General features: G+C 36.6%; 1 protein-coding gene and 1 pseudogene across 2 annotated transcripts; one reads left to right on the top strand and one right to left on the bottom strand.

The window, feature by feature from the left end:
* Positions 1-4,265: 4,265 nt before the first annotated feature.
* LOC116742520 lies at positions 4,266-4,931 on the bottom strand (annotated as a pseudogene).
* Positions 4,932-79,782: 74,851 nt separating this feature from the next.
* EIF3E (eukaryotic translation initiation factor 3 subunit E) lies at positions 79,783-130,764 on the top strand. Of its 2 annotated transcripts, none has more exons than XM_032609959.1 (13): positions 79,783-79,962; positions 86,067-86,181; positions 87,789-87,906; positions 91,683-91,725; positions 92,785-92,889; positions 98,017-98,142; positions 98,818-98,942; positions 112,285-112,411; positions 113,240-113,341; positions 114,639-114,748; positions 128,962-129,064; positions 129,357-129,491; positions 130,572-130,764. In XM_032609959.1, exons 1-13 carry the CDS (start codon positions 79,873-79,875, stop codon positions 130,608-130,610), a joined length of 1,338 nt encoding a protein of 445 aa, XP_032465850.1. In that variant the 5' UTR covers positions 79,783-79,872; the 3' UTR covers positions 130,611-130,764. The 2 variants fall into 2 exon arrangements, with proteins under 2 accessions (XP_032465850.1, XP_032465851.1); XM_032609960.1 differs by lacking the exon at positions 79,783-79,962 and adding an exon at positions 80,062-80,152.
* The last annotated feature ends 13,415 nt before the right edge of the window (positions 130,765-144,179 follow it).

Below are 144,179 nucleotides of genomic sequence, written 5' to 3'. Positions count from 1 at the left end.
GAGGAGACTCATCAAGAATAAACCTATTAGCTAAAGTCAGAACACAGAGTCAGTCAACAATGGAAAAGAAGATTGAGAGCGATGGTCAGGGGGTTAAGAACTGAACTATGACAGAGGAGAGGCTGGAGAAGGGACTGTCTGACAAATGGAAGATGATCGTGGAAGTTCAGTGCCAGAGAAGATCACAGGAGCCAACCTTTAAGTGGGTTTCAGAAGGACAAGGTGGTCATGTGCTGCAGAAATGTTAAGAAGGCCAAAGCCAAAAAAAGAGGATTAGAAAAGGTAATTGGATTTAGTAAGAGGTCAGTTGTCACCCTTGAAAGAGTTTTGATGGAATGGTTTGAAGGAAAATGTATAATAGAGGCCAAAGAAGAAGTATGTTGTGAGGGAAATGAATATGAATAATAGATAATGATTGAAAGAAGAGTGACTCCATGAGTTGTCTATGTCAGTTGAAAAATTACCAATAGTAAGAAATCTGTGCCCATGCAAAGACTGATGAGAACATGCCAATGAGGCAGTCCAGGAATGATGCTGGAGAGTGGGAATAATTTATCTGGGGAGTAAGGAACATTTTTAGGGTAATGCCAAAAGAGGGCTAAGTAGATGAAATGAAAGAGAAGAACTACTAAGGGTCAGAATTGTTGGGTAAAGGAGGCAGATAACAAGAGAGAAGGCTGTACTCAGAGAAAGAAAACCAAATGCATGCCCCCTTGGAAGAGGAGCAATGCCACGCTACGTTAAGGACAATAAAATCTGGGAGACTGAGAAAGTCATTTAGGTAAATGTTGAATATAAAATGGAAAGGAATATAAATGTATATTCTTTAATAAAACATGTTCTTTAGTACATATAAGAGGAAAAGTTTGGAAAGGATGGTATGATCTGCCCCCTTATTGTTTACTTATTAGTTTATTTCAGTTGCTTATTAAAGATAAGTCCTTCCCATTGAACTCTAAGTTCTGTAAGGCAGACCTTGGTCTGTCTTATATGTTTTTGGGCCACTTATGTCTAATAGTGCCTGGTACATAATAGGTGATTGGTAGATATTGGTTCAGAATTTATAAGGTGTGCCTTGGTCCAGGAGACAGAGTGGAAGTGTGGGGTACAAATGATAGCAATCAATATTTGATTATAACAGAAGAGGAAGTCTAGGTCTGTGAGTGGGGAAACTTGCCTAATTAATAAACATTTTTGAGTTGTGAAGCTGGGCATTACCTCTCAGATCATCTGATCTTGATTTCTGTTTCTAAGGAAGGCTCATTTAATTTCCTAGCCTTAAGAAGCAAACTCAACCAAGAAAGACTCATAACACCAAAAAAAAAGCCTGTACTTTATTTCATCATCTGGGTTTTTACCGTTACCCAAATACAAAGAATATGAATATATTTTCCCCCTTCACAGGTCATTTCCATTTCCTACTAATTGCTGCATCATCAGTCTTTTCAAGTCATCATTCCAATAGTGCGTGACCTCTCACCCTCCACTCCCAATGTCAGCTCCAGATACACCCAAAAATACAAGGCCACTGTGAGAATTTTAAGCTTTTTTTTTTGAGAATTTTAGCTTTTAAACACCTGATGAACATGAAATGTGGTAGAGAGCAGAGGCATTTATGTAACACTTTTCAGTTGTGCCAATAGGTCTTACTGTTTCTGACTTAAGAGGTTGACTCTTTTAAGACCAACAAATCATGTAGGACAAAGCATCAACTTTGGGTCAATGATTCAGACTTAGTTTTGAATCCCCAAACCACTGACTTGCTTGCTAGTGACTCTAGTTAAATTATTCAACTATATGCAGTGGGAATGATAATAACTTATAGTTTCGGGTTGTTTAGAAAGTTGCAGATAACATCTGTAATGTACCTGGTACAAAGCAGACACTCAGTAAAAAAAAGCTACAAATGTTTTTATCCAAATTCTCTGTTTAGATAGCCAAAATACCACAATTAGGGCCACAGTAAAACACCGTTAAGTCTCTGGCCATGGCAAATGAAAAAGTGCAAATGAAGATGAGTCTAAATACAGAAAACTATTTGAAAATCTGTTTACGAAACAGATCTCACATCCCTCACTCCACTGTAAACTGCATGACAACTGCAGTCTTCATCTTTAGTAGAGGACTGAAGGTATTTCTCTGGAAAGAGTAAAACAGAAGGTCTCTGGAGCAGGTGATACCAGAGATACTAGTATCCCTAATATCACGCTAAAAATATGGAGATTAAATCAATGTTTACATACCAAATATAGAGCTATCCTTCCTTCTTCTCTCATTCAGATCCCAGAACTCTGAAAGACAGGTCTCTATCCTGCAGGCAAGGGATTGGAATTTTCTTTGGGCAAAGTGACCAGCCCAAAAGAAGAGACTAAAGACGCTGAACATCAGAAATTTAGTGAAAAGGCTAGACCACCAGTAGTGAGGTCCACAATTGACAAGCACCATCCAGACACTCACACTTGGTCTGGTTTTCAATGCCCCCTTTAAAAAAAAAAAAACAAAGCAACTAAGGATTACCAGACAAACAAACAAACAAACAGCATAGAAGAAAAGTTCTCTTTAAAAAATCATCATAAGATGATGAATATTATAACCATGAGGCAAGATCAGTATGCTATTAAAAAAGCGGTGGGGGGGAACATTCATAATTTTTCTTAAAGAGCTTTTAGAATTTAAAAAAGATGCTAGCAGAAATTTTTAAAAACTCAATAGAAAGGCTGGAAAATAAAAATACAGAAACTTTTCAGATAATAGAGTAAAAAGACAGAAAGTAGGAGAGAAAAGATAAGTAATTTAAGAAGTCTAATACCCAAATAAAAAATCTTCCAAAGAGGGAAAATGGAAAATACAGTAGAAGAAATCAACAAAGGATAATCCAAAATAATTTCCCATAACTGAAGGATATGAATTTACAGATGCAGAGGGCCTGCTGGATGTACAATGCCTTAGCACACTGGAAAAAATAGATCCATACTAATGTCTATTATCATGCATTTTCTGAACACTGGGAGCAGGAGAAAATTCCACTTATTTTCAAAGAGAATGTACCTAGAAGAGTCAGGTATCAGAATGGCTTTGGACTTCTCAACAGCAGCCCTGAAATCTAGAAAACACTGAAGCAATGACTTTAAAATACTGAGATTGCTAATCTAAGTATTTAGACAAACTAGTAGTTTGACATACTAGTAGTATGACAAACTACTAATCAACTGTGAGGGAAACTAAGTATATTTCAGACATCTAAACTCTCCAAAATTGATCTTCTATGAACCCTTCAGTAAATTGTTAGAGGTTACATTTCACTAAATGAGAGCATAAACCAAGAAAGAAAAGATATAGGATATTAGGAAAGAAAAGATACAGGCTATAGAAAAAATATAGGATATTGGAAAAAGTCAAACTAATCTAGGAAAGATTTCTTTAAGAAAGATGAAATTGGTAGAATACTTAATATGTCTGGATGTATTTAGAGGGATATAAACAACTAAAAGTGATTGAAATTGAATTATATATTTGAGTATACATATATATTAACCAAAGGATTATGTATATAAAATCACTAATCAAAGAAAAAAAAGACAATGAACTCTAATGAAAGGAAAGTAAAATTAATCCTATATATTATGTGGCTCAGCAGGAAATGTTGTTTACCTAGGTATAACAATGCAAACCTTGAATGTTAATCTAACTTAACATGATGTAACTATATTGGAGGAAGAGAGCACAGGGAGCAAATATATAGGTGGGGGAATAGAGATACAGGCAGTAGGGTGAATGGTTTTATTTATTTATTTATTTTTTCCAGTTACCTTGGAGTTTATTTAAACTAAGAGAAAAAGGTCATAATGTTTTCATGCAATACATACTTCATTCTTTAAATAACAATTGTGAAAAATAACAGAAAGAATTAAGGAATGCTGTATTTGTGATCCATGCAAAACACCAACATTTTGGGTTATACATAATTTAAAGAAATGTCCCAAACACTTCTCAAAATACTGTAGTAGCCAATACATAGAGGCATGCCTTAGGTGGCCATAGGAATGCAGTTTAGAAAATAAAGAAAAAACTCACACTGTAACTACTCAATTTCTTCAAAGTCACTGAGCAAGAAAAGCAACAATGAACTTCCATACCGCCTTTACATAACTTCTTTACAGTACCTTGACTTAAATCCAAGAGCGAAAGTTGACTCTCCTCCTCTATTTTTGGTAAACAGCTGCATGGTAAACTTAGATAACTTTTCCCCCGGATTTTACCTGGGAGTGGCCTTTTAAATTTTTTATTTAAAAGAGGGCAGGTTTGGCACTTTTATGCTGATGTCACAAATGTTAATATTTCTTGGGATCTCAGGAAGATTCATATTCTTTACAGCTGATACAGCACTGGCTGGAGCTCCCGCTAAGCCAGCCTCAGATTTCTCTAGTTTATTATGTGCATCAATTTGTTTAACAGTCTCATTCATGTTGGTCTCCAATACCATTCCCCCCACATCACCATGTCTGCAAGAATATTGTGAACCTTGTCTACATGGAAAATTAAATCCAGTTCACAGAGGTTTTCAAAACACTTGTCTAATGTTTCCACAAATACTTGAATTAGATATAAAATGCCAAGTTCACTTAATGAAGAATCCACACAGAAGACAAAATATAATGTTGCATAATGTCTATAAATCAGTTTGTTGTCAGATCCTGCAATTAATAATCCTTCTTCTAGGAAATTACAGCATTTTCATCTCTCTTAGATACCAAATGGAATGTCTCCCTGATGATTTGCTGTTGTGTATCTTCACTGTAGGGCTGGTAGAACTTGGAGAGCCGCGGCTTCCCTTGGTTGTTAAAGATGAGGATCGCCTTGATCATGGCTGAGCAGGGCCGACCGGGTGGGAGCTGGGGGCCAGGGTGGGGGCAGGCGCGCGAGCCTCGCCTCGGGATCTCGCTGGCGATCCTTCCCCACCGGGTGAACGGTTTTAAACAAATACATATGCTAAATACTCATCTGGACAGAGATGACATGAGATAAAATCTACACGATGTAGCAATAAAACCAAGTTATTTAGAACTATTCAGGTAAATTTTAAATAGTGAAAAGAAATAAAATGATTGCTTCTGGGAATTAGAAAACAGAGGAGCAGTAAGGGAGAGGGAAGTGTTGCTTCAAAGAATCACTTAACTCTTTAAGTTTACTATGTGCATGCGTATCTTATATAAAAATTTTAAATATAAAGAAATTAAGAATGGAAAAAGAAACAGCTAGCTAGCTAGCTTAAGATTCTTCATAATTATAATTTTGATATTGTCTATGGCCATACCACCCTGAATGTGCCCAATCTTGTCTAATAATTTTGATGTTATCCTCTTCTCTGATGAAAAGCAAGAGGAAGGCAGTTGGCTTTTACAAAGAGGTTACCATTTTGAGCAAATCATGTAAATGGTACTCTAAAGCGAGGTGAAGAATGAACGTATAGATGCATTGAAATTGTCTGCATCTGTGTGTGGAGAGGGAGGGCAAAAGCCCTAGGGACATGGACTGTCTAACTAAAAGTGTAATATTCCTATCAGTAGTTCCTGATGAAATAGATTAAAAAGATAGACACAAAGTGAGGTAATATTTAATAATTTGCAGTGTTCCTAGAAACATTGTTCAATATTAATTTTTAAGTCTACACTGCCACATATTTCTTTGATATTTAACTTGAATTGAGTTGAATCCAGTGAAATGTCAAATATGTGAGTCCCATTATTTTGTTTGGTCACACATTGATAAGACAGTATTTCTGTACAAATTTGTTTACAAATTTTGTGATATTATTATGATTTTCCTTAAAATCAAGCAAGTTGTAAAAAATGATTTATAGATGTTTATAATAGAGCTTCCTACTAAAGACAGCACTTGGCTTTTCTGGCATATTTTTCAAAACTTTAATGATTAAATAGTTCTTAAAAATGAAATATATGTATATATATATCCTCAATTCTCAATAAAAAAGTAGAAAATATTTATATATGATACCCTCAATTCACAATAAAAAAGAAAATATTTCATTTTTAGGAACTATATATATATAAAATCATTTTAAGAAGTTATCAAACACCATTCACATTTATCATTTAAAACGAATGATTATTTTGCCTACTCTAGCCTTAAAAGATCCAGGGGGAAAATACAAAAACTGTTCTTATATTTTGGCAATTTTCTTACTTAAGTAAGGTGTTAGTTATATTGGTGGTGTGATATATTGATTAATAAGATATTTTAAAATCTTTTTAAAAAAATTTAGAGTTCTTTTGAAATTCAGAGAAGTTCAAAATAATTTGTCTATATTATATATGTGTGTGTGTATTTATATAGACTCTGATTAGAATTGTCTTTTGATGTTAGTTAGTTCTTTCTTAGCTTTTGTTCAAATAGGAAATTGAAGAACAGAATGGTTTAATGGCTCCCTAATTCTAATATGACACAGCTGATTGGTGAAAAAGCAGTGGTCTCCTGATCCTCAATCCCATTCTACTTCTATGACACCAGTAGTAAAGGAAATCCAATTTTTGATAATTATGAATATAAATGAAGAATTTAAGAAGCATGATCTAGTTATGATGATGAGAACAGAAAGGAAATAAAAGACTTACAAATTATTTGATTAGATTTGGGAGAGAAAAGATTCATTGAGGAAATAGCAAAAGTTTGGTAAACTTTGTAAATGTTGGAAATATATTCCCATCAGATTTCCTATATATATATTTAATTATAAATATAGTAGTATCTATAAAAATAGCGCTCCTCACTCTTCAGTCTGTGCAGCATGGGAAGACAGAACTCTAAAAGAAAGCCACAATCCTACTGGTCTAAGAATTTAGAGAACTGAGTTTGGGACTGCCTGAACAACTAAAAATCTAGGGGGAAATCCCCAAAAGGAAGGAGCTTCTGGGTGAGAAGACACAAAATCTGTATCTAAGCTCCCCTCAAACCGTTGGCTTACTGCCTCAACTATGAACGTGCCAGTGAGAATCTAAGGAACCTAGCTGAAAGTAACATCTGGGGAAGCCTCCAAGAAATAAGCAGAGATTTTAGCTGCTATCTACCACAGGTAAGACACACTTTGGAGATTAAATCCAACTAAGTTAGAAGGGCTTGATAAACACCTTGGGCTTTCCATAAAGTTAGGAATAAAGACTACATCACAAAACTAAAACATAGAGCTGCCCAAACAAAATAAAAACCAAGCCTCCCCAAGTTGAATGCAACCTGTCTGTAATTTAACTACTTGTTAGAACAACACTTTTCAAAGGAAGATTCAGAGATTCTGCAATGTATTACCCTCAGCATAACAATAAAAAATTACTAGAAATGGGAAAATGTGACTTATAGTCAATAGAAAGAGACCAACAAAGGACATAGGTGTTAGATTTGGCAGAGAAGGACTTTAAAATAACTGTGATAAATATGTTGAAAAGTCTACAAGAAAAGATGGATATAACATATAAAGAAATGGGTAATGGGGAATAAATATTGGAAAAGGTAAAATGAAACTGTCTTTATTCACAGACAACATGATTCTACACGGTTCTTCAAAAATCTATTAGGGTCAATAAGTAAATTCAGCAAAGTTGTAGGATATAAAGTCAGTATTTCTATATTGTTTCAACAGACAATTGGAAGGTAACATTTAAAAATAAATATCTTTTATAATAGTGTCAAAAAACATTAAATACCTTAGAATAAATTTAAGGAAAGGTGTAAAATATCTCTACTTTGAAAGTCACAAAATTGTAGAAAGACAGACCTAAATGAATAAGATACACCATACTTTGTTGCAAGACAATATTATAAAAATGTCATTTCAGCCGAAATTGATCTATAGAATCAATGTACTTCCAACTCTTAATGCTTTTTTGTTGTTGTTGCTGTAAATTGATAGTGTAACATGAAATGTTATATGGATATACAAAGGACTAGAATGGCCAAGATAATCTTGAAAAAGAAAACAAGTTTTTGTTTTTTTTTAATTGGAGTATAGTTGCTTTACAATGTTGTGTTAGTTTCTGCTGTACAATGAAGTGAATCAGCTATTAAAAAAAAAAAAGAAAACAACTTGGAAGACTTAGATTACCTGATTTTAAGACTTAATATAAAACTACAGTAACTAGGACAGTGCATTATTGGTGTAAGAAAAGACAAATAGATTGAACAGAGGAGAGAATCGAGAATTAGGCCCACCTCCATAACTTCAGCTAACTGAAAAGGATGCCAGAAACTCAATGGGGAAAAGAAAATATTTTCAAAAATGGTGCTAGATGTATCCTGACATGTACATCCCAACATATTTAAAAATTAACCTGAGTTGGACTGAAAATCTAAAAATAAAAGCCGAAACTATAAAATCCATAGAAGGAAGCATAAAGAATATCTTTGTAATCATGCAGTAGGCAGAGATTTCTTGGTGTCTAAAAAAGCAATAACCATAAAAGAAAAAAATGATATACTGGACTTTATCAAAATTAGAAACCTGTTCATCAAAAGGCACCTTTAAGGAAAATGAAAAAGTCACATACTCCCCACTGAGGCCTAGTGAAATTATATTATATAGCTTATATATAATAGAAATATGATTTTAACCCAGATCTCTTGAATTTGAATCCTTGCAGAACAAAATATAAATATGATAAAGCTTGACACTGCAAAAATACAGAAATTGAGGCTTAAAAAATGGGCAGGAGAGGTGGAAGTGTGAATAGTAATGTTAGTGTCATCTTATTAACACAAAAAGTGAAAAGAGGGTTGGCAGTTGATGCAATAGACAATAGAAATTTCAGTACTAATAAGAACCTACTGTATAGCACAGGGAACTCTACTCAGTACTCTGTAATGGCCTACATGGGAACAGAATATAACAAAAGAATATATATATATATATATATATATATATATATATATATGTGTGTGTGTATATATAACTGATTCACTTTGCTGTACACCTGAAACTAACACAAAATTGTAAATCAACTATATGCCAATAAAAATTAAAAAAAAAAAAAAGCACATACTTTTTCCCTACCTTGGGAATGATGGTTCTCTTTGCTTGTACTGTCCACAGAATAGGATGATAGCCTCATCTTCCTGCAATAGTACCATAGAAATTATAGTTCTTTTAAGATACATTTCACAGAGGAGACTACAGTTAATTTGTACTTTATGACTTTTTTCACCAATTTGAAATAATTAGTGTTTATCATGAATGTGATGTTTATGCCTTTTTTATTCAACTAGGAGCCAAGTACTTTGTCAACAGCTTTAAGGTGATGGATGTGATAATTAACTAAATGGGGGAAATCTTTTCATAATATATACATATATCAAATCATCACAATGTACACTTTAAATATATTACAAATATGTCAATTATACCTCAAAGCTGAAAAAAAATAACAAATAAAAAAAACAAAAAAATAAGTAAGTAACCATTAGAAATGAAAGTAATAATAGGATTATTAAAACTGGTAGGAAGAAAAGACAAGTAGCAAGTAACATGGGTGGACTAAATTCTTACCTTTATAGCTGGGAATCAACAGATAATATCCAAAGTCGATATATCAAAATATAGCAGTGAAACATAAACAATTTAACCTCTGAAAAACTGATTTAAGGATGGGAGGAAGGAATTTGCTTTACATGTTGTGTCCATTCTCTAATATATGACTTTTCCATAATGTGTATTTATTGCATTATTTTTAGATAGAGAGATAAATAGAAAGATAATAGAAAAGGAGGGAGGGAGGGAGGAAAACCAACATACCTAGAGGTTATCACTGCATAGTGAGATTTCAGATGATTTCTTTCTTCACTACACCAGTCAGTAGCTAACAATATTTTTATAACTGTAAAAAGAAAATAAAGTTGTTTTCCCTTTGAAAAACAGAAAATCTCAAATAAAAATCAACCTTGTTGAGGTACTTTGTTGCCTACTGGAAAATAACATCTGGTAGTGTTGGAACTATCTGGTGGGAAAACACTTTTCAGAATGTCAAAGTGTTATTAACTTCTTGGTTTGCATCACGATATTACACTGAATGCAAACCACTGTTGTTTCAGTTGATAAAGTCTGGAGAGTCCTTAGCCTCAAAGTGCCAGGTAGACTGAAGAATAGTTGCCTACTAGTCAAGCAGAAAGTTCTCACAATAATATTGATAGAATTACTGTCAAATGACATTGAGTTCTTTGCAATTACTGAGGGAGTAAAGAAATCCTAAAAATACTGCTATGGCAGTGTCTTTTCAATTTGTACTGACATAAGCTCTTTTGGAATTCTTCTCTAAGATTAAGTCTACACCCATAATTATATCATCCTGTATGCAGAAATGTCATTTTTGCTCAGTTCTTATAACTTGTTTACAGGCCTGGAAGAGCAATAGCTAATGGTGATGTCCAGAGCCATCTGTCACTTAGATACCAAAACCTGTTGTAGTGCTCCCACTAGAGCTGTGGTGCTGGTTCATCGATGTCCTAAATTAGGTGTGTAGAGAAAAAATTACATGCCATAGGAATGCGTTTTATAGCAAACAGTATTGTTTTAGAAACTAGTCATCAGGTTATCTTGACCATTGTACATGTAGCACATCTGGGAATTATTCTTGGGAAAACATTGGGTAGAAGCTCTCGCTTACTAGTAGCTTGGACTTTATCTGACTACTGCAAAGACTGGAAAAAAATAAAGCACATGTCAAGATCCAGTGTATTATTTACCAAAATTAATTCCATGATAGATAATGTCAAAACCTTGATCAAGAATCCCTATTGATTTTTTAAGATTATATTAATAGGTTATGGTAGACTTTTTCACAAATGCCACCAAACTGTTTCCAATTTCCCTACTGCTTTATTCATACCTATGGGTCAGATATTTGCAATAAATCTTCTGCTGTATGTGTGTGCAATTTTTTTAGTTAAATTTAGGATTATCTAGGATCTTGCTTAAATAAATATAGTGAAGGAGTTAAAAGCAAGGATTTTGAAGTCAGACAGACCTGGGGTCTGAATCCTTTAAGCTGGATTTTCTACATGACCCTCATCAACATATTCAGTGTGAACCTCAATTTTCTCATGTATAAAAAGGAATGAAAGCACAACTCAGAGAGTTATTGTAAAATTAAATACGAAAATTTATATGTCATCTACTGCAGTCGTCTGCACATTGGACTCTCGTGGGGAGCTTTGAAAAGTCCTCCTGGTCCCTGTGTCCCATTCCAAGAGATTGTGATTTAATTGGTCATGGGTGTGGCCTGAACTTTGAAATTTTTTAAAGGTCTCTAGGTGATGCTAATATACAGATAAATTAGGAAACCACTGACTTAGAGCATAACAATATCTACATAAAGTTCATATGGCCTAAGTGTTTTATAAACATTATGAAACTTAATATTTATAATAATCCTAAGAGGCAGACACCATATTATCCCCAATTTCTAGACAGGGTTTAGAGATATTTGATAAAATAAGGCCAGATAACTAGTACAAAGCAGAATCAATATTTAAACCCTGTTTGCCTAAATTCAAGGTCCAAGCACTCAGTTATAACACAACCTAGCCCTAAGCAAGTTTCCTATTCATAAATTTCCCAATGCAAGTGAGGTATAGCATATTGACAATCTCAGTTTTGAAAAAAAAAAAAGAAAAACAAAAATCTCTTCAGAGTTGTATTAGTAAGTACCCAATAAATCATAGAAGCAACTGTTTTATCACATCTCCCAATGGTCTCAAGCAAATGGTCAGGCTGAAAGGATGGTAAAGACCACTGAAAATTGTTGCAGGAAATTGGACAATAAGATTAGATGTGTTTCTCATCATTCCACATTAGACAGTAGATGTTAGTCCTGTCTAACTTTTTAATAGGAATTTGCATGAAAACTCACTCCAGCTTCCTTCTAAATGCATCAAGATTTCAAAATACAAAGATGTCTTTTGGAAGTTATACTCCGCACTTAGTTTTCACTTATCTATACAATAGTTAATACTTGTAAAGAACTGAACTAATGTAGCTTTCAGCCACATAATTGAAACATGGTCTGTGTTCAACAAAACTAAGATACAAGCGAAGTGATAAAGCATCAAACGTATTAACTGTGAGCATATCCCTCAAGCATCAGTTCTGAACTGGAGTTTTTACTCCATCTTCTCAGACCAATTAGTGAAAAGCATCTTTAAACACGACTATTCTCTGCCATAACATTACTTGGTTGTCTGAGTAACCAACTGAAAAAGAGGAACAAAGTTAGAAGACAAATGCTATCTGACTTCAAAATTTATTATAAAGCTACAGTGATTAAGACAGTGCAATATTGGCATAGGAAGGCAAATAGATCAATGGAAAAGAGTAAAGAGCCCCTTTGTGACCACCTAGAGGGGTGGGATAGGGAGTGTGGTAGGGAGACGGAAGAGGGAGGGGATATGGGGGTGTGGGGATATGGGGATATATGTATACATATAGCTGATTCACTTTGTTATACAGCAAAAACTAACACAACATTGTAAAGCAATTATACTCCAATAAAGATGTTAAAAACAAAAAGAAGAGCAAGCCCAGAAATAGACCCACACATGTATAGACAACTGATTTTTGACAAAGGTGTAAAGGCAATTCAGTGGAGAAAAAAATAAACTTCTCAATAAATGATGCTGAAACATTTGAAAATACATATGCAAAAAACAGAGAACTTCTATCCATACCCCTTACAATACACAAAAACTAACTCAAAAAGGATCTTAGATATAATGTAAAAATCTAAAACTATGGAACTTCTTAAAAAAAACAACATAGGAGAAAATCTTTGAGACCTTGGATTTAGACAAATATTTCTTAAATACAACACCAAAAGTAGAATCCATAAGAAAAAAACAATAAATTGGACTTCATCAAAATTTTAAATTTCTGTTCTTCAAAAGATACTGTTAAGAGTGTGAAAAGGTAATCCACAGACCAGGAGAAAATATTTGCAAATCATATACAGAACATGGTGCTTATATCCAGAATATTAATGAACTCTTAAAACTCAACAATTGGGCTTCCCTGGTGGCGCAGTGGTTGAGCGTCCACCTGCCGATGTTCGTGCCCCGGTCCGGGAGGATCCCACATGCCGCAGAGCGGCTGGGCCCGTGGGCCATGGCCGCTGAGCCTGCATGTCCGGAGCCTGTGCTCTGCAACGGGAGAGGCCACAACAGTGAGAGGCCCGTGTACCGCAAAAACAAAACAAAGCAAAAAAAACCCTCAACAATAAGAAAACAGCACAATTTTTTAGAAAGGGAGCAAAGTATTTGAACACACTTCATCAAAGAGCTATATGAATAACAAATGAGCAAATGAAAATGTGCTCATTATCATTAGTCATTAGGTAAGTGCAAATTAAAACCACAAGAGGATACCGCTACACACCTAACACAATGGCTAAAATTAAAACTGACCATACCAAGTGTTGGTGAGGATGTGAAACAACTGAAATTCTCATTCACTGCTGGTAGAAACTGAAGTGGTTCAGCCACTCTGGAAAAAAGCTGGACAGCTTCTTAAAGAGTTAAACACAATCTACTATGTGATCCAACCATTCAACATCTACATATTCATCCAAGAGAAATGAAAACATAGGTCCATACAAAGTTTTGCATACAAATATTTGTAGCAGTTTTACTTGTACTAGCCAAAATCTGGAAACAATACAAATGCCCTTCGACAGGTGAATGGATAAGCAAATTGTGGTATATCCATACTTCAGGAATAAAAACTAATGAACTATTTTACATGCAGCAACATGGATGAATCTGGGAATAATTATGCTGAGAAAGAAGCCAAACAAAATAGAATATATGCTGCATGATTCCATTTATATAAAATTCTTGAAAATGCAAACTAATATATGGTGACAGAAGGCAAATCAGTGGTTGCCTAGGTTGGGGTAGGAGAAGTAGAAAGGGTTATAAAAAAGGCACAAAAAAAGTTTGAGGGTGATAAGTATGTTTATTATCTTGCTTCTGGTGGTGGCTTCACAGGGCTTTGCATGTGTCAAAACTTACATATTTTTTAGTACACTTCAAATATGTGCAGTTTGCTTTAAGTCAATTATATCTCAACAAAACTGTGGAAGATTTTTTCAAATGTTAAAGCTCTTCTCTTTTTGTTTAAAGACTTTGTTAGCTAAATAGAAAAGCACTGCATATGGTGGGGACATTTTTATTTTATATTTATTTATTTTGATTATATGCTGCAGTGATTTCTAATATGGCTTGACTTTTCATTTTTCAGTGATAAAAGAATACCTCGTTAAAAGCCTGTTTTATTGCTTAAAGACAGCACAAATATTTTAATCAATTTTCGGGGAGAAAACAAAAACTCCTTCTCAAAAAGAAATTGGGAGTACCATGGATTAGATGGTTGCATAAACTTTTATAATGCTGATTGTTTTGAAATTCAATATTTGGCAAGTTTATTCAATAGTTTGCAGATTTATCTTATGTATTCTGACCCATTTGTTAAAACAGGCAATTATGAGAGAGCACTGCTGGTGAGTATACGTTCTCAGGGCTAAAAATATATCTACACACTTAAGTACATTTAATATCTGAGCATCAGTTTGCTGAAGCTTCTGTTTGTCTTTTTCGCCTTTCTCCGAAGGTAAATGGCACAGCAGATTCTTTAAAGACAAAGTTGCATTTTAACAAGCTGGTTTTAGGATTTGTTCATATTCTGTGCTTGCCGTTATTTATTGCTTTATAAAGGTTATATAGGTAGGTAAATATGACTAAAGGTCGATAAAACAGAACAGTTTTACAGAACACCTCATTGGTTTAATGTGGTAAAGCTTCTGGCATTTAAAATCATTTAAAATAATGAATATCTTAGAATTATTAGACCTGAAATGTTTATGACATATCAAGATAGATAGGAGTAGATGGTTTTTAAATACCTACAGAGAAGATTCCATAACTTGCTTTTGTAATCTATTTTACTGTAATTTACCTTAAAGTAAGTATTAAAAGCAGAGTAAATTCTTGCTTATTTGGAATTTTGATGAATGAGATATTAATAATTAATATTCTTGTTAATAGGAATGCCATATACAGTATGCTGGGTTTCTAATTTTTCAAAGAAAAAGTATTATGAAAGACACTAAAATGAGGCCTTAGAATACCTAAAGCCATCTTGAAATAGAAGAATAAAGTGTGAGGAATCACTCTTCCCGTATTAGGGCCCATTGTATAACTACAGTGGTCAAAACAGTATGGTATTGATGGAGGAAAAGATGGATAGATCAAGGAAGGGAACAGAACAGAGGACCCAGAAATGGACCTACACTCTATCAATGTCAATATCCTGGTTGTTAAATATAACTGTGGTTTTGCAAGATGTTACCAAAGAGAGGAACTGGGAAAGTGTACAAGGGATTTCTCTGTGTTAATTCTTACACATGCATGTGAATCTACAGTTATCTCAAAATAAAATTTCAATTTAAAAAATTTGCTAACATAGTAGCAAATGAAATAGAATTTTTCTTGCTTGCTTTTAAATTAAATACAAGATTTCACTTTTCTTGGTGGCTTTCATTTAAAAGATGAATTATCACACATAAGGGCTATAAAAATAAACAACTCATTATTTGAAATTTCTAGTTAAGTGAATTTTCAATGAATAAGCATTGACTGTACACAAGAATTGCAGTAAAAAGACCTCAGATAGTTCTAGAAATTACCCAGTAACCTTTTCCAGGGGTTAGAAAGGTGAAACTTAGCAATTTGTCAACCTAGAAAGTTGCTGGTGCCTCCATGAATTACCTATGTCTTGGTCATCTGACCATTTCTCATGTAATGCAATAAGAAAAGGATGTTCTTCATTAGCGCACCAGAAGACATATTTTTGCCTTTAAGTATCTATTTCACAGTCTTGAAATGTATAAAATTGTCAAGAATATACAAAATTGGAACACAACATTAAAATATTTGATGAGATTATTTTTGCATAATATATTCAAAAGTAACCTAGGATGTTATAATGGATGTTATATTTGTTTTGTTTTGTTTTTTCCCTGAAGTATGAGCTTTTCTATGTTTTACAAGAGACTAACATTAAACAGTGAGATGGTAAAATGCAATTCATTTTGAATTGGATAAAAAGTTTTCAAACATCATCTCATAAACTTTTAGGGTTTTAGAAGTATATAGATTATTGGAAATGCTTCATAAAATGCTTTATCAAAACAAAGTTGGAAAAGTAAAAAGAAATCATCATCATTTGTGAGATAATAGAAAATATATATCAATCTCTGCCCCTGGTTCCTCGCCCAGATCTCCTGAAACCCTTCTAATTTCTTAGTGATAAGAGCATTAGGATCATCTCTTGTTCTAATTGTCTTTGACCCCATCTCTGACATAGGGCTCCTAAAACCCTTGTGAATTCCTAACTGATTAGAGTACTAAGGGTATCTTTTGTTCTATTGAGGTGACTCTGGGTGGGCTCTGGGATGGCTTCTGGATGGGGGCTGGTCACCAGAAAGACCAAGCCATGATTTAGAAGCTTGGAATTTTCAGCCCCACACCCCCTCCTCCAGAGAGGGGAGAGGGGCTGAAAGTGAGGTTAATAATTGATCACGCCTACGTAAGGAAGCCTCCCTAAAACCTCGGTAGTATAGGGTTCAGAGCGCTTGCAGGTTGGCAAACACATTCACACTGGGAGAGTGACATACTCCACAGGGACAGAAGTCCCCATGCTTGGGGACTCTCCCAGACCTAGCCCTAGGTATCTCTTCATCTGGCTGTTCATCTGTGTTCTTCATCACCTCCTTTAATAAACGGGTAAATGTAAGTAAGTGTTTCCCTGAGGTGTGTGAGCTGCTCTAACAAATTAATCTAACCTGAGGATGGGGGTACTGGGAAACTCCAAGTTGTAGCCAAATCAGATAGAGGTTGTGAGTAAACTGGACTCCTATTATTTGGTATTGGCATTTGAAGTGGGATGGGAACAGTCTTATGGGACTGAGCCCTTAACCTGTGGGATCTGACACTATGTCCAGGTAGATAGTGTTAGAATAGAGTTAAATTATAGGACACCCAGCTGGTGTCACAGAGAATTGGTTGGTGTGGAGAAAAACCTTCACACACTTGGTGACCAGGAGAAATGAAGTGTTCTCTGTGAGTATTAAAAGAGATACACAGAGAAAAAGTGCACAGTAGAGAAGAACTGGGTTTTTCCCTACATTAGAAAGAAAGAACTGCATTTTCCCAATACATAATTGTTTTTTTCTGCCCCTTCATCCCACTGGAATCATCTGATTCAAGCTCTTGCCTTACGTGACTTGTCTAAACAATTCAGGTAGACTACAGGTGTCCCCAACTTACAATGGTTGGACTTACGATTTTTTGACTTTACGGTGGTGTGAAAGTGATACACACTCAGTAGAAACCAAACTTTGAATTTTGATCTTTTCCCAGGCTAGCGATATGCAGTATAATGTGCTCTCATGATCCTGGGCAGCAGCAGGGAGCCACAGCTCCCAGTCAGCTAGGCAATCACATTCTGTACCCATACAACCATTCTGTTTTTCACTTTTAGTACAGTATTGAACAAATTACATAAGCTATTCAGCACTTCATTATACAATGGGTTTTGTGATAGATGATTTTGCCCAAATGCAGGCTAATGGAAGTATTTTGAGCACATTTAAGGTAGGCTAGACTAAACTATAATGTTCAGTAGGTTAGGTGTATTAAATGCATTTTCAATTTACAATATTTTCAACTTACAATGGGTTTATTGGAAACTCAAGGAAGATCTGTAGTGATTTCTTTGCTCTGACCTGTTTCTCACCTGCCACCCATAGTCCATCTTCCATACTGTCCCCAGAGTGATCTTTCTAATGAGGAATCTGCTCACCTATGTAATCCCACAAGGCTGAGAGTAGTTTTTCAGAGTAACTTGCAATGTCAGGCACCTGCTATATATATTTTGAATGTGGGTTGGACTCCTTGTTCTTAATGTTGGCTGTACATCTGAAACACCCAAGATGCTTTTAAACCTACCAAGTTTATGAAAATACAAACACTGAGGAAGAACTGCTAGAACATTAAGCCATTTTTATTTGTTAACTCATCTATGTTGAATCATTTAATAGATTATACAGTATGGGGAAAGTTTTCAACAGTATGGTAGGGTCAGGGTAGCATCAGAAGCAGTAAAGAAAAATGTATAAAAAGACAGAGAGGATTCACAGAAAGATAGACAAGATGAAAAGGCAGAGGGCTGTGCACCAGATGAAGGAACAAGATAAACACTCAGAAAAACAACTAAATGAACTGGAGATAGGCAACCTTCCAGAAAAAGAATCCAAAATAATGATAGTGAAGATGATCCAGGACCTCAGAAAAAGAATGGAGGCAAAAATCGAGAAGATGCAACAAATGTTTAACAAAGACCTAAAAGAATTAAAGAACAAACAAACAGAGATGAACTATACAATAACTGAAATGAAAACTACACTAGAAGGAATCAATAGCAGAATAACTGAGGCAGGAAAATGGATAAGTGACCTGGAAGACAGAATGGTGGAATTCACTGCTGTGGAACAGAATAAAGAAAAAAGAATGAAAAGAAATGAAGAAAGCCAACGAGACCTCTGGGACAACATTGAACACAACAACAGTTTCATTATAGGAGTCCCAGAAGGAGAAGAGAGAGAGAAAGGATCCGAGAAAATATTTGAAATGATTATAGTCGAAAACTTCCCTAACATGGGAAAGGAAATAGCCAACCAAGTCCAGGAAGTGCAGAGAGTCCCATAAAGGATAAACACAAGTAGAAATAGGCCGAGACACATAGTAATCAAATTGAAAAAAATTAAAGACAAAGAAAAATTACTGAAAGCAACAAGGGAAAAACAACAAATAACATATAAGGGAACTCCCATAAGGTTAACAGCTGATTTCTCAGAGGAAACTCTACAAGCCAGAGGAAGTGGCATGACATATTTAAAGTGATGAAAGGGAAGAACCTACAACCAAGATTACTCTAACTGGTAAGGATCTCATTCAGATTCGATGGAGAAATCAATAGCTTTACAGACAATCAAAAGTTAAGAGAATTCAGCACCACCAAACCAGCTCTACAACAAATGCTAAAGGAACTTCTCTAAAGGGGGAAACACAAGAGAAGAAAAGGACCTACAAAAACAAACCCAAAACAATTAAGAAAATGGTCATAGGAACATACGTATCAATAATTACCTTAAACATGAATGGAATAAATGCTCCAACCGAAAGACACAAGCTCTCTGAATGGATACAAAAAAAGACCCAGGGATTCCTTGGTGGCACAGTGGTTAAGAATCTGCCTGCCAATGCAAGGGACACGGGTTTGAGCCCTAGCCCGGGAAGATCACACATGCCGCAGAGGAACTAAGCCCGTGTGCCACAACTACTGAGCCTGTGCTCAAGAGTTCACAAGCCACAACTACTGAGCCCACGTGCCACAACTACTGAAGCCTGCATGCCTAGAGCCCGTGCTCCACAACAACAGAAGCCACCGCAATGAGAAGCCCGCAAACCACAATGAAGAGTAGCCCCCTCACGCCACAACTAGAGAAAGCCTGTGCGCAGCAATGAAGACCCAACATGGCCAAAAATAAAAACAATCAAATAAATAAAACCCATATATATATTGTCTACAAGAGACCCACTTCAGACCTAGGGACACATACAGACTGAAAGTGAGGGGATGGAAAAAGATATTCCATGAAAATGGAAAGCAAAAGAAAGTTGGAGTAGCAATACTCACATAAGATAAAATAGGCTTTAAAATAAAGAATGTTACAAGGGAAAAGGAAGGAAACTACATAATGATCAAGGGAGAGAAAAGGAAGGAAACTACATAATGATCAAGGGTTCAACCCAGAAGAAGATATAACAATTATAAATATATATGCACCCAATATAGGAGCACCTCAATACATAAGGCAACTGCTGACAGATATAAAAGAGGAAATTGACCATTAACACAATAATAGTGGGGGACTTTAACACCTCACTTACACCAATGGACAGATCATCCAAACAGAATATTAATAAGGGAACACAAGCTTTAAATGACACAATAGACCAGATAGATAAATTGATATTTATAAGACATGCCCTCAAACAACAGCAGATTAGACTTTCTTCTCAAGTGCACATGGAACATTCTTCAGGATAGATCATATCTTGGGTCACAAATCAAGCCTCAGTAAATTTAAGAAAATTGAAATCATATCAAACATCTTTTCTGACCACAACGCTATGAGATTAGAAATCAATTACAGGGAAAAAAAACATAAAAACACAAACACATGGAGGCTAAACAATACGTTACTAAATAACCAAGAGATCACTGAAGAAATCAAAGAGGAAATCAAAAAATACCTACAGACAAATGACAGTGGAAACAGGATGATCCAAAACCTGTGGGATGCAGCAAAAGAAGTTCTAAGAGGGAAGTTTATAGCAGTACAACCCTACCTCAAGAAACAACAAACATCTCAAATAAACAACCTAACATTACACATAAAGGAACTAGAGAAAGAAGAACAAACAAAACCCAAAGTTAGCAGAAGGAAAGAAATCATAAAGATCAGAGCAGAAATAAATTAAATAGAAACAAAGAAGACAATAGCAAGAATCAATAAAACTAAAAGCTGGTTCTTTGAGACGATAAACAAAATTGATAAACTGTTAACAAGACTTATCAAGAAAAAGAGAGAGAGGACTCAAATCAATAAAATTAGAAATTTCACTGGAGAAATACAAAGTATCCTAAGAGACTACTACAAGCAACTGTATGCCAATAAAATGGTCAACCTGGAAGAAATGGACAAATTCTTAGAAAGGTATAACCTTCCAAGACTGAACCAGGAAGACATAGAAAATATGAACAGACCAATCACAAGTAATGAAATTGAAACTGTGATTAAAAATCTTCCAACAAACAAAAGTCCAGGACCAGATGGCTTCACAGGTGAATTCTATCAAACATTTAGAGAAGAGCTAACACCCATCCTTCTCAAACTCTTCCAAAAAATTGCAGAGGAAGGAACACTCCCAAACTCATTCTATGAGGCCACCATCACCCTGATACCAAAACCAGACAACGATACTTCAAAAAAGAAAATTACAGAGCAATATGACTGATGAATATAGATGCAAAAATCCTCAACAAAATACTATCAAACAGAATCCAACAACACATTAAAAGGGTCATACACCAGGATCAAGTGGGATTTATCCCAGGGATGCGAGGATTCTTCAATATATGCAAATCAATCAATGTGATACACCATATTAACAAACTGAAGAATAAAAACCATATGATGATCTCAATAAATGCAGAAAAAGCTTTTGACAAAATTCAACACCCATGTATAGTAAAAACTCTCCAGAAAGTGGGCATAGAGGGAAACTACCTCAACATAATAAAGGCCATATATGACAAACCCACAGCAAACATCATTCTCAATGGTGAAAAACTGAAAGCATTTCCTCTAAGATCTGTAACAAGACAAGGATGTCCACTTTCACCACTATTATTCAACATAGTTTTGGAAGTCCTAGGCATGGCAGTCAGAGAAGAGAAAGAAATGAAAGGAATACAAATTAGAAACAAAGAAGTAAAACTGTCACTGCAGATGACATGATACTATACATAGAGAATCCTAAAGATGCCACCAGAAAACTACTAGAGCTAAACAATAATTTTGGTAAGTTGCTGGATACAAAATGCACAGAAATCTCTTGCATTCCTATACACTAATGATGAAAAATCTGACAGAGAAATTAAGGAAACACTCCCATTTACCATTGCAACAAAAAGAATAAAATGCCTAGGAATAGGGGCTTCCCTGGTGGCGCAGTGGTTGAGAGTCCGCCTGCCGATGCAGGGGATACGGGTTTGTGCCCCGGTCTGGGAAGATCCCACATGCCATGGAGCGGCTAGCCCCATGAGGCATAGCCACTGAACCTGTGCATCCAGAGCCTATGCTCTGCAATGGGAAAGGCAACAACAGTGAGAGGCCCGCGTACCACCAAAAAACCCCCAAAACCTAGGAATAAACCTACCTAGGGAGACAAAAGAACTGTATTCAGAAAACTATAAGACACTGATGAAAGAAATTAAAGATGATACCAACAGATGGAGAGATATACCATGTTCTTGGATTGGAAGAATCAATATTGTGAAAATGACTATACTATCCAAAGCAATCTACAGGTTCGATGCAATCCCTATCAAATTGCCAGTGGCATTTTTTTATAGAACTAGAACAAAAAATCTTAAAATTTGTATGGATCCACAAAAGACCCCGAACAGCCAAAGCAGTCATGAGGGAAAAAAAACAGAGATGGAGGAATCAGACACCCTGACTTCAGACTATACTACAAAGCTACAGTAATCAAGACAACGTGGTACAGGCACAAAAAGAGAAATATAGATCAATGGAACAAGGTAGAAAGCCCAGGGATAAACCCACGCACCTATGGTCAACTAATCTATGACAAAGGAGGCAAGGATATACAATGGAGAAAAGGCAGTCTCTTCAATAAGCTAGTAAGAACCTGCTGATTTAAAAGATAAATTAAATTAAATTTTTTAAAAATGGAGCTTAAATTCTTTTATGGGCAGAGGGAGGGGAAATATCTAATTTAAAAAAAAATAGAGGACAGGCATTGAGTTTAGTTCATATTTTTTCAAACAGCAAATTATTAGGGCACTAGGAGTGGTTGCATAAACCAGTAGCTGATCAAACAGAAGGAAATGGGTTATGATAGTCATTTTCATTCCAAAAATATGGAATTCTTTTGAAAGGATATCTTAGAAAACAATATTTTGCTAAAATTTTAGCTAATATTTTAGGAGGCAGCATAAACTTCCAAGAATACTTGGAAGTTTTTTATTTTATCCCTCCCCTCCTTTCCCCACTGCTAACCATAAGATTGTTTTCTACATCTGTCACTCTATTTCTGTTTTGTAAATAAAACAGAATTTGTACCATTTTTTAGATTCCACATATTAAAATATGTATTTTTAAAGCTCTATTCCTGATTTCCCCACACTGTTCCCTGAACTCAAGTATGACTTCATTCTGCTTAAGACATTGTTGGTACTGTACTTCTTCTTAATGCATTCTATCTGGTACTGCGGCTATTTCAGCACTTGTCTTTGCCTTCTACTTAATTAGAAGTGCCTTGAGAGAAGCTTCTCACAGTATCTTCTTCAATTAGAGCATGTTAGTTTTATTTGTTGGGTTAGGCTGTATCATTTAGGCATAAATTCTACTGAAAATAAGGTAAACCATACCACAATGGCTTAAACCATGGGTTTATTTTTCTCCTGTAGCAAGAAATCCAGACCCACGCCCCTATGGTCAACTAATCTATGACAAAGGAGGCAAAGATATACAATGGAGAAAAGACAATCTCTTCAATAAGTGGTGCTGGGAAAACTGGACAGCTACATGTAAAAGAATAAAATTAGAACACTCCCTAACACCATACACAAAAATAAACTCAAAATGGATTAGAGACCTAAATGTAAGACTGGACACTATAAAACTCCTAGAGGAAAACATAGGAAGAACACTCTTTGACATAAATCATGGCAAGATCTCTTTTGATCCACCTCCTAGAGTAATGGAAATAAAAACAAAAATAAACAAATGGGACCTAATGAAACTTAAAAACTTTTGCAAAGCAAAGGAAACTACAAACAACAAAAAGACAACCCTCAGAATGGTAGAAAATATTTGTAAACGAATCAACCAACAAAGGATTAATCTCCAAAATATGTAAACAGCTCATGCAGCTTAATATTAAAAAAACAAACAACCCAATCCAAAAGTGGTCAGAAGACCTAAACAGACATTTCTCCAAAGAAGACATACAGATGGCCAAGAAGCACATGAAAACCTGCTCAACATCACTAATTATTAGAGAAATGCAAATCAAATCTACAATGAGGTATCACCTCACACCCATTAGAATGGGCATCACCAGAAAATCTACAAACAACAAATGCTGGAGAGGGTGTGGAGAAAAGGGAACTCTCTTGCACTGTTGGTGGGAATGTAAATTGATACAACCACTATGGAGAACAGTATGGAGGTTCCTTAAAAAACTGAAACTAGAATTACCATATTACCCAGCAATCCCACGATTGGGCATATACCCAGAGAAAACCATAATTCAAAAAGACACATGCACCCCAATGTTCATTGCAGCACTATTTACAATAATCAAGTCATGGAAGCAACCTAAATGCCCATCAACAGAAGAATGGATAAAGAAGATGTGGTACATATGTACAATGGAATATTATTCAGCCATAAAAAGGAACGGGGCTTCCCTGGTGGCGCAGTGGTTGAGAGTCCACCTGCCGATGCAGTGGACACGGGTTCATGCCCCGATCCGGGAAGATCCCACATGCCGCGGAGTGGAAAGGCCCGTGAGCCATGGCCACTGGGCCTGCGCGTCTGGAGCCTGTGCTCCGCAACAGGAGAGGCAACAACAGTCAGAGGCCCGTGTACCGCAAAAAAAAAAAAAAAAGGAACGAAATTGGGTCATTTGTAGAGACGTGGATGGATCTAGATACTGTCATACATAATGAAGTAAGTCAGAAAGAGAAAACCAAATGTCATATATTAACGCACATATGTGGAACCTAGAAAAATGGTACAGATGAAACAGTTTGCAGGGCAGAAATAGAGACACAGATGTAGAGAACAAACTTATGGACACCAAGGAAGGAAAGTGGTGGCGGTGGTGTTGGTGGTGAGATGAATTGGGAGATTGGGATTGACATATATACACTAATATGTATAAAATGGATAACTAATTAGACCCTGCTGTACAAAAAAATAAATAAAATAAAATTCAAAAAAAAAAAAAGAAATCCAGATACAGGCAGACCAAGGTTGGCACAGTTTCTCAAGGAAGCAATACATTCTTTCCATCTCTCTGATTCTGTTGTCGTTACTATTTAGCATGTCACCTCATGGTCATAAGATGGCTGGTATACCTCTAGGCATTGCATTTTTTTGCAGGCAAGAAGGGGACATGTTCAAAATGTCCAAAGGAACATTCCAACCCAATCATTCCTTTTAAAAATCTTTCCTGGAATCTTAGCCAGCGACTGCTCATTGGTTAGAATTGGACACGTGGTTACCCCTGGACCAATACTGAAAGATGATTAGGGAAAAAAGAATTATGCATAGGGGTTGAGCCAGCCATAAGGTTTTATTCTAATTAGACTTGAAATGAGTATTACAGATTATTTGGCACCCCCTACCGAGATCTGACAGCCAAGATAATCTTGGGCCAGAAATGTCTGAGATCCATAGCCAGGTAATGGCAGAACAGAGACTAGACTAAGATCCAGCTATTACCATTCCTAAGCCATCAAGTGTTACATACATCTGCACGTGGACATTTAGAAGGTCCTACTTTAGAAGCTATGAATCATTTCCAAAGACAGAATTTAGAATGTTGGAACTTTGCTTTAGCCATCTCCCAAAGAACCTTCCCCTTCCTATAAATCATCAGAGCAACAAATAGGAAAATAGAACTTTCAGTCCCACTTTGATTTAAAAGATGGCAAAATTAACTGTTCAAAATTTCCGTGGGATATGTCCTCCATAAGTTGTCCTCTTGCTTTGAGTAACTGGGAAAGTTGTTTTTAAAAATCTCTAATGCAGAACTAATTCATTATGCAGTGAAAATCCAAAAGCATTTACATGCAATCCCAATCTTTGTTACTTTCCCTTAGTATACGCTACCATTGATTATTTTTGCTAGGAAACTTTTTTATAAATTATTGCTGCTATCAAATGACTTTGACTCTTGACTCCCCAAAATAAGGTTTTGCTAAATGTATACCACCTAAATAATTATCATTCCATAATTTTTGTTTCCCCAAATGACTAATTTTAGCTCCCTAGGTATGACATTCACACTTCAGGAAAAAAACAGTATACCTCCATTTCAACCAACTAATGCTCTACAAGAGTGTTGATTATTACTTCTCCACATCTATGATTTTTATCATTGTGAAAAAATGCTAAGTGGTAGTTATTATTAAGTTCCGGTTGCTAGCAGTTCAACAAGACAGTGGATACACATCTTGAATGTTAAAATAGAAATCAGTTGTATTCTTATGTTCAAACACGTTTGGGCCTGAATTTTTAGGACTCGTTTTTTCATAACTATATTATTACCCTTATACATATATGCATGGCATATACATAATTTAACCATTCAGCCATCTGCTGTCATGTTTCCTTTTTTCTTAACCACTTTAAGGATTATTCAGCAATAATCTTGCTACCACCACAAACTGTGTTAGGGAGAATAATTCTATGAAAATTCAACCTCATAAGCTAGCATTTTAAATAGGGAAATACAGTAAAGAAATGTATACAAAATGTTTTACATACATTTTGTAATACCCCTCCGTAGTTTTTCTAAATCAATTTTAATCTGTTTGGGATGTGTAGTTTATTGGTTATATTTCAATTTCTATGACAACAGATGCAATCATTGCATACACATTCTGCAGCTGGGTAGACAGACAGTCTCCTCTGAGACTTTAACTTGCACACTTTAAAGCAGTGTGTGAGTAAGAGGCAAGCGTTCCTCTCCTCCAGGAGACTGAGTACACTATACTTCCAGGATACCAGGCTGAGGCCATAGCCAAAGAAAGTCTTCCAAATGCAACCCTTTCTCCAGGTTTTCATGGAACGATTGAGACATCTTTGCACAAGGCATAAAGATACTTCCACTGCTGCTTTTCGAATTTGGAACTTAGGCTAAACAAAACACAATGGAAAAATGTTCACTAAGTACCTGGTTCTCATCCATTTCTTAAGACTTCCTGTGTTTCTGAAGTGGAAATATATAAAAACACAGTTCAGATGTTCTGAAAATAAAACTTAGATGATGATGAAAATAAAGTAGCAGAAGTCACTGCACAAAAAAAAAAAAAAAAAGTAGGAACCAAAGAAATCTCTGTAACAAAAATTCCTTAAAAGTCTTTCATGATGCCCTGAAACTGAGATTGTGCATTCATGTGAGCTACTTCTTCTGAGCAAGTGAATGTTTTATACATAGTTGACTCAATTAAAGGAAAGAAGCTTTCATTTTTTTTGTTATAGAAAATTTCAAATATACACAAAAATGAAAAATACTGTACAATGAACTTTTATGTACTCACCTCCCAGATTCAGTTATTATCAATACTTTTACATGTGTTTTATCTATAAACCCACACAAACTTCTTTTGACAAATTATATTAAAGTAAATCATGTCCTTTCAGTCATATATCTACTACATCTCTAATTGGTAAGAATTCTCTAAATGTAACAATTGTGCTGTTATCTATAACACTTAAAATGAGCAATTATTTAATATCAGAAATATTCTATTTTAAATTAATAATGTGAAAAGAGATTGATGTTAACAAATGAATCACTTTCATTAAAAAAATGTAAATTATTTATTTTTCCCATGGAGAACAAAATACGTTTTAAAAATCACTTTTTATTTTGTCCCTAAATTTTGTTTTTCTTTTCTAGAGGAGGTATGATCATGAAGTTATTTCCTATCCTACAATAGTGTAGGGACTACCCATTGAAGAATTTAATTTTATTTAACTGAAATAATGTTGAGGTATCTCTGCCTTCAATTTCCCTTCAGTTGGCCCAGAGGTAAATACCAAGAGGTTATCATCCCCCATATACCCATCATTGCTTAACACTAATGTTTATGAAATGTTTCAGTAAATGTTATTGATTAAGCTATTTCTCCATGAAAACCTTTCTCTTAGAATGACCCATGTTCCATTTGTTGAGTGTCTGTCTCTTTGCCTTTCCACTTAACTTCTGTGAGAGTCTTTCTGATACATTTCCTTGTCTCTTTATTCTTGATTTGTCCGCCTATTTATGTCTGTGAGTATCTTTATCGTTTTTTTCTTTTTCTCATTTTTCTTTTTCTCCATTTCCACCTTCTGTTTCCTCTAATCTCTGCCTCTCCTTCATGGTTGTTATATTTATTGAGTATATGGCAATATCCCATGTTCTTAATTTTAAAAATAGATAAAAGAAACATTTGGGGCTTCTCTAAAAGAAAATAAAATGGCTTTTCACTTGATTTGTTTTCTTCCTTCAAAGTATTAACTATCTTAGCCTCTTTGTTTAGAATACATATTTAGACATTCTAAGAGGTATTGAATGTTTACTGAAGATGATTTCCAAAGAATTTTTTTTCAAAGAATAATTCAGTTTATTTAAACAAAAACAGTTCACCCATTACTCCCACTTCCCCACTGCTCCCATCCCGCCCCTACCACCCCCCAGCCTCTGGCAACCACCAGTCCATTCTCTCTATGAGCCTGGATTCATTGATTGCTATATCTTTCTTTCTTTCTTTCCTTCCTCCTTCCTTCCTTCTTTTGTTTTTTCCTTTCCTTCTTTCCTCTCTTCCCTCCTTCCTTCCCTCCTCCCCTCCTTCCTATCCATTCATCCATCAATAAGCACTTAGGTTGTTTCCATATCTTGGGTATTACAAATAATGCTGTAATGAACATGGGTGCTCATATATCTTTCTTTTGGGGATAGTTTTTGTTTTCTTTGGATAAATACCCCAAAGTGGAATTCCTGGATCATATCATAGTCCTATTTTTAATTTTTAAAGGAACCTCCATACTTTTTTCCATAGTGACTGCACCAATTCCCACCAACAATGCACAAGTGTTCCCTTTTCTCCACATCCTTGCTAATACTTGTTATTTCTTGCATTTTTGATAATAGCCATTCTAAAAGGTATGAGGTGATATCTCACTGTAGTTTTGATTTGCATTTACCTGATGATTAGTGATGTTGAGCACCTTTTCATGTACCTGTTAGCCATCTCTATGTCTTCTTTGGAAAAATGTCTATTCAGATTTTCTGCCTGTTTTTTAAATTGAATTGTTTGGGTTTTGCTATTGAGTTGCATGAGTTTTTTATATATTTTGGATATTATCCCCTCGACAGATATATGATTCGCACACATTTTCTCCCATTCGGTAAGTTGTCTTTTCATTCTGTTGATGTGCAGAAGCTTTTTAGTTGATGTAGTCCCACTTGTTTATTTTTGCTTTTGTTGCTTTTGTTTGGTGTCAGATTTAAAAAATCATTGCCAAAACCTATGTCAAGAAGATTACCACCTATGTTTTCTTCTAGGAGTGTTATGGTTTCAGGTCTTACGTTCAAGGCCAATGTTTCCTTATTGATTTTATTTCTGAATTACCTATCCATTGATGTAAGTGGGGTATTAAAAGTTCCCTACTATTATTGTATTGCTGTCTATTTCTCCTTTTAGGTCTGTTAATATTTGCTTTGTATATTTAGGTGCTCCTATGTTGGGTGCATAACTACTTACAAATGTTATATCTCGCAGGTTTGACCCCTTTATCAATATGTAATACCTTTCTTTGTCTCTTATTACAGTCTTTGTTTTAAAATCTATTTTGTCTGATATAATTATAGTTATTCCAGCTTTCTTTTGGTATTCATTTGCATGGACTATCCTTTTCCATACCTTCACTTTTAGTCTGTGTGTGTCCTTATATCTAAAGAGACTCTTTTAGGCAGCATATAGATGGATCTAATTTTTTTTTAATCCATTTAGGCACTTTATGTCTTTTGACTGGAAAATTTAGTCCATTTACATTTAAAGTAACTATTTATGTGCTTATTGCCATTTTGTTCATTGTTTTCTGGCTGTTTTTGTAGTTTCTCTCTGTTCCTTGTTTCTTCTTTTGCTCTCTTCCTTTGTGGTTTGATGACTTTCTTCAGTGGTAACTATACATTTTTCCTTTGTGGTTACCATGAGGCTTACATATAACAGCTTATAACAGTCTATTTTAAGTTGATAACATCTTAAGTTTGATCATGTTGTAAAGCTCAACATTATTACTCTACCCCCATCATGGTTTATGATTTTGGTGTCACATTTTACATCTTTTTAGCTTGAGCATCCCTTAACTAATTATTATAATCATAGTTATTTTCACTGCTCTTGCCTTTTAACCTTCATACTAGCTGTATAAGTGATTAATCCATTGCCTTTACTATATATTTACTTTCCAATGCAATTTAACCTGTCATATGTGTTCTTGTTACTAATTAGCACCTTTTCTATTCAGCTTAAAGAAGATCCTTTAACATTTCTTGTAAGGTCAATTTCCAAAGAATTGTAAGCATTTTTGTAACTAGGAATTTCACTCATTCTTGTGGCTTCTATGCTAATAGTATAAAGGGAACTGTGTAATACTCTGATTTTTAGAAAGGGTCACTCAGTTTAGAGAGTTTCAAAACATCACTCAGCAAATGAGTGCAGACCCCGAATAGTGCTCAGTGTTTTACTTAGTAAATTTATAGTTATTCCAATTGGATCCTGTACTAAGTACAGATTTTTGTGGGCTTTGTTAAAGTCTTAAACCTGAAGGACATCTTAGAGACAATATACCCTAAAAGTCCTTCATTTACCTGTTGGAAAACAGAGACCAGAGGAGGCTAGGTGATTTCCAATTATCTCCTCATAAGTACGAAATAGAGGTAGAACTAGAACCTCAGTTTAATGACTATCAGAGTACTTCCCCTACAATTTTTGGAAATAGGAGATGATTATATGTTACATGGTGTGAGAGGACATAATACTTGCTTACATCAGTATAACAATGCACTGTGAGTTGTTTTTTTTTTTTTTTTTTTTTTGTGAGTTGTTTTTTGAGGGTGCCTAACCCTCCCACTCTTTGATCCAGTGGGTCTAGAATGTTGAAACACATTAGAAGGACAGCTGGCCAGATAGATAAAGAGGTATGGAAAGTTTAATCTCCTTTCATTAGCATCATGCTAAGATGCAGCTAATGGTAACTTTACTAAAAATAAGTCAGGATGCCCTTGCCTGGGAATTTCAAAATGGGAAACTACCCCCAATGAAGAAAAAATATATACATTGGAATGAATTTATAAAACAGTATTAGTTTTCATCTGTGAAAGAGAAAGGATATTGATTATTTTCTCTACCTTAAATGATCCAATGTATTTGTTGGCTTAATAATATAGTTCCTGCCATTTTTGTTCCATTTCATTACTAAGTTCCCAAAAAGCATGTTACTTGCTTTAATTATATGATAAGCATAAATGGGTACACATGCCACATTCTTGCTGTGAATAAAGTGCCTTGATAATAATGATAATGGGGAAGATAATAACACATATGCCCTAAATACTCATTTAAGTGATTTAAACCCAATGCCTTTTGCTCTCCAAAAGCAACTTTAGGAAATTCAACCCCCAGTGGATAAGCTATATTTTAAGATGTTATTAACTTACTTAATATTAGATATTTGTCTCATGTATTTTAAAAATTATTAGGTTTATTTCTATTATTTTTTTAAAAACTCCCTTTTATGACACACAATTTTATTAAAAGGATACATTATCAACAATTCACTGTTTTTCAGTAGGTTTAGAACTACTGCTAAAAAAACCACTCTCCTTCATTCTGTGTTTCCAATGAGAAAATAAATAACTATTAGAAATGTCACTTCGGTGAGGTTATTAACAATCTTAAATCATAGGGAGGTTCCCCTGAAGGGGAAAAAAGGATGATAAAACACATCTACTTGAAATGGCTTCATAGTTTAAGCAAACAGTGTAGCCCCCCAAAAAAGTTCCACCCAGCAGGAAATGGTAAGAACAGCCATAAAATATTCCAGAGAAATAGACTACTTCAACAAAAAATTAGGGGAAAAAAGTCAGCCCACGACATCAATTGAATTTTAACTGAGACTGTCAAAGACTTGGGCTGGAAAAACACAACACTAGAGAATCTAAAATTTTTAAACAGCACTGGAAAGTGCAGCCCCTAGGAAAAATAATGGAGGCTAATGCATAAAAATAAGGTATAGATACTGATCATATGTTGTAATTCAGTCTCTTTTTTTTCACATTAAGCTTTAAGAATAAAATCGAACATTGTCACAGCATAGCTAATTAATCTATTATAATATTATTAAAATGCACTCACTAAAAACACACAATTCCAGATCGCTATACTTCACATCTAATTCATGCTGTGAACTATTAAAGTTATTTCTATAAAAGTTTCCCCTGATATCCCAAAAAAAGTTCTTAACTTGCAGTAGCTTTCCCCTAACTTTAGTATCAAATAACAACCAAGAAACATAAATAGAATCTAGTCATAGGAGTTGACATAATGGGAAAAACTGGGGCCTTCAAAGTTAGTTTAAATGTTTACACTAGTTGCTAGTCAATGACCTTGGATAGGTTACTTAACTTCTCTAAGCCTCCATTTTCTTTATATATACAGTGGAACTAATGATATTTATCTTATTGGGTCTCCTTTACCACTTAAGCAAGATTGCATATATCTTGGCTTAGAGCATGGTAGATGCTCAATTAATGCTTATTTCTTACATTTTTATGATTAGGATAGAGCTTGAATTAAAACCTGGATTTCTTTAAATGCAGGCCAGTGCTCTTTTCCTGTAGATTACACAAACTGTTGCAGTCAGCTGGAGGGCCACCCTGAGAAGAAGGCTGGAGAGTAAATATTTGTCTAAAGAAAACAGAAACCACCAAATGAAAATAGATAGCTAGTGGGAAGCAGCCTCATAGCACAGGGAGATCAGCTCGGTGCTTTGTGACCACCTAGAGGGGTGGGATAGGGAGAGTGGGAGGGAGACACAAGAGGAAGGAGTTATGGGGATATATGCATATGTGTAGCTGATTCACTTTGTTATAAAGCAGAAACTAACACACCATTGTAAAGCAATTATACTCCAATAAAGATGTTAAAAAAAGAAAAGAAAACAGAAAACTTCATCAAGTTTAAAGTGTTCAGATAGACAGTATAGTAAGCAAGAAGAAGACTGTGTATGAATCAAGTATGGAAGTGATGCTTCAGGTTTCTGTATCTCCAATATCTAGTGCATCATAGGAATCTTTGTGGAAACACAAGTACCCTAACACATTGTGTTGTATTCTGCCTTTATTTTAAAGGTGTTTTCTTGTAAATCTCAAATTTTCTCAATGAAGCCTGGTATTTTTGTTTTCTGATTCTTAATAATTTGATTCTTATAATGTATGCATAGAGATATTTTATTTTACAAATTGTACAGGTAATAGTTAAGGGATTGGTGAGCATTTGTATAGAACATTGCCACCTTTGGTTAGATTTTAATGAAAAAACATATGTTTTAAGTGAGCTGTCTGGAAATACATTTTATAAAACTCAGAAAAGGCTATGCAAGAGCTATCTCAAATATATTTACTTTTATTTAACAACTCCATTAGTGGTTGTGTAAGCAGATAGGGTAGGGGTCCTGGGAGAAAGAGAACCAGGCATGGCTTTCTTGACAAAATGGAAGCCATTTTTGGCCTAAGCCATTTTGTGATCTAAAACTGGCCACATGCTTGCCTTTGAACAGGTCTCAGTAATTAATGATCTTGAACAAAGAATGAAGACTGTTATCAGGCAAGAGAAGTAACAATAGCAAAGATAATGTATCAGTTGTAAAGACTCCCATTTCTGTTTCAATGGAAAGATTAACCTGAAGGACTTAACCACCAGAACAGTGGAACCTAAGGTATGATGATGTTGACCTTTTCTGACCCTCATGACTTCAGTCAACTAAAGCTTGGACTCAGTCTACCACCCAAGCCCCTTCATGAATATGCATATACCCTTACCTTAAAATTTCCCCAATTTTGCTATTCAGGGAGACACTGATTTGGAAAAGCCCCCTGTATTCTCCTTACTTGCTGCAAATAATAACTCCTTCCTTCTCCCAATCTTTGGCTTGATTGTGTTCTTTTGGCTGGACACTCACCAAGAGGTGAACCCAATTTTAGGTAGCAGTATGATCTGATCAACTCAAAAGGATTTTCCCTCTTATTTCTACTTAGTTCCTGGAGAATGCTCTGAAAAATGCCACTATTTTGGCATCAACTAGGTAAGTTTAAATTCTCAGTCTTTGTCCTATGATATGGAAGGGCATAGTCACTGAAGATGATGACTTCTACTTAGGAGGCCATGTTTAGTAAAGCTGAAATAGCCTTAGCAGCAAACTAAATTTTCACCATACTTACTGGATGTCATTACTCATTGATTCCCATGAGATATGTATTATAGTTTTCTTTCTAGACACCTTTTTAGGAACTTGGCTCTACTTTTATTATCTCCTTTTAACAGATCAAGGAAATTTAACTTAGAGAAGTTATATACGTAAAAATTCACAGCTTGATTGGGACAAAGGTGAAATGGAAACCCCAACTAATGACTCCAGAACCATGCTCATAAGAGCAACACCATATTCCTGAAATAGTTAATAAATATTTTTTCCCCTAATGGCAACTCATCTTCCAGGGTAGAAAAAAAGAATTGCCAGGCCAAATCAGGAGGAGGCTGACTCTGCTTTCCATTCTTTCACCTACCCACCCTTAGAAATTCCGTGTGCTCCAATGACCTTAATTTGCCCATGTATTCAACATGCACCTCCTACCTCAACCTCTGTCTTGAATTCAAATTCCAAACCCACATTGCTGACTTTTGGCTGGGTGTCTCCTCTTGGATGTTCTACCATTACAGAGACTCAACTTGACCAAACTGAATGCTTCTTTTCCTGAAATAACTTTCCCTTCCAAACTGTCCCCAAATCACTCTTGTTTTTGATTTTTCCTTCTTCCTCTTTCCTTACATCCTATCAGTCACATAATCTTGTTAATTGGTTAATTAATTACATAGGTCCTGGGTATACATTGTGCCCCCAAGCACAGGCCTGGGAGCTAAAAACATCAAGATAAGTCTCTTCCCTCTAGGCTCACAGTGAATGGATTTCAGAGTCTTATTTAGTGTCTTTCACATCCAATACTTCCTTTCCATCTCCACTACCAATATTTTAATCCAATTCGTAGTCTTGTCAGGATCAGACTTTCGCAAGCGCTTCCTAACTGGTGGTCTGTGGCTTCTACTCTCTCTGCTCATCCCTAGTCTGAGCCCCCATTCCTTGTGCTCCATCTAACCATTCTATTCACTACCAACAGAAGACTCTTCCTGAACCCTGCTTTGCAGTGTTGCTTCTTTGCCCATACGCCTTTAATGCCTGCTATTGCTGGCAGAATTATGTTCAAACACATTAAGCTATTTTTCAAGGATCTCTACAACCTGCTCCTCTTGTTCAGCTTTATTTCCTACCAAAGGAGTGTTTCGGAAAGTTTGGTACTCAGATTCCCTCAATCAGAACCACATAGGCATTTTTTCAAGAATACAGATTTCTTGTTACCAGTAAATCAGTTTCTCACACTCATTTGAAAAGCAGTCATTGACATCCAGGATCTGGTCTGGCCCTCACAGCTGGGCACTGTGTTTTCTTGTTGAACATGAGCCATGTCACAGAACACCAACATCAGACAAGGCTCCACAGTGGCCGTGACAACCAACCTGCAATCAAGCATCAGCACAGACAAAAACAGGAACATTGTCCAAACCAATGTCAAAAAAATGGCCAAATATCCCCTATCCAGGATGGTATGGTTGACTGCTGCTTCTTTACTGGTTACAGTTATGACATCGCTTGGTTCTTTCCATCTTCTAGGTAAAAATTTTTAAGATACACAAGAATTACCCCTGCTTCTCAACACCATCTAATCCAGAGCAAAGCCCTGCTCTTTGGACCTTCCCCCAAATCACTAACACAAACCCAAGTGTTATAAGTCCTTTTTAAAACCCTCTTACTGAGACACCCCTTGGTTCTCCACGGTGTGTGGTCTCCCTCTTTGCAATAAATCAATAAACCCAACCTCCTTCAACTGCAGGTGTGTTCCTGGTGGTCTTTGAATGGAGGGCATTGACAGGTCATATGAATTCTCATTTTATTGAGTTTCTCAACCGAATTCAAAGTTGAAGTTGAGAACCGTTACTACAGCCAAGCTGTTGTCTGTTTTCCTGTAAACGAGTCATATGCATTATTACTTATCTGAATCCTTTCTATCCTGCAAAGCTAACTTACATTCCCCTTCATCACTGAGGGCCCCCTGACCCTGCCATTGCACATCATTTCCTCCTTCACTGAACTCATACCAGTGTGCCCATTTGGAACTAAGTACAAAACATTGCATTGCTCCCTCATCCCTTAACATTGCATGGACCTCCTCTCTTTAAAAACTGTGGCTTTTCAACATCAGACTCTCCAGAGGAAAAACGATTCTAATTGATATCAACAGAAAAATCTTCCTGAATCCTACTTTGTAATGCTGCTTCTTTGCTGGTACACCTTTAATGTTGCTATTGCTGGCCAGAATTAAGTTCAAATATTTCAGCCTGTTAGGAATGAACAAACTGGGCTGTTCAATATCAGACCCTTAAAAGCAAAAGATAGGAAAGAGAAGGCATTCTGGGAGTGTCAGGTCTCTGCCAGGACCACATCTAGGAAGAGGCCCCCAGGAAGGCTCCAGAGGACAAACAGGAGAGGCAAAATCTGGCATTGTTGAGTATCAAGGAGGAAGGTAATAAATATATGAAGAATTAAATGAAAAATAATTAATGAATGCTTGTGTTCCTAGCAGATTTATCATCAGACATGCTTGAATAGCCCTACGTGTTGATTTCATGTCTTTCTGATATTTTTCTCTATTTTTTTGAAGAAAACATGAATATGATAACTGGTCTTTTTCTTTTTTAATCCTCTGTTACCTCCATTTATTTATTCCTTTTTTCACTACACAAATGTTTTGAGAGCACTTTCCATATGTAAGGCACTGTGCTAGGGACTGGTGGCACAAAATTAATCAAGAAAGACAGGTCCCTGCTCTCACTGAAAGCCCACAATATACTGAATGGAAAGGGAAAGTTAAATATCAGATTGCTCTAAATTATGCTAAGTACAGAACAAGGGACTATTGGACTACATAGGAAGGATTCTTGGAAGGAACAACTTTAAATGGACACCTAACGGATTAGAAAGAATTAGTCATTTAATAGAATTGTAGCGAATCATTTAATATATGTGTTAAGGTCTTTTTAAAATAACTGTATATCTACTTGCTCAAATAAAAAGTTTTAGATACCAAGGTTTAAGAAGTTATTTTCTAAGGACTTACCTCCTTCAATATGCTCTTGACAATTGCTAGCTACCTGCTTTTAAAATACTTCACTTTTCTGTCTCTCCAACATTTGTGTTCTTTGTATCCTATTATGTGAGTATATCTTTCTGTCCTGAAAAGCATTCTGTGTTGCAAGATCTTATAAGGTTTTCTTTGGTAAGAAATATCACTATGGCATAATGTCAGATCAAAAAATGGATCCGGGCTTCCCTGGTGGCACAGCGGTTGAGGATCTGCCTGCCAATGCAGGGGACACGGGTTTGAGCCCTGTTCTGGGAAGATCCCACATGCCGCGGAGCAACTAGGCCCGTGAGCCACAGCTACTGAGCTTGCGCGTCTGGAGCCTGTGCTCCGCAACAAGAGAGGCCGCGATAGTGAGAGGCCCGCGCACCGCGATGAAGAGTGGCCCCCGCTTGCCACAACTAGAGAAAGCCCTCGCACAGAAACGAAGACCCAACACAGCCAAAAGTAAATTAATTAATTAAAAAAAATTTAACAACATACACGTACAAAGTTTAAAAATGAAAATAAAAATGACTGGCCAAAATATTTTTTTTAAAAAATGGATCCTCCATTGGGGAATATCATGACAAACCACAAGTATTGCCTTCAAACATTCCTGGGAGCTGCTACAGTTTATGTGTATTATTGATCAATTACTTTTTTCCCCCAATATTGTACAGACTACTTGGGTAGCAAATAACAGGAAGGCAGGGTCCATGTCTATCTTATCTATAGCAGAATGTCCTCCCAACACCTAGTACCATTTCTTACACCACATCATAATGCCCATAATATAAAGAAAATGATAATACACCTTTGCAAAAATTGGAGAGGATGTAACCAATAGTATAGGGAAGCAGAAGAGGGTAGAAACAAATAAACCGAGGACTTTGAATTTTACTGGAGATAAAATGGTGGCAACTTGAAATCATTCATGCATAGTGATCCAAAATTCTTGTGGTTTCAGAGAAGGTATACAGAAATAAGTCCACATGCACTCACATTTCAAATGAGAAGAACTTGTGGTTAGAAGAGGATTACTGAATGAGACATGATCCTTTACTTCAGCAGCCTACAGTCTAGCTGAGGAGACAAGGCTCAAGAACAAGAAACAACCTGGTAGCAATTAAGTGCTAGGCGTGAGGTGCTGAGAGGCTGAGATATGAAAGAAGCAGAGAGAATGAGGAGAAGGAAGAAGAACGTGCATTTTGAATCTAGTGTCACACCCTTTTATATGCTTGTCTATGTCAATTTGTTCATTTAAAAATATAAGTTCCTAGAGGGTAGCAACCACGTCTATTTGGTTGACTAAACTCTGATAGCTAGGACAACTTACACATCAAATGTCTTACAGAGTCTCCTAATCTATAAAGTAATTCTAGCTTCTCTGTAACTGCCTCCTTTAGGTCATTCACCTGTGTCCTCTACTGACCTTTGGAGTTAAAGTCTTAGGTGCCAACTTTTCCAAAGTGTGCCAATTTTGCTGGCTCTCCAATCCTCCAGCCTCGACATGGTGATGGGCGAGACCTACGGCATATATTTGCTTCTCTTAACTGACCTACTTAAACACGATATAGTCCTGTTTAGTCCTCTTGCTGAAATGAATTCCTGCCTGTCCTTTCCAGGCTAGACTATGTGTTATCACTCCTGCCCCTCTGTGCAAGTTATCTATTGCTGTACAACAAATTACCCCAACATTTAGTGGCTTAAAACAATGAACGTGTATTATCTTATACAGTTTCTCAGGATCAGGAATCTGGGAGCAGCTTAGCTGAGTGGTTCTGATTCAGTCTCTCATGAGGCTGCAGTCACCCTGTCAGCTGGGGCTGCAGTTATCTAAAGACTGGAATGGGGCTGCAGGATTCACTTCCCAGCTCACTCACATGACTGTTGGCAAGAGGCCTCAGGTCCTCACACAAGGGCCTCATTATAGGGTTGTTCATGGTACTGCAGCTGGCTTCCTCCAGAGTGAATGATGAGAGAGAGAGAGAGAGAGGGAGAGAGAGGGAGAGAGAGAGAGAAACACTGCTTCTTAGGACATGCACTATTAATTCCACCTTATTCTGTTCATTAAGAGCAAGTCCCTAAGTCTGGCCAATATTCAATGGGAGGGGATTACACAAGGATGTGAATACCAAGAGGCATAAGGGGTTGGGGGTTTTTTTGTTTTTCTTTTGGCTGTTCCACACGGCATGTGGGATCTTAGTTCCCCGACCAGGTAACGAACCCGCGCCCCCAGCAGTGGAAGCGTGGAGTTTGAACCACTGGACCACCAGGGAAGTCCTATAAGGGGTTGTTTTATTACTTTTTTTTGTACTTTTATTTTTTATTTATTTATTTATTTAACATCTTTATTGGAGTATAATTGCTTTACAATGGTGTGTTAGTTTCTGCTTTATAACAAAGTGAATCAGTTATACATATGTTCCCATCTCTCTTCTCTCTTGCATCTCCCTCCCTCCCACCCTCCCTATCCCATCCCTCTAGGTGGTCACAAAGCACCGAGCTGATCTCCCTGTGCTATGCAGCTGCTTCCCACTAGCTATCTATTTTATGTTTGGTAGTGTATATATGTCCATGCACTCTTTCACTTTGTCACTGCTTACCCTTCCCCCTCCCCATATCCTCAAGTCCATTCTCTAGCAGATCTGTGTCTTCATTCCCATCTTGCCCCTAGGTTCTTCATGACCTTTTTTGTTTTCTTAGATTCCATATATATGTGTTAGCGGTATTTGTTTTTCTCTTTCTGACTTACTTCACTCTGTATGACAGACTCTAGGTCCATCCATCTCACTACAAATAACTCAATTTCGTTTCTTTTTATGGCTGAGTAATATTCCATTGTATATATGTGCCACATCTTCTTTATCCATTCATCTGTCGATGGACACTTAGGTTGCTTCCCTGTCCTGGCTATTGTAAATAGAGCAGCAATGAACATTTTAGTACATGACTCTTTGAATTATGATTTTCTCAGGATATATGCCCAGTAGTGGGATTTCTGGGTCGTATGGTAGTTCTATTTGTAGTTTTTTAAGGAACCTCCACACTGTTCTCCATAGTGGCTGTATCAATTTACATTCCCACCAACATTGCAAGAGGGTTCTAAGGGGTTGTTTTATAAAGTCACCCCTTTATAAGGTGACTTCTGCATTCTTCATTTGAAGTAGTTACCTTAGTTTTCTCAAATATTTATTAACTTCCTCATGGAATTAAAGTGAATTCTAATCTGTTTGCCTGTGAAACTATGTGAAGTCAATATTTTATCTGGTAGCCTCAAAATAAGAGTTCCCCTTCCTCCTACTGACAAATTTTACCTTTTTGAGAATGAAAACATACTTGTGTTTCCACCCAATATTGTCTTCCTCTGAAAGCTGTAGGTTACCTCTTCTTGCTTATTTTGATTTGTAAGTCTGTCAGGATAACAGCACAAAATATTCTTTAAACTCACAATGTCAAAAAGCAGAGAATTCCTTCTCCTCCTTGCTGCCAACTGAAAATACTCATATCCAAGTCCTTCGCCATTCAGTCAGCAGGCCAAACCCAATTCACTGTAAAAGCTAGCATTTGCCAAATGTTTTTTTTTTTTGGTTTACTTACATCGAATAAATAAAGAACTCTATTAATGTGAGCATTTGTTCATTTCATAAATAATTGAGATAATTCAGGGCTTGAGTCTTCAGTGTTTAGAGGAAGCAAGAATTGAGCAACTCAAACATAACCTACTGTTGCCATGGTTTGACTCGAGGCAGGATTCTTTTAAGCCAGGTATAAATTGGAAATTGGAAGTCAAGGTCATGGCCTCTGTCATTCAGGAACTTACAGCTGGTGAATACGTTAGAGCTTTGGTTCCTGAAACCATCCCTATTGTCACTAAGAAAGCAAAGACTGATCTGATAACTCCCTTCTTGCTTTTAAGGCAGCAGTAAAGATTTTCCTTTCTTAAATGCATGCCTACTTGGACAGCACTGAAAGGATTGTCCTAAGAAGGAATAATACTAAAATACCCCTGACGGATGCTTGAGCAGAAGTCATCTGCATTCATAGATTTGGCCCTCGGTCAAGTGCATGAACAGAAGGTAGACAGGATTGTATTCCAGTCTCAGTTCCACCACAGCTGTATTAACCTCAGCAGTATCTCTGAGCTTAGTTTCCTTAAAAGTGAAATGGGAATAATGAATAAATATACTTGCAGCTTTGTTTTGATGATAAAATGTGTCCAAATACTGGTAAAAGGGTTGACACATAGTAGGCATTCAGGAAGTGCTGATTCTTCTTCCTTTTGTGTCCCATTAAAATGTGCTGGAAATAACTCTACCAGGAAGCTTTTTCATAGCTGTTGCCTCATTTTCTGGCCTGGCTGGCGAATCTGGTGTGGAGGGAAGCTTTTCTACCTTCTTCATGCAGGACATTATATTGTTAACTGTATTCCAGAGACTTAAGAGTGAATTAACTGAATATTTAAGTACTCCCTGAAGTCAATGCACGATTTAGGAAATTATGTATATTAGAATGTTATGCTGCAACATGATACATTAAGTCCCAATGAAGCTGTGGTTCGTAGTTCAGACTGTATTAAGTTTCTCTGCTTAAATTTTATTATAATGGAGATCATCGATATCAAGTGAATCAAGCCAACTATGAAAGCATCACTAATAAGAGAAAAACATTTTAATGTATCAAAAAACCACTCTATGAAGTTTTACACAAAATACACCACTTAGTTCAGAGACATTTGCTAGAAAGTTGCTAATATTGAGTTTTATATTAACTTATGTTTACCAAATGCTTTGCAGTCACCTTTATTTCCCACCTCCAAAGACTTCTGATAATGGATCAAATCAAACCACCACCTTGGAGAAATGATTTTGTTGAGATAGAAGGCACCATTACACCACACGCCGACTGAAAATTTAGGATAATTTGGTCTACAGTATTTTGTAGAGCCCCTTCTACTGTCAAAATAGCCAAACAATAGTGTTGAACTTTTTCTCAAATAATTGAAAACTATATTGTCTCCCAAACTCCCTTCACTTTGCCCGCAGAGCAGGGAAGAAGAATCAGAGTCTTTTTCTTACTAGAACTTAATATACTCAACCCTGTCGTATCATCTTGGTTTCCTTGTCACATTCATGCTTGATGTATTTTTTTTTTTTTAACATCTTTATTGGGGTATAATTGCTTTACAATGGTGTGTTAGTTTCTGATTTATAACAAAGTGAATCAGCTATACATATACATGTGCTCCCCTGTGTCTTCCCTCTTGCGTCTTCCTCCCTCCCACTCTCCCCCTCCCACCCCTCCAGGCTGTCCCAAAGCCCCGAGCTTATATCCCTGTGCCTTGCGGCTACTTCCCCCTAGCTGTCTACCTTACTACGTTTGTTAGTGTGTATATGTCCATGACTCTCTCTCGCCCTGTCAAAACTCACCCTTCCCCCTCCCCATATCCTCAAGTCCGTTCTCCCGTAGGTCTGCGCCTCTATTCCTGTCTTATCCCTAGGTTCTTCATGACATTTTTTCCCCTTAAATTCCATATATATGTGTTAGCATACGGTATTTGTCTTTGTCTTTCTGACTTACTTCACTCTGTATGACAGACTCTAGGTCTATCCATCTCATTACAAATATCTCAATTTCATTTCTTTTTAAGGCTGAGTAATATTCCATTGTGTATATGTGCCACATCTTCTTTATCCATTCGTCCGATGATGGGCGCTTAGGTTCTTTCCATCTCCGGGCTATTGTAAATAGAGCTGCAATGAACATTTTGGTACATGACTCTTTTTGAATTTTGGTTTTCTCAGGGTATATGCCCAGTAGTGGGATTGCTGGGTCATATGGTAATTCTATTTGTAGTTTTTTAAGGAACCTCCATACTGTTCTCCATAGTGGCTGAACCAATTCACATTCCCACCAGCAGTGCAAGAGTGTCCCCTTTTCTCCACACCCTCTTCAGCATTTATTGTTTCTAGATTTTTTGATGATGGCCATTCTGACTGGTGTGAGATGATATCTCATTGTAGTTTTGATTTGCATTTCTCTAATGATTAATGATGTTGAGCATTCTTTCATGTGTTTGTTGGCATTCTGTATATCTTCTTTGGAGAAATGTCTGTTTAGGTCTTCTGCCCATTTTTGGATGGGATTGTTTGTTTTTTTGTTATTGAGCTGCATGAGCTGCTTGTAAATTTTGGAGATTAATCCTTTGTCAGTTGCTTCATTTGCAAATGTTTTCTCCCATTCTGAGGGTTGTCTTTTGGTCTTGATTATGGTTTCCTTTGCTGTGCAAAAGCTTTGAAGTTTCATTAGGTCCCATTTGTTTATTTTTGTTTTTATTTCCATTACTCTAGGAGGTGGGTCAGAAAGGATCTTGCTGTGATTTATGTCATAGAGTGTTCTTCCTATGTTTTCCTCTAAGAGTTTGATAGTTTCTGGCCTTACATTTAGGTCTTTAATCCATTTTGAGCTTATTTTTGTGTATGGTGTTAGGGAGTGATCTAATCTCATACTTTTACATGTACCTGTCCAGTTTTCCCAGCACCATTTATTGAAGAGGCTGTCCTTTCTCCACTGTACATTCCTGCCTCCTTTATCAAAGATAAGGTGTCCATATGTGTGTGGGTTTATCTCTGGGCTTTCTATCCTGTTCCACTGATCTATCTTTCTGTTTTTGTGCCAGTACCATACTGTCTTGATTACTGTTGCTTTGTAGTATAGTCTGAAGTCAGGGAGCCTGATTCCTCCAGCTCCTTTTTTCGTTCTCAAGATTGCTTTGGCTATTCGGGGTCTTTTGTGTTTCCATACAAATTGCAAAATTTTTTGTTCTAGTTCTGTGAAAAATGCCAGTGGTAGTTTGATAGGGATTGCATTGAATCTGTAGATTGCTTTGGGTAGTAGAGTCATTTTGATGTATTTTTGAACAATATCCCACCCATGCTCAGTCTTTTCCATCTCACACCATCCAAGTTCACAAAGGACTGCTATATAAACCATGGTTCAATTTTTAAACATATAGTGATAAATATGACTGTGAAGAGAATGCAACTACTCATGTTGCAAATGAGTCCATCCTATCCCTGGAGACCAGGAATTTATGAGGAAGCCTTGGCAGAATCAGAGGCTGTTTAGTGAACATGGAAGCAGAGTAGATAATGTTAGATGATATTCCAAGTTAATGCCTTTAAGCTATGACTGCCTGATGCTCCCCTTCACTAAAGAAATGCTGCTAAACAGACTAGATATTTGACCAGTTCACAGGAGACAATATAGACAATAACTATATTGAAGGCATGAAAAACTTCTATAGTACTTTTTGCCTTCCTCTTAATAGGTCCCGTGCAGACTTGAAAACATGGGATATATTTGTTTACTATAGCCTATCTTTTCTTTACTTAAGCACGATGTAAATGTTTGGACTCAGGCACTCTTACTTATAGTCACCTTGATAAATCTTGGGTATTCCCGTATTACCTTAACTATGCACTTGCAAGTAACCACATCTATTGATAGTTACACCATGTTATTTTTCCAAAATTCATCTTGAGAGGTTGTTCAGACCTCTTGTGCCCCACCTCACATTCTCTTAACATACTTCTAGCCTGGGTGTTATTATAACAACCAGGCGTACACAAGCATAATGTGACAGCACTTACCTCCACTGCAATTCCTTGCTTTCTGCATCAGGAAATTTTTGCTGTAGTGCCTGTGGGAATCTGTTCAGCTAAATTTTGACTCACACACAAACCTGGAACTGGGAACTGTGAGGGAATTAACAAAATGTAGGACAAGAGTCAGTAGAGAAACAATCCCTTCTTCCACCCCTTGGGTGGACAACTCTAAGGCATGTTCCACACAGCTCCTCAGACTGTTCCCATATGATAAGATCACATTGGTTGATTTGCTATATTTCTTAAACGGAATTTTTTTCCCCTCAATTGAAAAATGTAAGATTTAGGAATATTTTAGTTATGCCCATTTTTACATTGGCAAGTAGATAGGCCATCATGACTTTAAGAAGTATTTTATCAGCTCCCAAATCAATATGCATATTTTCCAGAATATTTAAACAAATCAAAATATTTGGACTATTAAAAAAGTAAACACAGCATGAGAAAAATTTTAATGAGAAATGCGAGTAAATCAAATGTTAAGTTGCATGATTCTCTCTGTTCAATGTTTTAGCATAAAAGGGGAAAATTTGGGAATTTCCTGGTGGTCCAGTGGTGAAGACTCTGCACTTTCACTGCCCAGGGTCTGGGTTCGATCCCTGGTCGGAGGATCCTGCAAGCTGCCTGGCATGGCCAAAAGAAAAAGGAAAGTGAAATACTGGATTTTTGCCCTTGGAAACATATTATTTTTCTCTTTTTAAATAATGGAAACTAGTAACAAAATAAAATTACTGCAGTATAAATATAAAAAGTGTAAAAGCCCTAGTACATGACATGATCTTTGAATTTGCCTCAAAATGATTTCCCGTTTAAATACCTTCCCTTAAATATTGATACAGAATCAGAGGTCAGCCAAACATCTTGGCAATGCTTAAGAAATTATACTTTAAATGAAGTATGCAAATACTTATTTTTGTTTTCTAATCTTAATTCAGAGAAGATGGAAAATACAAGTATTCTCTCCCTAAAGAAATATTAACTCATCAAACTGGGCTGCTTTGGAATAAAAAGTTCTACATGTGTGCCCTGTGAACGTATTTAATGTAACTATGAGTACTGTAATTTCTGCATTTCCTGATTGGTACTAAAATTGCAAGTATATTAGTTTAATATTTTATAGGGGTTTTGGAAGACTGCTCTTGAAATTTTCAAGGTATAGGGTTGTTTTTCCTCTGGAAGGAAAATCCCAGCATCTGACAATAATTCTCTGTAATCTTTTACTTGGACAAAAGCTCTGATTGGTTATAGTCATGGCTTTTCCTCACACACAAATTGAACAATTTCACAAGTAAAGAGGCTTCACTTTTTTTCTCTTTCATTCAAAATAACAAAAACTCTATAACAAAAACTCTACATCATACCCTCCCTTTACCCAACCTTCTATAGGGATTCCCTAGAGTCACCAAAGTATTAGGTCTAATCCCAGACACCCTGATTAGTTACCCAGTCTCCATAGTTACTTTTTTAATTTTTAAAAAAATTTTTGGCCATGCTCCGCAGCTTGCAGGATATTAGTTCCCCAATCAGGGACCGAACCCAGGCCCTGGCAGTGAAAGTGCCGAGTCCTAACCACTGGACCACCAGGGAATTCCCCATAGCTACTTTTAAAAAGGGAGAGTTTTGATCTGAGTACTCAGAGTGTGCTTCATGGTTTGCAACAGTTCCATTGACATTTTCCTTTGTTCTGTGTGATGTTGTTTGTTATTTATATTTCTCTGTTTTTGTGACCCTACGCATCCACAGAGCACTCTGTTATTGACCATAGACAAAAATCTTCTCAAATAATAAGCCTTATCATAATTGTGAACTATTTTGTGGAAATAACAGGCTTATGTTCAGATGCATAGTCTAGCCTACATAAACCTCTCCCTCCCCGAAAATGTACGTAATCTTATTTTCATGTGGTCATAAGAAACAGTAAACTTCTTGTTTATTATTTTTCACAGCAACATTCATGGAGCTTACATTTTTGGTATATTGGTTACATTATCTAGAAACTTCCTAGAAATCAAAAATTCAATTAAAAATTCAAGAAAGTAGGCAGATGATTTTATAATTATCAAGGGCTGATTTTAAAAGTAGTACAAAACAGAGCTTCCCTGGTGGCGCACTTGTTGAGAGTCCACCTGCTGTTGCAGGGGACAGGGGTTCATGCCCAGGTCAGGGAAGATCCCACATGCGGTAGAGTGGCTGGGCCCATGAGCCATAGCCGCTGAGCCTGCGCATCTGGAGCCTGTGCTCTGCAACGGGAGAGGCCACAACAGTGAGAGGCCTGAGTACCGCAAAAAAAAAGAAAAAAAAAAAAAAAAAGTAGTATGAAACAAAGTAGCTAGCGCTTACTAAACACTTCTTTTTAGGCATCTGTGACAAATAATAATTAGGTCTCCTCAATCATTCCCTCTCTCTTGGGTCATTTTCATCAACATGCTGTAATGTCTGCCTCCTTTAAAAAACATCCTTTGTGGCTTTTCCCTCAAGTTACTTTCTTTTCCTCTACTTTCCTAAAAACATCTTTTTTTAAAAAAATTATTTTTATTGGAGTATAGTTGATTTACAATGTTGTGTTAGTTTCAGGTGTACAGCAAAGTGAATCAGTTATACATATAAATGTATGCACTCTTTTTTAGATTCTTTTCCCAGATAGGCCATTACAGAGTACTGAGTAGAGTTCCCTGTGCTATACAGTAGCTCCATAGTACTTATCTATTTTACATGTAGTAGTGTGTATATGTCAATCCCAATCTTCCAATTTATCCCTTAAAAGCATCTATACTCACCATCTTCACTTGCTCTCCTCCTATTCCTATTTTTAAACCCCTCTAATCAGGCTTTCATTCCTCCACTCCACTGAAAATACTTCAGGGTCATTATTCTTGCTGAATCCAGTGGTTTATCCTCAATCTTCATCTTATTGTACCTTTCCTAGAGCAGGATTTGACAGTAATTGATCAAGCCTACTTTTTGAAAAACATTCTTCTTTTGATTTCAGAGACATCATACACCTGTTTTCCCTTCTACAAAACTGACCTTTTTTTCTGTTTTTTCTTACTCTTCCTGGCCTCTAAATTTTTAAGAGCCCCAAAGTTATCTTCACTGAAATTGTAAGGTTTCTTTGTTACTGTTTGCATCGAGCTGAGGGCTCTGTGGATAGAGATCCTGCTTCCCAGAGGGAGAACATTTCAACCAGGGGACATAGCAAGAGTCCAGTTGAACTACAAAGTATGGCTGCTTTTTGGGCACTTCTAGCTCCTAGTGTCCAGGGGCCAGTCAGCAAGATAAGGAGTCACCATTTTTGCAGGGGAAATTGACCCTGATCATCAAGAGGAGGTAGGGCTGCCTAGAATATGTGTGAAGCCCAGGTGATCCACTTGGGTGACCCTTGGTACTCCTTGACCAATTCTGATGGTAAATTGAATTTACCAACTGTAGTAACTCTGGCCAGGGAAGGGCATGGTAAGCAGTGCTCAGACCTCAGAAGAAAGGGTCTGGGTCATGCCAAGTAAACCACTGAGACCAGAAGAGTTGATAGCTGAGGGTGAGGGGATCTAGAACGTATAGTAGAGGAGGGAGACAGCCAGTGTTAGTTGTGGCCCCATGACCAGCTGCAGCAGTGAGCACTCCAGCTTGTCCCACTAACCTTCCTTTTCCAAATTTCCCTCAGGAAGAAAGGCGCATGGGGAGCTGCTTCTGGAAAGTATGCAAAGATTGAGGGACGCATGGGGTAGATTGTGGTAGCCATTGTGACATTTCCCCAGCTTCTGGGAAGGCTGCTGGAAGGTGATCCTCAGCTGTCAACCTTCTATAGGGATTCCCTCAGCTGAAGAAAACTGCCTTGCCCAAGGTCACGACTCCTTTCCAGGATAGCTGGTATCCGATGACTTATCAGCATGGGAGTATAAAGGTCTGATCCCAGTGTTCCAACCTGAGACAGCTCTGAAGGGCTGTCCCAGTCGCACACCTACACATGGGGTTGGCTGAGGATTCACTTTGACTGCATTGCACCTCAGTTTCTACCTCTGCCTGATCCGACTTCATTCTCTTCTCTTCCACAAGTGTTGATCCTGAAAGCATTCCTCAATAAACTGCTCATACACTAACCTCCATCTCAAGGTCTGCTTCTGAGGAAACCCAAGTGGAGACAACAGGATATTGTCTCCAACATCCTGAACTCACTACGTGACTGTAACCAGGCGTATAACTAACTATAATTCCTGAACATACCGAAAGGGTCTGTACATGCTTAGTATGTGTTTTCCCTGCCTCGAGTACCCAGGCTGTTTTTGTCAGGCCAATTCACATTCATCTTCCAAGACTCAGCTCAAGACTCAGTTTCACCACCTCCTTGAAGCCTCCTCTCAACATGTGTTCACCTCCATTCCCAACATGTGTTCCTTCAGAAGCCTGTGCTTCCCTCTAGCACATATCTTACTGTACCAAACTGTAATTATATATCTACTTGCCTGGGCAAGACTGAGACTTTCTTAAGGGCAAGATTTGCCTGGTCTTTCATCTTTGTATTTTAATGCTAATACAGGGCATCTGACACAATAAGCAATCAATAAATGTTTTTTTTTTTTTTGCGGTATGCGGGCCTCTCACTGCTGTGGCCTCTCCGGTTGCGGAGCACAGGCTCCAGACGCGCAGGCTCAGCGGCCATGACTCACGGGCCCAGCCGCTCCGCAGCATGTGGGGTCTTCCCGGACCGGGGCACGAGCCCGTGTCCCCTGCATCGGCAGGCGGACTCTCAACCACTGCGCCACCAGGGAAGACCAATAAATGTTTTTTAAATGAATGAATGGAATAGAGATTTTTCTCTATGTCACAGGCAAATGTTTATGCAATATAGATTTGAAGATACAGATTTTGGAGCCAGACTGGCTTGTAATGGAGACCTAGCTCTATATTTAATTAGAGGTTTGTTGAAATAACCTTGGGCAAATTGCTTAACCACCTCATTTCCCTTATTTATAAAATGGAAATTATAATAACACCAATTTTATAAGATTGTTATAAGAATTAAAACAATAATTATAATGGGCATGATATTAAATATCATTCTCATTTGTTGCACCCTACTATACAGCAGAGCACTAAAGCTTTTCACCTGTAATTCTCATTCAGTCTTCCAAACAAATCTACAAAGTTGATGGCAACTCCATAAAGATCAAAAAACAAGAACAGCAGGGAATACTCTGGCGGTCCAGTGCTCAGGACTCTGCACTCTCACTGCTGCCGTGTGGTATGGCAAAAAAAAAAAAAAAAATTAACCATTATTTTAATCTGAAATTTTAATTTTTATTTGTTAAATCTGGCAACCTTACCCAAAATCCATAGGTTTCATACATGACTAAAACCTGTTGCTAATTTCAAGTGGCGAATTACTTCCTCACCTAAAGTTATTTAAAAATTTCTAGCCAATACAAACACATCTGCAGGTTGAAATGTGTTAGCCACTTGCCAATTCACAACTTAAGCTGCACCATATTACAGTTAAGAAAAATAAAGCCGTAAAATCGAATTTTAAATCTTGTATCTACCTAAACTCCATCACCAACTAAGGCTGTAGCTAGCCTTCTGCAATTTAAGTTGCCTGAATCTCACCTTTCCTTATTTGTAAAATTAAGTGGTTTGACTAGAAAATCTTGAGTGCCTTCTTCCTCTTAAAATCTAGTGTCCTATAACTCTACTGTGTTTCTTCTGTAGCAAGGTGTCAGGATATTAATGAAAACATATCACAAATGACACTTCTCTCACAAAAGCATGTTTTCTCTCTCTCGCAAAGTGTACTCCTCAGGAGGCCATAGACTTATTTTGATGATAGTACTGTTGCTTAAATCATTTTTGGAGAACATAGCAACATATTGAATATCCTTTCTGGTGGCAAATTATTTTTCCATGAAAGTGGATTTGATTTTTGGAACGAGACCAAAAGTTATTCAGACCCAAATCCAATGGATGGTACAACTGAAAGATATATAGAAATTTTAAACAAAATACAAGATGGGTTTATCAAATAAATGAAACTGATTTATTTTTGGGAATCTTTTTTATTTTATTTTTTTTGTTTTAATTTTTGAATCTTATTTATATTTTTAGACAGCAGGTTCTTATTAGTCATCAGTTTTATACACATCAGTGTATACATGTCGATCCCAATCGCCCAATTCATCACACCACCATCCCCACCCCCACGTGGCTTTCCCCCCTTGGTGTCCATACGTTTGTTCTCTACATCTGTGTCTCTATTTCTGCCCTGAAAACCGGTTCATCTGTACCATTTTTCTAGGTTCCACATACTTGCGTTAATATACGATATTTGTTTTTCTCTTTCTGACTTACCTCACTCTGTATGACAGTCTCTAGATCCATCCACGTCTCTACAAATGACCCAATTTCGTCCCTCTTTATGGCTGAGTAATATTCCATTGTATATATGTACCACATCTTCTTTATCCATTCACCTGTCGATGGGCAATTAGGTTGCTTCCATGACTTGACTATTGTAAATACTGCTGCAATGAACATTGGGGTGCATGCATCTTTTTGAATTATGGTTTCTCTGGGTATATGCCCAGTAGTGGGATTGCTGGGTCATATGGTAATTCTATTTTTAGTTTTTTGAGGAAGCTCCATACTGTTCTCCATAGTGGCTGTATCAATTTACATTCCCACCAACAGTGCAAGAGGGTTCCCTTTTCTCCACACCCTCTCCAGCATTTGTTGTTTGTAGATTTTCTGATGATGCCCATTCTAACAGGTGTGAGGTGATACCTCATTGAAGTTTTGATTTGCATTTCTCTAATAATTAGTGATGTTGAGCAGCTTTTCATGTGCTTCTTGGCCATCTGTATGTCTTCTTTGGAGAAATGTCTATTTAGGTCTTCTGCCCATTTTTGGATTGGGTTGTTTGTTTCTTTAATATTGAGCTGCATGAGCTGTTTATATATTTTGGAGATTAATCCTTTGTTCATTGATTCATTGGCAAATATTTTCTCCCATTCTGAGGATTGTCTTTTCGTTTGTTTATGGTTTCCTTTGCTGTGCAAAAGCATTGAAGTTTCACTAGGTCCCATTTGTTTATTTTTGTTTTAACTTCCATTACTCTAGGAGGTGGATCAAAACAGATCTTGCTGTGATTTATGTCAAAGAGTGTTCTTTCTATGTTTTCCTCTAAGAGTTTTATAGTGTCCGGTCTTACACTTAGTTCTCAAATCCATTTTGATTTTATTTTTGTGTATGGTGTTAGGGAGTGGTCTAATTTCATTCTTTTACATGTAGCTGTCAAGTTTTCCCAGCACCACTTATTGAAGAGACTGTCTTTTCTCCATTGGATATCCTTGCCTCCTTTGTCATACATTAGTTGACCATAGATGTGTGGGTTTATCTCTGGGCTTTCTATCTTGTTCTATTGATCTATGTTTCTGTTTTTGTGCCAGTACCATACTGTCTTGATTACTGTAGCTTTGTAGTATAGTCTGAAGTCAGGGAGTCTGATTCCTCCTGCTCCGTCTTTTTCCCTCAAGATTGCTTTTGCTACTCAGGGTCTTTGTGTCTCCATACAAATTTAAAAATTTTTTGTTCTAGTTCCATAAAAATTGCCATTGGTAATTTGATAGAGATTGCATTGTATCTGCAGATTGCTTTGTGTAAGATGGTCATTTTCACAATATTGATTCTTCCAATCCAAGAACATGATATATCTCTCCATCTGTTGGTATCATCTTTAATTTCTTTCAACAGTGTCTTATAGTTTTCTGCATACAGGTCTTTTGTCTCCCTAGGTAGGTTTATTCCTAGGTATTTTATTCTTTTTGTTGCAGTGGTAAATGGGAGTGTTTCCTTAATTTCTCTTTCAGATTTTTTATCATTAGTGTATAGGAATGCAAGGGATTTCTGTCCATTAATTTTGTATCCTGCAACTTTATCAAATTCATTGATTAGCTCTAGTAGTTTTCTGGTGACATTTTTAGGATTCTCTATGTATAGTACCATGTCATCTGCAAACAGTGACAGTTTTACTCTTCTTTTCCAGTTTGTATTCCTTTTATTTCTTTTTCTTCTCTGATTGCCGTGACTAGGACTTCCAAAACTATATTGAATTACAGTGGTGAGAGTGGACATCCTTGTCTTATTCCTGGTCTTAGAGGAAATGCTTTCAGTTTTTCACCATTGAGAATGATGTTTGCTGTGGGTTTGTCATATGTGGCCTTTATTATGTTGAGGTGGTTTCCCTCTATGCCCACTTTCTGGAGAGTTTTTATCATACATGGGTGTCGAATTTTGTCAAAAGCTTTTTCTGCATCTATTGAGATGATCATATGGTTTTTATTTTTCAATTTGTTGATATGATGTATCACATTGATTGATTTGTGTATATTGAAGAATCCTTATATCCCTGGAATAAATCCCACTTGATCATGGTGTATGATCCTTTTAATATGTTGTTGGATTCTGTTTGCTAGTATTTTGTTGAGGATTTTTGCATGTGCATTCATGAGTCATATTGGTCTGTAGTTTTCTTTTTTCGTAGTATCTTTGTCTGTTCTTGGTATCAGGGTGATGGTGGCCTCATAGAATGAGTTTGGGCGTGTTCCTTCCTCTGCAATTTTTTATAAGAGTTTGAAAAGGATGGGTGTTAGCTCTTCTCTAAATGTTTGATAGAATTCACCTGTGAAGCCATCTGGTCCTGGACTTCCGTTTGTTGGAAGATTTTTAATCACAGTTTCAATTTCATTACTTGTGATTGGTCTATTCATATTTTCTGTTTCTTCCTGGTTCTGTCTTGGAAGGTTATACCTTTTTAAGAATTTGTCCATTTCTTCCAGGTTGTCCATTTTATTGGCATACAGTTGCTTGTAGTAGTCTCTTAGGATACTTTGTATTTCTGCGGTGTCTGTTGTAACTTCTCCTTTTTCATTTCTAATTTTATTGATTTGAGTCCTCTCCCTCTTTTTCGTGATGAGTCTCGCTAATCGTTTATCAATTTTGTTTATCTTCTCAAAGAAACAGCTTTTAGTTTTATTGATCTTTGCTATTGTTTTCTTTGTGTCTATTTCATTTATTTCTGCTCTGATCTTGATGATATCTTTCCTTCTGCTAACTTTGGGTTTTGTTTGTTCTTCTTTCTCTAGTTCCTTTAGGTGTAAGGTTAAATTGTTTATTTGAGATTTTTCTTGTTACTTGAGGTAGGCTTGTATAGCTATAAACTTCCCTATAGCTATAAACTTCCCTCTTAGAACTGCTTTTGCTGCATCCCATAGGTTTTGGATCGTCGTGTTTTCATCGTCATTTGTCTCTAGTTATTTTTTGATTTCCTCTTTGATTTCTTCAGTGATCTCTTGGTTATTTAGTACTGTATTGTTTAGCCTCCATGTGTTTGCATTTTTTATGTTTTTTTCCTGCAGTTCGTTTCTAATCTCTTAGCGTTGTGGTCAGAAAAGATGCTGGATATGATTTCAATTTTCTTAAATTTACTGAGGCTTGATTTGTGACACAAGACGTGATCTATCCTGGAGAAAGTTCCGTGTGCGCTTGAGAAGAAAGTGTAATCTGCTGTTTTAGGATGGAATGTCTTATAAATATCAATTAAATCTGTCTGGTCTATTGTGTCATTTAAAACTTGTGTTTCCTTATTAATTTTCTGTTTGGATGATCTGTCGATTGGTGTACGTGAGGTGTTAAAGTCCCCCACTCTTACTGTGTTACTATTGATTTCCTCTTTTATAGCTGTTGCAGTTGCCTTATGTATTGAGGTGCTCCTATGCTGGGTGCATAGATATTTATAATTGTTATATCTTATTCTTGGATTGATCCCTTGATCATTATGTAGTGTCCTTCCTTGTCTCTTGTAACATTCTTTATTTTAACGTCTATTTTATCTGATATGAGTAATGCTACTCCAGCTTTCTTTTGATTTCCATTTGCATGGAATATCTTTTTCCATCCCCTCACTTTCGGTCTGTATGTGTCCCTAGGTCTGAAATGGGTCTCTTGTAGATGGCATATATATGGATCTTGTTTTTGTATCCATTCAGCAAGCCTGTGTTTTTTGGTTGGAGCACTTAATGCATTCACCTTTAAGGTAATTATTGATATGTATGTTCCTATGACCATTTTCTTAATTGTTTTGGGTTTGTTTTTGTAGGTCCTTTTCTTCTCTTGTGTTTCCCACTTATCGAAGTTCCTTTAGCATTTGTTGTAGAGCTGGTTTGTTGGTGCTGAATAATCTTAGCTTTTGCTTTTCTGTAAAGCTTTTGATTTCTCCATCGAATATGAATGAGATCCTTTCCGGGTAGAGTAATCTTGTTTGTAGGTTCTCCCCTTTCATCACTTTAAGTATATCATGCCACTCCCTTCTGGCTTGTAGAGTTTCTGCTGAGAAATCTGCTGTTAACCTTATGGGAGTTGCCTTGTATGTTATTTGTCATTTTTCCCTTGCTGCTTTCAATAATTTTTCTTTGTCTTAAATTTTGCCAATTTGATTACTATGTGTCTTGGCGTGATTCTCCTTGGGTTTATCCTGTATGGGACTCCCTGCGCTTCCTGGAGTTGGGTGGCTATTTCCTTTCCCATGTTAGGGAAGTTTTTGACTATAATCTCTTCAAATATTTTCTCGGGTCCTTTCTCTCTTCTCCTTCTGGGACCCCTATAATGCGAATGTTGTTGCATTTAATGTTGTCCCATAGGTGTCTTAGGCTGTCTTCATTTCTTTTCATTCTTTTTTCTTTATTCTGTTCCGCAGCAGTGAATTCAACCATTCTGTCTTCCAGGTCACTTATCCGTCCTTCTGCCTCAGTTTTTCTGCTATTGATTCCTTCTAGTGTAGCTTTCATTTCAGTTATTGTATTTTTCATCTCTGTTTGTTTGTTCTTTAATTCTTCTAGGTCTTTGTTAAACACTTTTTGCATGTTCTCCATCTTTGCCTCCATTCTTTTTTCGAGGTTCTGGATCATCTTCACTATCATTATTCTGAATTCTTTTTTGGAAGGTTGCCTATCTCCACTTCATTTAGTTGTTTTTCTGGAGTTTTATCTTGTTCCTTCATCTGGTACATAGCCTTCTGCCTTTTCATCTTCTCTGTCTTTTTGTGAATGTGGTTTTTGTTCCACAGGCTGCAGGATTGTAGTTCTTCTTGCTTCTTCTGTCTGCCCTCTATTTTGGGGAATCTTAAGCCACAAGTTTAAAGCAGTTAGGAGAGACCTCTAAAACCTATTTTCGAGCAGCAGTTGCATCCCTGGGATAAGTGCATTGCCTCCAACTTCAAGGGGCTCACACTCAACAGGGTGTGTGGGTTCTGCCAGTTGGTTACACAAAGTCACCCTCTATCAAGAAGCTAGTGATTCATTGCTATTCATGATAAAGTATTGAAAATACAATTCCACATGATTTATTACCCAAATGCTCTTTTATCCTGAGACATAGTTCCTTTATGGTGAAATTTTCAACTATGTTTAAGAAAAGAAATGCCAAATCCTGATGGTTTTTTACCTCCCATCAACACACACATACATATATACATATAAAGCTTTTCTTAGCTTATTCATCAAATGATTTTAAAAATACCAGTACTTATACTCTACAGTGTAAAGATTATGTGACAATGGAAGAAAACAGAAAAAGTGTTTCTTTCAAAGGGAAAATGTAACATGTCATAATTGAAGATGATTCTACATAAAATGCAAATATTTAAAAATAAAACATATTTCTAGACAGAAACAAAACAGGGATAATCAAATAAATCGAAAGCACACAAATTTGGCTGTATTTCTAGGCCTAGACAAATAAGGTATGTTTTATTGATACAACTATGGAAGACAAATTATAAAGGAGTAGAGCTGAAAGCCCCCTCCCAATTCTTTTTCTGTTTTCTCTCCACTTCCAATTTTCTCTTCTCTTTTCTTTCCTTTTTAAATTTGTATGGAGTACACATATGTTTTTGCATGGTGTGTATACAAGCACACACATATGTTTAAGAACATTAAAAACACAATTCAAAGTCACTCTAAAGCATGATTTGGAAATATCTATCTAAAAACATTTAAATTTTACCTAACCTGAACTAATAATTCTAGTTTTAGAAATTTATCTTAATAAAACTGTAGTGGGTTGAATGGTGCCCCCCTCCAAAAGGTATATTCATGTCCTAATGCCCAGAACTTGTTAACATTACCTTATAAGGAAAAAGAGTCTTTGCAGTTGTAATTTAGTTAATGATCTAGTGATGATAAAATCATTCTTGGTGGGCCTTAAATCCAATGACAAGTGTCCTTGTAAGGTTAAGGCAAAAGGAGATTACAAAGACAGCTGAGGAGGAGGCAGTGTGAACGCAGAGACAGATAATGAAATGATGCAGCCACAAGTTAAGCAATGCCAAGAACCACCAGAAGCCAGAAAATGCAAGGAACATTATCTCCCTTAGAAGCCTAGGATCAGTGTGGCTTTGCCAGATTTCTGATTTTTAGCCCCTAGAACTATAAGAGAATAATTTGTGTTGTTTATACCCACCAAGTTTGTGGAAATTTGTTAACTGAACTTTGGAAACTAATACAAAAACTACCATAAAATCAATAAATATGATAAGTGTAGTTTAATATATAATAGCAAGATGAAAATGGCATCTTATGAAATAGCATATCTATAATAGAGGGATCATTAAAAATTATACTATAGGGGGCTTCCCTGGTGGCGCAGTGGTTGAGAGTCCGCCTGCCGATGCAGGGGACACGGGTTCGTGCCCCTGTCCGGGAAGATCCCACATGCTGCGGAGCAATGAACCTGGGCACCACAGCTGCTGAGCCTGAGCTCTAGACCCCACCTACCACAACTACTGAAGCCCACGTGACTAGAGCCCGTGCTCCGCAACAAGAGAAACCACCCCAATGAGAAGCCCTCACAGCACAATGAAGAGTAGCCCCCGCTTGCCGCAACTGGAGAAAGCCCACGCGCAAAAATGAAGACCCAGGGAGGGAGGGAGACGCAAGAGGGAAGACATATGGGAACATATGTATATGTATAGCTGATTCACTTTGTTATAAAGCAGAAACTAACACACCATTGTAAAGCAATTATACCCCAATAAAGATGGTTAAAAAAAAAATGAAGACCCAATGCTGCCAAAAATAAATAAATTAATTAATTTAAAAAATTATACTATAAACATATGACATAATATAAATCTTATAGCAAAATAATGTTAAATAATATATTCAAAGTACATAAAATGAAATGAAAAGGCACTTTGAAAAACAGCCTGTAGTGTATAAGTATTATTCCATGTTTATTTAAAAACATATATTGGGTATTAATACCCAGAATATATAAAGAACTCCTTCAACTCAACAACAGAAAAACCAAAAAACCTTATTTTAAAATGGACAAAGGAGGGAATTCCCTGATGGTCCCGTGGTTAGGAGTCTGCAGTCTCACTGCCAAGGGCCGGGGTTCAACCACTGGTGAGCGAACTAAGATCCTACAAGGCGCATGGCTCAGCCATAAACAAGAGACGAAAGACTTGACGTTTCTCCAAAGATGATATACAAATGACAAAAAAAATACCAAAAGATTCTCAACATCACTAATCATTAGAGAAATGCAAATCAAAATCACAAGATATCACCTCATACCTGTTAGAATGTCTGCTATCAAAAAAGAAACAAACAGAAAATAGCAAGTGTTAGCAAGGACATGGAGAAATTGGAATCTTTGTGCACTATTGGTGGGAATATAAAATGGTTCAGCTGCCTGAAGAAATTAAAAGTAGAATTACCATATGATCCAGCAATCTCACTTCTGAGTTTATATCTAAAAGAACCGAAAACAGGACCTCAGAGATATTTGCACAAGCATGTTCATAGCAGCATTATTGACAACAGTCAAGAGGTGAAAGCAGGGCATATGTCATTGACAGATAAGTGGATAAACAAAATTTGGTGCATACATACAATGGAATAGTATTTAGCCTTAAAAAGGAAGAGAAGGAAGGAGTACTTGTCATATGCTGTAACATAGATGAATCTTGAGGACATTATGCTAAGTGGAATAAGCTAGTCACAAAAAGACAAATACTGTATGGCTCCATACATATAAGTTACCTAAAGTGGTCAAATCCATAGAAACAGAAAGTAGAACAGTGATCACCAAAGGCTGGGAGGGAGGGGAAATGGAGAGCTGTTGTCTAATGGTTATAGAGTTTTGGTTTTGCAAGGTGAAAAGTTCTGGAGATCTGTCACACAACAATGTAAATATACTGAACACTGCTGAACTGTACACTTAGAAATAGTTAAGCTGGTTAAAAAAAATCAAACTGTGTTTTTTAAAAATTTGCAGTTTATTGTATATATAAATAAAGCTGTTTAAAGAATATATTGGTGAACTATTTTAGCTAAGAAAATTACTAAGAAAATAAGACTCCAAAGTCAGACTGTCTGGCCTCAAATCCCAGCTCTGCCACCTACTAGTGATGTGATCTTGGGCAAGTCATTTAATAAAGCTGTTCCTCAGCTTTCTTTGTAAAAGAGAGTTTATAATAGTATACTGCCTTATAGAACTGTTTTTTGAATTAGATGAGCTAATATTCATAAAACAAGGTCTAGTACATTGTGCTAAGTAAATATGGTGACCTATCAATCTCATTCTTGACAGAAGAGTGAGATTGAGATTGTGAGATGAGATTCTCTACATAGAAATATTTACAGATTATTTCTAAGTAGATGTCCTACTAGAGATATTAATCATTTTCTTCTCAGCTTATCTGAGGTTTTTTTTTTAATATAAATTTATTTATTTATTTACTTATTATTTTTGACCATGTTGGGTCTTCCTTGCTGCACGCGGGCTTTCTCTAGCTGCAACGAGTGGGGGCTGCTCTTCATTGTGGTGCTCAGGCTTCTCATTGCGGTGGCTTCTCTTGTTGCAGAGCACGGGCTCTAGGCACGCGGGCTTCAGTAGTTGTGGCGCACGGGCTTAGTTGCTCTGCAGCACGTGGGATCTTCCCTGACCAGGATCGAACCTGTGTCCCCTGCATTGGCAGGTGGATTTTTAAGCGCTGCACCACCAGGGAAGTCCTTTATCTGAGTTTTAAAATCTTTTTATTACATATATGTATGATTTTCATAATAAAAGCAATAGAAGGTTTTTTTATGAATACAAAATAAGTCAGATGGTCCATGTAGTTTAGAAGTTTGTCTCTTGGTAATACTAAGGTAATAATTTCTGGGCAAACATGGATTATTTATTATATTTCAAAAACCTTTCTAATATTTTTAGCACTGTCATTGACAAAAAGAAAGGTACTGTTATACGTGAATGAGAATAACAGAGTCTGCAATAACAGCCTGTAACTGTTGTTATGAAAATTATGGTCTATAATCCTTTAAATTTTTATAGTTATATTATTAACTACTAGAGTAATTTCCTGTTTGTAGGCTGGGTGACAATAACACAATTTAAATGCGAGACTGCAGAGGTATTCCATATGGATGTCTTCCTGACCCAGTATTTTTGCAATGCTGGGAAAAACCATGGTAGATTTGGTGTTGATCCTGCTTTTCCTCTGGACAGAGTCAGTTCTGGCCTGCTCTGTCTCTCATTACTGTGATGACGGCCCTATCCATATGCTAAATACTCAAGAGACACTCCAGTACAGTGTTAAAGACTCTGAACACTTCATCCGCAAAGAATGTAGCATTCCAAGAGAAAACAGGCCTCCTTCTGACACTAGTAAAATTGTGAAGGTGTGTGATAAATCAGGCATCAAAATGAGAGGCCACAAATTCTTAAATGTACTCTGCCTCTTACAGTGAGTCCCTGCTCCTCTCTTTCCAACACAGAAATAGTCATATATTTTAAATAATGATAATAAAGCTGGCAAATACACATCAGTAGAAACAACTATAAAATATGTTCAATTATAAAGTGTTACAATAACCTATTATGCAGTTAAGAAGGCTGGTCTAGATGGGAATCAATAAATAGAGATGTAACTAACAGTGAAAACGTGTGAAATGTCTTAAGCTCTTTGAGGCGATGTACGTTGAGAAGATCGGCAGGAATATTTTGTTTTAAGAGCACTGGTTTCTTCCATTTTCCTTCTCTCTCTCTCCCTTCCCTTCCCTTCCCTTTTCTTTCTTTTCCTCCCTCCCTCTATTCCTTCTTTTCTTCCTCCCTCTTTCATACAGATGTTTTCACTCTTTCATATTCAAAAAACAAAAACTACAGGGGTTTAAATGTACCATTTACTTGAAACATCAACTTTCTAAAGAAATACAAAATTTTTTAAATCTAAAATAATGACTTATCTATATCAAAGAAAACAAAATGATGGCTTGTTTTTCAAACAAATAGATTTGGCTATAAACTAGAATTATTTTTCCATTGAAAAATAAAACTATTTTAACCAGAAATATGTAAAAGATTGTTTCTAAAATGACCAGTGCTTAGTTTTCTAACAAAAATGCAAAATAATCTGCCTCAGAACGATGGAAATATATAAATTATGACTACTGGTGTTAACTAAAATTTACTAAATATTAGATTTACTTATTTTGCTAAAGCAATATGGAATTCCTAGTATTTTTTGTTCCTTTTTACTTTTTACTGAGATATAACTTAATATGAAGTAGAAAGGTTAAGTGTATACCTTGATGAATTGTTACATGTTACAGCCATGATCCACCAGCCAGATCAAGATAGAGAACACTTAAAAGATCATGTTTCCTTCAATTTTAGGTGTATAAATCTCTCCCTTAGGGTGTAGTTTAAAATGTAGATTCCTAAGCTACATTCCCAGAGATTCAATAATAATACGTCTGGGATAGGGGCCCTGAGACTGAATATTAAATAAACACCTCCACTTGGAGAAACTTTGCCCTCAAAGGAGGCCTAACTTGACTTATGACTCTAAAAGTTCCATTACTCTCAGCTTTAAAGATAATTTTATTAGGAAATCTAGGTGGTTTTCTACCAACATATATAGGACATTTGGTGTCCTTGTGTAATTTTAACTTTTAGTGTGATTTTTTTCTTTTTTTGAGGCAGCATCTCCCATATGAAGTTTCTACTAGTCCATGGCAAAATGAAAATTTTTAAGTCCCTAGTGAATATATCCTAGTAATATATCCTTTCTGTAGAAAACTTTCAAAGAATGGGAAAACTTAAATCAAGACAACCAAACCATTGTTAATATATTGATTTATTTATTCCAGTGTTTTTCTATGTACAGTTTTTTTAACAAGAATATATATATATATGTGTTAATATATATTGATCCTGCCATTACCACCCGATTTTTCTTCAGCATTTTCCAATGTCATTAAAAACCCTTTCAATGTAGTTTTGTCTGTAGAATGTTCTGTCTTATGAAAGCATCATAATTTATTTTACTACTCTGTATTTAAAATTTTAAACATAGCAGTTGTTTGCACTTTAAAAAAATGTAAAGAACACTATGATGAACATTTTTGTACACATTTTAAAACTTCATTTTAAAATATTTATTTAAGATAGATTGTTAAAGAAATTGATATGGAGGGTATAAGCATTTTTAAGGTTTTTGATATATATTGTGATTCAGTTACCTATTGCTGTATAACAAAATCTCCACAACTTAGTGGCTTAATGTAACAACCGTTTATTAACAATCATTTTTCAATACATAGTATTGACTGGGTTCACGCATGCAGCTGCATTCAGCTGAAAGCTTGACTGAGGCTGGAATGTCTAAGATGGCTTCACTCATGTGTCTGGGACCTTAGCTGGGGGTAGTTGGAATAGGTGGGAGCTGGCTTAACCTCTTTCTACATAGTCTCTTGTTATTCAGTAGTCTAACCTGAGCTTGTTTATATCACAGCTGTATCCCATGAGAATAAAAGTGGAAATGTTAGGCTTCTTAAGACCTAGAGCTAGAAGCCAAAGCAAGTCATGGCGTCAGCCCAGATTTGGGGGGAAGAGAAAAAGACTCCACCTTTTACTGGAAGAGCTCCAAGATCATGTTGCAGAAGGGTATGTGGGGTTGGAGGTACTGCTAAGGCCCTATCTGGAACCAAATGACCACGTACTGCCATATTATTATTTTATAAAGCATAGATTTATTATAAAGATTATATGCAAAGTGTACTTCCATCAGATTGGCATGAGTTAAAAAGTGTCAGCAAGAATGTGTAGCAACAACTCTCATATACTCCTGGTGTAGGTGTAATCTTGATGTTCATTTTACAAAACAATTTGTCATTAATTGCCAAAGGTCATAGGTATATACCCCCATGAAATGGGTGCACAGGTAGACCAGGATATATGTTCAATAAGGTTCATAGCCTCATCATTCATTACAGCCTCAATCTGAAAACAACCTAAAGTTCATTGACTCTAGAACATTATATTGTAGAATAGAATATATGGAAAATATAGAACAATGAAAATAAGCTATACCCTCAGCATTATAGATGAATCCTTCAAACATAATGTTGAATATAAAATACAAGTCCTGGGAATTCCCTGGCGGTCCAGTTGTTAGGACTGCGCTCTCTCACTGCCGAGGGCCCGGGGTTCAATCCCTGATCAGGGAACTAAGATCCCACGAGCTGCGCAGCGTGACCAAAAAAAAAAAAGTCATAAAATGATTCATAGAATTTGATTTTATTTATGTGAAGTTCAAAAACAAGCAAAAGTAAACTATGTTGTTTAGGGATGCATACATAAGTAATTGAACTATAAAGAACAGCAGAGAAATGTTTATTAAAGCCAAAGTATGTGTTTGGCCTGGTAAGGGGGAAGGAGGATGGAGAGGAGCATCCAGGCAGAGGAAAAAGAATAACTGGGCAATAGGAAGGAGATGACGGAATTTGAGGAATTTAAAGGAAGCCAGTGAGCAAAAGGAAGAACAGGAACTTAGAGGCCAATGTAAGGATTTTCAGACTTCATGCTAAGAGCAATGAAAAGCCACTGATTGGTTGTAAGCAATATGATTAGATTTTCATTTTCAAAGGGTAATTTTGTCTGTTATATATAAAACAGATTAGGGAAAGTCAAGAGTGGATACAGGAGTATAGTTAGGAATCTATTTTAAATGGCTTCAAGTGAGAGATAATAGGGCTTCAAGTGGTACAGTGAGAGTGGTTAAGAAAAGGATGGATCTGAGATGGGCTTGGAAGATGGAATCAATAAGACGTGTTGCTTAGGGAGTTTAGAAAACAGAATGAGTCATCATGATTCCTATTTTCTGGCATGATCAACAAGGTGCCATTAATCAAGGAAGGGAACACTAGTGGGGAACTGGATCTTGATTTGGACTCCTGGAAAAGATGTGTGTACTAGATTCACTGTTTTAAATGTACTATTTAAAACCCACAAATGCAGATGTTACCCAAGCAGTTGAATAAATGATCCGGAGCTCAGAAGACGTACTGATCTAGCGAGAGAAATTTGATATTTTTTTCTTTTAATGTACCATGGCAGTAAATGATACAGAGCATACCTGAAGTACTAAGGGCAGATAAAATGACTCAGAAAGGACAGATAGAAGCAAAACGCAGTGAAAATGTTAATATTATCTATGTCCAAGGCACTATACATGATGCAGGGTCACAAAGGTAAGTAAGATATTGTCCCTAGTTTACTGCGAAGTGGAGGAAACACTTAGATTATATAGATCTTACCTGGTAAATGACAAGAACTAAAAGATGCTTTGAGGGGCTTCCCTGGTGGCGCGGTGTTTGCGAGTCCGCCTGCCGATGCAGGGGACATGAGTTCGTGCCCCGGTCCGGAAGGATCCCACATGCCGCGGAGCGGCTGGGCCCGTGAGCCATGGCCGCTGGGCCTGCACGTCCGGAGCCTGTGCTCCGCAACGGGAGAGGCCACAGCAGTGAGAGGCCTGCGTACCGCAAAAAAAAAAAGATGCTTTGAGATCCCAGAAGGGTGCAGTTAATGCTGGAAACTTGAATAAGAATCAGTCATAAGGCGAAAGGTGGAAAAGGCATTCCAGGCAGAAGCAAAAAGATGCACAAAAGCACTGAGTCTTGAAACAGTGTGGACGTGAGTAATCACAAGCAGTCCAGTAGCATTAACACACAGGGTTTGAAGGTTGTGCAACAGGAGGTCAGACTAAAGAGAGAGAAAGGCCCCGGTTATGGACTGTCTCGCTTGCCCTTCTCAGGAGTTTAGGATTTATTGGGTAGGAAAGAGGAGTGTGTATTTCTACGTTAGGGAGATTACGTAGACCAAGCATGGAGGGTGAGTGAGGGCAAAGCTGAACACAGCAAAGCTGCCTAGGAAAGAAAGAAGCTGCTACATGTATGGGAAGTGGTGATAGGGGTAAAGAGGGGACATTATATTTGATAAATATTTAAGATTACCCTTTAATTCAAAGGGCCTGTGTGAAGTCTTATCTGCTTAGTCCCAGGTTTCTCCCAGCTTTAAATGCAGTTGACGGGTACTTGGGAGAGATGGCAGAAGCCCAGGTTTTAAATCTCTGAATTTCTACAAAACAGAAAGGAAAAACAAGCAAACCACAACCACTACATAAACAGAGCAAATACATGGCGAAGCCAAAACGCCTGGGCAACATATACCACAAAGCTAGGGGACCCCAAAATACACGTGGGTGCGGCCAAACCCCCAACAGTCAGATTCTCAGGGCCTGTACGGGAGGAAGGAAGCTAGCGGGCGACGGCTGCGAAGCAGGTGCGGGCAGATGCCCTTGGCCGCCAGGAGCGCTTGGCTCCCGGCTCAGCAGCGGGCAATACGCAGCCGGCGAGGGAGCGAGCGCTTTGTCGGCTCCCGCCCCGGCGGCGCTCGAGTACGCAGGACTGCAGGGGTCGGAGCAGCTGGGCCACCCTGTGACTCGTCGGTGCTCCGATGTGAGACATGGCCCAACACTGGGGAAGGAGAAGCCACTGAGAGTAGAATAAATCTCAGCAGCACCTGAACAACCAGGACAAAGTAAAGGAAGTTTCAGGGGGCAGGAAACAGGGCCAGGGAACTCCAGAGAGAAAGCCACCAAGGTTCTGACTGCTACACAAAAGCAACAGAAGAGGGAGCACGCTAGAGTCAGAAAAAATTTTCTCCACCAGCCTCACTGTAAAAGTTCAAGGGGGAAAAAAAAAGACACCAAAAAACAAAAAAACCCCACAACCACCCCCCCCCAATTTCCCATAGAAATGAGCATGAGGAAAATATCCAGGGGAAATCCCATACAAAATTTATTATAAGAGCAAACTAACATCCTTACAGACAAGGAAAGCAGGCCAGGAAGATGTGCCCACAAAAGAGCTCAAAACTGTAACCTACCATTTCAAAACAAACATAAAACACATTAAGAGAACGATTCAAGATATGAAAGAACATCAGGAATCAGAATTAGAAAAGCTCAGCATTGAGGCGACAGACCTCAGTGAAGAAGTAGACTAATTAATTAATTTAAAAAAATTAGATTAATGAATGCCTTAAAAGAAATAGAAAGTGCCAAGGGAAAGTTTTTCATTTTTGAAAGAGACATTAGGGAGTTCCTTGGTGGTCCAGTGGTTAGGACTTGGCACTTTCACTGCAGTGGCCCAGGTTCAATCCCTGGTCCAGGAACTAAGATCCTGAAAGCCACATGTGGCCAAAAAAGAAAAAAATAAGAGAGAAATTATTTTAAAAATATAAAAGAAATGGAGAGATAAAAACAGTGAATCTAGTACACACATCTTTTCCAGCATCTACAGACTGGGAGCTCTGCTTTTTACCTGTTGCTGCTTCACAGTCTTCCTGGGCATCTTTGTACGTGGGCCCCCTCAGCTCTTGTCACATGGCAAGTATAGAATACCTTTGTTAAATAAGTGGTTCTTAACTCCTGTGACAACTCCCTTATTCCCAATCTCCAGGACTCAGAGGAGTCTTCAAAGATAGGAATACCACTAACCCACTTCCCTTCCTCCACGGCACTGAGTTTATTTCCTATTGTCACTTAGGAGAATAAAAAAGGGGAGACCTCCCTTTCAGAGATCAAATACCAGGACTTAAGGCATTTTTCATGTTCTTTCCTTTTTCAATAGTTCTACTTCCCCCTGTGCCCACTGTATCCTGGTATGTAAGCAAGCTTTTCCTATCATGTAAGAAATTTTCAGAATACAAACATATTCATTTGGCCTAAATCAGACATATTAATTCATTCAAAACTTCATTCAGCAAATAGTTGTCAAGTAACAGATAGTTATTGGGCAGTAATGAACAAGACCAAAGATTAGGTTCCTGCCTTCATGGAATTACCATGAGCTGAGAAAGATGTAAACCAGTCAACATGTAAACAAGATCACTATAGGTTGTGATAAGCAATGGGAGGGAAATTAACAAAGTGAGGTAATGTTGGGGGAAGCTATTCTAAATAAGAAAGTCAGGGAAGATCGCTCTAACCACATCCTAGTCTTAAATCATCTGGTTAGTTGAATAATATTAAGATATTTAAGTGCTTTCATATGAATCCCAGTTGTTATTCCCCTTTGGGACAACCTACAGGCCTTCTTTCCCGTGACTTCATTTCCTCCAAAAGGTACATGGATATAGAGGTACATAAATATGCCTCATTCCTGACCTTGAGAACCTATAGTGTAGTAGAAGGAACAGACATGCAAACAGATAAGAAAATACAACATGGCAAAGGGGATACCACAAGCACGAACAAGGTTACTGTTCTTCCTGGTTAACTCTTCTGTCTTGGGCCTCTGGCGTCCCTGGAAAACCCTGTTTACCTGTCTGGGTTTTAGGCTGAAAATTCTTCCTGGTTCCCTACATCATCTTAATATTTACTTTTAAGTTTTGGATTATATCAGAAGTAACTTGACTTGCATGCATTACTAGCTTAATTCCCTCATAGCCGGTAGATCCCAACATTGGCTTGAGATACATAACAAAGTACTGGGGAAAATATTTTTAAAAATTACTTTCTTAAAGAGCCCATATTGTTCATGTCAAATTTTTCAAATAAATGCTAAATAAGATGTCTGGCCAGATAATTGAAGCTGGCTGTTATCACACAAGAGAATGTATTCAAATGATAATTGTCATGATTAGAAGCCTGTACTGCATTTCAGCGTCACCGTTTTCCTGTCAGTAACCACGTTAGTCTGGTAACCAGGCAGTGAACATTTATTTGGACTGCAGGAATTTTTAAAGACAGATAACACAGGCACAAAATATGCTATAAAAGACACACAGAATTAGAAGTATTTGAACAGATACATAGGTATTTTAATTATGTTCTGAAGTGGCTAGTGGTTTATTTAGCTTGTCAACTCTTAGATTCATCACAACTCTTTCAGATTCCTCTGAGATACTTCCAACCACTGGAAATTGCTATCTTCCCCCAAATAATGGGGTCGCCGCATTCCAGGTGCTAGCATCAGGGACAGATGAGAAAGAGCAGTGATGTTTCCCTTTGCCCGATATCCTTCACTTCACATATTACAACCTCTCCAAGTGAAGTAGATTTAGCTGTCAATCCTAGCTTTATATGAGGTGGTAAGTGAAGAAAGAAGGAGATTTAAGTCCTCCAAAGGCACCTTCTCTCTGTGTGATTCTTTAATGAGGATGACAGCAGGACTGAGGCTTCTGGAAATTCTCACACAGGAATTAGGTGGAATCAGTACATAAAGAGTTCCAATAAGGTCTCCCAGAGCAAGGGAATAAGGTCAGGAAAAAGTCAGCTTCTGAAGATACAGACTCCCAGAAGCAATAATTATTTTGGAAAAAAAGACAGAAAACACCTAGCTGTACGATGTGTCCATGCTTTCAATCTAATTAAAGCACTACATTAATATCCCATGCACACCTCTATCATTGCACTTACCACACTGAAATATGAATTGTTAGTTTAGGTATCTGTCCCTTCTGCCTAATCATGAGTTCCTTCGTGTAGGAAGAGCATTTTAGTTATTTTCTCACTCTCAGAATCTAACACTGTGTCTGGCTAGAATAGGGACTGAATAAATGTGCGTTGAATAAATGAGTGGGAAATATAGTTAAAGAAGGCATACTGCAATAGGCATCTGCATGCGGTATGTAAAAAGGGTAATTGGATTAAATATAATATTATTTAGTGTTATTTAGAAATATCTAAGAGAGCTATTGAATCAGAAGGCATGAGCATTCTGAAAGTGTCCACTACAGTAGTGACAGGTATTCATTAGGCTATTCCAAGATATGGATGAGGGGCTTCCCTAGCAGTCCAGTAGTTAAGACTCCATGCTTCTACTGCAGGGGTCATGGGTTCGATCCCTGGTCAGGGAACTAATATCCCACATACTGCACGGTGCGGCCAAAAAGCAAAAACAAAATATGAAAGAATTTCTTTCAAGAACATGTAGGTCTGGATATTCCAGGCTCTATGCACATTTATTCATTTCCATAGCATTTGTTGAGTACTTGGTATATGTCAGGTACTGAGACAGGAACTAGGACTACAAAGACAGATATTCATAGTCCTTACATTCAAGATGTTTACAGCCTAATAGGGGGAAACAAACATTAAAAAATAATAAAAGGGGGCTTCCCTGGTGGCACAGTGGTTGAGAGTCCGCCTGCCGATGCAGGGCACGCGGGTTTGTGCCCCGGTCCGGGAAGGAAGATTCCACATGCCGCGGAGCGGCTGGGCCCGTGAGCCATGGCCGCTGGGCCTGCACATCCGGAACCTGTGCTCCGCAACGGGAGAGGCCACAACGGTGAGAGGCCTGCGTACCGCAAAAAAAAAAAAAAAAAAAAAAAAAAAAGGTGGGCTAAAATGTTATAGACTCTGTGATAAAAGTTTGTTACTGGTAGTGAGAGGCTGGAGGGATTACTTCACATATGCTCTGCTAATGGGAGACACAGAATAAAGAAGATGATGCTTAATCCAAGTCTTAAAAAGTGAAGAGGTTGGGACTTCCCTGGTGGCGCAGTGGTTACGAATTTGCCTGCCAATGCAGGAGACACGGGTTCTGAGCCCTGGCCTGGGAAAATCCCATATGCTGCGGAGCAGCTAAGCCCCTGCGCCACAACTGCTGAGCAACCCCCGCTAGCCATAACTAGAGAAAGCCCGCACACAGCAACGAAGACCCAGTGCAGCCAAAAATAAATAAATAAAAATAAATTTATTTAAAAAAAAAAAGTGAAGAGGTGGTCAACAGGGTGGGAGAGGGCAGAAGGGCATTTTAGTCTGAAGGAGCTGCTAGAGAGCAAGCGAATAGACCATAAACTTGTGACTTCGTATAAATTTCAGAAGTGTTTTTTTCTACTTCTATAAAAAATAGAATTGGAATCTTCACAGGGATTGCACTGAATCTATAGATGCCTTTTGGTAGTATTATTGTCTTAACAATATTAATTCTTTCAATCCATAAACACAGGATGCTTTTACATTTATTTGTGTCTTCTTCAATTTCTTTCGTCAATGTCTTGTAGTTTCCAGAGTAGAGATCTTTCACATCTTCACTAAATTTATTCCTAAGTATTTTATTATCTTTGATGCTATTGTAAATGGGATCAATTTCTTTATTTCTTTTTCAGAAATTACATTATTGGTGTATAGAAACACTACTAATTTTTGTGTGTTAATTTTGTATCCTGCTACTTTACTGGACTCATTGATAAAATCTAACGGTCTTTTGATTGAGTCTTCAGGATTTTCTGTCTATAAAATCACTGTCATCTGCATATAGGGACAATTTTACTTCTTCCTTTCCAATTCTTATACCTTTTATTTCTTTTTCTTGCCCAATTGCTCTAGCTAGGACTTCCACTGCTATGTTGAATAGGCGTGGTAAAAGTGGGCACCCTTGTCTTATTCCTGATCTTAGAGGAAAAGCTTTCAACCTTTTGCCGTTGAGCTGTGGGCTTATCATACATGGCCTTTATTATGTTAAGATATGTTCTTTCTATGCCTAACTTGTTAAAAAGTGTTTATCATGGATGTTGAATTTGCCAAATGCTTTTCCTGCATCTATTTAGATGATCATATCATTCTTTCCTTTAATTCTATTAACATAATGTAACACGTTAATTGAGTTGCATATGCTGATCCATCCTTGCATCCCATGGATTAATCCCACTTGATCATGGTGAATGGCTCTTTTAATGTGTGGCTAAGTTTGGTTTGCTAGTATTTTATTGAGAATTTTTGCATCTACATTCATCAGGGATATTGGCCTGTGGTTTTCTTTTCTAGCAGTGTCCCTTGCAGTTTTGGTATCAGGATAATGCTGATCTCATAAAATGAGTTTGAGAGTGCCCTCCCCTTCATTTTTTGTTAGAGTTTGAGAAGGTTTGATGTTAATTCCTTATTAAATTTTTGTTAAAATTCACCAGTGAAGCCATCTGGTCCTGGGATTTTCTTCGTAGGAGATTTTTTTAAAAAATAAATTTATTTATTTATTTATTTTTGGCTGCGTTGGGTCTTTGTTGCTGTGCATGGGCTTTCTCTAGTTGTGGTGAGCGGGGGCTACTCTTCGTTGTGGTGTACAGGCTTCCCATTGCAGTGGCTTCTCTTGTTGTGGAGCACGGGCTTTAGGCACGTGGGCTTCAGTAGTTGTAGCTTGCGGGCTCTAGAGCGCAGGCTCAGTAGTTGTGGCGCACGGGCTTAGTTGCTCCACAGCATGTGGGATCTTCCTGCACCAGGACTCAAACCTGTGTCCCCTGCATTGGCAGGCGGATTCTTAACCCCTGCGCCACCAGGGAAGCCCCTGTGTGAGTTTTTTGATTATTGTTTTAATCTCTTTACTAGTAATTGGTCTATCAGATTTTCTATTTCTCCCTTGGTAAGTTGTATATTTATGAGAATTTTTCCATCTGTTCTAGGTTGTCCAATTTGTTGGCATATAGTCATTCATAGTAGCCTCTTATGATCCTTTGTATTTCTGTGGTATCAGCTGTAATGTCTCTTTCTTCAATTATAATTTTGTTGATATGGGGCTCCTCTTTTTCCCTTGGTTATTCTAGCTAAGTGTTTGTCAATTTTGTTTATCTTTTCAGAGAACCAACTCTCAGTTTGGTTAACCTTTTCTATTGTTTTTCTATTCTCTATTTATTTCTGCTCTAATCTTTATTATTTCCTTTCTTCTGCTAATTTTGAGCTCAGTTTCTAGTTCCTTAAGGTGTAGAATTAGGTTGCTTTTGGGGGCTATTTCTCACTTCTTAATGTAGAGAAGCAAAAAACTTGATGGCTTATTTGAGCAGAAGTTAGCATGGAAGGGGTGTACAGCTCTGGAGAGATAAAGTTCTAAAGAACATCCTACAGTGTGCTAAGGTGTTTTTATGTTATACTATATGAAATTAGAAGTGCAGAGTGTATTCGTTTGCTAGGGCTGCCAAAATAAAGTACCACAGATCAGGTGGCTTAAACAACAGAAATTTTTTGTCTCACAATTCTGGAGGCTAGAAGTTCAAGATCAATATGTTGGCAGGGTTGTTTCTTCTAAGGCTTCTCTCCTTGGCTTGTAGATGGCTATCTTTTCCCTGTGTCTTCACAAGGTCTTTCCTCTGTACATGTTTCTATCCTAATCTCTTCTTCTTATTAGGACACAGTCATATTGGATTAGGGCTCACCACAATGACCTCATTTTAACTTAATTACCTCTTTAAAGACCCTATCGACAAATACAGTTTCATTCTAAGGTACTGGAGGCTAGGACTTCAACATATGAATTTCAGGAGAGGGGGGCACGATTCAGTTCATAACAAGGTTAGATGTACATTTAGGTCACCAGGACAGCAGGGTGGAGGGCAGGCTGGATGGGTGCAGGGCTAGGGACAGGGAGACCCTCTGGATGACTATTGCAATAGTCTGTCTGTGTGAGGGATGATCAGAGCCTGAACTAGAAAGACAGAGGAAGGTGTGTCAAAGACAGATGATAAAAGAGTTGTCAGGAGAAAGGGCCTGCAGGATAGAATCTAAACTCCTCAGCATAGTTACAGAGCCCTCGACAATTCAGCCCTGAGCCCTCAACTCAGACTCATGTCCTGCCACTTGCCATCACACACGCTACCCTCTAGGCATAAAGACCTTCTCAATGTCTCTGATCACACTATGCTTTTACTCAAGGTCAAGTCTGTGCCTGCTCTTCCCTCTGCCTAAACATTCTTCTCCTTTTTTTTTTTTTTTTTTTTTTTTTTTTTTTGTGGTACGCGGACCTCTCACTGCTGTGGCCTCTCCCGTTGCGGAGCACAGGCTCCAGACACGCAGGCTCAGTGGCCATGGCTCACGGGCCCAGCCGCTCCGCGGCATGTGGGAACTTCCCAGACCAGGGCACAAACCCGTGTCCCCTGCATCGGCAGGCGGACTCTCAACCACTGCGCCACTAGGGAAGCCCCTTTTCCCTCTTCTTAGTCAGTTAAACATCTATTCAGGTAGAGGTAGTCCAGTGTTACCTTCCCCATGAAACTCCAGCTTTCTCTGGCAGCAAATCACTTCCTCCTCCCGACACTCTGTGCATAGACTCTCTCACATGGTGCTATGATTATTTTATATTTTACACGCTTGTCACCTCCACTAAACCGTAAGTTCCTTTTAGGCTGGGATTGGTTTCCTTTCTTTGTTTCCCCAGAGCCTGACATGGTGATCAGCAAACGAAAAGTGTTGCACCAATATCTGATGAATGTATGAGAAAGTCTTCACCTGATGCCACCTAGATCCTACCAGGTGAGGCCTTGCCTGTCTTTCTTCTGTAATATCTCTTTTTAACTAAAACACTAGGAAGAGACTAAAGCAAGTAAGTCAGATTTTCCATATTTGGGGCTAAGTCTCTCTTATAAAAAGAAATAAGATATTTTCACAAACCAGCAAGGAAAATTCCAGGGGAAAAGCCAGGCAAATCAGCAGAGTTTCCAATCTGTCTCCACTTTAATCCTTCATGTAAATCACTTCCAGTTTAATTGTAAAGGACAAAACACCACTGTCCTCATGTCTTTTTCTGTTTAAGAACTTAATGAGTGGCTCCCATTGCCTATCTGGTCAAATCCAAGTTTCCCAGTCTGGTTTTGAAGATCTTCCACAGCCTGTCTGCATTTCACCTAACCAATCCACCGTCCACACGACAGTCAGAACTACCTTCCTGAAACACTCAAGAATATTTTAAGGCTCCTCATGACTTCAGATGAATCTCAAATTCCTCACATAAGCTTTCTACTGTTTGGCCCTGGTCCTGTGTTTTCTGGCATATCCTCTTCTATAGTCTTCAATCTTCAGTCAACTTCCCAAGTTGTCTTTCCCAGATATTTCTTATATTCTTCTGTTTTTGTGTCTCTCTACTGTTCAAATCGTTCCTGAACCACCTGTAATGCTCTCTCCCACATCTGTTTTAAAAGTCAGCAGTTCCAATACAAAAGACATCCAATCCACCAAGCTTTCTCCATTTTCTCTTCCCTCACGGAGAATCAGTCTCCGTTTGGAGCCAGTTGCCTAGGACCACATGCTCTTCTCATCTTCCCTACAGCTTGTCATAATACTCTATCCTTCCATGATAGTTATTTACGTAAGTACTGTAGCATGTCTATCAGCATACACACATCTGTTAAAACACACTCCCTAGACCCCACATCTATTGTTCCATTTTACTGCTTCCCTTTCTAGTAAAATTCCTCAAAAGATCTGTTTATATATGGTGTTTCACTTTCTCTCCTCCCATCTTTTGAGCTCACACCAAACAGACTTTCATCCGTCACTCAATGAAATTGCTTTTATCAAAGTCATCAATAACCTGCATATCTTAGAAAGTCAAAGAGCAACACAGTAAGTGCCCTACATATAAACCTTCAAGTTGCGAGCTTTCAAAGGTGTGAATGTGCATTCAAATGTCCAATCACATAAGTTAGTTCACATGTCTGGTGTACATCGTCACATGCATCCTCTACACGAGCTTGTGCTTTTGTGTACTTTACTGTACAGTACTATATAGGGTACAGTAGTACAGTATCTTTATTTCAAGCCCAGGATGTCTGGAAGCAAGCATAAAAGCGGCGGTGATGTAGCTGGTACTGCTAAGAAGCGCCAGGAATTGGAGGCCCAGAGAAAGGACAAAGAGAGACAAGAGGAAGAAGAAGTAACTGAAGAACTGAAGAAATTCATGACGCAGGAAGTGGCGAGGGGATTTTCTTTATTTGAGGAGGCACTATTAGTTTTTGAGGCACAGGACCGTGTAGAATGGTACACGAAGGAAGGTTGCAGCAGCTGTTCAGAGTGCCAGTGCTACCGTGTCCTCTATGATGAGCAAGAAAGAGCTATTACTCAGACGTCACTGGATCGCTTTTTTTAAGAGGGTAGATAGAATTGAATCCAGCAAGAAACCAGAACCTGTGCCATCAACATCAGGCGTGAATGAAATTGCAGCCTGCCCTCCGTCTCCTATTGCTGAGGATCCTTCAGCTCTACCATCTCCCACCTCCTCTCCCTGCTCCAGTCGGTAACTCTTCTTGCCTGTTCACTCGGTGCCAGCCCCTGTATGCCAGCTGTTGTACTGTACTACTGTGCTTTTCAAGGTACCGTACTGTTAGATTAAAAATGGTTTCTTTATTGTTTGTGTCTGTTTGCTTTTTATGTATTATTTGTGTGAAAGCTATTAGAGTACAGTGCTATATAGCTGATTGTGTTAGGTGGGTACCTAGGCTAACTTTGTTGGACTTACAAACAAATTGGACTTATGAATGTGCTCTCGGAATGGAACTCATCCCTATGGAGGGGACTTACTGTATTCAGTTGTCATCTTGAACAAACCGTACCATTTGACACAGTTAATTGCTCCTTGGTGCTTGGACCAATCTCCTTCTTTGGTGCCTGGAACACCACTTTCTCTTGTTCCTCCACATTCCTCCTCCACTTCCTGGCCAGTCTTTCTCTGGTGTCTTTACTTGATCTGAATTATCCCAACCTCTACAAGTTGAAGTGCCTAAGATTTAGCCCTCCTCATCTCTTTTCCCAACATACTCACAGTCTGATCTCATCCAGTGCCATGGTTCTAAATTTCATCAGGAGGTTGACAAGATCTAGTCTTCTGTCTCCAGCTCTTACCTTTCTCCTGAATTCCAGATTCATATGTACCACTGCTTAATCAGTATTTCAACTTAGGTGTCTAATAGGCATCCCAAACATAATATGCCCAAAACTTAACTCTTGATTTCTCTCCTCTAAACGTGCATCTATCACACCCTTCCTCATCTAAGCAAAGGGCCTCTCATTTCTTCTAGACCTTAGAGTCATCTTGGACCCTTCTCCTTCTCATCGAATGCATCTTGGACCCTTCTCCTTCTCATCTAATGCATCTAATGCACAAATTTTGCTAGCTATGCATTCGGAATATATTCAGAATTTCACTACTGTCCATAACTCTTTCGATGCTACCTAAGCCACCAATGCTGATCTAAGCCACCATCATCTCTTGCTTGAGTTATTTCAGTAGTCCCTTAACTGGTCTCTCTGTGAATGAGCTTCTTCCCTCACCCCCTTCCAAACCCTCAAAGTGGCCTTTTTTAAAAGCATAAACACTGATTATATATGCCTTCTCCGCTCAAAACCCTCCAGTACCTGCCCACCTCCTTCAGAATGCAACCCAAAGTCTTTACTGTGGCCTACAAAGCATTATGTCATCTGTCCCACCACTCTCTCTCTGAACTCATCTTCTGCCACACTTCCCCTTGCTCAATCAGTTCCATACATTGATACTTAATGTTCCTTCACCTGGCTTTTTCTCCTCTAGGCAGCCACAGGCACCCTCACTTCCTTCATATCTCTTTTCAAATTCTACTTTATTAGAGACGCCTTCTCTGACCACTTTATATAAATTAGCAACTTTTTCCCATCGTTCTCACCCTGCCTATTGTTCTTCATAGCCCTTATCACCACTGGACAAATTATGTATTTGTTAGCATGTTTTCATCTGTCTCTCCCAACTTGAATATAAGCTTCTTTAGAGAAGGCAATTTGTTTTCTTTACTGCTGTATTCCCAGGACCTAGACCACTGCTTAGCATATTGCAGGTGTTCAATTTATATTGAATGAATGAACAAATAATTGCTACCTATTAGATTGAAAGCTCCCGGGCCAGAGACTAGCTCTTACGGATTATATAGTCCCATTAACACCTAGCTTAGTACCTGGCATATTAAAAGTTCAAAATGTTGATCAAATTGAATTGCATCTTATTTCTCACTGCTTCTCAAAGATGCTCTCTGTCCCTTTTTGGCAAGTTTCCGTACTTCTACCTGCTTCCTTCCTTCCTCTGCTGCAGCTCACTTTTGCTGGAAGCCTCAGTTCCTGCTTTTTCTCTCTTTAACTTCCTCTTTTCCTGTCTATATTCTATTACAGCTTTGGTCTCTGGGCTTACAGGAAACTTCATATTACAGCTATCACCTCTTAGAGGCTACAAAGACTATCCCCTACAATACAGCAGCCTATACCACCACTTATTCTTTGCTTCATGGAAATTCAGCCTTGCTTTCCCAACAATACTGTAATGACACTATGGCAGAGATCATATCATACTCCCAAATCCTTGAAAATAGCTAGTACAAGGTTACACAGATGGTAAGTGATTAACAACTATATCAACTGATCCAGAATAGTATCTCCATTTTTTTTTTTTTTTTTTTTTTTGCGGTACGCGGGCCTCTCACTGTTGTGGCCTCTCCCGTTGCGGAGCACAGGCTCCGGACGCGCAGGCTCAGCGGCCATGGCTCACGGGCCTCGCCGCTCCATGGCATGTGGGATCTTCCCGGACCGGGGCACGAACCCGTGGCCCCTGCATCAGCAGGCGGACTCTCAACCACTGTGCCACCAGGGAAGCCCAGTATCTCCATTTGCATACTAGACAGCATCACTTGGGTAGCTAATAGGAATGTTATTCTGTCTGAAACAGAATTCCTGATTGTAGCACTCATACATATTCCTTTGCCATTCCCCCACCCACCTTGTACTGTCACCAGTAGGTATCCAGTTTTTTAAGCCCAAAGTCTAGGAGTCACTTTTTTTTTTAATTAGACTTTTATTCTGATTGTGGATTCACATGCAGTTGTAAGAAATAATACATGAAGATCCCGTGTACCCTTTACTCAGTTTCTTCCAGTGGTAACATCGTACAAACTTATAGTATACTCTGATGGTTCCTCAAAGAATTAAAAGTAGAGTTACCGTATAACACAGCAATTCCACCTCTGAAAATATATGTAATAGAACTGAAAACATATGTCCACATAAACATGTGTACACGAATGTTTATAGCAGCATTATTCATAGTAGCCAAAAAGTAGGAAAAAACCAAACGTCCATCAGTGGATGGATGGGTAAATAATATGTGGTATATCCATATAATGGAATATTAATCAGACCTAAAAAGGAATGAAGTACTGATACATGCTACAACTTGGGTGAACCTTGAAAACATTAAGTAAAGTGAAAAAAGTCAGACCCCAAAGGCCATATATCATGTTATTCCATTCATCTGAAAGTCCTGAATGGGAAAATCTACAGAGTGGTTCCTTAGGGCTGTGGTAGAATGAGCAAGAGGAGGAGATAGAGAAGATGAGGTAAGAGAGGTAACGGGTCCGGATGGTGCAGGGCTTTTTAGGCTACTTTGAGACATATGTTTTTCTCTGAGTGAGATTACAAGGCCTGGAGGGTTTTGAGCATAATCTGACTTTTAAAAGTCACTCTGGCTTATATATGGAGAATAAACCACAGGAGGAAAAGAGGGGAAGCAAGGTGATTCGTGAAGAGACTATTTCAAAAACCAAAGCAAGTGATAATGGTGTTTTGGAGTAGGGATTAACTTTGAGGTGGTGTGAACTGATTGATCAGGACATGCTTTAAAGGTAGAACCAGAGGATTTGTTGGTGAAGTCAATGTAGAGTATAAGAGAAAGAGAAAAGTCAAGGACGACTCAAAGGTTTTGGGTCTGAACAACTGGACAGATGGAGTGGGCATTCACTGAGGTGGAGAAGAGTGTAAAAGGAGCAGGTTTTGACGAGCTACATGGGGAATTTGCTTTTGGACACGTTAATGTTGAGATGTTGGCTATAATAGTTTGTGCTGGGGCTCTAATTGGGGAGTTGTCAATGTGTGGATTGCATTTAAAGCCCTTAGGTTGAATGACATCACTTAGGGCATTGGCCTAGAGAGTGAAAAGGTCCAAGACACTCCAAAGGCACTCCAAAATGCAGAGGTCTGAAAGATGACAAGGAGACAAGAGTACTTAGAATAAAATACTCACATTCCCTACCTTAATGGAGACCTGGCCTTTCTCCATGTCTGTAACCTCACTCTCCAGTCTGGTAGGATACTCAGTTTTTGAAGGACACCAAGCCCTTTCCTGTCTCATGGACTTTGTCTTTGCTGTGCTTCCACCAGGCATGTTTCCACCCAGGCTCTAATTTTGGTCACCTGCTTCTCTTACCACAACCTCGACTAAATTGTAACCCTGAGTTTTATCTAAACACCCTAACTGAAAAGCCCCAAACTGGCACCGCGTCCCTCACCTCCCTGCCCCCCCGACACCAAGTTATGGCTTTTACTATAATCTGAAATTATTTCACTTGTTTTTTGTCTAGAAGACCATCCCATCTTAATTTAACAAATGCTTACAAAACGATTACTATACACCAAATAAAAGCTCAGCTATTCCTCCTTGTACTTAATTTTCTGGAGAGCAGGGGCCTCATTATCTTGTCCTTTGCCGCATCTCCAATACAAATGACATTGCCTCAGCAATCAATTCTGAGTTTTCAGTATTTGTTAACGGAACGGATTGCGGGACACCAACAAACTTGCCAACAAAAGGAATTTTGCCCGCCCATCCACCCCGTCCCAGAGTTGCCGGGAAGGAGGAAGGGAGGGAGGACCTCGCGCATGCGCCATTGTTCCCTGAGCGCTCGCGGCTGAACCCCGCCCCTTTCCTTTGGCTGGTTTAACCACTGCACATGCGCAATAAGGGTCTTGTCCGTTCGTTTGTCGACGCTATCAATAAAGTTTTAGCGAGTGCACACTTCTCTTTCCCTTGGCAAGATGGCGGAGTACGACTTGACTACTCGCATCGCGCACTTTTTGGATCGGCATCTAGTCTTTCCGTTGCTTGAGTTTCTCTCCGTAAAGGAGGTGAGTGGGTTTTTGAGCGCGAGGAAGGCGTGGGAGCGCGTGAGATGCGGGGCAAGGCCGAAAGGCGGTGGCGGTAGCCTTAGGCCTTACCCACGTGTGAGGCGGCCATGAGTTTGGTCCCGAGTCGGGCAATAAGGATCTGCTGGTAGTTAAGCGTCGTCCCTGTTGATTAGCACCGCGGAATTCGGCCGTGAGTAGGGGTGAGGTGACAATATGAAACTCGGGAGAAAGGGAGGGGCCTCTGCTTCACTTCTTGAGGTGCCAGTGCCGCTGGGACTTCCGCATCGTTCCTCTTGGAAGTTGACGATTGGCTGGCTTCCCTGTATTAATGCTTGAGCTTAACATAAAGCTGGCTTCGAGAAGCAAATTGGACTTTTAGAGATTTAAATTTTTCTTTTGGGCACAGTAGGAGGGGTGACCTTGGCTTTGTGTTTTTGCTTGCCGGATCGTTTGGAATGATTTTCTTACACTTAAATATCTATAGCCCTTTGGTTTCCGTAAAGTTGTGAGTTCTTTGCGAGGAGTTTAACTGGTGTTTCGGTAAATAGCCACTTCCTAGAAGCGTAGCTTTTTTTTTTTTTGCGGTACGCGGGCCTCTCACTGCTGTGGCCTCTCCCGTTGCGGAGCACAGGCCCCGGACGCGCAGGCTCAGCAGCCATGGCTCACGGGCCCAGCCGCTCCGTGGCATGTGGGATTCTCCCGGACCGGAGCACGAACCCGTGTCCCCTGCATCGGCAGGCGGACTCTCAACCACTGCGCCACCGGGGAAGCCCAAGCGTAGCAGCATATTTTGTCTAGTGGGGAGGGGAACCCAAAAAATAATCCGACAGTAATTTTATCTTAAGAGTTGTTTTTCAGTGTATAGATGTACAGACTTCGAGTGATTTGAATTGGTTGTTAATGTTCATTGAGCTATTCCGGATATCTTGAAAAAGTATTTGGTCCTAGTACCTCATTTAAAAATATCTCAGTCCTAAAAGTTTGGAGATATTAGGCTTAGTTATACCGTAGTTTATTGGGAAATTGATATATTTTAATAGTTACAATAAAGTAATATTACTGTGATGAAGGAATTAGAGTATTGGTCAGAAAAATGCGTTCTATTTCTAGAAGCAGATTAAACCGCAAGTCTACTTAGGGCACTCTAGATTTGGGGAGTAGATTTTGTGTGTTCCAACAGCAATAAAACAAAAAAGCCCTACAAATAAACATCAAATTTTTCTGATAAGTTTTCAAATTTTCCCATGGTTCATTGGATAGGTATAACCCTCAAATTCATATGAACCTTTTCTAAACACCTACACACAACTCTAAAGTTAATGATATTAGGGAACAGCAAAGTTTATTTTCAATAAATATTCAAGAATGCCTCGCCATATAAAGCTTTATCTTGAAATGCTTTTGTCTTGATTTTTCTTTTATAGGTTGTACTTAACCTGTATTGTAGAACTTGCATAAAACAGCCCAGTCTGCCTTCTGTTTCTTTTTTGGATAATTTAGGATAATTTACCAAAGATCAAGGAATAGAAAAATATCCTCTATGCTTCTGAACTAGGCAAACTTCATATTTTTGTAATGTGTCTTTACACTTTTGTTTTTCAATGCAGACAGATGAAAGGGAGGAATACATAAGTGTAAATTAGTTTTTCATAGGGCAAGACCAAAACTGTGAACGGCAGCTGAGAATCAGTGGAAAATAACTGCTCAAAACCTGTTTCCTTGGAGAGAATGTTGGTAAGATGGCTGTGATACACCAAGGGGAAGACAGATGCTAGAGTATTTATTTATCAATTACTAAGTATAGGACTACCATGGAATTGTGAGAAATCCAAGGTAAAATCCAGACATCTCATCACTAAAAAACTCATCCTTTCGTGGAGATAGAGGTCTGTAATTATAAGGCTAAGAGTAATAAATGTCAGAAGTAGTGGCAGAGTGCTATCAAAATTGAAGAGGTACAGAAAGGATTCTGAGGAAGAGAGGCTTGAAGTTGAGTTTTGAAGGCTAGATGGTTAGGATAGTCAATGATCATGACACATGAGGGTATCAATTGAATATATTTATAGTATCAATATATTGGAAAATATAAACTCCATTGGAGCAGGAGCTTTGTTTTATTTCCTTGCTGTGTTCTCAGCAGATAGAGTCTGGCATAAGGGCTTCTCATGATTATTTAATAAATGAGTGAATATATATTTGAGCCTTAGTGTTCTTTATTCTCAAGTGAAGTGGAAGGCCAAATAGTGTTTAGCAGCCTGGGTACTGAATTGGGACCTGAATTAGGATCCTGGCTCTGTCACTTAATACCTTTGTGCACTTGAGAACAGTTTCTTTCCCATCTTTTTTTTTTTTTGCGGTACGCGGGCCTCTCACTGCTGTGGCCTCTCCCGTTGCGGAGCACAGGCCCCGGACACGCAGGCTCAGCGGCCATGGCTCACGGGCCCAGCCGCTCCGTGGCATGTGGGATTCTCCCGGACCGGGGCACGAACCCGTGTCCCCTGCATCGGCAGGCGGACTCTCAACCACTGCGCCACCAGGGAAGCCCCTCTTTCCCATCTTAACTAAGCCTTTTCTCATGCATAAAATGTTGGTACTACCACCAGCCTCATAGGGTTGTTAGAAAAATTACATGAAATAGTACATATAAAGTATTTAGCCTTCTGGGACAGAGTAGGTACTCCTAAGTGTTTTCTATTAGGAGGCTAGGCCATCCTATATGAGAGGGAAGTGAGGCATTCAATTGGCTTTGTTTGTTTTTTTAAGTTTTGTTTGTTTTTGGCTGTATTGGGTCTTCGATGCTGTGTGCAGGCTTTTTCTCTAGTTGCGGTGAGCAAGGGCTACTCTTCTTTGCCGTGCGTTGGCTTCTCATTGCGGTGATTTCTCTTGTTGCGGAGCACAGGCTCTAAGTGCGCGGGCTTCAGTAGTTTGCAGCACGCAGGCTCAGTAGTTGCGGCCCGTGGGCTCTGGAGCTCAGGCTCAGTAGTTGTGGTGCACAAGCCCAGTTGCTCCACGGCATGTGCGATCATCCCGGACCAGGGATCGAACCCATGTCCCCCGCATTGGCAGGCGGATTCTCAGCCACTGTGCCACCAGGGAAGTCCTCAATTGGGGTTTTGAGGAGGGAAATAAAGACTGGAAATGGTGACTGAGGAAACTGACCAAAGACAAATGCAAGGATTGGTAAGTTTGGAGGGCCCAACTGAGATTGGAAATCACACATTTATAAGTGGTCATTCTTGGAGTGAGAGAAACGGTAGTTTATTTGAGTAGTATAGAAATATGTGGAGGTAGGCTGGTGATAAATAAATGCCATCTAGAGATTGATGAAAAGGATTGCTGATTAGAGAAGAGCACAGATGTGATTGAATAACATTATTGCCTAGTTCTGAAACATTTTATAGGTGACCTTAGCCATAACATAGAAAAGAGGTAACTTTTTTCCAGTGCTAGAGATAGACATTGAGTGTATTTGGTTGGAGAAAATGAATGGAATAAATGTTAACCGCTAAAGAGAAGGGCTTTGAAATAGCCAAAAACAATATCCAAACTAATGTAGAAAGTGACAACCAAATAGGGTGATGTAAAAATTAGAAAGAACAGAGGGTATTTTGAGGGTGATGAACCATTTTAGAGGTAATAGTGGAAGAGGTGATGAATGTAAGTTAAAAGTCTTAGAGATGAGCTGATGGAAGTTGTTATGATTTGCGGGATAAAGGAATTTTAAGGCTTGAGGTTTTAGAGAATCATCAGTATGGATGTTGGATTTGTGGAGGATGATAGCAGGAGATGTCAAAAGAAGATTTTTAATCTATTAAAAAGTAGGAGTTGTTTTCAAGGGGTTGATAGACTGTGTTGGCAGACTATAACCTGTGAGCCAAATAGAACCCTCTCTGCCTGTTTTGTATAGTCTCAGCTAAAAAAAATTTTTAACAGGTGAAGATTTGCAACCTTTCTCAATTATAGAACAATAACTGTACACAGGTTAAGTGAAACGTTTCCTGCCCAAAAAGAATTCCATTCTTCTCATTAGTAGAACTGTATTACAGAAAATTTTATAACATATTATATTTTTTATTTCAAAAAGAAAATTGAAGCTTTTCTCTCTTATGGTACTTATATATAGTATCCTTGATTTTTGCTTTTTGGCTCACAAAATCTTACTGTCTCTTCTTTACAGAATAAATGTGCCTATGAGATAAAATTTAGAGAGGATGATATAAGCAGATATAGATTTAAGAAGAGCCCAGTGAGGTCTGATGGCAGAGGAGAAATGCTTTGGATCTGCAGTTGGGAGAAATATTACAAATTAAAAGCTATTGATGAAGTGGTGAGGAGAGGTGGCATGCCAGGAAGAGGATGTTTTCACCTAAGATTAGGATTTCTATGGGGCAAACTGAAAGAAAACTTTTTTTTTTTTAAAGTAAACTTTTTATCAAGTATAATATGTGAACAGAAAAGTGAGCTGGGCTTTCCTGGTGGCGCAGTGGTTGAGAGTCCGCCTGCTGATGCAGGGGACACGGGTTCGTGCCCCGGTCCGGAAGGATCCCACATGCCGCGGAGCGGCTGGGCCCGTGAGCCATGGCCGCTGAGCCTGCGCCTCCAGAGCCTGTGCTCCGCAACAGGAGAGGCCACGGCAGTGAGAGGCCCGCGTACCGCAAAAAAAAAAAGAAAAGTGAGCAAATATAAATGCTTTTTTTCCCCAAAGGAAACACACTTATGTGTGACCACCATCCAGATCAATAAATAAAACGTTGCAAACATCCTAAATAACTGCAATTTATTTATCCAGTCTAACGTTGATAGGACTTGGCTGTTAGAAATAGTTCTGCTGGGAACATTCTTGGTAATGTCCTTTGAGTATACGTACCCATTTCTCTTGGGTACTTAGGCGTAGAATTGCTGGGTTAAAGAATATTTTAGCTTTAGAAGATAAAAACAGTTTTCCAAAGTGGTTGTAGTTCTACCAGCAGAGAAAGTGTTCAGTTACTCTGCAACTATACCAACACTGGTATTGTCCAGTTTTTTTAGTGTGATTTTAATTTACATTTCCTTTATGACTGATGCGGTTGAGGGCTTTTTCTGGTGTTTGTTGGCCATTTGGTTGTGCTCTTGTGGAGTGCCTATTAAAATCTTTTAGCCATGTTCAATTGGATTGTCTATTTTTTCTTACTGTTTTGTAGGAGTTCGTTATGTAGTTTGGAAGGTTCAGGTTTGATCTCATGGCTATACCGTTTGACCACCTTTATCTTTTCTTTTCATGGGTAGTAAAATGTTGTATAATCTTCCTTCATTTTTCTTTGCTTGACAAAATTAGATTTAGTACAAAAATCTTTTCTTTTGCTGAAACCTTATCTTGACTATTTGATTAAAAATTGTTTTGAATTATGTTACTGTCTCTCTCCTTGAATGCTATTGTGTAGAATCCTTAACATATTGCTCAGTACACTTCATGTTTATGTGAGTTTGCTTATGTATCTATTTGGTTCCTGAACTGTGGGTTAAATTACGTTTCTTGAACTCTTTGCAGAAGCTAAAACCTGATATGACAAGGTTGACTGAAAGAATGGGTGCCAGTTTGTTTCAGGGGTGTGGATGGGAAGCATTATAAAGGATTTTAACTATTTAGTGGAAAAGTATGTGGGGGAAAAAGGAGAGGCCACCTCAAGGAGAAATGGGTAGGCATCATGTGGATGTGAGAGAGACTAAGAAGGTAAAACATTTAAGGGTTGATTCTTAGTTACCTGAATGTGGAGAGGAGTCAACAATACTATGTGCTTATCAGTGGAGTTGGTGTGGTTTATTTACTCACAGCCTTGTTCTAGAAAGACTAAAAGATGACTTGTAGGGACACATTATAAAATGAAGTTGGTGGGAATGGCTTTGTGGTATGTAATTGCCTTTATTTTAAAGTTGCTAGGTAAACAAAATATTTTATGTCTCTGTAGGCTGATTGCTTGCCTTTCTTGTAGGAGGGTGAATTAATAGTATATATTTTATTAAAAAAATAATTCAGGACATATGTTTCCAGGTACCCTATCTTAATATTAACCACTTTACTTGAGGGAACTTCAATTTATTCATTAGAAAGTAATTTTCTCTTGCAGATATATAATGAAAAAGAATTGTTACAAGGGAAATTGGATCTTCTTAGTGATACCAACATGGTAGACTTTGCTATGGATGTATACAAAAACCTTTATTCTGATGATATTCCTCACGGTAAGTTTTGTCATTACATCTGAAGCTTGACTTGTGAGCTGAGGCCATGTGTATTAAAAGTTTTGTGATTTATAAAAGTGCTTTAGCCAGAAGTCTTAATAATTATTTGAATGATTTAAAAGTTCTTTGGATGAAAGGTAATATGAAGGTTACAGGTCTTCTAAAGCAGTGGTCCCCACCCTTTTTGGCACCAGGGACCGGTTTTGTGGAGGACAGTTTTTCCCTTGCGGGTGGCAAGGGGATGGTTCAGGGGGCAGTGCAAGCGATGGGGAGCTGCAGATGAAGCTTTGCTCCCTTGCCCGCTGCTTCCCTCCTGCTGTGCGGCTGGATTCCTAACCAACTGGTCTGCAGCCCGGGGGTTGGGGACCCTGTAAAAGGTGTGAAACTACTTTAAAACGTGGTCATCAAATGTCTGCAGTTCATAGTATGCAGCATCAAAGTTGTACTTATTAATCAGATTGCTTCTTTAGAATTATCTGGGAATTTTGCAGTTTTTTGACTTTTTCAGTTGGCATCTTGTGTGCCTTAGAGATTTCTTTTTTGTCTTGAAGCATCTGGGTTCTCAAAAGCATGGTCCCCAGAACCAGCATCCTCAGCTCACCTGGGAGAACTTGTTAGAAATGCAAGTTCGTGGGCCATACCCACAGATCTACTTAACCAGAAAATGTTGGCTGAAGACCAGCACTCAAATTAGGGAACTACTGTGGTATATTTCAAAATCCTTGTTTTCTGTAGTAATAGATGTTCTTAAAACAAGCAAACAGAAAAACCCACTATGCACATAGTATTTTAAAAGATTATAAGAACTCAGTAGAGAAATACAGTTTACTTTGTTTAAATTGACATTTTTCAAAATTTGATCACAGATCCCATCTGTGTTTGAGAAACACTCTCCTAGTATTAGTACTTTCTAGTATATAATGTAGAAATTATTACATAAAACATAATCACTATTTTGACTTCTATTATAGTTCCCTGCAAGAACAGTAGCTCTTTAAATTTTAGTTTGTGGTAAAAAAGTAAACTATTTCTTAGTGAAACTTTAAAACATGCTAACAGGGTAAATTATGTGCAAGTTTTCTCTGACTTCATGATGTGGTAAAAAGAAACTATAGAATTGGTTTTGAGAGATTACCGAACTAGATTTAAAGTGAAAAGAGAAATTATTGACTGGATTTAAATTCCATTCAACCTAGTTGAAAACCTGTAGTAATAATATGTAAACCCCTCTGAGCCTCTTCAGAAACTGTGGGATAATCTCCTGAAAGAATTCAATGAAAACAAATATAAAAACACTGAGGATGAAGTCTCTGAAATGTAGAGTTAGATAATTGTTTCCTCAACAGCTCCTTCTCCTAGGCTGTATCTGTATATTCCTTAGTTTCTTCTAAGAGTAAGAAGAGGATTCACTGTTCCTTTATGTGCCTTTGCAGTGCTAGAAAGAAGAAATTGGATCTGAGGAAGTTACTGAGTTGGTGGCACCTGGCATATGCATATATTGGGGATAAATAAATGCACAATTTAAATAGACTGAAAAACTTCCAGAGACATCCTCATAGTGAGCAATATAGTTTAACATTATAGTACTCCTTTGCATTTTTAATTAGCTTTGAGAGAAAAAAGAACCACCGTTGTTGCACAGCTGAAACAGCTTCAGGCAGAAACTGAACCTATTGTGAAGATGTTTGAAGATCCAGAAACTACAAGGCAAATGCAGTCAACCAGGTAACCTCTTTTTTTTTAAATTATTTTATTGAAGTATAGTTGATTTAGAGTGTTGTATTAATTTCTGCTGTACAGCAAAGTGATTCAGTTATACATATATATACATATTATTTTTCGTATTCTTTTCCATATGGTTTATCACAGGATATTGAAAATAGTTCCTTGTGCTATACACTAGGTCCTTGTTAGTTATCCATTCTGTATGTAATCGTTTGCATCTGCTAATCCCAAACTCCCAATCCATCCCTCCACCACCCCCTCCCCCTTGGCAGCCTCAAGTCTGTTGTTCTCTGTGTCTGTGAGTCTGTTTCTGTTTTGTAGTTCATTTGTGTCATATTTTAGATTCCACATATAAGTGATATCATATGGTATTTGTCTTTCTCTTTCTGACTTACTTCACTTAGTATGATAATCTTTGGGTCTGTCTATGTTGCTGCAAATGGCATTCTTTCTTTCTTTTTTATGGCTGAGTAATATTCCATTGTGTATATATACAACATCTTCTTTATTCATTCATCTGTCATTGGACACTTAGGTTGTTTCCATGTCTCGGCTATTGTGAATAGTGCTGCTATGAACATAGGGTTTCATGTGTCTTTTTGAATTATGGTTTTATCCAGGTATATGCCCAGGAGTGGGATTGCTGGATCATATGGTAACTCTATTTTTAGTTTTTTAAGGAACCTCCATACTGTTTTCTACAGTGGCTGTATCAATTTACATCCCCACCAACAGTGTAGGAGGGTTTCCTTTTCTCCACACCCTCTCCAGCATTTGTTTGTAGACATTTAATGATGGCCATTCTGACTGGTGTGAGGTGGTACCTCACTGTAGTTTTGATTTGCATTTCTCTAATGATTAGCAATGTTGAGCATCTTTTCATGTGCCTGTTGGCCATCTGTATGCCTTCTTTGGAGAAATGTTTATTTAGGTCTTCTGCCCATTTTTCGATTGGGTTGTTTCTTTGTTGTTGAGTTGTACGAGCTGTTTGTTGTGTTTTTGTTTGTTTGTTTTTGCCACAGCATGCGGGATTTTAGTTCCCTGATCAGGGATTGAGCCCTTGCCCTTGCAGTGGAAGCGCAGAGTCCTAACCACTGGATTGCCAGGGAATTCCCTGTATGAGCTGTTTGTGTATTTTGGAAATTAAGCCCTTGTTGGTTGTATCATTTGCAAATGCTTTCTCCCAGTCAGTAGGTTGTCTTTTCGTTTTGTTTATGGTTTCTTTTGCTGTACAAAAGCTTGTAATTTTGACTAGGTCCTATTTGTTTATTTTTGCTTTTATTTCTGTTGCCTTCAGGTAACCTCTCCTTAATTTGAATTCTAAAAATTCTGTTTTCTGGATTAATACAAATGTTAATTCATACTTTAGTAACCCAGTCTAAAAGTTCACAGTTTAAGAGATAGCTTTATCTGTTTTTTTCATTTATCTTTATTGTGTAGGGACGAGGAAGTCCTTAATTATAAATGTTAATAGCTAAATTTTTTTTAGAACTTCTTTACCAGTTAATCCAAATCTGATTATGCTGAGCAGCTCCCCCCTCCTCCCCCCTTCCCAGGGGACATTTGGAATGCCTGGAGACATTTTTGGTTGTCACAGCTGGAGAGGTGCTACCAGCATCTAAAGAGGAGAGGGCAGGGATGCTGTTATACATCCCACAGTGCATCAGGCAGTACCCTCACTTCCCCCAAAAGAATTACCCAGCTCAAAATGTCATTAGTCCTGAGGTTGAGAAACTGTGCCTGGGCAATACCTAGAGTACATGGGTTGCTCAATGTATGGGAAAACTGAGCTCACTTTATCACTTTGCTACGTTGTCTCATGTCCTTCCATGCTCAGCCCAAGGAGGGTAGTATAGAGCTGATACGGTTATATTTTATTCCTGATTTCCTCTTAGCTAGAAATAGACTTATTGTTTAGTTTACAAAGAAAGCATGTTACCCTACTCTGGCTTCACTAATTGAAGCCCTTTGGGTCATTAAAAATGTTTAAAAATAGTCTTCTACTAAAATTGAATATTGCCATTGTGGTAAATCTTTTCTATCAATATAGTCACCTGAGGAATTGTTTAGGATTTTACCATGTTGCACCTTGAGTTCTTAGGATATGTCATCAAACCAAATTTTTAGAGCGATTGGCTCTTAAGTTTTCATTTGTGACTTGAGACAGGTATGTTTTAGAAAAGCAGCAAATACTATACAATTACTATACCTTACTATAATGTGCCATGTTATATAGTATGTATATATATACAGAGATAACTATATCTTAACAAAGCTATTATATATATGTATTTTCATATATATGTATATAGCTTGTATATAGCTATCTCCCTGTGTCTGTGTATACTAGTATACACTTAGAATATCATGAGTAATTGTAGCCCTTCAAGTCACATGTAAGTGCCCACAAAGGGACAGCTGAAATAATCCAGATGTTAGGGTACAACAAAATTTAGGATTTTAATTCTAAGTTTAGTGTAGTCACTTAAATACTGGGAAGTAATTGGATTAAGGTATGAATAAGATGAATATAGATTTGTTCACTAAATATTAGAAAAAGATAACTCCTTTTAGCTTAATAGGCAATAAATTGGAGATAAATGAAAGGATGGAAATGAGGTAAAAACTTGTAATCTAATTTATAACCTATTCATTTTCAAAGTAATAACCTCTCCCTGCCGATTCCCCATTTTAAAATTTCATTGAATATGTAGTTTTGTACTTCTCATACTTTCCCAGAAATATCGTATCAGCCAGAGGACAGTGATTATATACCTGAGGTGTAAGGCGTATAACACAAAGTTATTCACCATGACCTACAGCAAGTGTTAAGTGGTTTTTTTTTTGAGATCTCTTTATGTTAAAATTTCATGCATGTTTTTATTTAGTATTATAATATGTTCATGTTAATTTTAGTGGTAACATATCCCCTCCCCATTAAACCTTCAAGTAAAATTATGCTCCCAAAAGACATGCCACGGTATTCATTCTTACAATGAGCGTAAGAAAATGGTTTCATTTTTGCAAATGCCCAGAAGGCGGGCAACTCTGCCACCTGTCACTTGTTCCTTGGTGTCTTTGTCATCAATTTGTCTTTTACAAGGCTGCCAACATCTCAAGTTATGCAAAGCTAATTTAAAAAATGTTACATTGGGTTATTTGACACTTTGGTATGAATAATGATCATATAGAGTATGTAGCATAGATAGCTTGTGAGTTAGGCATGATTTATTAGTCTTGTAAATTTGCCAAATCACTGTCCGTATGAGAAATACTAACATTGTGGAGGGGGACAAAATTTATGTACAGGATTAATTCCTGCTTGTTTGTATAGTGCATTATTTCCATTTCTATCCTATTTTAAGAATATATTACCTATTAGAAAAGTATCCTCAAGAGAACAGATTCCATTCTCAGTAGGTTAACACCTAAGTAGACCTCACTGACCTCACTATAAGAATAGTCAGAATGTTCTGGTTTTATTACCTAAAAAACTTAGATCATGTGGTGAATCAGAACACATGATTTTCAATTAGAGCTAAAGAAACCTGAAAGTGAAATGTTAAGTTTGCAGTCGTCCTTGAGTTCCTATTCCTTATGTTCAAAACATGTAATGTTCTGTTTATTTTATTCTGGAAGTCTTATTTTATTTTTAATGTTTAAGTATTAATATAATTAAATTGGCTTTATGTGAGTAATAAGATAGAAGTTGAATAGGCTTGTTTTGTTTTCTGTGGTCTATAAATTACAATAATTTTTGTTTTTTTATTATTAAGGGATGGTCGGATGCTGTTTGACTACCTCGCAGACAAGCATGGTGTAAGTGGTCTTTTAAAAAATTGTTTAGTTGTCATGTTGTAATAAGGCTAATTAAAGAATAGTGCCGTATAGATAGATTCATGGCTTGACAAGAGTATAATTTCCAGATTAAGTTATTAGACATAATACCTGGTATGATTTTGAAACTTTAGTTTTTAAAAATTGGTCCTGATTGGAAAATAATATACTTACCTTTTTAGATAACAGAAATTCTCAAATTGTTTGTTCCAGAATGATCATGTAATAGTTAGCATTTTATATTTCTGATGGATAAACAAGTGGGTAAAAACAGAACTAAATTTGAATTAGAATACCTTGAGCAATAGCATTAAGCTGCCTTGTGGAATACAGTAGCCCTTGACATTACCAAGACCTTCATAAACCCCCATATAAAGGAATGTTGTTATAGGCTTTCCTAGTCATCTCCCAGTCTCCTTCCCCTTGCGTTAACTCAAAGTGTGAGGCTATGTATATAATCAGTTCTTTAACTTGCATTCAAGTTTTATCATTCATTTAACAATTATTGTAACAAGAGACATGCTGACCACTGCAAAATTACTTTCTGGTTTCCATATAGAATGTTTGGTGTATTTGTTAATGTTCTGGTTCGGAGCCCTTCTCTTGATTTTTTGTCTTTCACTTTGCTTGCATCATTAACTGTAAAAGTTGGTGTAATTTGGGGGCCAGTTTTTTCAGAGAACTAAAGTTTACTATACACATTATTTGTACAGAATCACAAAATCCTCACAGGGATGCATATGCTTGCTAGTTGTCTAAGCTCATTCACCAGCTAAGGGACTCACACATCAGACCTTCAGCTGTAATTCAAGTTTGTATCACAACAAAGTAGGTATTGTTACAGTTCAGAACTATGAAAGTTAAATCCAACAATTCCTAATATGTATTTTAACGGTCATGTGCTTTTCTGATTTTTGGGGGCGGGGGGAGGGTAGTAACTTTTGAAAGAATTGATATCTGGGGATATTTGAAAGAGTAAATGGTTTGAATTTTAAAACTCAAAATTAAAAAATAGAATTTAAGCTTTTTTCCCTTTTTTAGTTTAGGCAGGAATATTTAGATACACTCTACAGGTATGCAAAATTCCAGTATGAATGTGGAAATTACTCTGGAGCAGCAGAATATCTTTACTTCTTTAGAGTGTTGGTAAGTAATTTTTTTTTTCTTTTTCTTCTCTTTTGTAGGTTGCCTTGGTTCCTTAAAATATGTCTGTAGATTTGATCTGCCCATTAAGTTTTCAGCAGTTATTGGCAAAAGGAGAAAAAAATAAACTTTCAACAAAACCAAATAGAAATAGGAAACCTTATTTCAGGGCCTCAAAATTTGGAGGGAGATTTAACTTGTCCTTGAAATCCAAAAGTAGGAACCACTAATTTTTCATTTTATGTGTAATTGTATGATTTTAGCATTAGAATTCTGTCATGTAGTGAATTTGTTATAGTATTACTGTACAGCACAGTGAGTGGCACATTGTGGGTGCTTAATATTTACTGAATAAATCTATTATTCCTAATTTTAATTCAATATTTTGTGCTGCATATATTCCTTGAATTTGTTCTAAGCAGCTGTGGAATTCTAATGGTATCTGAAAAGATTTTATGCTTTAATAGTAACTTTTTTCTATTTATTTCTGCCCTCAGGTATTAGACTACAAAGCTCAATTTCTTTTCATTATGTAGGGAGTAGATGAGTTTAAATAGTACTGCTAGAAAAAATCCCTAACCTTTTTTTCTTCATTTGTCTACTTGACAAGTTTCCTAGATTCATTGTGCTTGTTAGGGAAGGAGAGTTGCATGAAGCCAAAGGAAAAATCAGGATTTCACATTGACAGATTTCTTTCTTATTCTGCCTTCTGTTTAGGTAATTATATTAATAAATGCCTTCTAAAGTTACCAAAATTCTCTTGTTTTAACTAGCGTCTCATTTGAGAAATTATAATTTGTTACTTTGGATTAGTAAGCAAGTACCTACATCTCTGATAATGTCTAGTTAACCCTAGAAATTGGGAAATGACCTCTTTAAGACAGGGACTTTTTGTCTTCCAACCTTGGAAGAGTCCGTTCTTTCTGTCTCTATTTTCTGGTGCCTTTTTTCTTTTAGCCCCGCAAGTCACAAAGAAAAGACTCAATGGCTGCTATCTTTGGTTGTTCTCTAGGAAATTAAATTTTCCTTTTTTGCAAGTGAGGAAAGAGTTCAGTATTATTAAATCGAATAAATCCTACACTTAAAAAAAGTGCTTAGACAACTTCATTTTTTAAAGTACCATCCTTCCTTCAAAGAAATAAAGATTTCAGTTTATTTCCAAGTTTGATTTGAAAAAAAAATTATCCCATTTGTAAACGAATTCTTAATTTACAGTTTAGCTGTGGTTAGCTTGCAAGTGCATTGAAGGTAATGGGTGATGCTAAATTTGTAGCAGCTTATCAGAAAATTCCATCAGTTTTACTTTGAATATTATGAAGGATTTAGGAGAGCAAAAGTTGATTACTTTGGAAATGTAAACAGCTTAGACGAGGATTGTAAAATCAGAAGCCTGATATGATTACAGGTACATGAAAAGAGTTGGTTATTCATATCATTTGTTAATGCTGGGAGTGAATTTTGAGAATGAAGATTTAGTGTCATGTTAGAGTTCTAGCACAGTAAATTTATTGTTGCTGGTCAGTGAGTGAATGTGCCATTTTGCTAAGACATGGAAACTTAAGGTAACTGCTGGAAATCCAGATATTGAAACTCTTCTAGCATATCCACCCTTGAAAGCAGATTGGTATGAAGAGCCAACTGTAATGACATGGACTTGAGCCAGAGTAGTATGCATGAATCTTTTGGGGATTAAAAAACTTGCTACACTGCTGCAAAAAGCTTTTATCCTAACACATGTAACATATTTTAGTTTTAATAGTATTATTATGTTTATGTAGTATGGTTTCATAATTAGTCTGAAAATTTCTGCATGTGATAGGTATATACTTAAAAGTTTGCAGAGTTTTTATATTTACTTTTGTAAAATACAAAGATCTAATTAAGTTTCCTGTCTTAAAAAATTCTGGGTTGATCTTAAGCTTTTACATTGCCTAGCAGATCTTATGATGGAACTCAAATGATGTTTAAGTGATTGAATACCATGGTCTGGATACAAAACTAATGTTTTACGTTAAGAGCAGTCAAAATATAGTGATTGGATAGTGTTCAGAAATTAGGTGCAGTTCATTTTAGTTTTTGTCCCATCTTGTGCCACAGAACAATTGAGTTACGTGGGAGGTGGTTACTTCATGTTGGCATATTGATAAAGGCTAACTAAGCTAAGTTTAAAAATGGATTATTTACTTTTTCTTTTGATTAAGATAGGCACCACTAATGAAATCTTGTTAATAGCAAAGATAAAAATCCTGTTTTGGATTTGGGATAAATAATGTCAGTGTTTTTGCTTATTAGTTATTTAATTTTACTTTTTTGCAAATGGCCTGTTTTCATTTCTTTTCTGGTGGTTGATTATTCTTTTAAATCTATGGTTAGGGAAACATAAGCTATGAAAGAACCATTGTAACTATGATCTGAGATTAGAATTTGACTCTCTGAGTGACCTATTGTAGGTTAGTGTTGTATAAATTAAAGCTGTATGACCCTAGAATCTACTTTTATTTTTAAAAGACTTCATGGCTTTTAGAATACACCAAGTGCTTAAATGCACCCTATTTGATTGTGAAGCTTCTTTGAATCATGCTCTAAGAAATGCATTAATTTGAATTGAAATGGTAGGGCAGATTTGTTAGGAATTTTTGAACATCTTTGTTCTAAAAGTTATTAATTTATAACTGTATTGTAATTAATCACTGTATTGTAATTATTTTGTTAAAATTTGCCCTCACTGTGGCCTTCGGTCTGGCTCCAAAGTATAACCCCTCTCCTCATCCAGCAGCTATTTGAAATAAAAGTGATTTTAAGATGCTAGGACTGTTGGTGATCATATTTGTGTGTGTGTGTTTCACTCAGAATTTAAAGTTTATCTACTGTAAGTACTTGCCATTCGATTTAAAGGTACTTTCCCTTGACTCAAGAAAGCTTGAGTAATGATGATTTGGTGAAGTTTTAGGCTCTTGACTGAAGATTTGGATCTGATGTACTCTGTTAATGTCACTGTAAAAGACATCTATTTCATATCGATTCTCAGATATATTTTTATCCCACTTTAACATCTAAAATTAGGATGTGTCCTGAATTGACCTAAAATAATATACCATAAAATTGATGACATCTTAGATTCAATGAAATATTAGTACTTAGATTTCTTTGTAAGGATAAAACGTTTTATCCTTTGTAATTTGAACAATAATTTTATGGATTTTTATATAAGGTTTTTTTGATTTCAGTGAGTTTTGACAAATGCACATACCTGTGCAACTACCACCAAATCAAGATAAAAAATATTTCTGTTACCCAGAAAGACCCCTTTTCCCCCTTTGCAGTCATACCTCATCTCTGGTTCATCCACTGGTCTGCTTTCCATCCCTGTAGATTAGTTTTGTCTGTTCTAGAATTTCATGTAAGTGGAATGATATATGTAAGCTTGTGCCTGGCTTATTTTGACTAGCAAGTTTTTTGAGATTCGTTTATATTATTGTATGTATCAGAAGTTTGATTCTTTCCATTGCTGACTAGTATTCCATTCTATGAATATACTGCAGTTTATTCATCTATTGATAAACATTTGGATTACTTCTGGGTTTTGTCTATTTCAAATAAAGACATGAATATTCATATACAAGTTTCTTGTGGACATACATTGTAATAATAATAAGAACCAGTGATTTCATGATTATGTTACAAATTTTAATTTGCAAATTTAGTCTCTACTATTTGCCTGTTCTGAGAGTTTGCTAAAGTGTTTTCCTGTACATTTGAATTAATTACTGACATCAAAGGAAGAATTTCAGTATAGGCAGAGTCTGACTTAGGTATGATTTTGATCCTCATAGTTTAGGCAACCTATAATACTCTGATATAATCATTTCTATTCTCATTATCATTGGGGTAATGACTCACATTTCCCAAGTTTTTATCATGTGTCACATGATGTTGTAATCTTTTTACATGTATTACATAATTTAAGTCATACAACAACTGAGGTGGCTTCTGTTACTAGCCCCATTTTATAGATGAGGAAGCTAAAGCACAGATGGTTCAGCTGCTTATAGTAAGTGGTAGAGCCAGAATTATTGGTGGTTGGATTTCCAGTCCTGCCCATATGATTTTATTTAACTTGTAATTATAATATGTACCAATAGTACTTTACAATTAATAGTACCATGTAAGTGCTTCAGTGAAAAATTCAAAATTTCAGCTTGGGGTATAGAAATGTTTTCTCCCTCCAGTACTCTCACTTGCTTCTGCTGCTTTAGCACAGTTCAGAGTCATTATATCCACTTTGCCTTGTTTTGAGAGTCCTGCTTTGCTTGGTTTTGTTATTAGCCTAGTCCTTATAGGTGTTTGGGTTTATGACCCACTTGCATCAATGGCAAGGAGAGATAGAGTGACCCTCATTCCTCCTTTTTTGTAGGGTTAAGACTGCAGTATGAAATTTTATAGCTTTTATGATTAGAAGTATAATTTTCAACAAATTATGCTCTCCGTGCATCAGTTCCCCTCTTTAAAATAGGGATAAAAATTATTATTTACCTTCCAGGGTTTTAGGGTTATACAAGAAAATGAACTTCTGTTTCTCAGTACATATTCCTTTGATAATTATTAATGTTATTAACCAGTAGACCTGCTTTTTTTTCTCTCTATGACCTCTTCCATTTATATCATAGTTTGTAAGTTTTTTTGTTCTGGAAATAATTTTTCTAAATTTTAGATGAGACACTCAATTCTTGATTTTCACATCTTCACTCCAGGAATTTTTAGCAGCAAATTGCCTCTGAATCTAACTTTGTTTGCAAAGTTTTGAGTCCCTAAAATTTGATTAATTGTGTATAAATGGTCTGAAATGGGTTACACTAAAACACTGGTGCTGTATCCTAGTTTTAAGTTATTTATCTTCTGATCTAGACTGACTATCAAAGACCTGAGTTTTTTTAGTAAATCAAGTTAAATGAAATCTATTTGAATCAGCTTAACCGGTGTGATCCAAATAAGGGCTTATATAACTGGAGTTTGGGGAAGAGTGCTATAGATCTTTTAGTAGGCCTGAGGAATATGTAGGGTATAAAATATACATTATCTTTTTTTCCTCCAGAGTATTGAGACTATAATTAATTATGATTGCTTAAACAGGTTCCAGCAACAGATAGAAATGCTTTGAGTTCACTCTGGGGAAAACTGGCCTCTGAAATCTTAATGCAGAATTGGGATGCAGCCATGGAAGACCTTACACGGCTAAAAGAGACCATAGATAATAATGTGAGTTACACTTTTTCAGGGTGATTTTCTGAAATTTCTATGTATCCTTTATACTTTCTGATAAGGAGAACACTGTGTACTTTAAAAAGGAAGGAGGAAAGGGAGGGAGACTAAACTAAAATGTTGACCTGATATAAAAATCACAGTGGGTTAGTGGCTTGATTAGTTTTACTGAATCTCCTTGAAGGAAGCTGTCAAACTTCTTTTGGTTCTTAGAGAAAATAACTCAGTTTTCATTTTTGTTAGAGCTGTGGTGCCTCTTTGATCTGTTCCAGTGGAAATGACATAATACTCTTAGTGCCACCCATTATTGAAAGTCTAATGCAGAAGATGACAGTTTTCATCTACTATTAATGTCTAATAAAACTTATTATGAAGTGTTTAATTTAGTCCTTGCTTATGAAATGTTTTCTGAAATAAGTATAACTTGGAACCTCTGTAAAAATGGCTTAGTGGACATTGTTGAATCTGTCTCTGAGAACAGGGAAATTTTGAATGTCAGGGGTCATGCAGAGAGTAGAGTGGTCTGGGGGATTGGACTTTGATCATAATGATCACTGTGCATGCTTTAGAAGGTTCTCATTTAAAATAAAATTCTGAGATCAGGCATGTTTATTCCCTTTCATCTTTTTCATATATTAATATTTCCTATGTATACCTTTTTTAATCCTTTAGTCTGTGAGTTCTCCACTTCAGTCTCTTCAGCAGCGAACATGGCTCATTCATTGGTCTCTGTTTGTTTTCTTCAATCACCCTAAAGGGCGTGATAACATTATTGATCTCTTCCTTTACCAGCCACAGTAAGTTATTTCACTGTATAGTTTTGACTTTAATTATATGAAATCAAATAGGATTTTTAAAATTTAAAATGTACTTCTCTCTAACATTTGAATTTGTTGTCACATTTTTTCCCCTCTTCATGTGGTAGATTTGCTTGTTAATTGAAAAAGCTTACATGTAACTCTTAAGTAAATTATTTGGTAAAAGTATACTCTTAAGCCCTTTAAAGTGCTATTTAAGTTTGGTCCCTGGGCCAGCAGCATCAGTATCATGCAGAGTCTCAGGCCTTATTCTAGAAGAACTAAATCAGAATCTTCAACATAAGAAGAACCCAGGTAATTCATGTATACATTAAAGCTTTAGAATTAAGGCTCTGGGCCATATTATTTGGAAGGAAGATACACATTCCAAGAGAATTCCTTTTATATCCTCTTTGTTCCATCATCCAGCTTTTGGTGATAAGAAATTCACTGCTTTATGAACTAGACTGTTCTACTGTTAGCTAGAAATCATTTTTAAAAATTTATTCTTCCATTTGAGGTCAATGACTCTGAATATTCTATTATTTCTTATTTGGTTGGAGCAACAGAAAACTAGACTGCTTTATGAAAATACTTCAGATACTTGAAGATAATTTTCCTTATTTTTCTTTCCTTCAGGCTAAATATCTCTAGTTTTATTAAGTAATGTAGTTTGTCACATTCTTTAGTATTTTGGCTGCTGTTCTTAGGTAACCATCAGTTTATCCACAGCTTTTAAAAAATCTGGATCTTTAAAATTGAAAGCTTATTCTAGGATTGTTATCTCAGCTTTATAGATTACAGTGGCAATATTAGCTCCTATGACCAGTACATATACTTATATTAATTTAGCCCAAGATTGCATTCTTGGTATGACTTATTGACTGCATTGTTGGTTAAGTCTCACATAACACTTTGAGCCATATTTTTGTTATTTTTAACTCAATTTAAGATGGAGATCCTAATACATTTCAGTTGATATCTGCTTATTGTCTGTCAAATTAAGATTTTAACATTTTTTTCTAAAATGCATATTTAATTTACAGAAGTATAGTTTAGGAATAGATGGTGTAATACCCATCTAATAGAAAATCAATGAACATTGAACAGTGTATTTTTAAATTTTTTTGTAATTTTTTAAGTCTTGAAAATAAGGTAATAATATGTTAGCGATATTTTTATATAAGTTGATGAAATATAATCGTCTAAACTGAGTCACATGAATAAACATGTTCTTTAAATACTCCGTTTAGTAAGATTTTTGAGACTATAAAATATTTGACCTATTCAGTTAAGTTGTTAACATAATCATCTGAACTTTAAATTTAAGAGAAATGAAGTTATTGGTGGCGATACAGATGAAAAATATTTGCCAACCAAGAATTGCCAGTGATTTTTAAATGTAGAAATGGAGGAGTTTTTTGTTTTTTTTTTTTTTGATGTGGACCAATTTTTAAAGTCTTTATTGAATTTGTTACAATACTGCTTTTGTGTTTTTGGCCACGAGGCATGTGGGATCTTAGCTCCCCAACCAGGGATTGAACCCACACCCCTGCATTGGAAGTCTTAGCCACTGGATCACCAGGGAAGTCCCAGGGAGCCATTTTTAAATGGTTTAAATTGTGTTTTCTGCATTAAATGCTAAATGTTCCCCTGAATCTGTCAAATAGAAGCACTTTTATCAGAAATATGCTTGGCTTATTTTTTTGTATTAACATCACAACTTAAGTTCAGTATTAATGTATTTAGTTAGTATTTGCATGACACGCAGGTCCAATTTGTTAAAACTGAACACAGGCAAAGAAGTTTTCGTAATAGGAAATTATTTCGATCTTCCCTTGAAAAAACGAAACTACCTGGCATTAAGTGAAGTAGAAGATGGTGATTCCAGCATTAAATTTTAAATGTAAATTATAAGAGATAAGATTTTGTAATTTACATGGTATTATAGTTATTTCTTCTTTTATTAGAGATGTTCAAGTATGCCTTCTAGATTCACATTCACTAATGTGAACATAAAAGCTTCATTCTGTCTGAGCTGTTGTTCCTCCTTTACTGAAGAAACCCTATTTTGTGGGAAATCTAAAAATTTTAAAGCTATATGTTTTACTGTTTGCTGGATGCTATGATAGATTGTAATCTGGAAAGTTATATATAAATTGTAGTCCATATGTTACATTAAGTAAAAAGCTCTTGGGAAAGGTTAAAAAAGAAAAGCCACTGTGTACTAAAATAAGATCCTACAAGGGTGGTATTATTTTGTTCTGGCTTTTGTATAGGAAGCATGCAACTTTATTTGTACAGTATCCTAGGGGTTGATTTGTGAAGAACAAAGCTGAACCAACCTCAAAAAGACTGAGTATAAAACCAGAATGCCATCATTATTTGCAATGAGAAGTGCTTAGAGGACTAAGTACATGAAACATGACCAGATTGTTCTGACCCTATAGGTTTAATACATAGGAAGCTGTAGAATACAGAAGATTCCTTTATGAATATTTGGAATCAGAATAGAAAATTAATTTATGTGACTGGAATGTTTCATGGCACCATCAGATTAAGCATCGGGTTAACATTTCCATTTCCACAATAGGAATATCCTTGTCATAAGGACCAGATCATGAACATTTTTTGACATGTTATGTCACCCTAAACGTTTGGATGGGCATTTCCAAGATTTGCTTTTTACTTCTCTTTTTATGATTCCATTTCATATCAGTATCTCCCACTTTGCTCCTATCTTCCTTCCCTGTCCCCCTATGTTGATTTAAATATGTTAATATTTTGTATCAAGTTCTTCTCAAGTCTTCCTGATCCGGTAGTTTTACTAAATTGATGAATCTCTCTCTGCTCTGGTGCATTGTTTATTTAATCCTGAGGGCCGTCTTATTTCTTTTATACTCTGATTCTTGAGAAGTACCTTTTCCATGCACCCTTTGGGCAACCATTATATTTTAGAAGAGGCTTTTTTATTTGTGATACTGACAGTTGCAATCTTATGCAGTAGTTGAGACATACCAATAATGGATGAATCTGGAGTACCCAGAAAAATGATTGGTAAAACATTGCAAGAAATTTGGGGATGTTGGTGAATATAAAATAGTTACATACCTATCTTTAATGTTAAACTATCCGTGCATCTTATAAAAAGAGATGTTTGATGAGAGTTTCAAACTCAAGAATTAAGGGTATATTTCTCAGTATTTACGGAGATTAATCGAACATGCATTCAAGAGATTAAAAGTAACATTATTATGTAGTATTTTGCCTCCCTCCTGAATAATACAGCCTGTACGATTGTCTTATGAGTTGATTGATATCCCTAGAATCATGGCTGGGAGTAAGAGCCTTCCCTGAATGAGCAGATTTGACTCAAACATTGGATACTGTAATAGTTGGCTCTAATCTTGATACCTAGTAGGTGGGTTAAGGATCGATAAGGACAGCTCTTCTTGAACTCAGTCATAGGAATCCCTAGGCATTGGCTTTCCATGCTACTGCTTACAGGTAGACTCACTCTGCTGAATTTTTTTTTTTGATGAATTTATTTATTTATTTATGGCTGCATTGGGTCTTTGTTGCTGCGCGCAGGCTTTCTCTAGTCGCAACGAGCGGGGGCTATTCTTCATTGTGGTGCATGGGCTTCTCATTGCGGTGACTTCTCTTGTTGCGGAGCATGGGCTATAGGCGCGCAGGCTCAGTAGTTGTGGTTCGCGGACTCTAGAGCACAGGCTCAGCAGTTGTGGCTCACAGGCTTAGTTGCTCCACGGCATGTGGGATCTTCCCGTACGAGGGCTCTAATCCGTGTCCCCTGCATTGGCAGGCAGATTCTTAACCACTGCGCCACCAGGGAGGCCTTCTGCTGTAGTTTTTGCAGTTACATATGTATCCAGAAAGGAACATTAAATTCAACTGATTTTTTTAAAATATTTTTAAGTAATGAAAGGAAGTATACAAACAAGGAAAGTGAAAATATTCAAGCCCACTGTAAAAATTCTATAATACAAATAAGGGGGAAACAGTATGGATTAATCCCTGACAACCTTATGGCTTATATGAAATCAAAACAATATATTTAATTCGTTAGTAGAATCATTTATTATAGATATTAGAAATAGAAAGGTAGTTCAGTTGAGATTGCAGAAAATTTTGTTAAAGATAAAAAATCAAACTTTTAATAAAGGAAAACAATGCAAAAAAGTAGATTTGTTTTTTAAATTTTAAAGTAAGGTAAAGGTTCATGGTCATAGAAATATAATTAAAATAACAACTTAGAATTAAGGCAGTTAATTATCAAGCTGTATTCTACAAGTAGGCTTAATGCCTTCATTTGCATTTCCATGGTTCATATACAAAAAAGACAATACCTTATGCCATTAAAAATCTCTGAATAAATTTTTAAAACTAGAAATTTTATAGCATGTACTTTCCGGACACAAAACAGTAAAACTAGGAGTTATTAAAAGTTTTATAAATAACTGAATCAAAGAAGAGATTAAGTGTTGATAATTATGAAATACCTGCCAAAGCAGCACTCAGAAATTAATTCATAGCTTTGAGTACTTGTTCAACTTTTAAAAACTTGAGTAAAAAGTACAGAAAAATGGAACAAAGGCACTGAAAATAAAATTAGTAATATATTAGTAAATGTTGAAATTACTAATTTTGGAGCATTAAAAGAACTAGGTGTACATGGGAAGATACTCTGCATCCAATTTTGTGAGGCAAATAGGACTAGCCCTATTAGAACATTCAGTAAGATCCTCTTACCCCCTCCAAGACCCAAATCAGATATACACACTGAGGAGAAAAAACATTGGATGTTGAGAAGAAAATAATACTGACATCAGAATTATCTTTGACAATATTATTGTTACTGGTGAATGGTTCTTAAACTTTTTAGTCTTGAAACTCTTACGCTATTAAGAGTTTTTGAGTGTAGTTTCGTATGTGTTGGCTAAATTTATTGATATATACTGTATTAGAAATTAAGAAATTCTAAAATATATTTATTAATTGACAAATAGTAAATTGGTTATAGTTATATATATTCTTATGAAAAATAACTTTAAAAAACCAAATTTAGTGAGGAGTGGCATTGTTTTACATTTTTGCAGACCTTTACATTTCTGGCTTAATTGACAGCTAGATTTTCATGTTTTTTTTCATATCTGATTTTCATTCAGTCTGTTGTGATATGTCATTTTGTTTGAAGGATAAGAAGAAAACCAAGCCTCACACATACATGTAGTTGGGAAAGAGAGGTGTTTTAATAGCCTTTTCAGATAATTGTGAATATCCTTTTTTGATCATAATACATACAGAACTCAACATGTAGTAATTTCTTAAAAGGTACTGAAATGTGGGATTTGAAACCATATCATTCAGTTTTTTGGATTCTAAACTATACTAGAATTCTAAACTATATTGGTTGATTTTGCAATTTAATTGGATCTTTTACCCATGCATGGTTTTTTTTTTTTTTTTTTTTTTAAATTTATTTATTATTATTAATTTTTTGGCTGTGTTTGGTCCTCGTTTCTGTGCGAGGGCTTTCTCTAGTTGCGGCAAGCGGGGGCCACTCTTCATCGCGGTGTGCGGGCCTCTCACTGCCGTGGCCCCCCTTGTGGAGCACAGGCTCCAGACGCGCAGGCTCAGTAGTTGTGGCTCACGGGCCCAGTCGCTCCGCGGCATGTGGGACCCTCCCAGAGCAGGGCCTGAACCCGTGTCCCCTGCATCGGCAGGCAGACTCCCAACCACTGCGCCACCAGGGAAACCCCCATGCATGGTTTTATGATCGTATGCATTGATTGTTTGGGAAATACTGGTTCAGGGAGTTATGCAGGTATTCCAACATATACAGCACCATTATACAGCACCAAAAAAATCACATTCATTAATTTCACTACTAAACCCATTAGAAAAGGCTTTTCAAAAAGTATTGGATAGTAGTCAAACTCTTGATGACAGATACAGATTTTCCAAAAATTTACCCTTTTTTTGAAAGCTCTGATTTTTATAATTTGTTTTTATTGAAGGATAGGCTCAACTTTATTGTCTGGAAAATGTCTGCCAAATACTCAAGTCTGAATGGCTTTGGTTTGACTGTCATTCCTTCAAGTAAAAATAGTGTTCTATGAGAAAAGCAGCTGGTTCACCTTGCAACTCAATCATTGAACATGTACTTTTCCTTAAGACAACCATGACACTAATGTACAGCAGAAGATCTTTTACACACTTCCCATTTTAGTCATACAGAATATTAAAAAGATAAGTATGCACGGGTTGAAATTTTTGAAAATTAATAATTTGTACTGCCTAATCAAAGATATAGTTGAAATTGGCTTTTTTTTTAACTGTAAGAGTGGTTATTAATAACAGTGACTAGTATAGTATGATGTCACTACCATGGTTTGTGCTAAGGTACCAGATGATTTCATTTTTTTGTTTACAATTCAGTGATTTTTAGTTTACCAAGTGGTGCAGCCATCACCATAAGTCAATTTTTGAACATTTTCATCCTCACAATAAGAACCCTGATGCCATTTGGACTATTTTTTTTTTAAACAGAAGTAGCCTGTTCGCAAAATGTGAAAAAGAAAACTCAGTAGTATTACAGTTTTAAAATTTCACCAAAATATGGTGCTTACCATTTTCACTTGCCATAGGATCAGGTTGCCATCGTATTTTCTTCCTCATTAGTAATATCTTAATGACTTATTCTGGTTTTTGCTTGATTCTAACTTTTTTCGCGTGAGAATACACTCAGTTGGCTTGACAGATCATTGTTTCAGCCATTTTCCTAGGTTGCATATTCTTTAAGTAGAATAGCTTCTAGTAAGTGTGTAATTTGCATTTGTATGTCTACAGTCAGTATGCATTTTTCAGTTGTGTCTGATAGGTAGTAGGTATTAATGGAGAAAGTATCATATTTTTCTGTTTTTAATTTCCAGCAGCACAGGAATACAATTTAATGTGGTTCATTGAGTGTATGTTAAATTGATAGTTTATATAGATTGTGATTTCAGGCTTTTTTAAAAATACGAAAGTACTGTTGAGATAATTTATACTTTTGTCCTTGAAGTGAAAGTTTAGATGCCAGTGCAGATTAAGTCTCTTACATCATATATATTATCATTTCTGCCATAATTTATTCTGAATCCAAAATAGAGATGATTTACACATTTGAAAAATGTTGAACTTTTAAATGTAATATAATATGTAAGATAAAGTATCAAGTGTAAGCTAGAACAGTGTTCGTAGGCTATTAGAGATGAGGCTTTGCCACCAAATGTAGATGCTATTAGGGAGAAGAATGCATTTGTAATACAATGCCCTAGTTACTCTCCAGTTGTAAAAAGAAAGATTCAAAGTTCAGTTAGCAAAAGAATGTTTAATTTGTTTTCTAAATAAAGATATCATAAATATCCTAAGAAATTTCAAGTTTTACTGTTAACAGTCAACTAGATTGTGTCTAGAATTTGTCCTGATTTACCCTCTGCCTTTATTTTTCCTAAATTTTCTAATTGTTCCTGATAAGAAAACTTTTTCATGCAGGTGTTTTACCTGCTTTAGCTCAGGATGATCTCTAAAAATCCATCCTCTGCAGTTCTACTAAGTCTTGCCTTTTTGATTTTTTAAGCCTTTCTGGAAGTACCTTTCCCTTTTTTGTACCAATTCAAAGCCTGCCTGTATTTCAAGCTCCAGCTCAGGTTTACTTCTACATGAGGTCCTGTATATTGTGCCTACCTTATATTGATAATTTGGAATTTAATTATTTACTGTCTTTTTATAATTGCCTTATCTCCCCAACTAGATTATAAGCATATTTGAGAGCAGAATTTTTATTCTTTATGTCCTTATAGTATCCCCCATATAATACTTAAATATTTTTTATTTGGTGGCATATTTTGTCTTATCCTTTGATTTCTAAATGTTCTGACTTACAATTAGAAAATACTGTAGAAAAATCTTACATAAAATTGTACAATTAGAGCAGGGCTGTGCTAGAGGAAAAATAAACATTTTTACTTAACCATCATGAAATTACACTTCCAAACACAGTAAATACTGAAGCTCTTGTTTAAAGGAAAAATTAATTTTAAGTTAGATTTCAAAAATAGGGGAGGCATAGCCTCCTTTCTTGCCTAATTTATAATCCAAACAAATAACATAACAAGTAGTTTAAGAACCTACTTAGCTAAATACAGATGTATTATGCATGCTAAACACACTGTAAATATATAACACTTATCACTGAGACCTGGAGAAGTTAGAGTCCAGTGAAGATGAAAATTGATTTGACTTTAAAATTTTGATTGATAGAGATGAAAGGAGATGGATGATAAGAAAGAGAAGTAGAACAAAAGAACACAATGGTTATGTACAGGCTGTTAAATAACTATATCTATGGTTTTGCTTTTGTTCGAACTAAATATATAATTACAGATCCTACAAGAGTGTGAAGTAAGGTAACGTCCCCAGAATCACCCTTAATCCCCACTCCCTTCCTTTATATGTTGATCTATATACATAACATACATACATAGGAAGGATCACTTCTGCCCTAGCATGTTTCGAAGTCAGCCATGGTAATGCTGTATACCAGGAGTCTGCAAACTATGGACCATAGGCTCTTGTGACCCACTAGTGGCCTTTTTTCTTATGGCCTGCAATCTAAGAATGGCTTTTACATTTTAAATGGTTGGGGAAAATAATGAAAAGAATAATATTTTGCAATGTGATAATTATATGCTATTACAGTTTTAGTGTCCATAAATTTTTATTGGAACACACATTTATATATGGATATATCTACACACACGCACACACACACATCTTTGGCTGCTTTTGGATTGTAATGGCAGAGTTGAATTGTTGTGACAGAGATCATATACTATTGCACTCTCCCTGCCTCACTCTGCTACTCAGTGCTCTTTGAATCCCAGTGACGCTGCCCTTGTACCTGGACAAAGTTTCAAGTGCCATGTGTATCACTATACTGCAACATTTTACTTCTTTTAAAAAAGTGGACTCAAGTGTGCTTAAATGTTTTTTTTAATAAATGTATTAATTAATTTATTTTTGGCTGCGTTGGGTCTTTGTTGCTGTGCCCAGGCTTTCTCTAGTTGCAGCAAGTGGAGGCTACCCTTGCAGTGCACGGGCTTCTCATTGTGGTGACTTCTCTTGTTGCATGGTATGGGCTCTAGGTGCGTGGGCTTCAGTAGTTGTAGCTCATGGGCTCTAGAGCACAGGCTCAGTAGTTGTAGTCACTGGCTTAGTTGCTCCGTGGCGTGTGGGATCTTCCCTGACCAGGGCTCAAACTTGTGTCCCCTGCATTGGCAGGAGGATTCTTAACCATTGTGCTACCAGGGAAGTACCAAATGTGCATAAATTTTAAGGCACAGTGCAGTGGGAATTATTTTGTTTCAAATTAGAAAGCAAAGCATTGAATTGACAATGTAGATATGCTAAGAGAATACAGTATACATCTACATAACCAGACTGTAAGCACTCATTACAATATTCCCAACTGATTACAAAGCAACTGTCAGAAAAATTAGGAAATTTAAAACAGAATATCTCATCACAGCAGAATTTCCTCACAAAAATTAATGAAAATGAGGCTTCAACCAAAGTAAGTTTCTGAGCGGCTCTTTTGTTAACCAGGTAAGGAAAGCCTTTTACCAGTGGTGATTTTGTTAAATTCTGTTCAGTTGCAGTGGCCAAAGAAATATGTCCAGAAAAAATGAACTTGTTTAAAACTTCTGGCCTTTTGGTGAGAACAGCTCCTCAGAATTGAAAATACTGGGAGCAGCATCAGTAGTCAATTAAAATATAAAGTATATGATTTTTAGTGGTTTTCCTGGGCTCTTGATGAGTTGAGAGATGTTTACCAGTATGGCTAGTTGTTGGCTTGAGGAGTCAGTGATGGATTTGAAGTGACTGAAGAACATGCCTCTATGAATAGTATGGAACAACTACAGGTGAAAATGTTTTCAAAGTTGAGGAAACACTAATTTAGTACAGCCTGAAGTGGAATCTGCTAAGATGTGTTAAAACTTTTGGTGGCAAATATGTGTGGAGGAGAAAAATACTTATTAGTTGAACAGATTTACAAAGCTTGTGAAAATGTGAGGTGTTCAAAGCCTATAGTTATCCATTGCATTGTTCATTTCCAGGTACTTTGTGGGGGAAATTCTTGAATCCATGGTGTATTACTGAACCATTAGTGTCAACAGTGAACTTCATTTGCTATCGTGGACTTCACTGTTCTCAGTCCATGAATTTTTGTCAGATCAATAGAATATCTTGATTTTTCCTGCTACCACAGTGATAGGATCGCTTTGCAGTGGCAAAGTTTTGTTGTGACTTTTTTGAGGTTGGGGCAAGATTGAAATTTTCCTGAACAAAAAATTGCCCTCAGCCACTATTATCAAGCCATGAATGGCTCTGGACGTTAAGCTATAGACTTGATAATGTTTCTGAATTCAACCTAAAATTACAAATCAGAACAGTACTTATATGCAAAACTTATACTCTGGTAGTCACTTTGATAATGCCTAACATAGCATAAATCCTATGTCCAGCTGCTTTATACATTTTCCATTCTTTCAAAAGTTAAAAGAAGAAATGAGACTCTCATTCCCACACGTTTGTAGTGGACACGTTTTTTGGGCTCAAGTTACAATTCCAGAAAGTTTTAGACCTCATTGTAAGTATTGGGTTGGCCAAGAAGTTCATTCGAGTTTTTTTGTAAGATCTTACAGAAAAACTGAACCTTTTTGCCAACCCAATACAAAGGAAATTTCTGTATTTGAAAATTCATTTAACTGTGCAATTGAAACAGAAGCAATTTATCCTGTAGTGTAATGATATGCTAAAAGGCAGTATCAAAAGAAGAACTTAACAGAATTCTGTAAAAGCCTTCCAAGTGATAAATATGCTCAATTAAAATCTTATCAATTGATATCAGAGGTCAAATATGTAAAATCTCATTACAGATCAGCATTAACAGATAAACATTTGCAATAAATTTTAGTGATAGGGATCTCTAACTTTGAACACAGTTAAGCAAAGTTACCCTATTAAAGGAATTTTATTCTTCTCATTAGTAGACCTGAATTATAAAAAATTATAGTCAACTATTATATTTTGTGTTTTGTCAGTAAAATATTTTGGAAATTTGTTTTCTTGTTACTTAGGTTATTTAGGTACCTGATTAATATTCTCAGTCTTGCCTCTCGACCTGCAAACCTAAAATATTCATTATCTGCTCTTTACAAAAATTTTGCTAACCCCTACCATATACTCACATAAGAGAGATGATTTTTTAAGGAAGTCATTCTCCAATAAAAACAGTGAAGTTACACATGGTGCAATGATACAGAGAAAGGATAAGTAAAAATAAATGTTTAACATCATATAAAATAAACTTACAATTTTTTATTTTGTATGGAAAAATCTATGAATGAGTTTCATAAATGCCTACTAAAATTACCTACTTCAAAACTGATTAAGAACACCAGTCGTGCTCTGCTGTACATGATGTCTCTGATAAGAATATTGAGGCAATCACTTGTACTGAGTGAACATTGCATTTAAAATTTTCTGCCTAAAACTCAGGCTTAATTTTTCAGGTAATGAAACTTTTAGCTGATTTGTGTAGTTATATTTTCTTAGAAATTGTTTTATTCTTAAGTAAGTGTTGATTATTTTTATACCTTACCTTTTTTAGAGGAAATTTAGGGGGGGCTAAGTGGGACTAGATTTTATTTAAGTGTTAGGTTACTATCAGATTCTAGGGTCCTCTAAAAAAGTTCAGACAGCATTTTTTGGGGAATCTGCGATATGACAAAGTATAAAGATTTATTAACATTACAGTCTGGGAGAACTTGGAAGATAAGGTATCTGAGCTGGACCTTGAAGGATGGCTAGAATTTAGGCCTTTAGAGGGATGTGTTTGGAAGAGCAGTCCATATGGAGTGAGTTTTAAGAAGTGAGGGAAGCAAGAGGCAGTCAGTGGTGGTGTGGTGGGAGATGGATCTGGATGGGTACTTTGGGACTTGAAGTTTTAACTAAGAGAAATGGACTTTATTGACAGATGTTTCCAAGCTTGGCATAGTACCTGGTGCTCAGAGGTTCTTACTGGATAAAAATTGGGGAGCTATATAAGGAAATTGAGCAGGAGAAATACAGGATAAACACTGAATGACAGAGGGTAGCCAGCTGGGGATCATCAAAATAGTTTCCAGTCTTTCATCCCCTGAAATTATTTTTTTAATTCTTTAATTTGTGTTGAGTGCCTGATTCTCTAATTGAGTAGTGTTTTTTTGCACATAGGTTTTCACACATTTGTTCTTCTAGGGAAATGAAATCTTTTGAAACAAACTGACAGCATGTATAAGGGCCTTGCAAAATCCTCTTATTCAACAATGGTAATAGGATTATTTACCTCTTAAGTGAGTCTGTCATCTCACTCCAAATTGGGAAATACCAGCTGGCATTCTCATCATTTAGACTTTTTCTTGGAGGAGATGGCCCTTACAGCAGGGGTCTCCAACTCCCAGTCTGCAGACTGGTACTTGTCCTCGGCCTGTTAGGAACCAGGCTGCACAGCAGGCGGTGAGCGGTGGGCAAGCAAGCAAAGCTTCATCTGCCACTCCCCATCACTCCCGATCGCTTGCACGCTCGCATTACCACCTGAACCCTCCCCACCATCGAGCACATTACTACCTGAACCACACCAACTCCCCCCTGCCGCCCTCCCATGGAAAAATTGTCTTCCACAGAACTGGTCCCTGGTGCCAAAAAGGTTGTGAACCGCTGCTTTATAGTATTCATTCTTAAGTTTTTGCAATCCTAGTTTTCTGAAACAGTGCAATCTAATGGGCTGCTCAAGTGTTTTATTTTTATTCTTTTATAACTTAATTTTTTAAATATTTGGCTGCATTGAGTCTTCTTTGTTGCGCATGGGCTTTCTCTAGTTGCAGCGAGTGGGGGCTACTCTTCGTTGCAGTGCGCGGGCTTCTCATTGTGGTGGCTTCTCTAGTTGTGGAGCACGGGCTCTGGGCGCGCAGGCTTCAGTAGTTGTGGCACATGGGCTCACTAGTTGTGGCTTGCAGGCTCAGTAGTTGTGGCACATGGGCTTAGTTGCTCCACAGCATGTGGGATCTTCCCCAGCCAGGGCTCGAACCTGTGTCCCCTGCATTGGCAGGTGGATTCTTAACCACTGCAGCACCAGGGAAGCCCCAAGTGTTTTTTTTTAAATCACAGGTGATTACAGATCTAAAAAAACTGGGTAAGTGATTAATATTAAGTAACTTTTATATTTTTACCTTAGGTATCTTAATGCAATTCAGACAATGTGTCCACATATTCTCCGCTATTTGACCACAGCAGTCATAACAAACAAAGATGTCCGAAAACGCCGGCAAGTGCTAAAAGATCTGGTCAAAGTCATTCAACAGGTAAAAACTAAAATCTATTGATTTTTAAAACGTGCCTAAACTTTGAGTCTAACCTCTTTTTCTGAAAAAGTAGGACTCTTAGTTCTTAAGGTAAAAATGTTTAAAAATAGGAGGGAAGTACACATGAAGAGAAAAGAGCCCAAGAACCCCAAATGGGCATATACTACTTTTAAGTTCATGATATACTTATGGTAGATGTGGTATGAATGAATGCTGCTCTCTGCTAGTTAGATACTTAATATGCATTGTGTATTAGTGTTGCTCTTATTGCAAAGGGTGAAGGAGATCTGGAGCTTGGAACTTTTTGTTGGAAGGTCATTACCTACATAGTTCCAGAGTAGTGATCTTTACATAGAATATAATTTTAATAGTCGCCAAGTTGTACAAAAGCTATAGCCCTACTGATTGATTTTTAGTGAATTTCTTAGCAATAACTGTGGGTTAAGAAAGAACTTAAACATTTATTTGATCTAAGAATAACTTAAGTACAAAAAGACAGTTTTATCCTGAAAGATATGAATACCCTTTTACTTGGAGAAGTTCATCACTGTTTATTAACTAAGGGAGACTTTTGGCAGTAGAGGAATTTGAAAGCTTTTGGAATGGTTCTAGTATGAGAATTTAGAGAACTTGGTCTGGAAGGCATTATAAGGTTAAGGTGTGGCCTGCAATCAGGATATGAGCAATTGCTTTGAGAAGATAACACTAGGTAATTTGTTAGAAATTAATGGTAAGGGAGGAGAAAATAGGAAGATTGGGCTATTCTGGGGACGGTCTACTAAACAGTGTTGAATCAGATCCAACTTAACCTTTGACTTAATTTTACAGGAGTCTTACACATATAAAGACCCAATTACAGAGTTTGTTGAATGCTTATATGTTAACTTTGACTTTGATGGGGCTCAGAAAAAGCTAAGGGAATGTGAATCAGTAAGTACAAATTTTTACTTACAAATTAATAATATTCTTAAAATTCTGAATATTATAAAAGTTAACCTTGCAGGGTTTTATTAAAGTGATTATATCAGAAATGTTTATTAATCTTAATATGCAGATTATTTAGAAATGTGCTGGGTTGAAGACATTTTCAATCTTATTGCCTGAGTCTATCCCTTTTGTTAGGACAGTTTGTTAAAACATGGGGGCTTTATAAATTCACACATGTCTTATCCTGAATGAGTAAATATGTGAAATATTTTATATGTATGGGCAAGATTATGTGGAATTTTCCATCACAGCTGTAATTCCAGTGTGTTACATAAGCAGGCCTATCTTCAGAATTTTTCTTATGATTGTATTTATCATTTGCTATAAATCAGTCAAGCTAAGAGTGTGAATTTTTTAACTACAATGTCTTCTGTTAGTTGGTAGAAACTAAAGTTCTGTGAGAGCAACTGAAAGAGTTAGATTTACGGGTTTTTTTGAATAACTTAGTTTGCAAGTTTTGAGAAACTAAGAATTTACCTGTTTAAGGCATTTACCAAATCTACAAGTTACTAGCTGTCAGTTTCATTTTTGAACCCAGATATTAGCACAAAAATTGGAAGAGTTTGTTGAAGGACTTAAGATCTTATTTGTCTAAGGAAAAGGAAATTATGTAAGTATACCTTTAGAGGTGATTTTCAAACATTGGACAAAATTAGAATCCAGTTTAATAACTTGTGTACTTGCAGTGAAATGTGACATTGTTATTTAAATATTGGTGTATATTGTAATACTAAGTATCTAGGCCTTGCCAAGGCAGTGGGGCACTTGGTTGCTGTTCTTGAAGTTAGAAGATTCCCTTCTAAGTATAATACCATCTGTGGAATAGGTGCCACCCTTTGAATTTTTTTCTTTTGTAGATTTTCAAGTCTACTTACTATCACAAAAATATGCATATCTTTAGTCCATTTGTAACTATCTTAAATAGCTGGAAATATATTATCTACAGAATATTTATGTAGGATAGAGACAGGACAAAGCTGCTTTGTCACAAGATTGCTCAAGTCATCAATGGAACAAGGAAACAGTACAGTTCTTAGCTCTTTTTCCTGTAGCATTCGTTTACTTCTTGGTTAAATTGTTAGAGACTTGAATATAGTGTTCTAGAAAGTGCTGTGGTGTACAACTTGGATAGATGAGAGAATTATAGTGAATGGAATAATGAGTAAAGAACAAAGTATTTGTGACAAATTTTTCAAAATTGCTTGTCAGCACCGTTTTTTTCTTTTTTTTATATGCATAGGTGCTAGTGAATGATTTCTTCTTGGTGGCTTGTCTTGAGGATTTCATTGAAAATGCCCGTCTCTTCATATTTGAGACTTTTTGTCGCATCCATCAATGTATCAGCATTAAGTAAGAGCACTCTGATTTGATTTGTATTTTCTACTTCTAAATTCCTGTAAATTTTCATTTATTGTAAAGTTATACTTAATAGGATTCCAGTTAATTGGATTTTTATTTTATTTCTCTTTGCTTTAGAAGAAAAAGGAAACATTGTCCTAGTAATTTATTAAAAATCCTAGCTTTTGTTTGAATTCCGGGGTGCTACAGTCCTTCTTTATCTTCTTTAGTTTCCATGTGTGTGGGAAAGCATGAATTTTGAAAGTGATAACTTCAAGGCAGTATTATGATTGTCAGTTACCTTTTTAAAGAGTTACCTTTTAAAATAATACTATTATACCATTACGTAGGGAGAAAAGAGCAGTGACCAGTTTTAGAATGGTTTTTAACAGGGGTTCAAATAAGGAGTTAGTCCTTAGTAAATTGGAAATGCTGTTGAAAAGACCACATTTGGTAATCATTTCAGTTAATTGAATTTGTTTTATTTAATTATATATTTGAATTCTCATATAGTAAACTCTTGTGACATCCTAAAATGTTGAAACATGGAAAAATTATGGTGAATTTCAGTTGGAATTTTCTCTTGTGTGAGGAAATTATTAGGAAAAAATTGTGAAACTTACATAACCTATTAGAAACTAATTTTACATATTAGAATTTGAAAAATAACAGTGCCCTTTGGCCACAGATGAAGTCGAACGGTAAATGCTCCTTAATGTTTAAAAACTAAGCTACTTTAATGTTTACCTCTTAGGAATTGTATGTAGACCAAAGTTTTTCTTTAGTGCCATTTGTTTTTGCTAAGGCATCCATACTTGTTTGCCTAATTTTAGTGGATTGTCATTGAAGTGGTTACTCAGAGTTAGAATTACAGTGTGTGAGGCTTTTTCTATGGTAGTTGAAGCCTTGACCTGTTTTAGTAGTACTTTAGCTAGCAGACATATAATTTTACAAATCTGATTCTCTTAAAGAATACATGGCAATTCCTAAAATGTCGTTTGTTGTGAAATGCAATATTATGTATATGAGTATACATATTTATGTATACATATATGCAGATAAAATAAGAGCCCCTTCACCTTGTTTAGCCTGTACCTCTATTCAGCTTTCCTCCTGACTCTATGGAACCATACGACTCTGACTCTGGAAACCCAATTTTACAAAACACTGATTCAGTACAACTCCTTTGTTTTGTAACTCCCTGTTTATAGCTGAGAAACTGAAGGCTCAGAGACATTAAGCAGCTTAGGGCTTATTTAATGAAAGAGGCTGAGCTAATAGCTCTCTGACATTCATTGTCTTCACCCTCATTATAAATTCTTTCTTTTTCATTGTGAGCAATTGATATTTTTAGAAACAGCAGATTTAGACTAATTTGTCATTAGTTTATCACTTGAGCCAGAGGATAAAGATGGAAACCATATGACAGTGTTTAATGTTTTTGTGCAAAATCTGTAGAATTTTGATTTTTATTTTACAAAGAGATTCCCTGAAGCAACTGCGAACTTTCTGAGTCAGATTTTCTGTGTATGCTATGCTATGCTGTGTAATAAATAGGGCTACTATGCTATTCCATTTAGGGTGATAATTCCAAAGCACATCAGGATTGAGAACCCTTGCATCAGGTCACCAGTTTTTTTTAGGCACATAATTACAGCCTGCTAGGATAATGAAGTGAAAAACCAGTGATTTAATATTTTTAGTATATAATGAATTAAGAAGGTAGAGGCAGAGCATAAAGTATAGCTTCATGTGAACAAAGAAATAATTCTTTTTAGAGTAACAGTGAGATCTCAGGTTGTAAGGTTTACGGGGTGATAGTGGAGAGTATGCGGCCAATAGGCTCAGTCCAGGGGGCTACGCTTCTTCACGTTTTTTTTAAATTATTTATTTATGGCTGTGTTGGGTCTTCGTTTCTGTGTGAGGGCTTTCTCTAGTTGCGGCGAGCGGGGGCCACTCTTCATCGCGGTGCGCGGGCCTCTCACTGTAGTGGCCTCTCTTGTTGCGGAGCACAAGCTCCAGACGCGCAGGCTCAGTAGTTGTGGCTCACGGGCCTAGTTGATCCGCGGCATGTGGGATCTTCCCAGACCAGGGCTTGAACCCGTGTCCCCTGCATTGGCAGGCAGGTTCTCAACCACTGCCCCTCCAGGGAAGCCCCCTTCGTGTTTTTAGAGCTGCTTTAATGGGTTAGGAATATGGCTGAAAGTTATGTTAAGCATCTAAGTTGGGCTTTTATAAGTACAACAAATGTCTTAATTCAGACCCCAAGGACTTGGAATCCATAATAATGACCAAAATAGCTAATATTTACCTTCAAACAATCCATAGAAAAATTTATTGTTCTCTAGTCCAGAGGTTTTTAAACCTAGCTGTACATCAGAATCATCTGGAGAACTTAAAAAACCACCAACAACTTAAACTTAAGAATAGATTTTCTGGCTTTACCCCAGACCTTCTGAATCAGAATCTCTGGGATCAAGGCTTGAGAATTTGGTTTAAAACTTCCCGGGTCCAACCCCCCAAAAATGAAGCATTCTCAGAGTGGGGAGGGGGAGATCTCAGCATCTGTATTTTTCAAAGCTCCTCTAAGTAACTCTGATGCAAAACTTCTTTTTTTAAATTACGCCTCTTATTTTGAGATGATAATAGATTCACCTTGAGTTGTATGAAATAATGAAGAGATCCCCTATGCCCTTTACAGTTTCCTTCAATGGTAACATTTTGTAAGCCATAGTAAAATATCACAGCCATCATTATTGTTGTTGATATATTCAGATACAGAACATTTCTGTCACCACAAGGATTCCTCAAATTGCTCTTTTATAGCCATACCCACTTCCCTCCCACCTCTCTTTAACCCCTGGCAACCACTCCTCTGTTCTCCATTTCTGTAATTTTGTCATTTCAAGAATGTGCAAAATTTTTAAAAGATAGTGTTCAGTTTTCTTTTTTTTAATATGATTTGCTTTTATTTATTTTTATTTTTTTTTTGGCTGCTTTGGGTCTTTATTTATTTAAATTTAAATATTTATTTAAATATAAATTTTTATTTAAATTTAAATAAATTTATTTATTTAAATAATAAATATTATTTATTTAGTTTTGGTTGCGTTGCTGTATGCGGGGGCTTTCTCTAATTGTGGCGAGCGAGGGCTACTCTTCGTTGCAGTGTGCAGGCTTCTCATTGTGGTGGGGCTTCTCTTGTTGCAGAGCACGGGCTCTAGGTGCACGGGCTTCAGTAGTTGTGGCACGTGGGCTCAGTAGTTGTGGCCCGCGGGGCTCTAGAGCGCAGGCTCAGTAGTTGTGGCGCATGGGCTTTGTTGCTCCGCGGCATGTGGGATCTTCCCAGACCAGGGCTCGAACCCATGTCCCCTGCATTGGCAGGCAGATTCTTAACCACTGTGCCACCAGGGAGGCCCAGTGTTCAGCTTTCTAAAGAGGATAAATACATATGATATACATTAAGATATAATTAGTTAAGAGCAGTGTAGCTAGTACAGTTGTTGAAGAAGAAAATATTACAGATGTGAATGAGTGCCTCTTGGAGCATAGCCTTAGAGCTTAAAATCCAGAGGAAGAAACAGATATTAAATAAAGGTAAGATTACAAATTATGATAGGCATTTTGAAGAAAAATACAGAGTAATTAGAATGACATGGACATTATTTGTATATTGAAAAATCAGAGAATAATTTGGATTGAAGGTTCAGTGAACTCTGATAATTCTCTAAATGGGATATATTTAAGTAGACTCTTCCACCATATATTAATTATGACAAATTACTCCATTCACTAGTTTATGCTGGCCTATCTCTGCCGCTAATTTTTAAAGTTATTTGATGTTCGAGCTTTTCTAGGGTTGGGCGGGGAAGATTTGTCTCTGTCTTCCTTTCTGTCCCCCAGCAGACGCATATCAAATGCTATTCAGTATTATAAAACGCATGGTTGTTTATTAAATAACTCTTTCCATTTGTGATTTGGAACATTCTCTGTTGATAGGATTCTTCACTAAGTGGCTGTAAGCACATGTGATAGTCTTATCTTTGTAAAAATGCATATTAAGAATGTTTTTATCGGTTTATATACAACCCTATAGATTTGTAGGATAAGTTTCGAATCTATTTACCATAAAGTATACAACATCTGTCAAAAAAGATTACTGTGGTGGGATTTAATTTAGTATAGCTGAATAGTTTATCAGATATGGTGTGTGTCTGAAATTAAAAAGCTGTTCTAGAATAATTCTTGGACCAGTTTTCAATTGTAGATAAAAGCAAAGTATGGAAGTAATATTTTGAATGTGTATGATAAACATTTTGGAGCATACATTAATATAATTTCCCTATGGGGGTTAGTTTTGGCTTTTCACAAAAGTATGTATTTGCCAACTGCTCTTGCATTTAAGTTATGAAGTCATTCTACTTTGCTTATTTTATTAAGTAACACTTTAGATCTTAATATTTTTCTTAAAGTTTTTATTACCATGTAGCAATTTGTATTCTTAATTATACTTCCTGATGTTAGAAATAAAAAGGTGTGTTTTCAGATGGAGATTAAATCATTTTAACAGCCATTATCACTGCATTTCTGTATTAACTATAAAGTAATATACTGTCTTTTTTTCAAGTTTCTTTTTTAAAAAATTTATTTATTTTTATTTTGGGCTGCGTTGGGTCCTCATTGCTGAACATGGGCTTTTTTCTGGTTGCGGTGAGCAGGGGCTACTCTTTGTTGTGGTGCGCAGGCTTCTCATTGTGGTGGCTTCTCTTGTTGGGAGCACGGGCTCTAGACTCGTGGGCTTCAGTAGTTGTGGTGCACCGTCTTAGTTGCTCCGCGGCATGTGGGATCTTCCCGGACCAGGGCTCAAACCCGTGTCTCCTGCGTTGGCAGGCGTATTCTTAACCACTGCACCACCAGGGAAGCTCTATACTCTCATTTTTGACTAATGCGATGTTGGAAAATTCAGTGAGAATTTTCATTTGTCACACACAGAATTTAGCATTTTCTCAGTTTTCTCCTGGTTTCTTTCTATTTCCTCCTAATCTAACAGTTAAACACAGTTTACACTTAACACTTATTCTTTAATTAGTTGTCATAGCATACAGTTATAAAAGACTGCTGCTCTTTGGATATGCTAAATAGCCACAGTCTTCAGTGAAAAGCAGGCCAGAGTTTCCATAGTTTAATGCTAAAGTCAATACTATTTGAAATAAATTGTGCTTATCAAATAAAATTTGGAAAGCCAGGTTATTTAAACAGGTAATTCATATGCCTGTGAAATGCTGGACCCCAAATCCTTATTTGTTAAGATACTAATATTAGGGCAGGGGCTATGGGAGGGTTCAGAAAAGGGAGACTGTCTAAAAGATTAGTCATTGAAAACCTGATAGACAGTCAGCCTAGAGTTGATGAAAGCCTAATTGGTTCTCTAGATTTAGATTTATATATTTTATGTGCTTAAGTGGGACCACCGGTCTTAATTACTTCCCAGAAAGAAGAAAAGTATCTGGTTTTGTGCTAAGAGTCTTGAATATGTTTTATTAATGAAATTGAATAGAGAATGAAATACTTATTTTTTCTATGCCTTGAAATAGCACTTAGGATTCTATTTTTTTCCCCCCAAAGGAATGATTTATATTTTTATTTAGTCAAAGTTACTAAGCTTTTCCTTTATGGTACTGGATTTTGTATTTTATTAAAAAGTTCTTTCTCATAATAGGTTTATATGCTATTTATATGTTTTTTTCTAGGACCTTAATGGCTTTATTTCTTCTCTTTGAATCCATCAATGATTATTTGGGAATAGAGAATAGCTTCCCCCCACCCCCAATAGCTAGGATTTATTGAAATACTATCCTTCCCCCGACCTATTTGAAATGCCACCCATATCACATTTTAAATTCTCATTTATATATGGGACTTTTTCTGAACTTTTTAATCTTTTATAAATTGTGTGTTGATTTCTGAACTTAGCACCAAATACGTGCTAAGTTAACTTAGTACCTTTTTTCAAATAAGGTAGATCTGTAGTATGTTTTAGTATTCAGTATTTATTTTCCATGTAATTGATAATTGCCACTTTTCCCTCATTTGCTTCATTGTTCTTCCTAATGTCTTTTTCATTAATTCTACTTCAGATTCTTTGCCAGTTTATAAATCTCTTCTGCAAATTGATTATTTTATTTGTTTTATCTTCCTCAAAAAAATGTGGACTCGTTGCTCTTTCTGCCAGGTGCATATTTATCTCTCTTTGTCATTTGTTCTGGGGATTTCCTTAGCTTGTCTACTATGATAGTGCTCCAGTTTCGTGGACATTATGCCGTCCTTTTTCTTGGTTTATTATCATATTTGGTAATTATCATATTCTTCAGCGGCTTTATAAGGAACGGTACTTTGGAGGTAATTTTTTCACATCTAAAATTGTGTATATGACTCTCATACTTGAGTAGTGGTATTGCTCAAGGCCTGGTATTCTCATTTGAAAACTACTACAGAATTTTGAAGATGTGATTCTCTTGCTTTCTAGCTTTTGTTGTAGAAGTCAGAAGCCATTTTTATTCCTCATCTTTTATACAGGTGTTTTGTTCTCCTGTCTAGAAACGTGGGGGGAAGACGCTTTTTTTTTTTTGTCCCCATTGCTCTGAAATTTTACAATGATATGCCTTAGTTTAGGTCTGTTTTAATTCTTTATGTAGGACCTTTTTAATTTGGAAGCTCATGCTCTCCAGTTCTGGGAAATTTTCTTGAATTATTTCTTTCTTCTTTATGTTCACTGTTTATTCTTTCTGGAACTTCTATTGTTCAGGTATTAGACCTGCTGGACCAGGCTTCCAATTTTCTTCTCTATTTTCCATCACTTTGTCTTTGTGTTCTACACTCTGGGATATTTTCTCAACATCTTTCAAATCTTCTGTAGATTAAAAACAACAAATCTCTAATGTTATTCTTTAATTTCCAAGAGCCCTCTGTCACTCTTTTCTCTGAATATTTTTCCTTTATAGCATTCTGTTCTTATTTTATGAATGCAATACTACAGTGGTTTTTAATTTTGCTAAGGATATTAATGATAGTTTTTGTTGTAGTTTTCTTTTTATAAATTGAGATATAATTAACATATAACAAAACATTACATTAGTTTCAGGTGTACAACATAATGATTTGATATTGTATATATTGTGAAATGATCACCATAATAACTGTAGTCAGCATTCATCGCCACACGTAGTTGCAAATTTTTTTTTCTTGTGATGAGATTTACTCTAAACTATAGTCACCGTGCTGTACATTATATCCCATGACTTATTTTGTAACTGTAAGTTTGTACCTTTTGACCCTTCACCCAGTCCCCGCCGCCCTCCCCAATCTCTTCTCTGTATCTACGAGCATTTTTTGTTTGTTTTAGATTCCACGTATAAATGAGATCATATGGTATTTGTCTTTTTCTGTTTGACTTAATTCACTTGGCATAATGCCCTCAAGTTCTTTCCATGTTGTCACAAATGGCAAGGTTTCATTCTTTTAATGGTTGAATAATATTCCTCTGTGTGTGTGTGTGTGTGTGTGTGTGTGTGTGTGTGTGTGTGTGTGTGTGTATCACATTTTCTTCATTCATCCATTGATGGTCACTTAGGTTGCTTTTGTGTCTTGGCTGTTGTAAATAATACTGCAGTGAACATGAGTTTAGGTATATCTTCTCAAGTTAGTGTTTTCATTTCCTTCGGATAAATATTCATAAGTGGAATTGCTGGATCATATGATAGTTCTATTTTTAATTGTTTGAGGAACTAACATACTGTCTTCCATAGTGGCTATACCAATATACTTTACCACCAGTAGTGCACAAGTGTTCCCCTTTCTCCACATTCATGCTAACACTTATTTCTTATCTTTTTGGTAATAGCCATTCTAACAGGTGTGAGAGATCTCATTATAGTTTTGATTTGCATTTCTCTGATGATTAGTGATGCTGAGCACCTTTTCACGTTCCTTGGAAAGATATTCAGATCCTCTGCCCATTTTTAAATCAAATCACTTGTTGTTTTGATACTGAGTTATATGTGTTCCTTCTGTATTTTGGGTATTAACCCCTTAAATACATGGTTTGCAATATTTTGCAATATTTCTCCCATTTGGTAGGTTGCCTTTTCTTCTCATTGATGGTTTCCTTTACTGTGCAGGGGTTTTTTAGTTTGATGTTAATTTTTGCTTTTGTTGCCTTTGTTTTGGGGTTTGTTTTTGGTATCAGGTCCAAAAAATCATCACCAAGACTTATGTCAAGGAACTTACTACCTGTGTTATTTTGTTTTTTATGGTTTCTGGTCTTTTCTTTTTTTTTTTTTTTTGGTATGCGGGCCTCTCACTGTTGTGGCCTGTCCCGTTGCGGAGCGCAGGCTCAGCGGCCATGGCTTACGGGCCCAGCCGCTTCGCAGCATGTGGGATCTTCCCAGACCGGAGCACGAACCCGTGTCCCCTGCATCGGCAGGCGAACTCTCAACCACTGTGCCACCAGGGAAGCCCTGGTTTCAGGTCTTAATGTTCAAGTCTTTAATTCATTTTGAGTTAATTTTTGTACATGGTGTGAGATAGTGGTCCAGTTTCATTTGTTTGCATGTAGCTGTCCAGTTTTCCCAACACCGTTTGTTGAAGAGACTGTTCTTTTCCCATCGTGTATTCTTGCCTCCTTTGTCAAAAATAAATTAATGCTTGGGTTTGAGCTCTCTATTGTGTTCCATGGATCTTTGTATCTGTTTTTATGCCAGTAGCATACTGTTTTGATTACTGTATCTTTGTGATATAGTTTGAAGTCAAGGTGTGTGATGCCTCCAGCTTTGTTCTTCTTTCTCAAGATTGCTTGGGCTACTTGGAGTCTTATGTATTACTGACTTAATATATTCAATATCATGTTGTTGTGTCACTTGAGGAGGAGAGCTCTTCAACTAAAAGATGGGAATAAGGGATTTACACAAAATATTTTAAATGTCTTTTTAATTTATCTTATTGAAGTATAGTTGATTTACAGTGTTGTGTTAATTTCTGCTTGTATAGCAAAGTGATTCAGTTATATGTGTATATATTCTTTTTTTATTTCTTTCCATTATGGTTTATTACAGGATATTGGATATAGTTCCCTGTGCTATACAGTAGGACCTTGTTTATCCATTCTATATATAGTAGTTTGCATCTGCTAATCCCAAACTCCCAGTCCATCCCTCCCCCAGCCCTCCTCTACCTCAGCAACCACAAGTCTGTTCCCTGTCCTTGAGTCTGTTTCTGTTTTGTAGATAAGTTCATTTGTGTCATATTTTAGAATTCACATATAGGTGGTATTTGTCTTTCTCTGTCTGACTTCACTTAGTATGATGTCTCCAGGTCCATCCATGTTGCTGCACATGGCATTATTTCATTCTTTTTTATGGCTGAGTAGTATTCCTTTGTGTATATGTACCACATCTTCTTTATTCATTCATCTGTCAGTGGACATTTGGGTTGTTTCCATGTTTTGGCTATTGTGAATAGTATTGCTGCTGTGAACATAGGGGTGCATGTATCTTTTTGAATTATGGTTTTGTCTGGATATATACCCAGGAGTGGGATTGCTGGCTCATATGGCAACTCTTTTTCATTTTTTGAGGAACCTCCATACTGTTTTCTCTAGTGGCTGCACCAATTTACATTCCCACCAACAGTGTAGGAGGGTTCCCTTTTCTCCACACCCTCTCCAGCATTTGTTATTTGTAGACTTTTTAGTGATGGCCATTCTGACTGATGTGAGGTGGTACCTCATTGCAGTTTTGATTTGCATTTCCCTAATAATTAGCAATGTTGAGCATCTTTTCATAGGCCTATTGGCCATCTCTGTATGTCTTCTTTGGAGAAATGTCTGTTTACGTCTTCTGCCCATTCTTTCGACTAGGTTGTTTTGTTGTTGTTGAGTTGTATGAGCTGTTTGTATATTTTGGAAATTAATCCCTTGTTGGTCGCATCATTTGCAAATACTTTCTCCCAGTCAGTAGGTTGTCTTTTTGTTTTGTTTATGGTTTCCTTTGCTGTGCAAAAGCTTACGTTTGATTAGGTTCCATTTGGTTATTTTTTGTTTGTTTGTTTTTTGCTTTTATTTCTATTGCCTTGGGAGACTGACCTAAGAAAACAGTGGTATGATTTATGTCAGAGAATGTTTTGCCTATGTTATCTTCTGGGAGTTTTATGGTGTCATGTCGTAAATATAAGTCTTTAAGCCTAAAATATCTTCTTTAAGCTGCCTACTGACAGGGTTGAGATTTTTAGTGTAATCTGAATAATCTGGAAGTTATTTTTGAGTTTGAAACCTAGATTGAATTAGGTATTTTTCTCAGAAATTCTGCCTTTTGATATATTTTGTCTTTTAATTTATTGATAAACTAAATTATTTTAAAAACACAAAATTAACATGGTGTAGGATAGCTTAAGGCAAGTTTGTTTTTTTAAGCTTTAATAGGATATTAAATTTTTATTTTTAAACCTTTACTAATATTTTCATAAAATCAGTAGAATGTAAGAGAATTGTGGACTTTGAGGATTTCTATTATTTAATTACTTTTACTGTGTATATTTTCCTGTTACTTGAAAGAAACTGGATTATTGCCACGTTCTCTTACTTATTCTCAGAGTGATTGGTAGCCTAGATAACCTGAGATACCATCAATAATTTACTGATACTTCTCGGACCTTATTTCAAGTTTTTCTTTGACTTGATTTAAAAGTAAAGGATCAACAAGCACATTGCAAAACAGTAAATCCCCAAAGTGGGATTATGGGTCAGAGTATGCAGACATTTGTGGGTCTTGCTGCATGTTGCCAGATTGCTCTAACCATGATGGAATATGAGACTTAGAATATGTATGTAAAGAAAAAAGAGGGATGGAAAATTCTAGGTAGAGTTATACAGCGTAGAATTTTCTTTATCTTAAAATTTGACCTTAAATATTTCTTTACTTAAACCGTCCTCAAACTTCCAGACTGGAACTGGTTAAACCCTTTTGTACTCACATAGCTCCTTTCACTTTTTTATCCTTACACTTAAAATAGTTTATATATTTGGGGTATTAGGTGATTGTCACCTATTTCCCAGTCTCCAGCTTTAAACTTTATGAAAGTGGGGAGCAGACTGTATGTTGTCACAAACATCTAACATAGTTCATATTTTGTTGAATGAATGATTTGGTTGGTGTGTGGTATTCATGAGGAAGAATAAGAGAAGGCTGGAAAGGTAGACTGTAGCTAAATTGTAGAGAACCATGAAAGAGAAACTTGGAAGTTTGAATTTTATTGTTTTGGTAGAAGGGCTCTATTAAAGATTTGAAAGGAATTTAGGAATAAACTGGTAGTTGGGTTTTAGGACTAAGCTGACAACTATGTAAAATAGATTAAGGAGAGACTCGAGGTAGATTAATTAGAAAATTAGGAAATAGTAATGGAGCCCTAGGGTAGTGACTAGGGTAGGAATCAGACAATAAGTATTTATTTAATTGCCTCCTGTAGACTGTGCTAATTGCTGGATATATAGCAGTGAACGAAGCTATGATGCATGCTCTTGGGGTACATATACAGTCTATCATGAAAGCAGATACTCAGTAAAACAACTACAGCTCTATGAATGCTCTGAAAAAAATAGGGGGCCATGAAAGCATCAAACAGATCTGTCATGATTGGCAGAGGTGTCTTGGAAGGCTGATGAGGGTGCTGTTTTAGCTGATAGCCATGTAACACATAGCTTAGTGAAGAAAAAGGTGGATTAGCCTTTTAAGCAGAAGGCACAGCATGTGCAAAAGTCCTGAAGTGGTTAAAAACATGGTATGTTTAATGAACAGAGGTTTAGTCTGGTTGGTGAAGAGGAGAGTCTTTCAAGATGAGAGTAGTTTGGTAGGGAACTTAGATTAGAGGCAGTGGTTAAAGAGATAATTGACAGGACTTCTCAGTTTGTTATAGGCAGCAAGAAGAGGAATCTGATCAGTAACTTAGGCTTGAGACTGAATGTTTCATTATAATTTTAATTATGTAAACAGCCTGCATAAACAGGTTCTATATTATAATTTTTAAAAATCTGTATAAAACCAGCTATATACAATTAGTAGCTACTAGGAATAACGTCTATTTTGAAAAGCAGTATATAGAGATCTTGAAGATTGGAGTTTTAATATATTCAGTATAAATTGTTTTCATTTGTGCGTTTCAGAGTAAAATGGTCTTGACCTCACTTTAAAGAGTTGTATTTTGGGGGAATGCAGGAGACATACAAAAGAGAAATTGTTACAGGAGTCGATAAAGTAATATCTTTTGGAAAATATGTTCTTTACCTTTAGAATAGCAGCTTCAGATAAAAGTATTAGGCAGTTGCTTACTTTAGCAGCACAGAAGAGAATGAAATTTATTTATTTTTGGCTGCGTTGGGTCTTCCTTGCTGCGTGCGTGCTTTCTCTGGTTGCGGAGAGCGGGGGCTACTCTTCCTTGTGGTGCATGGGCTTCTCATTGCGTTGGCTTCTCTTGTTGCGGAGCACGGGCTCTAGGCACGCGGGCGTCCGTAGTTGTGGCTCGCAGGCTCAGTAGTTGTGGCGCACGGGCTTCATTGCTCCACGGCATGTGGGAACTTACCGGACCAGGGCTTGAACCCTTGTCCCCTGCATTGGCAGGCAGATTCTTAACCACTGCGCCACCAGGGAAGCCCAGGAGAATGAAATTTACACATCTCTAAGTCAAATACCTGCAGGAAACACGAGGAGTTTATTGGGAAGCCACAGGAAACACCAGCTGCAGGAATTTTTCCTAGTCAAAAAAAAAAGCCTGGTTCTTTCAGTAAAATGACACACTTCCCTACTTCTAGTAGCTTCAATAAAATAAGGTTTGGTTAGAGAGCAGTAACAAAGAGACTAAGATGAAACCTGATCATGAAATTGAAGTAGTAGTCATGGACTAATTGTTCTTTGTGTTTGCTGAGAATGTGTACTTACAGCAAAATCGACCATAAAAAGACAGACAACAGAATTTGACATGTAAATCCAGGGAGTTTTATGGTTGAGTTGGCTCATACTCATCATGATGTTTTTAACATCAAGGATATTTTAGGGATAAATTTTAAATGATTGTCTTCATAGCTTTAGTTTGTAATTTAGTGTGTAATGATTTTATTGATAGCCTAACTTAATTTTTACATTTTGAATGAAATTCTTCTCTTTGACAATAAACATAAAATAGGGATAGCACAGATTATATGATTCCCATAAAGGTATTTTTATTAACCTGATTGGTTACTTTTAGGTTGGGAGCTCCGGAATTACATAATTATATGATTGGCAATGTCTTGAATATTTATGTTATAAAATTGGGAATGCAATCAGCTCAGGAATTTTAGTTTATAATATTCTAAGGAATTATTTTGTTACTGATATTCTAGGTTTTTTTTTTTTTTTTTTTTTCATTAAACCAGTGATAACATTAGAAGGCCTAGCAGGTGTGCAATATCTTCAGTGAAGACAAGTAAAAGGGGACAGTTAATGTTTGTGTCTAACACCTGTGTATATGCATATATGTATACCATCCTTCTAAATACTATACATGCATATGTAGATACTCTTTCATCAGGTGACTGACTGGCTTACCTACTAGCAAGGCTTGTGTTTGTGTTAGTCCTGATAAATTAAGCTCTGCAGTGGCCTCTTTTTCAACCTGACCATAAATTAGAAAATGCAGATTGGTTAATGACATCAAAGGCTTTAGATCAGGGTCTTGGTGTCTGTCATCTTTTTTCCTCCCCCTCTCCTTTCGGGTTTTCTGTGTATGTGTGTCTGTCTCTTTTCCCTTAAATTCAGTGGTCATTTAGGTTATATAGTGTTCTAGTTCTAGGGAGTGTCCTTAGAATTTATAACAAACATATGTAGCGGCCCTGAGTTTTAGTTACGTGTTACATTTTATTATTCTTACTACTGATGTTCCTTGTAATAGGATTTCTGTAATACAGAATATGGGGCCCTACCTTCAAGGATCTTACAGTCTGGTTGGTGAAATGAGATAGATTGTGAATGGTACAAGATAATAGCACAAACGTCAATAGTGCACTTTTAAGACTCATAATATTTAAGAGAAGGTGACCCATAAGTACCTAAAAGTTTCTATTCAGAGCATAGGTCAAAGACTATGTATGTGAAACTAAGTTTTTAGACCCAGTTAATGTCATTTTTTTCTTTTTTCATTAGCATGTTGGCAGATAAACTGAACATGACTCCAGAAGAAGCTGAAAGGTGGATTGTAAATTTGATAAGAAATGCAAGACTGGATGCCAAGATTGATTCTAAATTAGTGAGTATTATGTTATCTGTGCAAAATACTAGATATCAGTTGCTGATTATTTGATACTTTGGGGAGAAGTTTTTATTAGGACATTTATTCTATTAAGAATTTTTGTTTTAATGTATAATAATTTTCTGAAGGCAACAGCAACCTCCTATTTTGTGTTGTTGGATGAATATTGTCATCTCTGTGCATAAAAATATTTGCAACACACATGTAGGTTGTGATGTCATCCTCATGACTTACCTGAGAAACTTGGTTGTTAACATTACAGGATCAGTTTCCCTCTGTCTCATTGTAGGGTCATGTGGTTATGGGTAACAATGCAGTCTCACCCTATCAGCAAGTGATTGAAAAGACCAAAAGCCTTTCATTTAGAAGCCAGATGTTGGCCATGAATATTGAGAAGAAACTTAATCAGAACAGTAGATCAGAGGTAAGAACCACACATCTTCTCTTCTGTCTGGGATTTAGCAATAATGTAATATAATTGTTATATGGACTTCATTTGAGAACAAATTAATTTTGGTTGTAGCTGATTCTGTATTTGTTGGGGCTATAAACATTTTATTTAAGAAATTACTAAATGGAAAAGGTTTCTCTTAGATGTATTATGCGTTAGTTAAGGCAGCAAAAAAAATTAAGTGTTCCTAGTTTTAACCATAATTGGGTTATTTTTCTTTTACCCTTCCTGTGTGCCTTCATTATCTCATTTCCTCAGTGTTTTTAACACATCATTTTGATACTGGCAGATGATAACTTACATGTGTTATCTCTCAAGTGTTTGAAATTCATTTTCCTTTTATTCAGTAAATCTAAAGAACTACTTCTGTAAAAATGTTGATCTTATATATATTGATTTTATAAAATTTTATTTTATCTGAAAGTCATATTTAATTGTCAGAAAAATATATCCCCCTTTTTGGTAGAAATCCTGCATATTAGATACTAAAGGAATTTGTATGGCCTTGTAATTTTGGGATTCCAAACTACCTCTAATGCTCTTTAGTCATTATGATTATGTATAACTGGAGGGTAGGACATTTTTAGGAAACTGTTGAGGCACATTCAAAGATCTCATTTGATTGAAGTTTTAGCATCAGATTTTGTCCTTAGCATAGTCCTTCAGTTGTAAAAGAGAAGGAAGAATTAGGAAATTATTGTCCTTGCCTTTTCCATCCAAGTCCAGAATAACTGAGCCTGAAAAATAACTTTTATGTAATGGTTGTTTCTGTATGCTTAAGGATCAATTTGTATTGATTTTGGTTATAATATTGGTGATATTGTCCTTGTCATACTTTATAATTGGTGAGAAACTGTATCAGATGGTATTTTGGTGTGTTTTGTTGTTGTTTTGAGACACCTCGCATTTAGTAATTGAAGAGGTTGTTAAAATCTTAGAGAATGGTTTGGGAGGAGTATTGCTAAAAAACTTTGCTAGTATCACTTTTTTTTGAAACTGGCTTTTCAGAAAGTATTTTTTTTCACCCTGTTGATTTCTCTTTGTGTATTTTAGGCTCCTAACTGGGCAACTCAGGACTCTGGCTTCTACTGAAGAACTGTACAGAAAAAAATGAAAAAACTATAAAAGAAAGGTGAAATAATAAAACCATTATACAAAGGTGAAACATTTTATAAACAATTAACATATTTAGCATAAATTTTGGAGAATTTGAATAAAATTGGCTATGTTCATTTATGTCATTATATTTCCTTGTGTATGTAAGTGTGTGATTTTTTTTAAACTTTTTATTTTGGAATAATTATAGATTCACAGGAAGTTGCAGAAATAGTACAGAGAGGTCCTATGCAGCCTTAATCTAGTTTCTCCCAATTTTTTCCTCATGTGTTACTATAATACAGTATCAAAACCAGGGTATTGACATTGGTACAATGGTGTGAATAGCTCTGTACCATTTTATCACTTTTTTGGTAACCATCGCTGCAGTCAAGATACAGAGCTATCATCATCATGAAGATCTCCCTCATGCTACCCCTTTGGAGTCACACCTACTCCAACCAGCCCTAACCCCTGGCAACCACTCGTCTGTTCGCTGTCTCTATAATTTTGTCATGAGAATGTTACAGCAATGGAATTATACAATATGTGACTTGTTTGAGATTAGCTTTTTCTACTCATAATGCCCTTGAGATCTCTTTATCCAAGTTACCATATATATCAGTAGTTTGTTTTTTTTTATTGCTAAGTTGTATTCCATGGCATTGATGTACCAGATTGTTTAACCACGTACCCAGTCACAAGAGAAGTTTCTGTTTCTGCTCTCAACAAATGGTACAAAGATAAAAGATACATGCATTACTGTTCTTTTATTTGACACCTGGTCAGGCCACCCTCAACATACAGTTAAATTTGGAGAATACGGGCCAGATTTGGCCCTTGTGCTGTGGTTTGTGGTATTGGTTCTTCTAAACTGTAATCCAAAGGTGTTGAAGCTAGGAGGATTCCTGGTCAAGGTAAACCAAATGCTAATTTTTGATTCATCTATAACCAGTGTTGTGAAAATGCCAAGTTTAGAGGATCACTTGTAATACAAAATGATCAAGGTTCATAGAGAAAGTACCATAAGGTGGCATATCAGTAACTAGATAGAAGCAGACCCTCATTACCTCATGTGTAGGAGCTAATTCCATGGCTCAAAAGTACAGAGCTATAGGAAATGGAGCAGTAGTTTTATAAAGTTGCATGTATTACTCAGGCTATGTTGAAATGGGAAGAATGTTTAAGATACTTATGTTTCCATCCTCACCAGTGACCCAAGGGCAAAACATTCTTAAAGGCATCATTAATATTCACTTTTTATCTTAAGATAGCTCAACCAAGCCATGTTAATAGCAAAGATTTCTAGGTGATTATATCACTAGCAATTAAAAGCAAGTCTGACAGTTATTTAATACGTCTTAGTGGACCTGTAAAAACTGCAGGGAGGAAAGATAGTATGTGACTATTAAGCATTTACTATGTGTCAGGCATTTTTACACCTATATATCTAAATAACCCTAAGGAAAAGAAAAAGAATCTAACATTTGAGTGCCTCACTTATGCCTGGAAACACTGAAATTTTTGTGCAAATATTTATATATTGTTGATGAGGAAATATACACAGATGGTTACTCAAGGTCATACCTAGTAAATGTTAAAGCAAGGAATTGAAAACAGGCTTTTTCGGTTATGTCACACTGTCTCTCCTTACATCATTATTGCTTTATAAATCCTTCCAGACTAAGTTTACATAGGGTTATGAGATGTATGTTTAGTAGGTTGTAAATGAGAATCTTGATCCACAAAACCATTTAAGTCTCTTGGCACGATTATCTTCAAATGAGAGCAATAGGGTGTTTAGTTTAGTTTTGTTTTTTAAGCCAGTGTAATCATCTGATGCTATTGGCCTCACAAAAGAACCTATTGGAACATACAAAACTTTAATGAATATCTCTGATTTTTTTTTTCTATTTATGTACCACTCCTTCAAGATTATACATTATATGAATAGTTAATGTTCACATTTTCTACCACTTATTGCTTTTCAAATATTGCTGCCCTTTGAAGAAAGATGATGCCACTATGGATTACCAGTATCAATCAGAAAAATAAACTGTATATAACTAATGGCCATTTTTACACATTACCAAACTTTGTTCATTGTTGAAGTGCACATTTGAGGTTTGCATAAAAACAAATTACTTGGTTCTGGATTTAACCTTAAGTTTTGATAACAGGTAAACTGTCCCAGTAAGATGTTGAGCACAAATTACATACTGATTAATTTTTTTGTGCTCTTTATTTTTTTCCATTCAATAATAGACCCTTCTATGTGTCAGCAGTTTTTACAGGCACTGGGAACACATCAGAGAACAAGAGTTCATGAAGCTTAAATAGTTGCTTGTGTATCTTTTTATAAAGTTACTATATATTCACAAGCAGTGTGTTTATGCTTTTTAACATATGAAATATACAAAAGAATATATATAAATAATATCTCCAGTTTAAAGAAAAATAAAATACCCATTTACCAGTATCTCCTACCTACTACTCAGCTTAAGAAATTGAATGGTTCTAGTAACTTTGAAGAGCTTGTGAGCCCCTCACTAATTGTATTTTCCTCTTTGCCCCTGAGAAGTAACCATTACCATGACCTTTGTGTTAATTTCTTTATATGTACATCCCTAGCAAAAATGCCTGGTTTTGCATGTTTTTGACATGTATTTAATTGAAATCATGCTTTGTATTCTGTGGCTTGCTTTGTAAACACTGAAACTTATCCATATTGATTTATTCATGTTGCTGTATTCAGCTGTAGTCTATTCTTTTTCACTGCTTTGTAATATTCCATTGTGTGAATATACCATAATTAATTCATTCAAGGATTGATGAACACAGGGTGTTTCCAGCTTCTTATCTGGAGTTTTTGGAACCAGCCTGACAGTCATGTGTCTGTTAACTGGAATGTTAAATCCATTCCTTTTATTATGATTACTAACATATATGGGTTTATTTCTACCATCTTATTATAAGCTTTCTATATGTTCCACTTTGTCTTTTTTCCACTCTATTTCTTGCCTTCTTATGGTTCCATTTTTCTTTGATCTTCTACTAGTTGGGTAGCTAAACATTCTCTTTTTATAGTGGTCACCCTAGAAATTTTAACTTGTATTTTTTAACTTAATGTCTTAAAATTAATATCTTTGCCCCCTGCCAACAATATGAAGAAAGCTTCGACTGCAGTCATCTTTCTCTCAGCTTGTTATTTGTGTCCATAGTCTGTCCTTTTCATTGTAACCTCATAAATAAGACATTATTTTGTACAATAGTACCCTTTTTCTTGTTCGTTCTTTTTGTAATTACATTTTTTTCCCCTCAGGTTGCTTTTAGCATTTCCTTTTCATTGGTGTTCTACAGTTTTACAATGAGCTGTCTAAGTGAATTTTCTTCTATTTATACTGAAAAGTTTTCACTGGGCCTCCTGATGCTGAAAATGGCTTTTGTGTTGCATTAGTTCTGGAAAATTATCTCTTTGGGTATTTCCTTTTCTTGGGTCCTCAAGTTTTTGAGTTCTCACTCCAGAAGAACCTCCCTCCCTTTCATATTTTTTTACCTCTGTCATCTGTGCTGCATTGCTTTTTGGGTAATTTCTTCAGATCTGTTTTCTAATTCATTAACAACCTCTTCAACTGTGTCTAATTTGCTGTTAAACATCCATTCAGTTTCTTATTTCAGTTATTTTCTACATCTTCGGTAGTCTCTTATCGTACTTTCAATGCCCACTTGTATTCTTTACATTTATTTTATATTTTATGTTTTGAATCTTTCTCTGCCACTACTCTTGCCCAAGCTAGCATCTATCACTTAATGAACACAATAACTTCTGAGTTACTCTCCCTGTAACTATTCTTGACACCCCCCCAATCCCACCCGTTTTCCATATTATAGAGTTCGAGTAATTTTTTCAAATTTAAATCTGATTGTTTTTCTTCACTGAAATTCTTCAGTGGCTCCCCATTGTTAGCCTGAAGACTGAATCCTTTACCTGGCTCTCATTATCTGGCATCTGCTCGCTGCATCAGCCTCATTCATTATATGCCAGCCTCAAGCCCTACTGACCTCAGTCCTTAAAGCAGTAGCTTCAAGCTATTTTGACTGCTGCAGAGTAAGGAAAACATTTTACATCATGACCCAATACTATAAAAATAAACATATTTGATGCAAAAGTTTTATAAAACAATACCCACCTTTTTGATATGTGGTGATCTCTTTTTATTCTGTTCTGTTCTGTTGGTTTCATAATCTACTGTTTGATATTAATTCACATTTGAAAAATACTTCTCTAAAGAACAACAGTCCTTCCCTATGCTTTAATGTTTGTAATGCTGTTCCCTCTACTTGGGAATAAATTTTCTCTGCTTCCACTTCCCACTTCCCAGAAGCACACATGTACTTTTTTTGTTATTTTTTAATATTCATTCATTTATTGATTTGGCTGCATCAGGTCTTAGTTGCAGCGTGCAGGCTCTTCGTTATGGTGCGCGGGCTTCTCTCTAGTTGTGGCACGCAGGCTCAGTTGCCCCGCGGCATGTGGGATCTTAGTTCCCTGACCAGGGATTGAACCTGAGTCCCCTGCATTGGAAGGCGGATTCTTAACCATTGGACCACCAGGGAAGTCCCCGCACACGTGTACTTTCAGTTTATATTTTATTTTTCCTTCAGGACTCAACTCACATCAAAGAAAACTTGACATTTCCTTTCTCAAGATTTTCCTTACCCGCAGACTAGGCTAGATTCTTCTGTCACAGTCTCGGTCTCATTTGTATTATTTACCCCACTATGACTATATTTAATATTTTATAATTAATTGGTTCATTTCTGTCTTAGGCTGTCATTTTCATTTGTTTATAGATAATACGTGTCTTTTTCATTGCTGAATCCCTAATGCCTGGTTTATAGTAGGCCCTTGATAAATTATTGAATGAATGAATGAGTCTTGTTCAGAATTGTACAGTGGAAAAAATGTGGACTTAGAGGGGGAAAGGTTGATAAATGTACCTGTTCAAAAACTTTTAAAGACTTCCACAGCCCTTCTTTCCATGAGTTTAGAGTTGATGTCTGAGACACACAAACATAATACAATTTGGTAAGTACTATTGTATGTGGAAACACTTAGACTGATGAATTGTTGTTATAGGATACGTTTTTATTTTATGGTTAAGGTTAGTTGAAAAGTTGTTAAAATCAAATGATGACTCCAATTTAAGAAAAGTTTCCAAACTTGTCTTTCTGTGGGTCTTGGCTCTTTCTTGGTAATGGTAGAAGGAAAATAGAGGCAGATATTCTAATGATCTCAGATGTTTTCCTTCCTCTCTACTTCCCAGTAGTCAGGAAAACAGCTGAACAACATATAAAACTATTGACTTCTAAAATCACAATATTCTGAACTCAGAATTCTGTTTGTCAGCCTACTGTTGATCCCCACATCTAACCACTGTTTTGTTTTCCATCTGGTAGATGTGTGAACAAAGGAAGAGGTACAGGTATCCTCAAAAATCCTGAAGCATCTTGAAGAGGTCACTTGGGAAGAGACCTTTTAGTTCTAGTATCACTGCTAACACTGGAGCAGTTGAAGCCCTAAATCAGATTTACCTCAGCAGTAGACGTCAGTAGTAAAATACTGAGTAGTAACAACCATCAGTAAGAGAAGTAACCAAGGTCGGGTCCAAGCCATCTGCTAGAGTGAAATGTTTAAAACTTCCGATGAGTCTTTAATTAGACTCTTAGAAAATGGCCTGCTGTTAAACTGTTTTATGTGTTTTCCATGCATAATTTACTCCCATGCATTTTAATTCTCTCAGAGAACAAGCCATCCTCTGGAAAAGTGTTAACTTGCTGGAGAGGTAGCACAAACACTGTTAAGTTTTGTTAATTTTTCATCTCATATATTTAATAAACTGTTGAATTGTTAGAATCTGCAAGAAATAACATTAATCTAAGGCATCTCCTATTTTGGTTCTAAAACTGATTCTTATGCTGACTTCCATTTAGTCTACTGAGATTGGGAGAACAATGCCAGACTGATTCATTTAGTTTTTAAGTATTGTGAGGACAATTGAGGAGAAGTTGACATTTTGAACTGGGAAACGGCATGGGTACTTAGGCACAATTCCAGGTAAATAAACGAAGTATTGCTTATGTGCATGTGTAAGTCTGATGGCTTAAACGTATACATCGAAGATTCCATGTGGATCTAGACAGCAGCTGTTTTGAGGACCCAGAGGTATGGCTTATGTGCACAATGGCATGGAAAAAGCAATTGGATCGCAGAAACACTTTTATTTAATCAGGACTTGAAATCTGGTGCTCTTCTGAGGGAATAAAATATAGTATTGTATTGCTTTTATTTGTGGACCTTTTTTTTCCTTGCCTTCTACATTGCCCTTTAAGCATAATAACCATAATTTCTTCATCTTTGTACTCCCTAAACAGTAGGCATAATAGTAGATGCTTAGATATTTACTCCACTACCTATCTGTTTATTCAGGTACACAGGTGATGTTTGGTAAATATTAAAGCAGCAGTCTAGCAGAGAGGGCATTGCTGTGATTCCCTCTGGTTTCCTCAACTTAGGGCGTATGCAGCTTTTCATTTTATTTTAAAGACAAATGGTTTGCATAGAGAGGAAGCACTGATTAGTTGTGTCTTTGTTCAGTTGGCTAATTAGGACAGAGCTGTTGGACCTTCTGTGCATAAGCCAGTTAGTGTTTCTCCACTCCTAGCCACAGATTTGCACCTTGAAACTTTGCCAGCTGTTTCCTAAGTGCATGTTATGAGATGCCAGGAGACTAGAAAACAGTGCACGTAGATCTGCTTAAAATCATCACAACTTTTAAAAACAAAGCAAACAAAGCATAAAGCATGAATCCCATAATGGCAAATCAGAAGCTTTATCTTTGTATATTGAAAGGTCAATAAATCGGTGTTATATGTGCTGCTGTCATTGTAAACACTACGTTGAGAGGGACAAAACTTAAGAAGCTATGACAGGTATTGGAACTTTTGTTATCATTCTTACTTAAAATTTTAAATTTCTGCTGGTGAGTTAGAATAACCAGGCCTAGAAAATACTGGGCGGACTGTGGATGGTTTCCTTGATTCAGAAATCATCCAGAGTTCTACATGATCAGTATGTTTTAATAGATGACATAATTAGAGAACATTCTTGGTTGTCTAGGCATAACTAGACACAGTTATGGGACTTTGGGCCTTGTTCTTTGAAGATTTGTAGGACTCAAATGCGGTTTCACTGAACAGTCAGTAATAATGCCTCATATTTGCTTCATTTTCACTTTTTGTTAACATTCACCTGTAATGATTTACATCATCTCAAATGAGTCTCAAAACAGTCTTGTAACTTGGACATTATTGTTCAGGTTTATCATTTGATCACCTGGCAGCCTTTTCTTATCTGACCATTAGTGACTTAAGGAACTCTGGGAAGAACAGTTGACTATATAGTTTAAAAAAAAAAAAGTCCCATACTGACAACATTATTTCTCTTATAAGATGCTATTACATTCTCTTATTAGAAAATAGAATGAAATTTAAGTTCATCATTCATCAAAGTTAAAAACAATACTAAAACAGTTTGCTCCCTTCTAGAGCATCTAAAGAAAAAATGAGAGAATTCCCTTTGGCATCTCTGGGTATTTGAATAGACAACAAGGAAGAACTGTAGCTTTTTTTTTCCTTTTTCTTTTTTTTCAGCTAAATTATCCTAAGAACACTCTGCTCCGACATAGGAATGCCAGTGGAATAGGAGATGGTAACACAAGATGCACCAGGAGACTCGAGGTTTTGTGTGTTTGAAACTTATATTCTACTATAATGACTAAATTGTAGAGAAGCAAAACTAATGTGTGTGTGTTTTTTTTTAATTTACCCAATGTTTTTTGGGTTTTGTCTTCTAGGAGCAGACAAACTTCTTTTGTTTTTTGTTTGCTTGTTTGTTTTTAAAAGTTCACTCTTAAATTTTATAAAACAATGTAAGACAAGGAAAATTAAAAAGTTGTCCTACATTAGAACAATATATTTGCTCAAAATAGAAATGCCAAAGACATATAAAGGTATAAAGTGGTATGCAGTGTTTTTTCACATAATTTATTTACATTGGTAAGACATTTTTTTGTCTGTCAACTTTTAATTTCACTATAAACAAAAGTGAAGTAAATACACTTCACTGAATTTATCAACTGAATACTAGATGGGGCCTCAGTATTTAAAAGCATAACTCTCTTTTTAATTCAAGAATAATTATGCTGGGTTCTTATGTATGACTGGACAAAAAAATATGCGGTTGTATGTTTTGGCATATGTTCTTCCAGATTTTTCAGTGATAGTCATGATAACCAACAAAGGAAATTTAGATTGGAAGGCCTTTTTCTGTACAAGATTCTAATAATCACCCTAAAAATAATTCCAGCACCTATTGGTTACTTTTACTTGAAGTCCTTCAGTATATATATATATACATGACATAGAATCAATGACATTAAGTGGTGGAGAATAGGGATGTGGAATTAAGAAGAATTAACTTTTGGAACAGATACCTGTACAATACCATGCTCCTTTCCAGCTCCACTGTTGTTACCAGAAAAAGATTTGGGTAAGTAATAATGAAATTAGTAAAAATATAATGTTTTTATGGCAGACTTTTTTTTCTATCAAGCTTTTTCCCCCATCATTCATGTTTAAAGCTTTCCCAAGCAAGCAGAATGAAAATTGTAAATCTTAGCTTTAACGTATATTATTACCATAAAGGAAAGGAATCTGTACACACATACACAAACACACACACACACACACACGTAGAACAGCGATGTGGGTGTTGTGCAATCAACAAAACTTGTGCAATAATTAAAGAATTTTTAAACTGAAGATTAAATTGGAATGTTGTTATAAACATAAGGGAAATGGCCAACATTTTTCGTTGTATCAAAAGAAAACTCATTTCTAAAAATAAGCACCCTCTTTGTGATGACCCTTTAAAATAGTTTTAAGTGATTCCATTCACAGATGAGCTTTTGGGTCTGCAGCCCGTTGCTGTAAGTGGTTTGCTCTTTGATCCTGTAGCCTTTAATCAGGTGTGTATAGAGAAGAAGAAAGCACTGGCATGGCGATATCACCCTCCAGACATCTCTGAAAGTGAACATGCCATGACTAAAACAGCCTGCTGGGTCCTGAAAGGTTTCCTTTGGTGTATGAATTTAAGAAAACATTGCTAAGCTTTATTTTACCAAATTGAGGCAAACATGGACCTTTCTAAAGTTACCAAATTTTAAAATCACCTTTACCAAAAAAAAGTGTTTCTATCTTCCATGTTTCATTTTAAGTTCCCAGAAATTAGAATTAAATAAAAGGATTGAGAATGTTACCTAGTCTTAACTCTACCTTCAGTGTTCAATTCCTTTGTAATGCAAAACTGATTTAGTGTAATCCTTTTTTTTTTTTTTTTTAGAGTGTCTTGGATAGTGCCGTCAGAAATGCAAAAACCAAGAAATTATTCTTTTTATTCCACCTCCCACCCCACTCAGATCCACACTTCTTATCACTACTGATTCTGTTGTTTAGATACCAGACCTTCATCCTTTCTTCCAGGTCCTTTTTCTCTTCCTATGGAAACAGTTTTTTCCCTGATAACTTAGTGACTTAAGAACTAGGTTTGAGTTCTTCTTTACCAGACATAAATTGTTATAACTTGGCCTTGGGCAAGTTACTTAACCTCTCTAAAGACTTTTTCCGATACATATTTCGTAGGGTTATGGGGTTAAATGAAGCAATTCATGCACAGCAATTAACACAGTGCCTGCCCTCAGTAGCTGTTAGCAAGCACTCACTATTTCCCTGTTTGCCCTTCCCCTCCTTGCTTCCCTCACCTGCTCTCCTCACCCTCCTTTATCCTTCTCCCTCCCTGCCCTTCGTCCTCTTCCTCCTCCAATTTGAGTGAATGCTTGGCACAGGGTAACTACTCAATGAAGTGGTAGTTTTCATTGTTATGAAATTACCTTCTCCTCTCCAAGAATCAAGCCCTCATTATTTCTCTTCTGGAACACTGAATTTAGTTAATTGGTCCACATGCCCTATTTATTTATGTCCTTCACAATAAAGTTCTGTATCCATTGATTTAAACTTCTAAAATCCAGTTTTTAAATAAAATCATGTGAAATAAATTCAGGACCATGAAATTATTGCAAAAACCACTGTTAATAACTTAACGCTTTTGCTTTCTGTTCATATCCTGTCTTCATGTAGATGCTCCATACAATTGCTATCTTTATATAGACTTATTCTGAGGATTTTTAAATTACTTTGAGAACATGTATAAAGTTTTACTTAAAGACACTTTACCATGTGCCAGGCACTGTGATTTAAGTGCTTTACATACATTATTTTATTTAATTCTCAATAACCCATGAGACGTTTAGTATTATTGCCATCCATTTTACAGGGAAGGAAATAAACACAGAGAGTCATTCTCGGGGTCATACAGCTATAAATGGTATAGAAGGATTTGAACCCAGATGCTCTGATTCCAGAGCCTATGCCCCTAAACACTAGTCTATACTGCCGCGCTGCTTCCAGAAATAAATAATTTAATAAAGTGCATCCTTAGCCTAGTATTTTCTGAGTACTTGAGTTATAATGAAGAACACTTCCTGGAAATTAACTTTTAAAAGGAAAAAAATTATTTTCTAATAAAACTGAAAGATAATTCTGAAAATAAACCTTATGTTGACTTTTCATATTTTTCATGGCTAGTCAATAAGGTTTTCTCATTCACTAATTGTCTGAAAAAAGGGAATATGTCTGAAGGATGGCATCTGTTGAAGAGACAAAATCATGACCTATGAGAAATAGTTGAAGAATCTGGAGATATTTAGCCTTAGGAAGACCCAGGGGGGATGAAAACTTTTCAAATATTTGAAGGGCTTGCATGTGAAGGAAAGATTAGACATACTCTGTGTGGCCCAAGAGGATAGAATTAGAACCATTTGTTGGAAGCAATTAGATGAGAGCTTTCTAACAATTAGAGCTATTGCACCATTGAAAATCCCATTCTGAAATACAGTGATAAGACCTTTACCAATCACGGTATTTTTCTACTCATTTTGTAGCTCACACTTTCAGGAAAAGGAAAGGCAGCTTATTTTTTGCAAGAACCCTCAGAGACCTTAAAGTGTGCTCACTTGGCACATTAAAAAATTGGAATTTCATAAAACCAGAAACAACCTAATCCCACAATCTAGGGACAATAATTTGGTATATTAATAGCATCTTTTTTTGTGATTGTAAAATGAATATCGTAGAAAATTTAAATACAGAAAAGCATAAAGAAATACAAATATAGGAAAAAGACAGAAGTAAAAACAATTCCATAATCTACATAATCACTTTGATTTATTTTTCTTCTAGTCCTTTATTTTGCTATTTTTATGTTAAATTTAAATTATAATTTTTAATGAGAGTTATGCTATATAAATTTTTGTAGGCCATTCTTTTCACATAGCCTTATAGACATTGCCTCATTTTTTTAATATTTCAAGTAAGTAATTGTTAATGGAGACTTATGGCTCTATCTTATGAATGTACTGTGATATATTTAACCAGTTTCCCATCACAATTATGTATGCAGTGGTTTGTTAGCATAGTGATGTTGCAGTGAATATCTTTGTATATTATTAATTATCCAAATGCTAATTGTGCTCTTAAGTTAGATTTCTAGGAGAGGAATTAATTCCTCCAAGGTTCTTGATATTTCTGACCAAACTGACCTCTGAAAACCATGTATCACTCTACTTTCTCACTAAGTTATATTAGATTTCTTAAACTTTTATTATAGTTGTAGATTATGCAGGAAATTTTAATTTTAATTTCTTTAAATAAAATTAATAATCCATATTGATTTCATATGACTAATGGCCAATTACAATTTTTCTTTAACATAATTATTCATATATTCCCCCATTTTTCAGCTGTTTTTTTTCATTTTAACATCTTTATTGGAGTATAATTGCTTTACAATGGTATGTTAGTTTCAGCTTCACAACAAAATGAATCAGTTATATATATACATATGTTCCCATATCTCTTCCCGCTTGCGTCTCCCTCCCTCCCACCCTCCCTATCCCACCCCTCCAGGCGGTCACAAAGCACCGAGCTGATCTCCCTGTGCTATGCGGCTGCTTCCCACTAGCTATCTACCTTACGTTTGGTAGTGTATATATGTCCATGCCTCTCTCTCGCTTTGTCACAGTTTACCCTTCCCCCTCCCCATAGCCTCAAGTCCATTCTCTAGTAAGTCTGTGTCTTTATTCCTGTTTCACCCCTAGGTTTTTCATGACTTTTTTTTTCTTAAATTCCATATATATGTGTTAGCATACAGTATTTGTCTCTCTCTTTCTGACTTACTTCACTCTGTATGACAGACTCTAGGTCTATCCACCTCATTACAAATAGCTCAATTTCATTTCTTTCTATGGCTAATATTCCATTGTATATATGTGCCACATCTTTATCCATTCATCCGATGATGGACACTTAGGTTGTTTCCATCTCTGGGCTATTGTAAATAGAGCTGCAATGAACATTTTGGTACATGACTCTTTTTGAATTATGGTTTTCTCATGGTATATGCCCAGTAGTGGGATTGCTGGGTCATATGGTAGTTCTATTTGTAGTTTTTTAAGGAACCTCCATACTGTTCTCCACAGTGGCTGTTATCAATTTACATTCCCACCAACAGTGTAAGAGGGTTCCCTTTTCTCCACACCCTCTCCAGCATTTATTGTTTCTAGATTTTTTGATGATGGCCATTCTGACTGGTGTGAGATGATATCTCATTGTAGTTTTGATTTGCATTTCTCTAATGATTAATGATGTTGAGCATTCTTTCATGTGTTTGTTGGCAGTCTGTATATCTTCTTTGGAGAAATGTCTATTTAGGTCTGCCCATTTTTGGATTGGGTTGTTTGGTTTTTTGTTATTGAGCTGCATGAGCTGCTTATAAATTTTGGAGATTAATTCTTTGTCATTTGCTTCATTTGCAAATATTTTCTCCCATTCTGAGGGTTGTCTTTTGGTCTTCTTTATGGTTTCCTTTGCTGCGCAAAAGCTTTGAAGTTTCATTAGGTCCCATTTGTTTATTTTTGTTTTTATATCCATTTCTCTAGGAGGTGGGTCAAAAAGGACCTTGCTGTGATTTATGTCATAGAGTGTCCTGCCTATGTTTTCCTCTAAGAGTTTGATAGTTTCTGGCCTTACATTTAGGTCTTTAATCCATTTTGAGCTTATTTTTTGTGTATGGTGTTAGGGAGTGATCTAATCTTATACTTTTACATGTAGCTGTCCAGTTTTCCCAGCACCACTTATTGAAGAGGCTGTCCTTTCTCCACTGTACTTTCAGCTGTATTTTAAGAATTTATTCATAGGAACACTATATATCAAAGACATTAAAACTATCATGTGTTTTGTTTTATCTTGAATGTATTTATGTATTTTTAACACTCAGGAGTTTTAATTTCTATGTGATCATACTTCTCAGTATTTGTGATTTCTTCCATT

Source organism: Phocoena sinus, chromosome 17, assembly GCF_008692025.1.
Source record: "Phocoena sinus isolate mPhoSin1 chromosome 17, mPhoSin1.pri, whole genome shotgun sequence".
NCBI classification, from domain to species: domain Eukaryota; kingdom Metazoa; phylum Chordata; class Mammalia; order Artiodactyla; family Phocoenidae; genus Phocoena; species Phocoena sinus.
This window is presented reverse-complemented; position numbering and strand designations above follow the sequence as displayed.

What these genes read in the sequence shown, in the direction of transcription:
- EIF3E (XM_032609959.1), top strand. Translation starts at nt 79,873, where the DNA reads ATGGCGGAGTACGACTTGACTACTCGCATCGCGCACTTTTTGGATCGG. An exon ending in TTCTGATGATATTCCTCACG is followed by an intron (nt 86,182 to 87,788) that starts GTAAGTTTTGTC and finishes ATTTTTAATTAG; the next exon opens with CTTTGAGAGAAAAAAGAACC. An exon ending in TGGTCAAAGTCATTCAACAG is followed by an intron (nt 112,412 to 113,239) that starts GTAAAAACTAAA and finishes TTAATTTTACAG; the next exon opens with GAGTCTTACACATATAAAGA.